This window comes from Pseudopodoces humilis, chromosome 2 (genome assembly GCF_049639895.1).
Source record: "Pseudopodoces humilis isolate 2021_Gansu_Grassland_sample_001 chromosome 2, ASM4963989v1, whole genome shotgun sequence".
Classification (NCBI taxonomy): Eukaryota; Metazoa; Chordata; class Aves; order Passeriformes; family Paridae; genus Pseudopodoces; species Pseudopodoces humilis.
In genome coordinates, this window is record NC_142201.1 from 89,586,773 (window position 1) to 89,726,488 (window position 139,716).

Here is a 139,716-nt window from a genome sequence, read left to right on the forward strand (position 1 = left end):
CATCATCAAAGCCCAGCTCCTGGCCCTGCACAGCACACCCCCAAGAATCACACCATCTGCCCAAGAGTGTTGTCCAAATGCTTCTTGAAATCTCAGACATCACTCATAGGATAAAATGTGCTTTAGGCCGGAAGCAGATGCAGAAACTGGTTTGAATGGGGTTAGACAGAACATCCACCCAGGAAGGCTTGACAGCATTATTGGGTTAGTGTTAATGTAGCACATGTGGTCCAGCAGGCAGGGGAAATGGCTGGGCCTTCCTCTGAATTGATGGCTTTATCCCTTGCATTAGCACCAACCTGCTGGCAGTGCCTGGCTTGGCTTGCAGAGGCTGTTTTTCCTTCCTGGCATGCATGCAGAGCTCTGTTCAGCTGCAGGAAGAGAAAGAGGGCACTATCAACTGAGTGTTCTGCTCATTTAAGGCATGCTTGTCATGACAGGGAAGCAACAGTGTATGGTTGTCCTTCAGCAGCCTGAACTGGAACAGAGCAAAGCAGCCATCCTTTCTAATGCCAGGAACTGTTGGAGAGGGCAGGAAACAATGATGGCATCTGCTCATGCACCTTTGACATTTCCAGTCCTCTTGAGGGCTGCATGTGGTGGATGAGAGATGGAAGGCAAACCCCACAACCACCGCTCTGATTTCCCCATGTGCAGGACGTGCCTTGCTGAATGACAAAAATTGCAAAAGCTGCACAAACTCCAATTAAATGTTTATTAGGAAAAAAGACTACTTTCTGGATTTTTATGCTGGGTATTTCTTTACTTCATCTTTACTAAACCTACAGCTTGATTTTGCAAACTGAAAACTCAGTATACGATTCTGGTCAGTTCAGAGCACAAGCAGCTTTCTGTATTCAGGATTAGTGCTCAGTTTCTGCTTTCAGCTCCTTGTAAATCTACCTGCTTTTCTTCAGTGTTAATATTGAATTCAGCCAGATTAAATCTAGACAGAATGGGTACACCATGTTTTTTTCTGCTAGCTGATCACTGAATCTGACTTATCAGCTCTGTGACTTGATAGCTGGAAGCCTGATACAAGATCTTGGAAGCCTGTCTACACAAGAACACCATTTTAACCAGCAGCACAATGTCTGTGAGTCCTCTACCATCAGCCTATGCTTCCCTTGAGGAAGGAGGAAAGAAATGGAAGTGCTGATCAAAACCAGCCTCTGTTTTTTACACAGCACTGATGTAATGAAACACCCATCCTGGAAGTGCAGAGATTTCAGGAGGCATTCAAGGAAGCTCTGCTAAGGAGAACCAATGTGCAGTGGGATTTCAAATGGTCCTCTCAAAGGAGAGCTCAAATTGTTTTTTTCTTCTGGAATCCAATAAATCAAAATTATAAGCAAACAACATCCCCAACTAGGCACAACATAAACTGAAAGATGACAAAGGGGAGAAGTTTCTGTTTATTTATTCCTCTTTAAAATTACTTAAAAGAAAATTTAAAACACTAAAAAAGAGGGGATTCAGAGTATTGAGAAGCTGAAAATCAAACCACAAAGGAGGCATTACAAGGTTAGCAGAACATAGAAGGCATAGTTAGTATAAAACAGATTTACAGTCTCAGTGAACAGCAAATTTGTACCGCCCATATAAGTGGAACAGGACATAATGCTGCCCCTACTCTCTGGAACACAGAACTGTTTTATAATTTTGTTTTATTGTAGTATTGTGTAGGAAAACACAACAATTTTTAAAAAGCAACATTTTCAATTGAAAGAGAAAAACATTAAAAAACATTATATTGCTCTATAGGCACTGATAAATGTCTTTCTGTGGTAAAAGAGTGTGCCAAGCGGAATTCAAAATTGTGTAATCCTCTTAAAATCATACAGCCCTGGTGAGATTACAAATAAAACTTAGTTATGCTACTTCTCTGGCACTGCCTGACAGCAGCTGTGCCCACTCTGAACTGTCTGCATGTCTTCATGGACAGGGCTAGGCAGAAGCAACAGCCAGTGGTATTGGAAAATGAAGGTATCTCCCAGCAAGTCAGAGCACTGGCAGCTCAGATCCATGGAGGGCATTTGTTACACTGACAAAAAGTGATTGACTGCATGTGCTTGCCAAGGCTTTCATTCTGCCTGTTTCAAGTTACACCCGACCTTGAGGTGCTGAGTCCCAGTAGGGAGCAAATGGGAGCAAGGGAAGGTTGCTGCCTACAGGCCTGCTTGGAAAGAGCCACTCTGGTGGCCAGGGGCTGCTGGCAGAGAAAGGGTCAGCTACAAGCCTGGTCAGAGCTTGCCATCAGCAGACAACTGCTTCCCTCTCCTCTCCCCTTGCTGAGCACAGGCAGCTGTATGTTACATACACCCTTCTCTGCAGAGCGCTTTGCTCAGACTATAGAGCCCTTATGTCCCCTGAGAGCAGGGATGAGGACTTCACTGGGATCTGCAACAAAAATCATCTTAAAGCCATCAGTAGAAAGAGCTGCTATGGCCTTGGTGAAGGTTAAAGCAGTGCCTGTGCAGGGCACCCTGAAGCAGCTTTTTACCTTGCAAGCATCCTCACTTCTGAGACTTATCCTCCCCTATGTGTTTTGGCACATGCAGCTCTGCTGCTCCCCGGCTCTGGCAAGCAGGATGCCCAAGATTAGCAGTGCTGAGCCGCAGTGACCCTGCCTGCGCACAGGGGAGGGAAGATGTGCTCCAGTCTTCTGTTCTACTAAAGAGTCTCTGCCTTATAAAGTCACTTTTTAAAAAATGCCACGGCAGGGACCAGTTAATCAAACATGTCCTCAAACATGCGTTGCCCCATGGCTATGTAAACCTCTTTTTCCTCCGGTGTCATCTGGGCCACCAGCTCGGGGCGCTGGCTCACTTGGCTGTAAGAATGTGGACGCCCAGCCACTGTAACAGTAGGGTCTTCTGCCACCACCTCGAATTCTTCATCCTCCTCCTCCTCCTCCAGCCCATACGTTGTGGTGGTCGTGGCGGCAGGGCGGGGAGGGGACTCCTCCTCCGACTCACTCGTCTCGCTCTCCGAGTCACTCGCATTGCCGCCGGAGAGAGGAGCGGCACCGCTGACGGTGACGGTGGAAGCGGAAGGTGTCTTCTTCTCGTGGATGAGCAGGGCACGCATCACCTCCTCATTGTCATCCAGGGCTGCCCGGCTCTCCTCACGCTCCTGGAACGCATCCAGATCCCGGCCCCCTGCAAAGGGACACGAGGGAATGAGCATTTCCTCACAGAGATCTGTGTGATGGGCCTGAAAGTTTTCTTAACCTTTATTAATTACCACCACTGAGCTCAGTCGGCCAAGTCACACCCTTTCTCTATGCCAACTCCTCCTCTCCCTTGAAAGAGAGACAGTTAGGTCTCATAATGGCAGAACAAGTTCAAGAACAACATCTCCTAGGAGCTGGGAGGTCTAGAGTCACTGTGGCTCCCAGCTGGAAGCCTTGACCAGCAGCGCACTGCAATTGGAGACAAGTGCACTATGGGCAGGAACCTGGAAAAGACTTCCCCAGGGATGTGTCCAACTCAGGTATTACAATGGAGCAGAAAGCAAAGCAGTCCTTAAGATACAAGATACAAGCCCAGGCCCTCTGTGCTGCTGAGCTCCCTGCCTGTAAGGATTAACAAAGAGAAGAAATGGATCCAGGTAGACAAAGAATATGTGGGAAACCATGTGTTATAAAACAACATATAGAGCAGCCATGCCTGGTTAGCTCAGAGGGCCACCTGTACCAGGCAGGAATGGGAAAAGCTCCTTACAGGAAGATGGTGGTGGCATGGAGCAGATGCAGCTGACAGCCTGCAGCCCAGTTGTGCAGCACAGCACTAACCAGTGCCTGCTCTCCAAGCTGAAACACAGCCCAGACAGTCCCTGTGGCTCCCTACCTGCACCTCTTATTTAAGGGGACTGCAGTGTCCCAGCTAACACACCTGGCTTCTGCTCCTCTTTCAGTAAACTTGGCTGTACAACAGCTGGGAGGGTTCAATCTGGCTCTGGTAGGCAGGATGTCTGCAATTCATGGATTCAAAAGGTAATATTCTGCTCAAAAAGTAGCATCCCACAGAAAACCTCTCCTATTCCTATATTTGGTGAGAGGGCTGTGAGTCCCCCTAGCACCAAAAGAACTACAGGCAGTATGGAAAAAACAAATAGTTAAAAAAAAAAAAAACAAACAACCCAGAACAAAAAATTAAATATGGAGAAAAAAAAGGCCTAAAAAGTAGGACAGGCTCCCGGTGGCAAACTTTCTGTCTTACACCAAAAGATGCTGCCTATGAACAACTGCTGGAGTTGAGGTGTTGGCATTCTGTCTTCATACAGGGAGCCACTTGCCCACTCCTCCAAGACCCTCGTGGTTTCAGCAACACATCCAGGCAGGAGGCTCCCAAGTCTTTCCCCTCCCCAGTCAGAAATGCACTGGTTACATTTTTCAACTTGAGATGAAAAATAATGTGAAGGAAGTAAGTTCTGCATTTAGCAGTAAAAGCCAGGGCAGTTTGTGGTCACTCCTCTCCTGTGGTAAAATAAAGGACAAAAGAACCATACCTAATTTCACCGGAATTCTGTTTTCATTGTAAATAAAGTTGTAGTAATGGGTGATGGCTACAACCACTAATATTAGAGCACTGCCAAATTCCTGAAAGAAAGGAAGAATAAAGGCATCCTGTTGGCAGTCATGTGCTCAGCTCACTGCTTGTGACTGTGGAGCATAAGAGGCTGAAGGAGAGCATCTCTGAAGTAATATCATAGCTCATCACAGAGAGCTGTGAAATGACAACAGCCAGAGATAGCTCCACAAAAGCTGACTTTGTGGCTCAGAGGGGCTGTCTCTTGCTAGCAAGAACTGTTTCTGCCAGATCCAAGAAGTGAATCTTTTCTGTCAACAGTCCCAAGTTTCTGTCCTTCCTGTTTGTGTTGCAGCAGCAATTTCAGGCTATTTTCACAAACTCCCTCTGATTTCCAATAGCTGAGGAGGTTAAGCAGCAATGCCACCATCCTGAAAGGAGATCCTCCACCTCCATATCCCTCAGTGACTTCTTGAGAAACATTTATGCTGCGTACATCAAAAGTTGTCTGAGGGAGTTGATTTAAAACTACAGGTGAAATGAATGTCTAGCAGAAAAATGGGGTGAGAAACTCACCACGGCTGGTGAGTAACAACAACAACATCTGCTACAGACTGCAGAAGCAGGTTGTTTAATCATCTCACTTTGCTTAATCTATTTGAAAAATGTTTTGGGATCCATAATACACTTGAAAGGCATTACATGTGAACAAGCTATCTTCTGACTGCTATATCACATCTATTTTCTTCACTTCTACTACACCTATATACTCCAACTCCTCTCCTGAACATGGCACGAGTTCCAGGGTCATATAGTCACAACGCCCTTTTGCAGTCTTTTCTTCCTAGGGCATCAACAATTTCAGTCCATAATCCTAAAATTACTCTAAAGATTGTATCTATTGACTCACTCTTGTAAAAATCATAAAAGGTCTCCATTTCCAATTTTGGCATGGAAGCTTGAACTGCACACATACCAAAGCAAAATGTTTCTACTAATAGTTATAAGATCTCGACCGTGGTCTGTGGACAACCTGACCCCAAGATGAATGAAAATAAAAGCAGAGATAATGAGAAACACCAGAAGAGAATAAAGACTCACCTGTCATGGTGACAGACCTTCCTACTGTACTTCCAGAAGCTCTATTTCTGAGTATTCTTCATATATATAGTTGTTTTCTAAGAAACAACTGGCAAGATGGCTGGGAGCGTATAAACACTGCTGGTAGATTTAGTAGACTTTAGAGTCACTGAACATTAATAAATGTTATTTTTCAGCAGTGACCTATTAGGGAGACAGCTTTCTAGATGAAACTGAAAGACCTTCATCTAGAAGCAATAAGCTCTCAAGGTGGAAGCCATAATAGTTAATTAACATTTTAGAAGCCCCCACAAAATTTCACGGACAGCTCAGCTTTACTGACCTAGATTTCAATCCTTGATCTAAGGAATTTTTACATCTGCCTACACAGGTGCTTTGCACAGCAGAGGGGAGCAGACAGTCCAGTGCTGGGAGCAGCAGCTGTACGCACACACAGCAGAACATGTTTTTGATAGCACTGTAAAGGCCTTGTATAAGCAGAGCAGTACTTCTGCTCTGTGATTTTCTTACCATCTTTGATTTCATCAGGGTCATAAGCCCCCTGCACCGTGCTCTCACGCAGCCAAATGGGTCTCTCTCTGGCTGGCTTTCCTTCACCTACAGACCGGTTCAGATCCTCCTGATCCTCCATGCTGATGACGACATTCTGGGTATACAAGTCCTCATATGATGGTCCTTTTGTAGTCCATGCTTCCCGATGGTGTCCACCTGCAAGGCCAGCTGCTGCCCCTGAACCAGCACCAGCTGCACGCTCCTTGCTACATGCAAGTTAAAGAGAGAAAAACAGAGCTCTCAGAACAAACACCTCCTTAGACAAAAACACTTCAATTATGATTAGTTATCTCCCATGATCTGCACTGAGAGCTTTCATTCTCAGTTCTAACGCGTGCTGCCAGGAATTTGTGCCAGCTTGCTGGTTTGGGAAACTTGTGGATCTCTAGTGGGAAACGCCACATAGGGCCATGGCAACATCCACTACAGACACTGAAGAGGCAGCACTAGAGATGCAAATGCACTTATGTTAAAACAAGCATAAAATCCCAGAATTTCCTGAAACAAAAGCCACAGCAGCAAAACACAGTCAAACAGTAGTCTGGTATTTGGAAAATCCTCTTTTTGGCCTTCACACAGCAATCAAATGCTGCATTAAAGAAAGCACTGAAGTTTAACCAAGATAGATAGTAGGCTCAGGGACTCAGCATGCTCAGAGCTGTGAACTGTTATTAATCACAAGACTCCTGAAGGAGTTAACTCACCATGAAAAACACAATTCACACCTTCGCTTGAACTGTGAGTGACCATGCACATGAGAAGTCACCTCTCCAGTGTTACACAGGAGATCTGTACTATCCAAAGACACAGCCTTGTGAGGACTGGGGAGTCCAGGCAGAGAAGAAAGAAGAGAGAGCACCTTCAAACCACAGGACCAGGGCTGGACAAAAGGCTTTGTGTGCTGATGGAGTGCAGGAGGAGACAGAAGAACTGTCTTCACTGTGGAAAAGCTGGAGAAATAAAGGTGCTGACCCATGTGAAGGGTATGGCAGTCAAAGCCTAGCCCTCCTTTGCTCCCAGCACATTTCCCTGCAGGGCCCCTTCTAGTTGAGGAGACTGATGGAGAAAACACTCCTGCTTGGATCTGTTCAAAAGAGGCTATCAGGTAAAATATTGTCTGCACACTGATGATGGCAATGAGCCTAAAATACACCCCGGCCTGTGCTGCTATTTATGCATAGAGCAGGGAAAGCCAAACATGACTGTTCTTCTACTCCAGAATGAGATTTCATCTTTTCAGAGAAACAAATCTGCTGCAGACCGCACCTGTCCTCAGCCATACATTTTCAGTCATGTGATTGCTGGGGGTAACTACAGCTTTCCACGAAGAACAGCCCTGCCTTGACTTGTCCTCTTGTCCAGAGTAAATCCATCAGGGATACCCCACAAGGCCAGCTGAGCTGACAGTTATCATCAGCGAGCTTGGTTCAGTTGCTGCTGTCTACCCAACGACCTTTTCTCCAACTGAGAAGCTTAAAATAAAGTTGCACTTGGAGAAGACACAGCTAATATGTGGGGTTTTTTTAGTTCAGCAAGGACATTACCACTCCTTGATGAGCTAATTCTGCTGGATTTTTAGGGGTAAACACTGAGGGGAAATTATACAGGTAGGTAAAACACTGCTTTTCCCCAGATAAAAAATATTGGTGTGTTCAGCCAGTGTTGATTGAGTACTACTCACAGCCTCTCAGGAGGGGACTGGATGGGATCTGTTAACAAAATACTTCCCAACATCCGTGTTAGCGTGTCTTGTGTCCTTAGCAATCCTGCAGCCAGCTCTGCTAGGGGAGCTTCACAGTAGCCTTAAATTTTGGGGCAGAAGGCTCATGCACATGTATTGCTTATGTAACCTAAGGAACCACACAGAGACCTTCTTCCCAGCGTGTTATTTCAAGTGTTGGTACCTTTCAGCTCTCCAAGACAGGCGTGTGTTCTGTGAAAAGCACCACTCTGCTTCCCACACAATAGAAATCTCTAACTAGCGTTTCCCTGACGATTTTATGTAATCCACTTTCCTCACAGGATGCACAATGCAGCTCTCCCCCAAGCTCTCCCTCCCCATGACTACAGCGTGACACTAAACCCTCAGTAGTGCCAGGAACTACCTAATAATACTTTTGCACAGAAGCCCCTCTAAGTGTGCCTGAAACTGACTTTTTTCCTGCACAGAACCCTTTAGCATCAAAACACTTATTCCATGACTTCAGGAACATTTCAAAAACGAAAGTAACACTTCTAAGAGACACCTACAGTACACTAATTATTTCACGTGATCTACTGCAATGTCCCACACTGAGCTGGAGCCATCTAGACACTTTCTGTCTAATTTTGGTCCCCAGTAAGCTTTGCAAATGTGCCTCAAATTCATGTCTTTTTATCTTCAGTGACACTGTTGGTAGGTGTGAACACCACCCAAGACTGCCAGAGCAGAGGAACACTTCTTTCTGCAAGAAGAGAACTTAGTGTTCAGCAAAGTACAGGATCAGACACCATGGACCAGGCACCAACAAAAGGCCAGGTGTGGGAGCTGCCTTACAGGCAGCACAGAGCAGATGAAGGGATCTCTTAAATCTCTTTCTCTCTTAGATCCACAAACTACTTTTTCCCCACCTTGCTCCAGACTTCACATGGCCGCCCTGCAGGCAGGAACTGTGGCAGATCAGTGGCCCAGATGTGGCTACATTTAGTCTGTTTTATTCTCCCTGATGGAAATCCCTTAATGAATGGTTTAGCTGTCTTTAAAAGCAACATAAATAGTCCTTGACACAGCTGAGGTATGGCCCACAGAAATCACACTGTGCAGTGGGCAAACAACTTCAAATTTTCATCTCAATCCTGCCCAGACTATTAAGAAAGGTCTTGGATAATAGGGATAACTCTCTCTTTTTGCCACATTTAAGATAAAACAAAACACATTTTCACTGTGCTGCTCTTAAGAGCTTCAACTTCACAAAAGACAACCCATGGTTCTTGACAGCATGACCACAGAAAATTAATTTTGTGAAGATTTTTTTTTAATTGAAATCATGCTATTTTGATGCAAGGAAATAGAAGAGTTATTACAATCCATAATTTTTCAAAAACCACAGAGAAGAACCTGAAAAAGCAGGCTTATTTTGAAACCTGTGGGGCTAATTCATGCTCTTCCACAATTAAGAAAATTAACAGCCTCTTAGGAAAACATAAACAAAGATCTACCCAGTTTCCCAGGGCAGGTGAATCACAGTTATGCAATGCCAGTGGGGCCACTTAGAGCTGTAACTCTCCTGAAAACACCTGAAGTTGCCCAAGTTACTGCAGAGAGAAGATGCAGGCATTTTGTGACCTTTTCGGTTTGTTTCAGAATCACCAAATAGCAGTTTTGTCAAGGATTTCAGACAATCAAGACTCCATAAAAACAGAGAGAATAAATAACCCAGGGTTTGGCACTTCAAAAAAACCTCACAGCAGTGCTATCATGGAATTAACTGCTTCGAATTAATAAGAATTAATAAATAATTAAATTACTCTATGTGCTGAAGCAAGTTGTGTTCAAGCAAGCATTTAAAAAGCTGCCTATTTATTTTGTCATTCCTTGCACAGAGTAATTAATCATTTACAATGTTTTTTAAGTATTTAAGAGTTGAGTAAGTGGGTGCTGCTATTTAATCATAGGACTGCACCAGGCCTCTGCTGTGGTAATTTCCTGTACACAAAAAGGGAAGACTGAAAAATTACTCTCTTTTTGGTAGGGTTATCCCAGTTCTACTACTTAAACTACTGAAAAGGGATTTTAAAGCAAAGTCTAGTGATTCAGCTTAGGTATAAAGGCTTCAAAGAATCCCCCATATCACCCAAGACACGTTGAGTGACCTTGGAAAAATCTTTTCTGCTCTTTATATTGCTTCTGTTTTTCTATCAGAATGATGAGGAAAAATAGCTACCTTCTTGGCTAGAAAAAGACTATGAATAGGCAAAGAATTTTTATTATATTAATTAGAAGCTGTCTAGCATGAATATATGAGGAACATTCTTTCTCAAGGTTAGCCTGAGAGAAAAAAAAAAAAAAAATAGGATCCTGCTTGCTCTCCTATTAACTAAAGCCAAGCACCCCAAGGCACTGTGGGAATGCTTCCCCTCATGGTACAGTTCTTTTTCCCCATGTGCATAATTAATTTTTTTTTAAATACAGAGAAGTGCATCACATTTCACCACAGCTGACAAAACTGACAGCTCCCCACATCTTTTTGCATTATTTAAACATCATCTGTTTTTGTAAAGCTAGGAATGTTCTGAAAGAAAGTGTCATTTCCCATGGGTAAGAACATTTTAAGGAGTTTTTGATTCCAACATGGTCTTCTCCTGAAAAGGTGTGTATCAAGTTGGAAAAATCAGAAGGAAAAAACCTGCTTATTACAAAGGAAGTAACATCTTCAAACTAGAATGTTATAATATGAGGATTTGAAATACAAGGTGTGGATTGCAAACAGCTTCATTTCAAAAGGTGGGTAGAAGCAAAAGGAACAGATGAAAGGTAAGTATTTGAGAGATAGAAGACAGCATAGGTGGCACCTTCAGCGCTTTGTCAAGCAGCTGCAGTTTGCATTTTTTAAATATTGGGCCAAGAGCTTGGTGTGCATACCAACTGCCGCATGGCAAGCAGCAGGCAATTCAAGCATCCCACCTCATAGAAAAATACATGCAGAGGGCTGACCAGAAGAACAGTCATTTGCCTTGTTTAGTAAGAAATAGTTACAGCCCTCTGTCTCCCTGTAAGCCACACATCCCTGGGGCAATCTGTCAGTGGTGTGCATCGTTGGTGCTGTACAAGTACATCCTGCACAAGGTTTGGGAAAGGCCCACAGAGCAGAGGAACACTCTACAAGGAAGCAGTACAATGAGGAAAGACCAGGCACACTCCCACCTCTGCTTCAGGGCAGGAATCTCTGTGGGTTCTGGCTCCAGGATTTCATAGGCTAAGTTAACATCTTCCGTCTCACGAAGCAGCGCGTAGATGGGCTCAATCTGCTCGTTAAATCTTGCAACAAGTGTCCTTGCATCCTTTTTGGGCATTGCCGACTCATCTTCTTCCACTTCGGTCTCACAGAACGTACAGCGGAAAGTTCCTAAAACGAGAGAAGCTGCTCAGCGTTGGAAGGAAAGCAGCAGGCCTGGCTCCTCATGCAGCCTTCCCAACAGCAGTGCCTTGCTGGTCCCTTAGCTAGATGCTAAGGAGTTTTTCTGCCCTGAAAATCCCTTCCCACACACGGTGTACCTGGTTATTATTCAAGCAGACAACAAAGGAAGCGTTTTGTACCATCCAGTGATACCCAGCTGGGTACAGTTTCTCGCTCCGAAAAGCCCAGATGGGCTGCAATACCTCTACTGAGACATCTCCTACTAATCTCCCTCCCTCCTTGCAGCACATTTTAAATGTCAGCTATGACTGGGTTGTGATAAAAAAGTACACAGTATCCTCTAAGGAGTTCAAATATCCTCTGGTTCAGGTGCCTTCCCTGGCATCTCTGCGGCCACAGCAATAGGCTGATTTCACAATGCAACGGTGTAGTTTTACACTGCACCAGCCAGCCTGAAGGAACTGCTAATCCAACTATTGTCACTTTGCAGCCACTGCAAAGAAGAGATGGCTTCTCCTTCTGCTTCAGGGCCAAACCAGGAAGAAAAGTCATTACTGCAGAGCAGCCAATGCAAAAACCTATCCCACCCAACTCCCATATTAGCTTCTTAAAATTACAAATGGCAAGATAAGAATCATGTGAATAGCAGTTAAAAATAAGTTTGTTTTGCAGACCTCGTCAGGATCTATAAAAACAGGTCAGACTGAAATGGCTACATGGCAAAGCAGCTACGAAAAATCCACTGAACTCATGCACAGCAGCTTTTGGGTTTCATCACTCCATCTGTGAGCAGGACCCTTGGGGCGGTATGTGCTCAGTGGGACCTTTCCATCTGGTCTGCTAGGAGGGAGCAGCACACTGCAATGACTTCATCTTGCAAGTGCTGGGCTGAGAACATACCCCTGCCACCTCAGAACATAACATCCAGAGTGATGCTCACAGCCTTCTTCATTTCTCTTGTCCCTGGGTGATATTTTTTATTTATCCATTCTGTGACAGCTGTGCACATCTAGCCTCACCTCTTAATACCCCAATGAAGAAATGACAAGATCTTTCTACCAATAAGGAGCCTGAGGATAGGTCCTGCCACGGAAATGACAATCTTATGTATAAAAATCAGAATTAGAATCAGTATTGAAATCTGCTATGTCACCAGTACAGAGTCAAAAGAACGGGGTTTGCCCAGGGCACTTGGGCATGATGTAATGAGACAGGCTGGCAAGCTGGGGCTTCTGGTATCTTGGTTTGCTGCTTACACAGATTGCTAGTGTTGTCACTTCATTTTTCAGCACACCTCCTATCCCTGTAACACAGGGATAAAAACAGACCTAACTCTTCACTGCTGGTTGTGAGGGCTAGACAATGCTCGCACTCGTCTCAGCAAACACAAAAAGCACTGTTGATGACAGAAAGGAGATCTGTTGCCTCTCACCAGTCTGCAGAGATGCAGTTTTGTACCCTGGCACCATCTGAAGTAGCTTTTGCTCATTGTTACTCAGAAATTAACGCATGTTGTGTATGTGGCCTGTAATATGGACACATTTCCTGCAATAAGTCCTCTCTTAAGAAAGTTTGTCTTACTGGCATACAAAAGCCAACAACAGCACTATGCAAAGTAAAAGGTAAGTCGATAGAGTGTTCTTTTTTTCTATCCAAGCATGAAACACTTTGCTTATTTTTTTCCAGGCTGTAAAAACTGTCCCTACTGATTCAAAACTGTTCATTATATAAGCTGTCAGCCCAGCAAAAACTGAACCCAACATTTGGTCTCCTTATCCCACATCTGAGGCTATCAGTGTGACATAAGTTGAATCAATTTAAAATAACTAGCACATCTCAGTTCCTATAATGGACTACGGGAACAAACACAGGTTAATGGAGAACACTCCCCTCTTTTTACACGCCCCCCAAAAGTCCTGTTATGTGTTCCTGAGACAGCTCAGACTTTTCACACTTCCATCTGTGAACCCCATGAGTGTCAGCAAAAGATTAAGATCATAGGGAGAATGGTTCCAATTCAGTGTTCCAAAAAATCAGAAAATAAATACAGCTCTAATGAAACAGAACTCCTAAAGCTATCATGGATCTGCTGCAACTTCCACCCCTCAGGGTTCTTAATAAGCAAAAAAACTTAATAGATGAATTATGTAAAGAATTTGGGAATGAGTGAAACGACAAGCTTCCTCCATTAATATGCTGATTTTTTTCAAGGTGATGCAGCATTTCACAAGAGGCATATGTGATTAGAGAACTGGGAAGCTGCTTTGCCATGGCAGATGGCATTTACAAGTTGCAAACCTCTTTCGTTAGTTTTTAAGGGGTCAGAAAATGTCACCAAAGCTTTTATGACATGGCACATCACATCAGCAGGGACACATGTTCCTTTGAGATATGAATTGCATGTGACAAACATGAAGTGGAAGCCATCCAAAGGCTGAGAATGGCAATGTTTCCACTCCAACGATGTATTTTTTCCTTCAGCCCTTACACAACAGAGTTTTTCAATTCCAAAATGCTGCATAAACCAGGACCAACAGATATCCTGGAGCAAACAGACATGAGGCTTTTCTGCATCTTGGAAATGCTAACAAAGAGCACATACATCCCCTTCTTTGAACACATGCTCAGGCCCTCACAGCAGACCTCTCTGGCTGCATGTTAAAAACCAGCCATCTGAAAGAGATCTCCTCATATGCTCCCAGACTCTGTGGGGCAGATACACTGGTAATCTGGCTCCCCAAGGCTTACTAAGATTAAAGCAGCTCAAGCTCTGAAGTATGGGGCCAGAATATTTAGAGATAATTCCTCATGACTTGATTTCACTTGAGAGAAGGAAAAGGTCAACCACCCACACTCACTGAAGGCAGGATGTCCAAGCGTGCATGCTGCATCTGCTACAGTTAACACATTTAACTGGCTGTAGACTCCAGAGTCTGAGCCCAGGCCCTCCTTACACTCTTGTCAAAGCATTCTAGCCTCACCTCCAGCCCAACAAGGGGTCTTCCACTCTGTCCTCTGGGATGCTGCCCAAGACTCTCACTACTCTCTTAAGAAATGATTTGATTTTCAAGCTCAACTTATTCCCATTCACCTCAAACCTAATGACTGTTTTGCCGAGAACTGTACTTCATCTCATCTGGTTTCCATCTTGCTGTTAATCCTACAGGTGTATTTACAAACTGCTGTCTCACTAATCCCTCAGTCTTCATTTTGCAAGGCCATATATTCTTCTTTACCTTTTAAAACTGGCCACCCATTCCTCTGACCTCGCTAACAGCCTCAATGGCCCTTTCTTCAGTTTGCTCTCATCCTTCTGCTGTGAAGATGGAAGTATAGACAAGTGTCCAGATGAGTTCTCCCAAAACCTCAAAGGCATTAGTGCTTCTCTGATTGAAACCTTTTAAGATCACATTGTAAGAGACCATGAAAGTGCTGTCTCAATTATCACAAGACCCAGCAATGCTCCCAGATCTTTCTTTTCCTTTGTATCTTTCCTTCTCCTTTGTAGTTTTCAGTTGATGAACTCCATGTTTACAGCAGACATTTGCATTAGATGGTAGGTGCATGACACTGTACTTCATAGTATAATCTTTCAGCTCCTTTATATTCCTCCAGCCTTCACCCTCATCCAATTCTTTATTCTTGACTGCATCACAAAACATTAAGCTAATTTATTTCCAAAATCTCCCACAACCTTATTTTAGAAGTAGAATTATTACCATTACATGGTGAGTGAGCTGAGGCACAGATGGCACAATTTCAGAAGTATCTGCTGATTTGAGCAGATTTGGGATGCTTTTCTGAAACATCTTTTTCAGAACAGAACGTGCAGTATTCTTACCACTCTTCTTTCAGGCACTAGGATTGGGCATCTCCAATGAGTTAGGTACAATGGCTAATCACAGCCTCTGAGAAGCTTAAAATGACTCAACATCACACAAACTCAGTTGGCCTCGAGGATCAGATCCAGTGTGTTCCTGTGGCTGCTACAGCCACTTTCTTCAAGTAATTCCCTGACTCTTACACTGCATTTTTCCTTTTTCTGCAGCAAGCCAGACAAAAAGTGCATTCTATAAAGCGTAACTCCTCTCTCTCATTGAGCAAAGCACGTTTCAGCAGAGAAACAGAGGAAAAAGTTACAGGATACAGAGGCAGCTTCAGTTCAACACTCCTTTAACCCCAAGTGCTTGGCCTGATGTTAAAATGAAAGTATAAAGACCCCCAAGGAAAGGATGGGAGTTCTCTAGGTTCCTACCACCAGGAAGGCAGACAAATGCCTCCCACGATGGGATACTGTGCCAGCAGCCATATGGTTCCTCTGCAGACCTGGAGCCCTCAGTTCCGCACAGGCCTCTGCCACTTCACTCGCCAATGGCAAGACGACAACCTGCTAGTGCTGCAGGGGAGCAGGATGCTGTGCCAGCCTGCTTCCTGTAACAAAGGGAGGATGAGAAGGAAACACCCTGGGCACTGCTCTAGCTTCTTGAAAGAGAGGTGCTCTGTGGGAATCTGCTATTCTACCTGGTAGTCTCATGCCTAAAGTTTCCTATCCAGCTCTTCCCATCTCAGTTCTGGGCTTTTCCTTCTCTGATGGTCCTATTCTCCTTGCTAGCAAATCTTGGTCTATCTGTCCTGCTTTTCAGCCTGGGCTTCACTCACTTCTCAGACTTCTCTGTCCATTCTTCTTTTCCTGGACTTCTTTTTTCAGTTTCAGCCTCTCCTCATTCCTCTGCCTCACACTATTAGATCAACTAATTCTGCCTCTTGATTTGAGGCCCGGTCATCAAACTAATTTCCTGTTTCAAGCCAGAGAGATGGAAGGTCTTTTCACAGCACAACCTGTCATTCAGAATAATATTACACAGGCAAAAAAAATATACATTTTTCTGGTCTCCCCTTCAATTTTCTCATCAGCCCATTCTTCAATACAGCCAAACTGTTTTTAATTAAATTTTCCCAAGTAATTTAAACATAGTCAGATGCATAGAATGGGAATAACTCAGCATACAGTAAATATTGGACAAACTTTTGAATAGAACAAATGTGTGAATTATCACAGAACAATTCCTATGCCTGCCCTCCACCAATGAGCCAATCTCATGTAATGAAAATACTGAGCAACCAAAGTAATAAGTAGTGCTGTCACTACAAATTATAATTAAATTCCTTTAATTTATCATTGATTTTTAAGATTTAGAGGACTGTTTAGAGCAGCACCTAAAGACATATCTTTGCTGAATCATTAAAGGCACAAATACTAAGCCAAGCGGCTACAACAGACTCGGATCATCAGCGACTATAACACACTCTGCATTAGGCTATAAGGGTACTCAACCTACTAGAAGTGGCAAGCTGAGGGGTTAAATTAAAGCAAGGAGAGTTTTAATGACCTTAATGGACTGATCTGGTAAGAGACCTGATTGTTAAAACAGCTGATTGTTAACTGGATTAATCATAATGCAGATTAGACTGTGGCAAGGTTGTCCTTTAGTGATTCCCAAACTTAAACAGACTTCTCAGGCCTCATCAAAATATTCTCACCTTCTCAACAAGAAAGCAGTCAAGTGTGTCTGAGTGGGAAATGCACTCCTGCCACAGAGAAAGATAAGTCTGCTGTTAATTTCATTCAAAGGTAGCCTTCTCTGGCCCCATCCCTCTTTTCTAACTGTACTGGAAACTGACAGTCCATAGTAGATTTCTATTAACATGTGAGTTCCAAAAATGCAGCTGCTTTAGGAAAAAACAAGAGAATTCCACCAATAAAAGCTGTCTCCTGAACACCACAGCAATACACCATTCTCTCTTGCAAGTAATTCAGTGATTCTACACATGCAATAAAAGAGCCAGTTACAGAGCACAATGTGTTACATAAAACGTAATGCCACATCTCATCTTTCTGAGACAGGTTTCATGGTCCACTGGATCTTAAGCTCCTGGGGCCACTCCACAGCCCAGGGCTGATTTCAGTACTCTCCCTTGAAACGTGACACAGAAAGTTTAACTTCTTCTATTAGTCCTGTTTGGGACAGCCCAGAACAGACCCTGCTGTCAGAACTCATGGCATGAAAATAAACACTGGACCATGTGTCACCATTTTGGGAAGATTCACTGACCAACTTCTATAATAAAACATCCAGTGTTGCCATTGAAATCCAAAATGCATCACATTTTACATTCACACATATACATATTATAAATATATAATATAAATATTTAATTTAATTTATAATTTCTATCTATAAAGAAGATATGGTATATTGCGATTGAGATGAGTAGCCTTGGTCAGAGACGGTGACAGGGCAAATCCAGAACTTGTGGGTGATACATGAAAGCAGAGAACTGATAGGCCAGTGCTGCCCAGAGAAGGTCAGTGCAGTGGCTGGTTTGGAGCCAAGCACACAGTACCCCTTGAACAGCACTGCACCCAAATCGCCACACTTGCTGCGTGAGACCCAAGCAGATGCAGACTGCTAAATACAGATCCTGCCCCCAAAACTGACAGCTCTCCTAGTAACAGCTACAGCTGTTCTCTATGTGAACTACAGCATCTTCTCTATCCCCCTGTTCCTTTTCTGAAGACCTAATACCAGGTACGTACCATTATGGGCAGGAGGCAAAGCAACAACCAATACTATACACTGCTGGACATACCCTATTGTCAGATCCTAGACAGAAATTTGCTAAAACATCTTCTCTATCACAATTCTGCCTCAGATGAGTGAGGAAGCATGTGGAGTGCGCATTAGAAAATGTCAAGCACAGCACTTCAGCTAAAAATGGGGCCAGGAACAAATAATGTAACTAATACTATTATCTGAAGAAAGATTTTAAACTCTTCATTAATTTTTCCACAATATCTGAATTATTAAGAAAGTTGTGTAATCTACTGTTTACAAATGGGATCAAGTCTCCACAATGACATAAAAAAACCCCATCCTTTTGACTTTATGTGCTCCAAATCTTGATGCAGTTTTTCTCAGGTCTGTGCATATTCTAGCATAAATCCTACTGAGTCAACAGCTATGAGATGGATCCTTCTCAGAATCAGACCATAAGGTTTTAAGATAGGTTTCTGTGAATTAGAGAATGAGCAATGACTGTGCACCGTCCAACAGCTTATCTTCACTGACCTGTTCAATATGACATGGGACTGTATAGTGGAGACAGGAGACTAAAATCCAGGTTCCTCTCCCTAGGGAGAACCTAGGGGTTCAACTCCCTAGCCTACAGGTTTGGGAAGGAGTCATATATACTCCTACCCGCCAAATCAGCTTTTGAAAATGGGTGATTGAAAAGGGCTTATTCTATGAATTTAGTAAGTAGAAAACCCAGTGTTTCACCATGCAATTAAACATAATTTCATAATAACATGCATACCAAGATACAGCTCTGACTTTTGAGCACCTATTTTGAGCCTTAATAATGCTTCTTAAACATTTTAATATTAAACATGTTTAATATAGATTCAGAGTATTGAATTGCCCACCAGGTATTAAACAGAGAGTAAACATTTCATTTGGGATAAATGTCAATCAGTTTCCTTTCAAAGTTTCTATTCTTGTAATATAGATGTAGCAGCCACCTCATTTAAGGGCACTCATGCAGTAGCACTATTTCTGATTCAGATGAGGTAATTCTGCCAGAAACGTGTTCAGAAGGTTCCAAAACTGCAACTTGCTAACATATGAAAAATGATCCATTTGTTTAAAAAATAAAAACAAGATGGTAACTTAAAACAACAACAAGAGACAAAGGCATACTCTTCAACCCATAGCAGGAATAGCAAAAGATGAAAGAAACATATTTTATAATTGCCATTAAACAGTGAATCACTATAATCAGAAGGAAATTTCACTTAGCCAATGCATATGTTCATGTATTATTTATTCTTCCTGAGAGCAGTGTATAAATGTATAAAAATTGAGGGACTGGCAGTCCTGGAAACAGAAGGTCCCTCTGTTACATTATCCTAGGCATAACTTGGAAAAATGGTGGTGCTAGAATGTTATTACAGATGGCTAAGAATAGTGTCCAGCACTCATTCCAGACCCTCTCAGCACAAAATGAACCCTGCTGTTAACAATAGAAGGAGGAATTGCCAAGATAAGACACCCTTGGCAACACCTTCAAATACCTAAGGCCAGTGTTTTTCTTCCTTGAAAATCTTGAGTGTTTGGGGATGGGGAAACAGAAGGTTTCAGAGGCTTCTCCTAGCTCGCCCTGGTAATGGCAAATGTTAAATCCTTTCCCCATGCCTGCAACCCACTTGTTAAACTACACCAGCACTTCTGATTTTTGGAGAGAGATCTTTTCTTCCATATTCACTGCCACTACCAAATCCCTTTAGTATCATACAACACATTCCCCAAGGAGAGAGATTAAGAACTGTGGCTACCTACTACACTACTTATACTCCAAAAGGGCTTCAAATTCCACTGCTCCGAAATGGAAACAACTTAAATCCTTTACTTTCAAATTCTCCTCAGAGAATTCAGAATCAGAGTTTATATGTAGCAAGAAAAATCTCCTGCATCAGCACCCAGCGCCACCAACAAAGAACAATACATATTAATAAAATAAAAAAAAAAGTAAAATGTCGTTTTCTCCTCATTATAATAAACTCCAGTTAAAAAGAAGGGCACCCAAGGGGAACACACAGAGGATGCTGAGACTTTGCATTTCATGCAAATCTGCTCATGTACACACCAGAAATCTATTTAAGAATAAAGAGCAAGAACAAAAACCTTAAACCATGGTCCCAAGGCAGTATTTGAAAGGCTAACGGGGCCAATATCAGAAGCGTGCGCTTCCATACCAGTGCTTGGGATGACAGCAGCTGGAAATAGCAAGAGAGAGGAATTAAAGCAGGAGCTCCAAGCCAGCATGCTGTTTCCAGTCTTATTTTTCAACAGCATCACATAATGGAATGGGCCAACAACACCAAGAGGACAAGCTGCTCTTAAGTCCATTTTTCACTTTTTGTTTTCCAAGAGGTTTTGGAGGCCCTTCACAACAAACAAAGCAGGTTTTTCCAATGTTGCTTACGTAAGAATAAAGACACTTATCAGAACATACATCGCACTACCCTCCTTCACGGTCTGATTTATGGGCAATAATCACCAACTATTTACTGTTGGAAGAGCTCATGCTCCTATCTTGCAGCTTTTGAAGGTGCCCCAGCACTGCAAAAATACACACCAGTATGTGGTAAGAATGAATGCTGCTTTTCAGCTGACTTTCTGCTGGTAATGCGAAGGATGATGCAAGGCAGCACTTTCTACTCAATTAACTTGGATTCTCAGCCATCCATAAGGTAACAGATCCCCTTAAGAAACTTCTGCACATACTCTTTGCCTGGAAGTGCCACTTTTTAACTGCTGCTTTACACAGTGTTTTTATCCATCTATTGATCCATTCTGTATTTCTCGCATTTTAGCAAATGAAGCATCACTTCTTACCTGCCATCAAGGAAACAAATATCCATGAATTCTTTTTTGTTCTTCAAGACTTTCTTCTGGATAGTCATGCCACCCACTTCTCTTTTCTCCTTAATGCTATGCCTTTTAGAAACTCCTTTGTGCAGAAGTTCTTTCTTCTTTACTGTCAAAGGAAATACCTTTCCCCTGTTCTTGTGAAAACTACATGCCACATGAAACCAATCCCAGTACTGTTCCATGAAGGGCCACCTCTCCTGGCTGGGGAAGGATTACAGCTGAGCCAGCTCCCACCTGCAGGACCCCCTGCACACAAGCTGGGCCTCAGGCCAGAACTAGCCAAAGAGAGTGAAGTCCAAGTGTGATGGAAAAGCTTCCTCCAAAGACAGCACTTAGTGCTTAACCACCCTTCCTCCCTCTGTCCATGCAGAGCCATTAGAGTAATGGGTGCAGCCCTAACAGCTTGGGCAGTGCTTCCCAGAGGCTGCCAGGTAGGACCCCATTTTCTCATTAAATGTAAGGGAGAATAAATGGAAAGAGAGGCTCCTTGGGACTGAGATGAGCTCCAAACTGCAGGACGGTGCCAGAATTGCCATGGACAGAAATAAGCTGGCAGTTTCTAAGTGAAAGAATTGCACAGATGCCAGGAGGGAACCTGGAGCATAAAGGGAAACTAACACAGATTAGCACCACATTGAAAAAAGAAATTAGAAAGGAGTAACAGGCACCAGGTGAAACATGCAGGAGAAATTGCTGAGGCTGCTCAAATGCTGGCCCGTTATACTGGACAGGATGTCTTGTGAAGCCTGGACTGAGGTCTGGGTACCTCTCTCCCACACTGCCTCAGGGAAAGAAATAATAGGGGAGGTGCATTTTTTACCTTCTCTATCCTTCTCTTTTGAATTGTGCAATGGAAACCACATGGGCCTACATAGGTGAGAGGGACTAAAACAGCAGCATGGGCTGGTAAAACAGCCACAGGTGCCACAGGCTTGTGTTAATAAACAGGATTTCTGCTAACAACACTTAAAAGACCAAATTCCCAGCACTCTCACTTCGACTACCTGCTTGGAAAGAAGGTGCTGTTTTCAATTACTATTCTTCTTAGAGGAGAAGTATCTCTACAGCTAAGGGCAATTTTTTCCTTCTGTACTGCAGTCTCTCATCACGGGTTTCATGGTAAAACTGAGTAATGCTCACCCATGGAGCCAGGCGCCTCTGCACTGCAGGGTTTGTACAAAACCTCACCTTACCAGCATCCAAGCACTTAAAAAGATTTAAAGAGCAAACCACCCCACGTGCACATAACTTCCTTTAAACTATCCTCTAACTCCAGCAACATGCATACCATAAACCACAGTTTGGAAGGGCAAGGGCAATGAAATAAACAGATTCCTGAGATTATTTCACTTAGGGAAAAAAAAAAACAACTAAAGGACATTTCAGGTGTTACAGATGCCAAATAGTAAGAGCTTGACCTTCCTGCAGCAGCACACAGGAGAACTGATCAGACACAAAGACAGTGAGACTAGTTTTCCAGTTCAGTCTGGCCTATGCACAACAAGAAACAACCCACTAAAAAAAATTATTTTAATTCTCATTATTTTCTACATGAAGCAAGAGAAAAATGACTTGTTAGTACCAGGAATATTTTAAAAGGGTTCCTTGATCTACAGATTACTGCTGTTGCAGATAACCCACCAGTGATCTGCCATCTCGATCATGGAACTATTAAAGACAGGGACTGAAGAAGCTCATAGTAATGTCAAACAAAGCGAAAGAAAGCCTCCCTGACATCTGCAAATTTTGAGTACAGAGGCACCACCTCTCTTTATGCCATTCTATCTTATTTCTAACACATCAGATTAGACCACCTGAAAAATAAAAGCAGCTGAATTCAGCCTTGCCTAAACACTCCTTGTTACATACAGACAGATGACGGTATGCATTAAAACTGCATTACCTTCTCAATAGAAAGTATAAAAGAACAGATTAAAAATGTGAAGAAATAGTAAATTTCATCCAAATTTTTGTATTTTATACTGTATATTTGTGGAGAATGTGCTATTTAAGATACAGACCTGACAGTCTTCAATTAAAAATACTTAGTATATCACCATTCAAAACAAAGCATAAATTTTCCAGAAATTACACCCCAGCAAAACATATCTTTGGACATCAGCTTGGGTGGATTCTGAAAGGAGATGCCATGACACAGCCTGGACAACAGAAGCTGAATACACAAAATAAGAAATTTGGTGTGAAACATGTTAGGAGCTTAACAAAACAGACTGACAGGTTATCTAAGTGGACTAAGTGATCAAAAATTACTGTTATTTTTCATTACAAAATAACCAGAAATGTACTTCCTCTTTTATTTATTAATTTGATCCATCACTGTTAATTCTTAAACCACTTTATTAACCTCCTTAGTGAAAAAGAAGGTAACATGGATAAACTACCCTTCAGATTGCTATAGCATCAGAACTGATATTGCCTTCAGCTCAGTGGGTTGAGTCAGCTTTCGCCTTGTCTGTTTCGTGAGTGCAGAGATTGAACATTTGTGAAGTGTTTCGAGCACAGCAAGTGTCAAGTCCTTTCCTCTGACACTGATCACAAATCCAAAACAGGTGCATTCATGGGTAACATTTCATACTAGCAATAGAGACAGTGCTTGTAAGGGTCCTAATAAACCTCTTAAATATTTTTATTTCAGGTGATGTACAATTCTAGTGAAACAAATGCAAGAAGAAAGTGACCAAGTTTTCCCAGTTGCTTTTCAGAAGCAAAGCATACCTGTAGATATATAAAAGAGTGTGTACTAACACTCTTTAAAAAAACAAACAAGCAAATCCTAAAAATAGTCAAAATAGTCCTGTTTTTCTTATTAGAGTCTTTTCTCCATCAGAAACTTTTTGTATCTTCAGAACGAATGCTTTTCCAACAATTTATTTTACAGAGCTCTTTCTCTGCTCTTCCTTCCCTTTTCCCAGGGGGAGCAGTGGCTTCACTGATCATGTGCCACAGCAGCTCCTGATTAATTCTGATAGACAACCAGCAGTTAGCTGGCACATCATCATCATCACCCTAGGATGAACAATAATCTGCCTCACCATCTGCTCCGAATTTTATTTTTAACCAGCCTCTGCTCCCTCCAGTGTGGAGAGTGTGGCAGGAAGGGCAGCCTTCCCCTGCAAGTGCTGTGCTGGGAGGTGGTGTCAGGGGCCAAGGGGGGGCCATCCAGTCACACACCCCTGAGCACCACAGTGGATGGCAAATAGCTGGATAAATGCAGTATCCCAGGAAGGAAAAAGGGCTTCTGCACCAGAGGGGCTGGCAACTGCCTGTTCTCCTCCAGCACAGAGAGAACACCTGCTAGTTTTTCAGTTCCACAGGCAAGTCAGATAAGGTTAAATGAACAGGCCAAGGTGGTAGGAGAACTAGGGGAAAGTGATGGATGTGGACCAGTTACTGATGGGAATATACATACCTACTTTTTCTGAGGTCCACCCAAAATTTCAACATAAGAGCTTTTTTGATCACTTCACCTCTGAAAGATAAAACTGTGCAGCATTCACAGACAGACACTGCCCCAAGTGAGCTGTGCTGCTATGCCAGTTACTGTATGACAACACTGGTGTTGCACAGACTAGATTCAATGATTTCTTTTGAGAAGGATCATCAAGATGGGGATGGTAGCTGGGGGGAGTGGGAGAAAGACATAAGCACAGGTTTGATGAAGGCATAGGGCAGTGAGGAGGTTCATTTTGTAACTGTGTGGACCTGCTTGCCACATTCAGAAGCACAGGCCAGAAGGTGGCGATTACAGGGTCACTATGGCTGTGTCACTGCTCACAAGTGTTGCTGTCACCAGCAAACTGCCCGTAGACAACACTGTATGTGGGAACTGATATGTTGTAATAGAGAAAAGGAAATCATCAGGTGGAACCATAAAGCTTTGTACAGCTGGTAAAACAAGCTGCACATCTCTGATACACCATCAGCAAGATCTGATGATCATTCTCCCAGAGAAAACAGGGAACTGTTGAAAGCAGGCTCTGGGATATGAAGAACTGTCAAAATCTCAGAAAGACAAACAAAGAGTATGAAGATAAGATCTGAGAAAGAACAGAAACATAGATAGACCTTAGCATGTCTCCAGTCCAGCCTCTTACACAAATGAGGGCAATCAGATCTGACTGCTCATGACTTTATCGACTGATGTCTTGAAACCTCCCAAGGGTGGAGACTGCACAACATCTCTGGGAAGTCTTGTTCCAAGTGGAAATGTCATATACCAGTTTAGACCCTCTTGTCCTCCAACCTGGCATCGCTGAATATCCTGCCATTGTCTTCCTGGAGATCTCATAATTACAAATGCTGAAGAACAGATATTAGATGTGATGCAATCTGATGCTGGACTGTCCTGAAAAACATCCTCACCATGGAGAAAGGCTGCAGGTGAATTGACAATAAGGAGGATGCACAACTGAAAAATATTCTCAATATTCTCAGTGAGTATGCATCAATAATTTGGTATCAGGTGGGAACAAAGTGAAGCCCTGATCACAGTTAGTATTCTCTAGTGTCAGATAACTAAATTTTGTGAATTTAGCTCACAATTTAAAAGGTAGGCTTATCAATGCTTTAGGAGACAGGACTGCCATTCCAAACAGAGAAATGCTTGGAATAAGTATAAAGAAATTCAGTAGAGATTGGTAGAAAATATGGCACTTGGATTAGGAGGAAAAAAATAAAAAAAGAGAGAGAAAGAAAAAAAAAAACCAGAAGAAAAAAAAAAAAAAAAAAAGTAAGGTGGCTGACCAGAAGGGGGTAATTGTTTTGGCAGCACACTGCCAAGAACCTCAGGTTTATAACAGAGGACAAAGCCAGGAACAAAACTTGTTGTGCTGCAAGGAAAGTAAGAGAAAATCTGGCTGCTATGTATATTAATAACTATGTTGTGCATGACTATGACTGTTACTCTCCACAGTATGTTACCCTGCTTTATTCTTCCCTATGAATATCTCCTCCTGATAAACCAGGTGCAGCTTCAGATTCCACACTTGAAGATAGGGACCAACTGTAAAAATTCCAAATGAACAAAATTACACAGCTTAACACATGTTTCATTAGAGAAAAATTGGAAAGACAGACTTGTTTGGTTTAAAGAAGGTGGTGGTAGAGAACAGCAACTTTTGGGTATTACAGTAATGAAAACAGTGACAAACTGTTCTTTCATTTCACACATACATAAAAAGATTACTCACAGCTTTAATTCGGGGTAAAAACCCCTTTAGGTTAGTGTATTATACAAAACTGAGGATAAGCCTGGAATATGCCAGCCATGGAGGTTAAATTTACCCTGCTTCAGAGAAGGATGATGATATGGCTATCTCCTCTAGCCCTGCTCTGTATCTGAAAATAACCTTCAGCATATTCTGAAATGCAGATACTTCTACTGTATACTCATTCTCTATTTTGTATCTACTTTTCAAAGCAGAAACACACATAATATTTTTAAAGCCACAAACATAGAATTGACAACCAAGTATGAAAAACTGAAACACAGTTTCCCTCCCACCACTGAGGGCTGTTTAATAAATTGTTAAGAATTAATAAATTTAAGAATTGTTAACATCTTTCCATGGAAAATTTGATTCTGCACCATCATTCTGGTTCACAAATGCTGTATCACTTGTTTCAGGCTTTCTCATTTACATTTTAATCAAGAGATTGCCAGTTTTAGACTATGTTTTTCCACTGTGCTTATGCTGGAAGCCAGTGAGCCAGGATCACAGTAACTGAAAGGCACCAGAAAGCACACCCCTCTGGAGGCCTGTATGATTATCCACTCTCCCTTGCCTTCTTGTTAGTTCAAATAACTGGTATTTTAACCAACACCCCATGGAGCCTGAATGCCTTTCTTGCTGGGACTGTAGCAAACACAAACACCTTACACATGGACTGACAGACCATCTCCTAACCTGTTCAAGTGAAACTGAATTTTACTTTAACAGGTTATTTTATGTCTGACTTAGCACTGAACATCTCTTGGTGCTCTTGTTTTCCCAGTGTCCAACACATGCAGGCTGAAAGAAGAGTAAAAAATTGCATGTTGATTCCTATGACAAATTCTTGATCTTCACATTTCTTTCCTCCTGCTCCAAGTACAACCCTTACAAGGTATGCTGTGAGGCACACAGTCAACCTTTGGGAGACTGGATAGAGTGAACTTGCCAATTCCAAAGCTGGAAGGGAGCTTAATCCAATTTGAATTCATTTAAGAAATGACCACTACAACACCCACAACTGGCAACATGCTTGATCCTTCGCACTTTAAAGCACTTTCAGGGGTCAAGACAAAAAAGTAAACACGAGGAATTTTACCTTCATACTTGAAACACTGTACAGAATCTGAGCCAAGATATTTGTGATGTTTGCTATTAATGGTTTTAGCAACTCAAAATATGAAGCACAGCCAAATAATAATAATGACCAGCACAAAAACTATCCCAAGTGATAGAGTTTGATTACACAAACAGTAAGTTTTATTAATGAATAGTTTTCTTGAAGAAAACTAAACCCTGTTATTTTTGTAGGACAGCCCTCTGTCTCTCTTGAATTGTTCTACACAGAAGTTTAATATACACCAGACCATAAGTGAGCTTGACTTCAGCTCGTGCCAGTTTAATGGTGCCAGGTGCTCCAGAGTCACAGAATGAAACTGGCATTCCTATGGTGCACATGACAGGTAGAAAGAACTCCCACTGAACCTAGGACACTTAAAACCAGACAAGAACATAGGGGCTGCTGGTCTGCAGGGCTCCCTTCACTGGTAGCAGAGATAAAGATGTTCTGTTTATAGTTTTCTTCTGCCTCAAGTGTCCATGTCTGCTCTTGTAAATGCCTGAAATTAGGAAGATTAATACCTCATCTAGTGTCTGTGCCCATGCTTGGGAAGACTCTCTCTTTCACTCTCTCCCATTTATTGAATTGTATTACTGAAACATTTTCTAATGTTCTACAAATACTTTTTTCTTTTTAAACAAAACCATTGTTGATGTTAATTTTGGCTTCCTTCCAAAGTCTTCAAAAGAATACAAGAGTATCTGCATCAGTTTCCTGAGCTGCATTTTACTTTTATTTTAGCAGAATTAACTAATGAATAATGCCACTCTAAATATCATCTGCACAAGCAAATGAAAGGTTCTACAGTTTCAGACAGTGGCATCAGAAAGAAAATAATATCCCAGCCTTTCAGGTTTTCTGTGAGGATGATAATTTAGAAGTCTGAACTCAGAGTCTCTTTCTAGGTTTGTCACCAAGTAGTTTCCAATTAGGAACACATCATACACCTACCCATGCAATTTATTTACATTTATATATACTTTCTCAAGACTTCACTGTAACACTGGCAATTATTGCCATCAGAGAAGAACATTACTGACACAATTATTAGTTCTTTTTTAATGAATTAATTTAGCTGCCAATAGTGCCACCATATTTTAACATTATGCATGATAAAGCAACTTAGTGCAAGCATACACTGATACAGCATACAAGGCAGCAAACTCATTTGCAGAAAAACAATATATTGCATTTCTTCTGAGAAGAAAGAGCATATGCATATTGTGCCAAATGCTTATGGACAGAAAAAATAAAGTTGCAAATCTACCTTTGTAATGCTAATTTTCTGATTTTTTAATAAGTTTTTCACTCTTAAACCCAAGCCAGAAAACTCTGTTTACATATTTCATGTTCATCACTGCAGTAATTTCTAAGTCCTATGTCAATACTTTTTACTCTGCCTTGCATCCTGAATTTTTCAATGTATACATTTTTGAAAAATCTAAGAAACTGTATTCTGAGTACTTCTCTCTCCCTATATTAAACACACATTTTTTGCAGAGCAAGTTTCCATGAAAAAATGATCTTCCCACACAGATAAGCATCTTTTCTTATTTACACAATCTAAGATCCTACCACTTTTAACAAAAAAACACTTTTAACAAAAAGCTCCAACTTTCCTAAATATTTCCAAAATCATTTTGTCTCACTCACAACAACCTGAGGAATGAAGCAATTTCTTCTAGTTCCATTTGAACACACAGGGATGTTTTGCCTTAGAGCTATGACAAAGTAAGGTAACAGAGAATGAAAACAAAAGCAAAACCTCAAACCACATAACCTTGCTCAGCTGCAACCTGCAGCATTAAGAGAAGAACTTTTAGTGGGAAGCAGGCACAAAAGGCATCGCTTGTCATCACTGCAATGCCAAACTAGAACAGTCTCAATTCTCCTTGGGCAGAAGATGAAGAACAGCACTACAAAGTTAGTGGTATTCTCTTCTGTGTGCTCCAAGGACTATTTTGCAGCTAGTTCATCATGTAAAAGTCAAAGCAATTTTTTTTATCTGATGCTCGTCTAAAAGGATGCACAGGAACACCTGAGACAGGTTAAAGATGCCAGAGAAATCTCAGTTTCACAACAGTGTATTCAGAGCATATAAGGAGTTTACTTCAGGGTCAAGGAAACCCAGACAAAAAATTCCAGTGGAAGGAAGAAGAAACATTCTGATTTTTGACAAAAGCAGTCAGCAGAAGATCAAGGTGCTTTTTTAAAATCCATTCAGGTCTTCTCAAGAGCACAAAATACTGTCTTTCAGATTTATAAACAAACCCAGAGTCTGATTTAACCCTCAAATAACAAAATCATAACGCTCTAGATTAAAAAAATGATTAAAAAAACATAAAAAAAAAAATAAAATCCTGACATAGGCAAGGGACTTGAAGTTGTCTCTGGAAGAGAAGAGATCTGAAGCTCCAGATCCCTTTTTTGATTGCATACCCCATCAGTAAGAAAAACTTCTGAGCAAACTATAAAAATATTTACCTATAAATTATATATGTAGTACTGTAATAATATGCTATGGGTTACAAAGCATACACAAAAATAGAATTAGGAAGAAGATAAAGATGAAAAACCAGTTTAGAAGATTTTTATTATGTTATGAAAAGTATTTTCTTAATATTCTTCCCACCTTGATGGATTACTCTGCAAACTCTGTAATCCTGATGGACTACATCCCACTTTGAAGACCTGATGCAGATGGCCTTTTCTCCTCCTTCCTACTTCCAAGGACATTATCTAATCTCTTGCAGCTCAGTGAGGAATGGCGTTCACCTCGAGTTAATGCAGAGAAAAATAACTATGATGGCAGTGATCCAGTGACTAGAATTCAGGATTGGGGAAGGGCGGAGGACAGCTGAGACTCAGCCCATTTTGTTAGGGGTTATACTCCATAACACATTCAGGAAAATTGGATATTGGTGGAGGCTAAAGCATGGAAGAGAATTTACTCATAAGGAGGGAAGTGATCAGAAGTATGATTAATTAGAGAAAAAAAAAGTGAGCCAAATTTTAGGTTTTAGAGAAGGATAATGAGCTAAGATAAAGGATAATGAGAAAAATGGGAAACAATCTATTTTGGTTGGCGAAAGAGATGATCTTCAATTGTTCTGGATGCTTATCAGTAAACTAAGGAAACATCATCCAAATAAATTAATCACAAAATGATTGCACACCTGGTGGAGAACACCACTTTTAGAAAAAAAATCATTGCTTACTGTTAACCTTACAGGGCATTTCAAGAGCCTATCCTTCTGAAGAGCCAGTTCACTTCAATTTCATACTTTCTCCTAAAGATTTTGAATGTAGACTCTTCAGTGTAAATGCTATGTACTAACAAGACAAAATTGGAAAAGGTGGCAAATCCTCGGTAGAAGACACAACCGGAATGAAAATCTGTCTTTATGAATTAAATAAATTGTCATTAGTCAACAAGACGATGTTTAGTCAAGTCTAAAGCATCCATTTATTTTTTCCATTATTTTTTCCACACCTGCACTTTACTTTCTACACTGCCCACAGCTGATGGCCACGAGCCTTATAAAGTCACCTCTGGACTGGCAGAACAGGTATACAAACAATATCCCCTATCACCATTCAGACTTTGCAATACTGGGGCACCTGCAAAGACTGATGCAGACATGGGAGTGCCTATGCCTGGAACTGTATTACACAGGATATTCTCAAACAAAGTAACTGCTGATTAAGAGATCAATTCCAAGTTTTAACTGCTGTAACCTGAAAAGGCGTATCACATATTGTATTGAAGGATTCTGCATCACAGCTGACAGCAGATCTTACATGAAGAGTCATCACAAGTTGAGGAATCAATGTTTTGACACCATGATATTGTACAACATACTTGTAAGCAAACACTGCCATTACATTAAAGAAAGTGACTTTATATAGCCTTAATAAAAAAAATCAGTAAATACTTATTAAAAAAAAATTATTGCACAAATTCTGATGCAGGCAGTGATCTGAGAAGAAAACAAACGACAACTACATAAATTAATTCTCTGACTTCCAAACCCGATTTCCTGTCTTTCAGCATTCAGCCGCTTACAGGGTCTTAATGCTCTTTCAAAAGTGATTATAAACAAACATACGGACATTAATTGCAAATCTTTGAGCCCTCACAGAGAGTTTCAAAGAGAGGCCCGCTGTGCTGTTTACTTGCATTTGCTTTCCCTCTCCTTAAGCACGCACTCATGCTTGGTGCCACAAATGTTTCCATCAGAGCAAGCAGAACTGGCACACCTCCAAGACAAATTGCCATCTTGCTATTAGAAATGCACCAGAGTTGACAGAAGTGAGCTAATAAATTAAAATTCAAATATAAAGGGGTTAAGAGAAGCAAGATCTTCTTCCTTTCTTTTACAGGTGCAAGAGCAGCAGTGCTCTAATGATCTTGAATCTAAGATATGACTCATTACCTGTACTCTGAAGAGGGAGAAGCAAGGTGTAAGTGATTCATTTAACAAGGTAACAAAGTCTCTTTCAATCCAAGAGAGCAGCGAAAGACAGAAGAATGTCAAAAATTTATAAACATTTGTTTATAAGTTTGTTATCTAGTTAAATATAAAGATAAAATTTCAGAACAGTGCTGAAAGACCAGCAGAGACTCATTGGTATTTATTAGGCATTGGTCCTACTCATGTGGGATACACAAGAGTGCAGAGTAGCACAGAACTGGAGTCCTGCAAAAAATATTTGGTAGAAAAAATTCTGCTTCAAAAGCTGTCAGTCTAACCAGGCAAATCAAGTATGAGGAAAAAACGTTATACATTTCCCATCTGGAAGACAGAGAACCTAAGCAGTGAGTGATAAAGCCATGTAAGGATGCGATAGAAGGGGGATCTCTGGATCTCATGCCCAGTTTAAACTGTGGTATTTAAACAATACAGTCATCCAAGGAGCATTTTAGGAGGAGCTAAAAACTGCATGCTGATGGGTACAGGTCAAACTCAGACCATCACATTACAGTGACATCTTTGGTTCCACAACTGTAGCTGTTTTCCCTTCACTAGACTGTAACCACTGCAGTCTCGAGAACACACAAGGAGCAGATCCTTAACACTCCAATCCCTGAATGAGGATATTTCTGAATACTACAGATTCGGATGACGACCAGGATCACCTTTTGGAAGCAAATACTAAACTATTGAGAACCACAGCAGTCCTTGCCACCTGAAAGCAGCAAGGTCCTGTCAGCTTTACTTTTGTGGTCATTAACTTCCAGCTTCTGGCAGATTGTGATTCTTCAGAACACACAGATTTCCTTGAGTTAAATTCTTTAAAATGCAAAAAAGGATCAAGTCCAGCATAGAACCAGCCCAAAGTTTTAGCTGAAAGACCATCACAAACTGCAGGCGAGAATTACTGCCTCTTCCTTCATCGGTTTCTCGGACATTAAGATTTTTACACCAAGTATTTTTACACAGACATACAGATCAGCCAATTTAATTACAGCTCTTACTGTTTCCTCATATGAAAAGAATGTTGGGCTTTGTTTGCTTTTAAAATTTATGTGGTCTGTTCCCAACAACAATCATATATTCATGTGATCTTGTTCACAAAGCAGGAAGAACCACTGAGAGTACTCCATTTCAGCTTGAGAGAAGATTCACAAATCACCTAATCCTTTGTCTTTTATGGTCAAGTTACATCCTTGTCCTACCCCTAATGCTTTTTAGGCTTCAGGGTAGATAAGCAAACCCCTTTTTAATCAGTTTCAGCAGCTCAGTGCAATTATCATGGAAATTAAAGAGGTATCTCTTCTTTCAACTCCACTGAATTACATTCAGAAGTTGCTAATCTCTTTGCAACTTAAAACTACAGTATTCAAGAATTCCCATAATCATGGGCATTAGGAGTTTATATACTCCAGTCATGCAGTAAAACTACTAAAGGCATTTATCCACTCGTTTTCAGAAGCAGTGTAGTTTAACTCTCTTTCCCAGCCTGAAGTCAGCAAACTGGATCATACAGTTTCAGACTAACAGCAAAGGCAATCCAGAAAAGACAGCCTGCCTTAGCTCCACCTGTAAGCACAACCAAAGAACCTGATTATTACTAGCCACTTGTGTTAACTCACGTTAAGTTCCCAAGAAGAAACAAGAAAGTAAGAATAAAACTATTAAACAGCCCAGGAGGAAGAAAAATTTTGTCTGTGAAGAGAGAAAATGCTTCCATGATGCAATTTTAGACTGGCATTTTCGGAACAGTTTCATATTATTGAGCTTTCTCCTGTTCTGTCAAAGCAGCTGCCTGTTTCCTTCTGACACCCAGTTTTCTTTTAATCATTGAAGACAGGATGCTGTGTTCTGATGAAATGCACTTCCTGGCCATGCCTGGTAGAATTAAAAGCCTTGCCAATCCTTTTGAAGTGCAAATCTTCACCAAGTAGGTTTCATGCCTCTTGTTATTGTTGCCTCTCTCACAAGAGCACAGTTTAGGTGGAACACAGAACACTGGACTGTTTAGTTATCTTCTAAAATGCATCTTGTCTTGCACTTGAGATCACATGATCTCGGTCTGCACTTCCACTCTTCTCTTTCTGCATTCCCAAATCTCACACTGTTCAAGAAAAAAAAACCTTGATAACTCTAGACTGCAAAAAATCTCGTTCCTCAAGCAGCACAATCTCTTACCTAAACATGGGTTGACAGATTTTCTTTCTTCAAGCTCTATGCCTGACCTGCAGTGTGCTCTGGAAGACATATCTGTACAGGATGGGCACACTTGAGCCTCCAGCTTGTACTCTGACAGCACTTTGGGAGAAAACACACCCATCTGTATCACTGATCTTAAACTGCAAGTCAAAAAGACACCAGCTTCTTTTCTGGCCAAGAACCAAGTACAGCTATACAAAGACAGTCCAGGGGCCCAGTCAGCAGTTTAAAATACATTTCTCTAGAGCACTGCACAGGATACAAGTTAATAAGCTGTGCCAGGGGGCCACAGCAGGTTATCGGTGGAGAATGAGGCATGCAAGGTGCTCTAAGGGCAAAGCAGTCCTGTAAGTCAGCTGTAAAATAGCAACTTGATCACAGATCGCAATGTGTATATGGAACTGTCCTTATATGTATTTAATTTTTGACCATAGTTTAGGCAGTAAACTGGAGAAAATTTAAGTTATCAACCAAATTTCCTTCAGCATTTCACAACGTTAAACTATACTTCATGCTACAGTTTCCCCTTCCTGATGAGCTGAAGGTGCAATTAGAGAAGGGCAACAATTTAACCATTAATGTTAAAAAGAAAAAGCAGCCCCTTAAGAACAACTTTATATTATCTAGAGGAACACCATGTTACATTCATCTCAATGTGCAGATAATTTTTAGCTCAACTAAATTAAAATTACTGTAACATAATTTTTAAGCAAAGACATTTCTCTTGAAAAGGAAAATTAAACATTCAAAAATTGGACTGCATGAGACACACATCAAATTATTGGTAATTCAGAAGCGTCAGACGATTTAATATGCATTCACTATAAAATAGAAGAGAGGAATCCTTTCCTTCTCTCTGGAAGATATTTCTCCTCCAGCTCATATGCACAAACTCAGCAGCTCTGAGCTGACAGAGCTCTTCCTTTGGTCCTACTGTGGATAAATTAAGCCAGACACTAAGCCGAGAAAAACACAACTGGACAGAGGGACTATCCAAAGGAAGCCCAGTGGGAAGCACAGATAGGTATTTTTTCTTTCAGTCAAGAAGACTACAGCAAAACACCAACTGAGCCAACATACTCTACCCTTGAATTGCATCCAGTAGCAGAGAGACTGCAATACAAGTTACAGGATTCTCCATGAGCTCTTGATCTGACTCACAGATGCCCGCTCCTGCCTCGAAGAGTAACACCCGTTACAGACGATATTACCAAGGATGCAGTTTCAAAAGAACAAGTCACTAGAATAAAAGAAAGGAATGCTGCAGTTCAGTTTTCATCACTATAAATGGCTCAGCAATATTCACAGATTTTACAGAGATCTTCTTGCTGCAATTTATTTCAATTTGCAAAGCTATGAGAAGTGATAACCTTTACTTGAAGGGCAATTACTTCTTGTACTTCAAATAACAAAATGCCCTTTGCAGATAAAACAAAAGAAAAAAGCTTCAATACTTTTAAGTCAGGGCATGCATTTATCAGATAGGTTTTTAATTGAAGAGACACAGCATTCCAGACAGAGGTCAGTGTGGAATAGAGGGAAATGACCACCCAACATTCTACAGGCAGCAGCTTATCCTCTTGGCTGATGTTCAGCATAGCACAGGTTCCAACCCTACCTTCACCTATTTCTCCGTCAAGCTGAGAGATCCATGGTTAGACCAGCTGGTTATTTTCCAGACAGAGTGCACAACCCACAGGGAATTGGTTCAAGTTACAGATGCAACTTTTAAGTCACTCTGCAGAGTATTCTTACTTTGAGGAAAACATGCATTAATTCTGATATGTTTTTCTCAGTTTTCCTTTCCCTGTGGCTCCAAGCCTTATCAAGCTGAAGCAGAGTGAAGCTGACAGGAATACTCTTGGAGATTTTGCCAGGAATTTGAATAGAAATAGAAAAACTAAGCAGAGCACGGACACTTTCCTTCTGCTGGTGTTTGCCAAAAGCTCTCAGTGGCAGCACAGACAAACAAAATGTGCTTGCAGAGTCAAGGAAAAACACACCAATGGGTTTTCATACACTTGGAAAGCTAACAATGATAACAAAGTCACACAACTTCACAGAACATGAAGTTGCTCAAAGCAGAACTATTCTGAATCCTTTCTTTTTCAAGGAAGTTTTAGTATGCCTATTTACATTAAGACTTGCCAAGTCCTCATTTTGGCTGGTTAAAAGCTGTAAATTGTTGTAGTAGTAGCATCATCTAGCACATACATGGCACTACACGGCAGATAAAGCTATCCAGAATGACTGAAAATCATTGAACTCAAAGGACAAGAAACAACAGCATAAAGATCAAACAGGACTGGCTAATTGTGTGAATATATAGAATGAATGTGATTTATTTTTTTCTAGTGGCTGGAAGGGACAGAATACAAAAAGATGTACTAGAAATGGACACAAGACTCCCCAAGAAAGGGTAAGGCAAAAAAGCACGGAAAAGGGAAAGCATAATAAAAAATTAACAAAATAGATAGGACAGGCTCAAAAGTAATCTGAATCAGATGAGGAAGTTTTGAAGCTAATGTAGAACTTGCCTGAGGAAGTGTGAATTCAAAAGGATGTGTTCTGAGCAGCTCACTAGGGATGAAGTGAGGAGCTGGGCACAGTTACGGAGTAACTCCGGAAGTCAGCACACAAGACCAAAGCAAAAAAATGAAATACTTTTAATCCCAGAAACAGGGCCCAAACCATGCAAGTGCTCAGCTGCACACAGGCTGCCTGAATGTGATGATATGTGCCTTGTGATGGGTACAGAAAACCAGTCTCTGCATGTGTTATGTGCAATTCTGTTAGGAAGTACACAATGGACATGTGAAAGGCTGACAATAAAACAAGTTGGTTAAAATGATATTCAAGATGTTGTCTTTCCTTCTATAAAACTGATACTGTCACCTTCAATTTTTTCTTCCCAAATTAAATTTCTTATCAGTACCCAGAATAAGAAAGGCATCCAGATACACAGTATGTTATCATTACAGTGAATTTACAGGAACAACAAGGCATCCCCACAAAATCATTCACCAAACCAAGAGCAAACTGTGGGAGGATGAAAAGTTGACAAGTAATTAACTGCTGTGATCTCCAAAAGCAACAACATACTTCCAGTGATTACAACTGCAGTTAAGAACATCCCAACAAGCATCACCTTTCTGATTCACGTTACCCACTTGTCTTGTTTCCTTTTCTTTCCACTACTATTCACACCTTATCATCTAACTGAATGTTATGGTGAGGGCACAATGTATAGATGGACATAAGAGATCAACTGTAATTACAATGTACTGGTAACACCAATATTTTTCTTCACAGTAACAGAAGTGAAAGAAACATGAGACTGGGTAAAAATGATATTGCAATGGTGGAAGAGAGAAGTGGAAAAATTACTTCATCTAGCCTTATGCTTTCTAACATCAAATTCACCTGCTGCACTAGTGAGTATCCTAACACAGTTTGGTATTTAGAATACCTAAGAAAATCCAGGGCTGAATACCAGTGTGATGTACTGCAGAATCTCATTTCTGCCACTTCTTCATTTCCACCTCACTCTCCCTTTTGCATTTTCTAGTCACATACTCTCTTTCAAACTGACCTTGAATTTGACACGACTCCAACACTACACTAGATTTACAAATATGATTAGGGTATGAGAATAGGATACATTAGAGACCTTCTCCAGCCAGATCCAATTAATCACTCTACAGAAACACACATCCATGAACATAATTTTCAGTGCTGTGACATTCCATAGATTAAGCAAGCCAAGCCCATCTGTAGAGAGAAAAGACAGAGCCCTCTACCGGGTGAGAAACGCAGCTCCTCCTGTCCTTCCCCCGCACTCCACTGAACACTCGTGGGCGGATTTAATTCTCCAAACATCCAGTCCACAAAATGGCATCGAGTTGTTTAGATTGATCTGTGATTCAAGGGATTGGCCTGCAGAACCCAATTTTCTGCGGTTTCTTCATTAAAAAGGAGAGAGAAGAACATTCTTTCTATACATTTAAGAGACTAATGTAACATCCTGCCTCTAGGTGAAACAGGAAAACCCAGTGTTCCCTAATGCCAGTGTCCACTGTCAGCTCAGGTCTGGCAGCAGACCGAGTTTAGTAGTGTTATTCACATCACACATCTCACAGATGCCTTTTCTTACTCCTCCTCAACTAAACTCTTTCCTTGTACACCCTATGCCTCAAGAGATGGCCCTTATCTTGTTCAGGGGAATAGCTGAAACTTTCCACCTGCATAAGGCTTCATCACAGCAGAAGCTGCAAACTATTGCTCACATGCAGAATGGGGAGTGATGAAATACCAGAGTACGGTCAGACAGCTAATGATGTCACAAGGGAAAGACAAGGATCAAGTGCTTATACTGGGATATTCCAGGAAAACAACAATCCTTTTCCTTTCTCAGTCATCCTAGCTGAAAAAGAAAGCTAGAAGTAACAGTTTTCATTAATCAGCATTCTTGTTTTCCCTCCTGTAGATTACAAAACAGTCACAGAAGTGGCTGCTCAGCCTATAACAACCAAGTCTGCGCCAAGTCACATGGATAGGCAAACTCTTCAATCAGAAAGTTCTTCTAAGGCTTGCTACAAGCTTCCATTGCAAGTTTCGTACAATAAAATCATGCTGTGATCACCCTGTTTGCCTCTAAAACCAGAGGTTACTGATATTGCTTCTTTGGAGGCAACAGTAAAAACCACCATTGAGGAGAAAGTGTGACAGCTGGAGATGTCTTCAAGCTCCTCATGTAGAACAGATGGAGGTACAACTCCTGACCTGGGCATGCCATGCTCACAGTTAACAGGCACTCACTCGCTGGCCATACAACCAAGCAACTCCCTCAACACAGCATGCGTCTCTTCACTTTTCAAAGGATCTCCTTGTGAGTTAGAGCAGCAGAAAAACTCCAGTTTTTGGCCATCATCTTGACTTTCACTGTCTCACATCCTGTCCTTGAACTTCAACTACCAGATTAGAGTTGCTCAACCTTTGACAGCATAGAAAGTCTTTGGATGATTTTGGGTTAAGACATTTAATGGCAGAAAAAGGGATGGAGAAAAAAAATCTTATAATGCTTTTAAAAACAGAGAAAACACACTCACAAAGTAACATTTCAACTATTTAAAATCTACATTTAAAATTACTTCAGTGGCAAACATGCTACTCTGTTCAAAATATTTTTTCCAAGTTAACTAAACAGCAGTCAAAGTACATCTGTACCTACATGCCCTGAAAACACACCCTTTTCATTATCAATTATTTTCTCTGAAAAGACTTGTGTCTACTCTCCAAAACCATCAATAATCCCATTTTCTGACGAAAATATAAACACTTCAGTTTATTTCAACATTATTCAGAGATGGTGTAAAGAACAGAGCCAAACGAGAGCTACTTGACCTGTAAGAAACAAAGGTCTGCTAAATCTGAGAGGTAGACACAGATGCTGTGGTAAAAATTAAAGAGCTCTTCAGATCCAAAATATGAACAGGCTCTTCATAAGCACTCTTAATTCACAAATTTCAATTAAATGACCACAGTATGGAGTGGTTCTGGAAATCTCTTCACCATTGCTAATAAGGAAGGGTAAGAGCAACTCTTCCAATTCTACAATTGCTCAGAGTTTGCATTTGAGTTGTAGACAGGAAAAAGGAAAGTAAAGCAGAAAACACAGGACATCTAAATCACACCCATCTCTGAATGACAAGGACAAAAGGCAGGCAGTGGAAGATGGTATCTTTTAACAAAAAATTCTCAATTTAAGTGCAGATTGGTCCAGACTGGTGCAGAGGATGCCTTCCATGTCCTACCTGCTCCATGGATTAACAGACTTTGGCCCTGCAGGCCTTTTAATTCACAAAGTTTTATCAACATGGATGCAGTCTAAGAGCAGTTCAGGTCAGCTGTGACTGAAGCTATGTGGCTTTAAGCTACCCTTCAGCAGTTGTACTGCCACAACTTTCCATGAGTGGGAGAGGTTTATCTTTAGCACTGACAGGAGCTAAAGACATTCTTGGAAAAGGATGGCTCTTCACTGTCTAATAAACCTTGTCTCTCTGCATGTCTTGACCTCATGAGCTTCTTCTGTGAAAGACCTAGGGGTCTCTCAGGTCTTTTCTATTACAGAATTCCAGAGCAGCAAGAAGCATGCAAACACATTTCACTGCAATATAAAGCAGATACACAACAGTATCATTGTGCATTATCTAGATGAAGCTACCATTGACTTAAAAATAAGTTGAGAAACAGAATATACATGAATTCTAGGCAGGTATGTTCAGATTGAAAGTAAGTGGAAGTAAACTGACAATCTCATTATTTGCACAAATGCTGACAGAACTCCTGGGAATTGCTAACAAAACAGTACTCAGCCTTTTCCTCCATGAGAACATAAAACTCTCCATGTGCCGGTGAATGATTTCACATTGTGGACACAGCCAGTGCCTGTACTGCAGGCAGACCCTTGGTTGACCTTATCAGTTCCTGGAGCACAGGCCTCGGTATCAAAGCCAAATCCCAGCATTATTATTTTCAGCACCTCCTTGACAGGCAGTTCTTTGCTCTCAGAACTCACTGCCCACAGAGGCTGGGAGGCAATGGCCACAGGCCTTTGCTAAATGCTACATGTCCCCTTGGGATCAGTGTCTCACATTCCCCAGTGCATGTGTTCTCTGCACAGATTCTCTACTCTCTCCTTACCAAAGCAAACTGCAAAAGCACCTTTCCCTTCAGCCCAACACACAACTGTAGCCACCACACATGGTCATTACCTGTGGAGGGCATGTAGAGTCTGCACTCAGTGGTGAGCACAGAAATTCCATGCTGGCGCTGCTGGTTTGGTGCTCCACAAGGAAGCAATTTCTACACAGTGAGATGTGCTGGATTTCATCAACTACTGTCATTTGACTTAGTGGATTCTGTTTCTCTAGTACTAAGTAACATCTTCATGGTTGCTCGAGTAAAAGGAGTTTCACAGTTTTACTTTGGAAGCAGGAAAAGGGAAAATGATACGCTGAACATTTCTTGGGTATTTGCACTTGGCAGATTAAACATCAGTAACCCTAGATTAAAAGCTTCAGTGTTGCTAAACAGTCAAATTTACAGATTCTCATGATGTTAACTGACACAGAACATCATACTTCAATGTACCCAAGAGCTCTCCTGACTTTTGTCCTCTTACTTTTCTGAAAAAGTAAAATCAGGACAGAGAATTCAAAAGGAAAAAATTAAAAAGTAAAGTAACACCTGACCTCCCTGCCTTCCCCCCAAAATAATCCCAGATTAGACTAGCAAAACAGAATCTCACCAGGTGCAGGTGTTCTTCCTTTTATTCGCTGGCACAGAAGCACAAAGTAGACAATGACACCCAAGAAAGACTCTAATTTCATATGCACAAGACAGATATGCACTTCCACTGAGACTTCTACATGAATAAGAATCTTGTTTACTCCCAACCACAGACAAGTCTGTAATTAATTTCTTTCAACTTTTGTGAGACTGCCTTGCACTAGGAAACCAGGTTGTGCAGTATAATGCACTAGGCCAGAGAATATTAAACAGTAACAACTCACTTCTTGCATGACCAACTAAAACCAACTCTACATATGCCCTCTCTGCAAACTACATCGAAGTCTTACAGTTTACTGGCAAGACCAGATTATACTGAAAAGCCATCAGCTTCCAACAGGACAGACTGCCTTATTCACCCTTGAGTGTAACTTCAATAAGAGTCCCATTTCTCCACTGCTTGCCACTCAAAAGCATTTCACCAAGGCTGCTATTAGTCTGTACAGTCTGTGTAAGTCTGTATTCACTACATTTGGATTTTGCTCAAACATTTACCACCCTCAGAAACAGAGTGCCTTCTAGCTCTGGCCAAACTCAAGGAGAATTTTCCTAAGGCTCTGTCTCCTTTAAGTCCAGCACTTAGAGGCAGCAAGAGCACTCTGTTAGCTGTACCCTTACCTGTCCTGGGGTCAAACAGCTGGTTGGCCTCCAAATCTGTGAAAGTGCTGAAGCAGATGGGGCATTTAAAAGAGGCGCGGTTGGTGGAGTCTCTCTCGTCCGTCTCAATCCTACGGCGCATGTGGTCCAGCTTGTACTTGACCACATTGACAAGCAGGCGGTAGTTGATGAAGTAATAGTTATGGCGTGTGGTTTTGCCATCAGGAGCTGTCTCAACCCTCATCCTGCATTTGATGAACTTGTCACCCTTGAGGGTGTTGAGGACAGCCCTCAGCTGCTTCCTGTCGAACTTCAGGAGCTCCAGCATGTCCTCCTCCTTCACGCAGGGGTTCCTGATGAGGATGTCCAGAGCCAACGCATGTTCAATGCCATAAAAGCCACGCACCACATATTTGGCAAGGCGTTTGAGAGCTGCTGGGACCTCAGTGAGGACGTCTGGGTCAGTCATAGCAGGTTCAGATTGCGAGCTTCATGTATACTGCAACAAAAAAAAGGCATATGGGTTCTAAGCTAGTCTTCTAACTTCCAAAGTTCTTATTTCTCTTACTTAGAGGTAAGAAAAGGATGGGGTGTTTTCCACTTCCCTTTCCTAAGCCTTGTACTGTCTCCTACTGTCAATAATGCTACAGAAACAGGAAATTATATCTCTCATTGAAAATGATGTAAAACATTTTTTAAAAGCACACAAAAAATGAGTACCAAAGCATACAGCAGATTTAATTTGTATTCAGCCACAGCCAACACAGCTAGAGTAAGAAAGCTGTCTTGAAGCTGAGCTCCAGGAGACAGCTTTGGGATAGCTGAGACTTGTAAATTGGGAAAAGCAGAATATGGCTACAGAAGGAAAGGTCCTAATACAGCCCAAGAGTGAAGTCTGAAGGCCTCAGCAGACATCACTTGTCCCATTGTAAGCAGCCCTGCCTGGTTTAACACCTCAGCCATTCCTGGGCAGAGATGCACTATGAGGACAGCTTTCTGTACATGCTGGTATGCATTCATGCAAAAGCTCCCAGCTGCACCATGAGAACAGATACTTGCCCATAGACAGACCTCATTCAACTATCTGCAGCATGAAAAACATTAGCACTACCAACTCTTGCACCACAAACTGCTTCAGCCTTGTTCTTATAAAAGCAAATGGGTCCTTACAAAGGACTGAACCTTCATTTAAAGTCCCACATTCAGGCCCTAAAAGCCCATTAAAAATACAGCATTATAAATGAAGCAAAAATCAAGACATACCCAACATGAAGTGATGATGTGTTTAAAGAAAAAGTATTCCGTGAAGTAATCTTTGAGTAACTTACCACCACTTACCAGGCTGTCTGTGACAAGACAATAATTTCTAAGTACTCCATTTTCTCTTCACTTTTCTTCACCATAACATCAAATGGCACAAATGGTTTGTGACTATTAAAAGCTTCTGTGACATACATGGCAACATATGTAAGATCATATGCAAGGAATTCCTCACATTGTCAGCAGATGTAGCTCACAGACAACAACAGTAATTCAAGGGAAGAAAGAAGTATTAGAGATGCTTTTGAAATACCTATTCAGAAGACTGTGCTCCCAGCTAACATCAAATAACGCTCTGAATTAACTTTTTCAGTATGTGTTTTCTTTGCTAGTTTAGGACACGGGTAACCATTTCTTAAGCAAAAGGTTCTTTCCACTGAAGAAAACCCACCTCACCCTAATTTTGGGGGTTTTTTTCATCCTTGCTATGCAATTTTTACATGTGAACTGAAACATTAAATTGCAAAACTCTGCCAATCTCAATTTTCACTTCCCTCAGATGTTGCACACTCTGTATATACATCTCCCCAGTATTCAAGGTGATCAAATAAAGCAAAAAGTGACAGCAGAAGAGTGGATCTGGATGAGTATCCTCTTTATTCATTACTATCATAAAACCTGTGATAGGCCTCTTCACAAAAACCATTACACAATTTTTGTCCACTCCCTACACTAAGACAACCCTCTGAGACCATCAAATCTGTACTGCAACTGCTGACTCCACATCAGCTAAGACTTCTCAAAAATCTCTGATCTTTTATCACAGTAGCCTCCTTGGATTATTTTTTTTTTTCTTATGAGAAACAGTGTCCTTTCCAAAAAGTGTAGTATTTCCCACTTAGGCTTTACTCCTCTTCCACCCCTACCCTCTGCTGCCACTGAGGACAGATGTTCCTCTCAAGGGTTATGGCCAGAACAACTGCAAAGCAATTAGACTGTGGAATGTGAGGCTTCACAGTAAGTAAATCAACAGCATCCTCTCTTTCCTGCCTGTTGGATAGGAAAAACACCACCTTTGTGTTTTTCTTTTAAAACACTTCTCTGCTTCAGCTTTTCTTTTCCTCTGACTTAGGGCCAAATGGTATTCACAGTGCTCAAACTGAAATTAACTGAATGACATTTGTTGACTGCTGGTGTGCAGGCTGAGAACAGCTCACAGCAAACAATGCCTGGATGTCCAGCTACAGCTTCCCTTTAAGGAAATTAAATTAAAACACATCTATCACATCACAAATTAACCATGAAACAAGTACTTCTAGAGTCAGCCAGCTTTCTCTTGCATGCCAGAGACACAGTGATTTATCTCACACAAAGGAGAGCTTTACAGAGCTTTGCATTGAAGGTTAAAGTGTTAGCAATAAATGATGCCCCATCAAGAGTTAGCCATATAGTATTTTGGAATATCTAAATGAGACCAAATCTAAATACTGTCACAGAATATTGTCTATAAAGATCAACATCATTCTGTTGGTATTTTTTCAGTCTTCCAGTACTTAAAGATAAATCTTGGTTTTTGACTGTATCTGTCAGGAACATACTGACACTACAAAACAATGTCAATGCAGAAGCTGGAGGGAATCCTTGATTTATTCAAATTGATTGAATCTTATTCAAAGTTAAAGCACAGTAAAGAATAAATGTAAAGATCAATTTTAAATAAAACCTGGCACCCCAGGAGAGTTAAAAAGTCAAATTTTTAAAGTCAAAAGCTTGTTAAGTGCTGGTCTGAAGAGCAGGCAATATTCTCTCCTAACAAACCACTTTCCCTAAAACTTCCTTGCAGAAAAACTTGGTGATGCAACTTGCAGGGGCACAGTGACCTTCAGACATCAGTCGAATTACAAAAAAAGAGAAAAGTACTTTTAAATAAGCACATCTCACTCTGGACACCTCATCTGAGAGCTGATGGAAAGCACTTTCTCTGCATTGATAAGACAGGTGCAGATTTCCACAGACACTTCCAAAACAGGTTTAAAGTACAATTTCCTGAATAATGCACTCAAACAGCTTAAACAGAGACTACAAGAAACCAATAAATAAAATCAACTCTAAGAGTTTCCAGCAACAGTCAGAGATTTAATAATATTTCTTAGTGTCAATCACTAGAAAATATTATTTTTCATCTAGTGGGACGAGGAGTTTAAACACATTTTCTTCTACTCTGCTGGCGATTTTGAGTGATGTCCAAATCTTTTATGTCCTCAGGCAACAGAGGGCACTTTGACTGTGATATTGTTTTCTTCCAGGTGGGGATATATGGAAATACAAGCATGCTGAAAACATCAGAATCCATTCTTTCCTGTTATCCTCCATTTCAAAAAGTGGATTAACACACTAAATCCTGCAGAAGACCGTCTTGAAGTGAAACAAGCAACTAACTAGTGCCATCTTTGAGGGGGGGGAAAAAAAAGAAAAAAAAAAAAAAGCAAATGCACACCACTGCCAGATCTCACCAGGCCAAGCTGATGTCTGGTCCATGAAGAATCCAAGGCTTTTAATCCCTAAACTGCAAATTCTGACCATCTTTCACCAGGCAAAAAAAGACACTGATTCAGCTCACAAAATTCAAACACAGGGGACTTTACCACTGCATCCTTTAGCAATGATTTCACCTTCCCCTGAAGCAGTAAGTCAAACCTGAATTAATTACATGTGCAAAGAAATATGGTAACACCTTTTAACAAGGTTTTAATGGACGTGCAGCTGTTTCATAATAATGCCTGAACTGACCTTAATAATTCATGAACATCAAGGAATATTTTCAGGTGAAAAAAAAAATATAAGGGCCAAGATACTCAGCTATGCCAGTAAGCACCTACAGCATCAATAACAAGGCACAATGGACAGCATCATATTCAGAAACAGCCAAAAGAAGAACTTCCAAATTTAAACAAGGACTTTATTAAAAGAGACAGTTGGTGGGGGAATTGTTCTGGGTAATTACGTTAATACAATCCCGTATTATGGGTACAGGAGGAAAGCAGACCTGTCTGTGTTAACACAGTAGGACAGCAAACCTAAATACACATCTGTTAGGTTTTTAAAATTGCTGTAATTGAAAGAATTAATATTGATGTGTCTATAAAAGGCAACATTGGAAAAAGAGACCTACAGTTACACAACATAATCAGATCTGCTGGATGAAGAAAATCAGGGTACCTTCTCCAAGATTGTACCTAAGGTTGCGTAAAATGTATGAGGCCTTCAGCGTAACCAGAGATGCCTGAAAGGATGTCGGGGGAGAACAAGTGAGTTGAAAAAAACCCTTCAGTACGATAGGATGAAAGACCACACAGAAACCAGAAACTGAACTGAGCAAACACCCCCACTTCCAGGACTATTCTGATGCAACATCAAAGCAACTTGAACCCTTCTTCTCCACATACAACAATTTCAAGAGGTTTCAATTTCAGTGAGTTCTAAGACTGTTAGAGCTATTTGTGCTAATGAAATTAGATCTGATTTTATTCCTGCTCTTCCTCACTAAAACTGAGACAAAAAGTGCTAGAAGGGTGATAACCTAGAAGCCATAATGTAGATGAACATAGTACTAGAAAATATGAAAACCTACATCACTTATTGTATTAACAGAACTTTTATCCAATACTGCAAATGTAGATCATCCTGTTTCAACATGTAACTTTTGAGACTTATATTAATTTTACCCAGAAAATTCAATGGATCTTCAAAAGCAGAATCTTAAAAAAGGAAGCAGACTGCTCTTCATACTCATATGGCTATACAAAGCATTTGTAACACCCCAGATCTCTTTTGGAGGAAAACTTGGAGTTGCAGGTTTGACTGTGAACCTAGGCTATCAGACACGCCATTAACACTTGCACAGATGCTCCCTATTTCTCCCCCCATTTATTTAGATAGTACTCTTTTCCACTAAATCTTTGAAACCAGCTTTTGCTGGTTTGCTTGGAAAATGTTTCTGCAAGCTTCTGGCACAAGATTTTTAAGAAAGGGGGTGAAAAAAGTTACCTGCTTACACCACTGACATAGTTTCTTCGGGTGAAATCAAAATCAGGTTATAAGAAGAGAATTCCCTCACCTGTAAATGTGGCAGGTACAACAGGCTTCCCCTGGAGCTAGTACATGCCATACCCTGCTCCAGCTGTCACTCCTTGCAAACACCAGGTCCCAATTTTTTAGTCTCTCACTCTAATGAAGTTAAGCTAAGAGAAGCAATCCTGAATTCCTGAGAGCAGGAAGGGAAGCCATAAATTTCAGAACTACAGTGAGAAAAGAAGCCATCACAATTTTCAATGTCTGTACAACGTAACCCCAGACACTACTCATCCCTTCCAGAAAAGGGCACAGAATCTTCCACTTTCAAGTCCTGTTTTTGCTTGCATTTCTCTGTAGTGAGCCCAGAACTGCCTTTATCCCACATCAATTGCAAAATCATCTTCTGACATTTTATCAAGAGCTTACTGAGTTTCATTCCCTGAAGAGTTCATGAACACTGCTGCTCAGCCTTCCTTCTGCACTACATCTTGATGAGAAGTAGTGTATTTTCATTGCAAGACCTGTCTTGAAGCATGAGGGCAGAAAAGAACAATCTGCTCTCACTGAAATCCCATCTTCTTTGTTGGCTTTCCCTAACTGAAACCAGGAGGCCACAGGTATTCAAAGGGTTTTTGTCACTCAGGATGAGAAGTTGTGCTGCAGCTGCACACAGAAAGGCTGAGGGGCCTGGCTAAAATGAGGGCGTTTTCCCCTAATTCCACAAGTAAAAACACACTGAGCCAGATGTAATAAGGACCACACCAGGCAGAAACTGAACAATGCAAGCTCAAGATGTAATCCTCAATCACTTTTATAATCTTAAACCAGCATAAACAATAGCAAGGTGTCAGGAAATTAAAGTACCGCCTGTGTTCACGTACACAAATGGACAAAATTTCCTGTTACATCTTAAGTCAAATTACACCTTCCCCCACTAAGGAAGTCTTTATTCTCCTTCCTTGCCTTTAGCCACAAGCCCCACCCTCTGTCCTAATTCTGGCAGCTCACTATTCACTATAGCAATGTGAATCAAGTTGATAAAAAGTGAAAAACTAACATGCCAAACTAAAGAAGTTGGACATTCCAGAGAGGGCAAAGGAGAAAAGTTCAAGAATTTAATAATTTATTTTACCAGACTAGAGCCAACGCAAAACAGAGAAAAGAATGCATGGCTAAGGATGTAGATGAGGATGGGGAACTTTCCCCACACAGTGGCAAAATTGACCTAACTGTAATGTGAGCCACTAGAAAATTTTAATTATGGATACCAGAACCTCTTGAAAACCTACCAGGAGAATATGTGTTATTTTGGAGTCATGTGAGCATTGGCCTCCACATAAGGTAGTTGTAAGGTTTTAGGGGTTTGTTTAAAGGGAAGAAAGCAAGATCATTTCTCTCACATATCAAGCCTAGGAAGTCATGATTACACCAAAGCACAGTGGGCTTATCAGAAATGTAGAAAGGAATGCTGGGGTTAAGAAAAAAAAAGTAGTAATTGCTTTTCACATTATGGATTTATTAAGAGCTGGAACTCCACACTTTTCATCATGATAAATGATGTGAGCAGTATTGTCTTTTGGAAATTGCAGAAAGACAACGAAAAATTATGGAAGTATTGGATCCAGTACAGTTTTAGTGCACTGAGTGCAAGCAAGGGGGTTTATACCATGGTTATAAGCAATAAAGAAACAAAAAATCTAAGTAACAAGACACCAGATTAGCTTTAATTGACATAGTTTCTTGTTTAGAAGAATCCCCTAAAGCATCCTGTGAGAAAGTGAGCTGCATGTCACAGGAAGGCAGGAATGCAATTCCTATCAAGCCTCATTCCTGCCAGAAAGGCACGTGCACCTCTCCCAGGCACATGGCTCTGCCCTCTCAACACCATCCCTTGCACCAAACTGATCACTTAAAGGTAGAAAAATACTTTTTTTAGTTTTTGCTATGTTTTTTAACAGTTTAATGAGCTGGTCGTGAACTCTGATAAGCAACAGAACCAGCACATAAAAGAGGATGCCCCTGCACTGGAAAACATGAAAGAAAAACTCCACCTTTTGTGGATGAAAAATATTAAGCTACCTGGTCTTCATGAAAATGCACCTTAGCTGTGCACAGCTGAACTCCCTTTTCAGAATGCTGATCTCCCTTGTTCATTCTGAGCTGCTTGGAAGGCCACAAGCCTGACAGCTGGACCCGTTTAACAGTTCAGTGCCACTAAGAGATGTGATGTTTGCCTGCTTCTCAGGGAACCAGCACACTCCTGAGGCCAGAAGAAATGTAATACACAAAACACAAACAAGCAAACAAACAAAAAAAAATTAAAAAAAAAAACAACCATAAAACAACCAAAAAGAAGAAGAAAAAAAAAAACCCACAAACCTCATCCCGCTGACCTGGAAAACTGAATGGTTACACCGCTGGCTGGTTGGCTCCAACCTGGCAAACAGGAATGAGCTCGCTTTGCCAGTCAGCTCCCCCTCAGATGCCCATAACCCTGCATTTCCTTTCAAATTCCAAACCACACAGACCTCCCGGACTATAATAGCAGGCTATGCTTTAACGCCAGTCAGAGGGGAGAATCCCTGTGCCGTCAGCACAGCTTCCCATTCCCTACCCACTTTTATGTGTTGAGGTTTAAACATCGAACTGTGTAGGTTTCTGTAGGACAAGAGGAGGTCAGCAGTACCTCTAAAAAAAAATATTAAAAAAAAAAAAAGACAGATCAAAACAAAGAATCCTCAACAAACACCGCAGGAGGAACGGCAAACGGTGGGAAGGAGCCAAGGCGAGGAAGAGGCCCAGACGGGCACAACGTGAGGGGAGCACGGGCCCCGCGGGCCGCTCTGTGGCACCCAAGCGCCGGGCCGGGGGCCCCCGCGGGCCGCAGGCACCACCCCGCTCCCCGGGGCCGGCACTGACCTGGCGCCGCTTCCAGCTCTTCCCGGCTCCGGGCGGCGCTTCCAGCGGCTCCGCCACAGAGTCACCGCCGCGCGCGCCTCTGCCGTCAGCGGCGCTGGCAGCGCGTGCGCCGCGCTGCCCCGCCCCCTCCCTTCCCGCGCACCGCGCGCCGCCCGAGCGACGGGGAAGCGAGCCAATCGCCTGCTCGGACAGAACCGCGCCTTCCCGCCCTCACGGGGATAAGCCAATCAGAAGTGAGAGCCGCGCCGGCCGCTCGAGCAGCCAGCCAATAGGCTTAGAGAAGAGGCAAGTACACGCGCCGCGATTGGCGGGCACCCCGGTAGCCGGGTGTTGTTGCTAGGCTGGGTAAAGATGGCGGCTCTGGACAGGGTCAAGGTGCTGGTGTTGGGTGACTCCGGTGAGTCTGTGTCCCCAGGCCGTCTGTCCCGGGATCGCTCCTTGGGGATCTGCTCCTCGCCTCCCTCCCCGTTACCCCCTGAGGGGCCGGGACCGCCCGCGTTCACTCAGTGCTGCTCCCGGCCTCGCCACCTGTAACCCTGGGCACCGCCTCACAGGAGTTGTTCTCTCTCTGTGCACTTTGCAGGTGTCGGAAAATCGTCGCTCGTTCATCTCTTGTGCCATAACCAGGTGCTGGGAAACCCGTCCTGGACAGTGGGCTGCTCCGTGGATGTGCGAGTAGGTGACGTGCACGGCCTCTTGGTGGCCCTGAGCCTGACGTGTAAGGGAAGGGCCTTGACTTTTTATTTTAATTACTTAATGCCCTAGAAAGAGGTGTACTTTGATCATGTGTTTTGCTGAGGGCTTAATCTTCTGATGCAAGTAGCATCAAATGCGAGCCAAGCACTTGTGTAAGCAAGTTTTGACTTCGCAAGGTTGTCACAATCAGACAAGATATTTGTCACTTGTAGCCACTTTCGTGGCTGCAGTGGCCACTGGCATGTTACAAGTGAGAAGGTGGCCAGTTCCTTGAGAAACAGGCAAGGAACAGCCAAGTTGTCAGTCAAACACAGTGGGGAAAAACAGTTTGCTTGTTTAGGTTGTGGGAGCACAGGAAAGATCTGGGTGATATTCATGTGTGAGAAAAACAAATTAAAATTTAGGGCCTGACATTTTTCAGTGCTCTTAGACCTGGGTGAAGAAACTAAAAAGAGAAATTTATTGTTGAGACCTGGACACCAGTAATGCAGAATTTATAAACCACAAAGGCATGTTACAGAAAGCATAACTGAAGAAGAAACTAACGAAGACAATAAGACTCTCCCTATCTGGGGAAAAAAATAACAAAAAGGGTGAAAATGTGGGCTAGTTACCATGAGAAGTGAGAAATCAATAACTAATAGAAGATAGAATACTAATTAATGGAGAGAACTGCGTAACTTGTAAACCAGTAAACACTAATTCCTTTGTTTACCAAAATGTATAAGTAGTTGTAAGTTTTGGTGACCGATGTACACATTTGGTGAAGTGCTACTCATGTACCTCAGTGCTGAATAAATTAGTGTTGATTTTCTAACCTAACTGGGTTAGAGAGTTTATTTCCTGGTTTTTGGTGACAATTGTGACCATGGGGTTGCTTCTCCTCCTGACTGCTTACTGCAGGACTTGCTGTGGGAAGAATGAGGATGTTCTTCCAGCAGTTCTTTGGCCCAGCCTACAGTCCTCATGGGACATTGATAAATGCTTTTTTCCTTCATCACTCTTTGCTGCATTCTCCTTGAAATGTATTGCCCTAGGTTAGGAATGTATTTCCAAAATCTGAGAAGAGCATGGCAGTCCTGTTTGATTGTGGAGCAAAAGTACTCAGCAGATCTGAGGGCAGAAGTTGTTGATTAATTCAGTTGAGATGTCAGAATTTGGGTAGGAAAAAGATGTGGTCAGCTAGAATCCAGGTCTGTCACCTGTGTTAATATTCTTGCAGTGCTGCCATGTGGGTTTTAACAACTGTAGGAGGTCAAGACCTTAATTATTCCATTTCCTTTAGCAAAATGCTGTGTCCAAGCACATCATGAGATGTTTTGTTTGTTAATACTGAGAAGCAAAGGATGCTCCTTGTGTACTCACCAGGCTTCATCTCACATGAGATGGTGGTCTTCATCTGTGGTGTCCAGTGGCTGCTGCTTGACTCATTCCATCTCTCTTCACTTAAGAGGTTTGAAGCAGTGTCAGCATGAGAATTTCCAAATTTCTATCCAAGTGCAACAATCCTTCCAGCTGAAAGTATGTCATGTGGATGAGCTCCTGTGACATGTGCTGTGGTTATGTATGATGTGAATTTTTCGTCAGATCCATGACTACAAAGAAGGAACTCCAGAAGAGAAGACCTATTATATTGAGCTGTGGGATGTTGGAGGTTCCGTGGGCAGTGCCACCAGTGTGAAAAGCACACGAGCAGTGTTCTATAATTTGCTGAATGGTAAGTTTTCTTGGTGTAAATATGCTTTTACTTCTCTTTCTGTTAGAAGCTATCTCTTGGTTCTGGGGCAGAGTTCCAGGCAGCCTGGCTGAGGGCTACACTGTTCTTCCTGATTTCTACAGGAAAAAACCTGGTACCATTCATAGGCAGAATTTTATGGATTCAGTTGTGAATGGCATGTATTTGAAGTAAACATCTGCAGATGAGCTCTACCAGCTTTTCCCTTCAGTCTTGTGCAGCTGACACAGCAGGGAGGCTTTGAGGATGCAGTGGTTGCCTTCACCTTTCCAGGTCTGATATACTGCAGAAATATGATTTATATTTTTTTTAAGATTTTTTTTTATTATTTATATTTTCTTGTCTGTTCAGTTGTAAAACTTACAGCAGAGAAATGATTAAATTTTTATGAACTTTGATAGTTACCCTGTTCCTACCCTGGCAAATTTGAGCTGTCTCACATGAAATTGCCATATGCTGATAACCATCTTGCCTCTGCTCATTTAGCTTACCAACTTGTTTTTAAGAGTTGAATCTTGCAACTTACTGCATATGTAGAAAGTAGTATTTTGTGCCTTCTGTTGAGATATTGTCTTAAAGGCCTGGTAATTCATCTGTGTCTTTAACAAGAGCAAATAAGAGATTATAAACATAACAGTGCAGTATTTCAATTGTTACTTTTCATCATCTCAGGATAGTTCACTAAAAATAGATGTGTATCAGATGCCTCTTCCTTATACTGTTGACCATATTTCTGTATATAAGACTTGAGTTGAGTTGTGCCCTCAAAGCAAGCCTTTTTGGCATATGAAAAAAAATTGATTTCTTTTTGATACCAAATCTACAGTGTGCCAGGAAGTGTGGGTCAGACTTGGAAATACCTTAGAACAGCCCATTAGGAAATGAAATCTTGGACTTGTGCATCTGAATTATAATTGATGACATTAAAATAGAGTTATTTATCTCCACTGCCCAAAAAGATACTAATTAGACAGCTCGCATATGAAGAGTGTTGACTTTGGTAGTTAACCTTGGGTCTTGTTTCTTTCATTAGATTAATTTCTCCATTAGAGCTTGTCTCACAAATTGCCTCTGCTTGACCTAATTTAAGAAGAGAAGATGAATGCATTCCTTCTGCCTGACTGCTTGTGCTTTCTGGGCTTTCAGTGCTCTGAAAACGAGTTAGTGTTTGGTTGTGGCAGCAGCTGTGCAGGCTGCCAGGTTGTTGACAAGGCTGGGTACAGTTTGGTTTTGGATTATCCACAGATATTCTTGCTGACTCTCCACCTGGTGTGGGGACTGTTACAGCTGAGGACAGTGACTGGGCAGTAAGGCTTTGGCTTGCACACCTTGTTGTGGGAGGAGCATTTCCTTGAGTAGTCATTGGTCATTGCCTGCTCTTTTTAGATGTTGACAGTCTTTCTGCTGGTGCAATTAACTGTGCAGTTTTTAGGTGAAGCAGATAAGGAAACTGACCAATCAAAGACAGAAATGAGGGAGAGTGTGTGGAGGTGGAGAGTGTTTCTCACAGGTTGTGCAGAAGTGCCTCTGGATCTGTTGCTGTAGGCCAAGTTACGTTGTATCAGGCATTTTCTCTCTAAACTGGGGGTGGACACCTAGCAGAGTTGCCTTTTTATACTGTAAGCCAGAAAAATGCTTTGAAATAGGGATATAGCTGTGATATGCTGGGAGCTCTCATGGCAGAGTCTGTGCACAGTCATGTGGGGTATTGTGGAAATGTGGTTTGTTCATAGTGTGTACAGTGGGTGGCACCTCTGGGAGTTAAGGTGAAAGACTAAATTAGTCAGTTTTTTCTGCCTATAGGCTGTGAAGTGTTTTGAGAATGAATCCTGGTGCGGATAAGGGGTATCATTCCATTTTGTTCTTGAATTGGTGGTAGTTTGAAGTCTGGAGGAAGTGGGAACATTCCACATTTTGCAGAAGGTGTGAATAAATAGAAGAAATTTGCTAGCAGGAGTTGGTAATTGAGTTAGGAACTGTGGTTATCAGAAGTGGGTGTCTGTTAATAGCACAGCTAGGAAGCTTGACTCTCTCAGTATTTATATTTTGAAGGCTCATGGTAATGAAAAATGCTAGAAACCTAATCTTAAGTACAATAAATCTTATTAATTCATGCTTCTACCAGCCATTTAGTGGTCTATGAAATTTTATCAGTCTCTATCTCCCCTTTGGATACCTCCCCAAATGTGTAGCATTAATTCTTGAAAGCAGTAGTTCTCTCTGAACTCTTTTAAAACAAAGAAAAAGCCTTTAGACTTTATAGATGGTTCGACAAAAAATAATTAGGTTTACCAGAGAAAGGATAAATTTTCTGCTGCAGTAATATAGAAGTTCAGTATCACAGAAGTAGACAGAATCAGTGAATGCCTGTGAGCCTTTTGCAGATTAAACTCTGAGGTGGTTGTTTGTTTCCTGCTTTCATGTGAGTTTTTCTTAGCTCTTAGCCAATTTTTGATAAGCAGCTTTAAAAATACTGTTGCATCCTGATATTTTCAACCTTACTTACTCACTGTAACTGAACTGGTTATACATCCGTTACTTCATTCTCAGATATCTGGGAACCTGCAGGTGTCATTTTGGTAAAATAACGAAGAGAATATGTATCTTTAAATGGCACCTTGCTGTCTTGTCTTTCACTCTAGGGATAATTTTAGTGCATGACTTGACCAACAAGAAATCATCCCAGAATTTGTATCGCTGGTCTTTGGAAGCACTCAACAGAGATGTTGCTCCAACAGGAGTTCTTGTGACAAATGGGTGAGTCAAAAACATATGTGCAGAGCTCAGACACGGTAATTCCAAGCAGTTGAAGAAATCTTTGTTCATCTCTAAGGCTACTTGGTCTCCACAGGAAAGTAGATGTGGTTAGATTTGGAAGAAAGAAAGAAATGGGGAATATCAAATAAAGTTGATTGTTGATTGTTCTTTTTCTTTTATACTGCCAATCAGGTGATTCTGACAGTAGATTCCCAAACTGGGTGGCAGAGACCTTGCTTTAAGGGAAAAGATGTTTACTACATCCTTTATTTGTCTGAGGCCTCTGTGAAAGTGGGTCCAGTCTCTGTTATCTCAAGATTTCTCTGCCTGTACTGAGAGATGCCATTGTACAGGAAATGTCACGGGAGAGGCACTCTCTCCATGCACCAAGACTGAGGAAGTTCACTTCATACATTTTTGGTTTGGGTGATGTGGGAATTATTTTAGGAGTGTGGCTAACTACAAGAGCTTAAAAAACTCTGCTTAAACATCATGTTTGTAGATAGCTCTCCAACACCTTGTCAAGGATTTCCTCCTGTACCTCTGTGCTCCTGTCATCCATCTAGTCAAGGAGGTTTTAAAATCATTGCTAAACCTCACACATGAGCAGGAATGCAATAACGAGGAGTAGCTTCTTGTGGGAAGAATATAAATTGTTCATCTCCCTGTTCTGGTACACAGGTGTTTCTGTAGAAACATAGGAGATAGGAAAGAGGATTTGCATGGTATAAACTGCAAAATTTTCCAGTGTCTCCACATGCAGGTTCTTCACAATCATTCTAATTTTCAAAAGTTTAACTTCTGTCAAGGACAGATGTTTGGCCACTAGTAATTCCTTGCTCAAGTTGTTGCTGTTGGTTGTAAAATTACTTGCTAGAAAGCTTGGTTTAGGTAAAAGTGACAGACAAGTGATTATCCCAGCTAAGGAGAATGACTGAAGCTTGGATTCCTCTGTAGTGACTTAGATGCAGAAGCCCTTCCTTAGTTTAAAGGTATTGCACATTTTAACATAGATAAATGGGCCATTAATAAATAAATTACTGGTTTTTGAAGGGCACAGGGGAGGTGATGTTGTACTTGTGCCCACTTACATGGCCATTGCCTCACTCAAGATTGTATTTGTTTCCCTCATCAGTGACTATGACCGTGAACAGTTTAGTGATAACCAGATCCCACTGCTGGTAATAGGAACAAAACTGGATCAGATCCCAGAAACTAAGAGGAATGAAGTTTTGACCAGAACAGCATTCTTGGCTGAGGATTTCAATGCTGAAGAGATAAATTTGGTTAGTATCCTTGTCATCACTGTTGTTTATCTTTCATATGGTAGTGGGTCCAATTTTTAGTAAGTAAAGATGTTGTAATAAAAATTTAGCTTTTGGAGATTTTTCTGATAGTGCCGGTCATTCACATTTTGGTTGGTTGTGCCCCTTGCTCGATGAAACAGTATCTTTGTTTCACTACAGGGAGATGTAAGGGGTATTAGAAAAGGTCACTTAAGCTTACAATTATTGGTTGGGAGTTAAATTTTCTTTTTCTTGTTCATAGCTCTGGCATAGACTGTCTTTGAATGAAACATGAAGATGACTTCATGTAGATCTATGAGTATAAAAATATACATGTGCTGTGTGAATGCTTGTATACACACACCCAGTCTCAGGTGTAGCCTGTACAAATCACTGCCTGACTGTATAGCTGGTGGTAGAAGGAAGATGTGGAGCATATGGGGGGTTGCTTGGAATTCTGCAGCTGATTCACAGAAGAGTTAGTCTTTTCTCTGAAGTGACTGTGGAGCAGAAATCAGCAGATCCATTGCTTTCCCTCGCTGATGGTGTGTGTCAGGGGAAAGGGTATGTTCATTTCCTTGTGCTTGGCTTCCTTGCACTGATTTCCTTGTGCTTGGTTTATTGTTGTATTTTGGGTGTTCTAGGACTGCACCAATCCTCGTTACCTGGCTGCAGGTTCATCCAATGCTGTCAAACTAAGCAGGTTTTTTGATAAGGTAAGTCAATGAAATGATGTTTTATTATCCTGTGCATCAGTGCTGTCTGGGATTTGAGCATGACCAACAGTTTAAGCTGCTCCTTTCACATGCCACTCTCTGAGTTGGTTCAAGTCAGGTGTGAGGAGGCCAGAGATTAATTTGCTTTTGGAACCCTATAGGAGGTAGCTGATCTGCTTGAAGATATAGATCCTGATCTGTGTAGAGCAGTGAAAAAGAGCTCACAAATGTGCAAAGACACTTTGCTTATGCTTTTGAAGTTGTCTGGCAGGCCAGAGGGGTTGCAGTGTTCTGAGGTAGTAATGTGGGGACATAAAAGACTGGTTAGCTCTGCTGATCCTAGTTAAAGTAGCCATTAGGAATTAAGAAATTACTTAAGAATATTACTTTCCCTTACTGATAAGGAGACCATTAAGGTCCCCTGTGCAAATGAGAGAAGGAATTCTGTTTTAAACCTGCCCTGGGCAAAGATAGCATAGTGGGGCTACTGTGCAGTAGTAGGAACCACTATCCCTGCAGAGAGGGAATGCCAGTAACTGACTCTGAAGCAGGAGACACACAAACCATCACCTCCTTTTCCCAGGAGGGCTAACTAAATTAACTGTGTTGAAGTTGAGGATAATTAGACAGCTTGTCTTAAGAATGGCTGCAGGTGGCAACTACTGTATGTGCTAGAGCATTGCACTAATAAAGCAGTAGGCCCAGAGCAGAGATGTGGGGTCAGACCTTGTCCCAGTTAGCCATGAGTTTCAGTGCTCATGTGTGAAGTGTTGGTTTCCAATCTGAGGTTATGCATATGCTGTGCAAGCTAAGATCATTCTCTGTTGTTCCCAGGTCATAGAGAAGAGATACTTCTTAAGAGATGGCAATCAGGTTTGTCACTTTTCCTCCTCTTTTGTTTCATTTCTGCCTGTGTAATGTGAACTGCTGACACAGTCCTCTTTAAAACATGAGCTTCATGCAACCTAAATGACAATCTGTGCCGGTAATTGAATTCTTATATCTGTGGGAGCACAGCTGGTAAGGCTAGAGAGAAGAATAGCTGACTTGTGTCAGCTGAAGTATTTGTCTGTAAGGTGATTGGCAGTGAATTACTTAAGTATGCTAACATGGTGGAAGTTGGAAGAATGAAGTAAAATGGGAAAATATTATTTCTTTCAGCTCTGTCAGCTTCAGGCTGCTTGATTGCAGATTTAGGCCATAGATGCTATCCTGAAGGTCAATGAAAACAATGAAAAGGCCTTTTTTTCTTTTTTTTTGCACAGCTGGAGCTAGATTTTATGTTTTATAGAGGTAGTTTCCAGAGACTCAGTGGAGCCACAAGGAAAATGGCTGTATGGTATCAGCTTGTAATTCATTCCTGAATTAACTCTTTTCAGCCAGTTGGGGAAGTATTAGCAAAATTACTTCTGGTTTGGGCAGGCCACTTCAGCTTTTGTGCCCCCCACCTCCCCATGTGCAGTCTACCATGCAGGGACTAGTGAAGTTGCATTTACCATATGTAAAGGTGTTACAAATTACCATGAAAAGCATCTCTGAAGTACAGTCACACCTGTACATTGTTAGAGGTAGCTGTGCTGAAAGCCCCTTGGGGAGAGCGGGGGAAAGTAGTCACAGATTACAAAATGCTTCCTTTCTTTGAGTGCTTTTGTAGTGCCTTTTAAAAATAAATTCACTTTTGCCTCTTTCGGTTCTGCATGATGTCTTCCCCTCTCCCCCCAACATTCTACTGAAAGGAAGTTTCCCTTTCATGGGAATAATACCTTAATGCAGAAACCTGCTTGTGTGCTGGTTGTCTTTGATGCATGATGTAAGATTTTTATTATTTAATCCTATTTAGTGGCTAGCCAGGGATTAACTATACATTCCTTTTGGCTGTGTGCCAAAGATTGCTGCCTGCTGATGACTGTCTACTGTCCTGACAGGAGCTCACAAGCTTAAAACAAATCATAAATAGCAAATAGTCATGTTTAAAGAGGCAAAATCCAAATTGGAAATGGAGACTTCAGTACAACCTCTTAATGTTATCCATTGAAGTTATCAACTTAATGTTACTCTTACCAGTTTGTTTGTGGGTTTTCTATGATAGGTCACTATGATCTTTCATGTTTTGAGGTATTTATAACATCCTTCTTCAGGATGAAAAGAATAATAAGTTTCAAATTGCTCATAGCTACAACTTCAATCAGATTTGTGATAAATAAATAATTGTTACTCTTAATTAGTGACTTTGATGTAAAAAATGCTAAATCAGATAACTTTTTACCTATGGTGTTCAGGTACTTTTTACTTATAATGATTGCATTTTTCCTCTTTAAATTCCCAAAGCAGTTTTCATGAGGTGAGCCTATGTACAAAATCTGCCTGATTTTATCCTTAGAGATGATTACTTTTCAGAGATTAATAAACCAGTACCTTAGTGAATACATTGCATATCTGTTTGAGTTTTGGGCCTGAAAACCCCAAGTAAATTTAATCTTTGCAGTTTTTAGTGGTCTTTTATTTTGGGAAGCCTTTTTAGCTCTCTGCTTACCAGTGAAGTGTGTAACCTCTGCAATCTGCTGTGAATTGTAGATTATGTTTTTGTCCCATACCATCCATACCCATGTCCATGTTCTTCTGGCATGATTTGTAGGGCTTTGTTGATTCCCTTCATTTTAATAGACTGTATTTCCTATGAAAGTGTGGAATTTTTTTGAGAGGGCGTGTCTACTGGGTCAGCTGTTAATGCTTGTGTGTATTGAGTAAGGCAAAAGTTACTCTGGCCTGTAATCAAATAGTTTTATGATGCCAGGAGGGTAGATATGCAGTATTAGAAAGCAGCATATCACTTTCTTTAGGGGATTCACAGATGCACTGGATTGAAAATCTGTCTGAAATACTGTTAAAGCCAGAGAAGCTTCTGATGGTTTCAAGTTGATTTTCTTTGTAAACATCCATTGTCACTGTGTAAGCAGTGTCTGCAGATGGGCTGCAAAAGCAGGATTGCTAATCCTTTGTATTATTGCAGCCATTTCTATCCCAATGGTTTTCTTTAAGCTTTCAGCCATTGATAAAACTGCATTTTCAGCTGCCCGTGAAGTGCTGCTGCCCGGGTTTGAAGGCATAAAGCCTCAACAGCTCTTTGATAGGGATTGGTTTCTATTGTTTTATAGTTTTAAAAATGAACTGAAGAAAAATTCTAGTATGCACTTGAATGTAGGGAGAAATACAGGCTTTGAAATCTGTCATTAACTGGGCTAGGATTGATGCTTTCAATTTCCCTTGCCAAAAAGTCTTAAGGAGCCCCACAGAACAGATGAGCTGTAGTGGAGTTGTGCAGTGTTTAATTAGTGGTGCTCTTCTAGCAGTCAGCTGAAGCACTGTGGCCCTGATTCTGGAGATGGTGTGGAAGCTGTTGCAGTTGGCTTGGTAACAGTGTGGGCTAGAGGGAGCTCCTGCTGATTCTGACATGACAACTTGTCTTCCCTGCCTCTAGATTCCTGGCTTCTCTGAAAGGAAGAGGTTTGGAGGAGGAACGCTGAAGAGCCTTCATTACGACTGAGCACTGAAGAAGTGGAAGATGACTTCTCTGAGTTCCTAATGACATTCCCATTCTGACTGGGTGCTCAAGGACAGTAATGCTTCTGTCAAACAGAGTAAAATGATATTACAGCTGGCTAGCCTGCTGAAGCTTCTCTTGCTGGAAAAAACTTGGGAAAGGTTTTCCAAAAACCTAATCTGGAGCCTAGAGTATTTCTTAGGATTGCAGACCATCTGGATATATGGGAACTTCTGGGGAAAGTGTGCAATGTTGAATGCCTCTCACACTGCTGTGGGAAACTGCATCATACACAGCACATATATGTGACACCTTGACTCCATTTGGAAAACTTATGGACAGTCTTTGCAATGATTTGCATTCATTTTACCTCTGAAGGAAGGATGATGCTGAGTGGGACTCTCATGTGCATTAAAGTGACCAAAACAAGTGAGCAAAACATAAAAACGGGTAAGGAGTGGTCTGGAAAATAATAGAATGCCTTCATTAAGCGAATGGAGTGTTGTTTCACCTAGAGCACACTGTTCATCCCTATTCAAAAGGGATAAAAGCAATAGGCAAGATATGAAAAAAAGATTTGAAGCCTTAAAAAGAAAATCATTAGTAGAAAACAACTGGTGTTAGTTCTGCTGCTTAAATTAAAATTGTTTACTTTGGAGAGGGCAAAGTAAATCAGGTTCTCCTGTTAATCTTTTCATAATTGATTGTGGTCTTTTTTTATATTAAATTAAAAGGCAATCCATTGAAAACTGATGGAGAAAGTATGTTTTTATACAGTGCTTATTTGGAACAAATGTGACATGGTCCTACTGAGGACTTAGTGGATTCAGAAAACATGAAATGTAAGAACATCCTCTGAATTAGAATGGATAGAAATTTAGAAGGGATATAAAGCTTAGTACGAACTGAGCATGATTAGGAGGAGAGTTCTGTGATATAGGTGTTTCCTTTACATAGTTAGCGCTAAGAATAAAGGAGACTGATCCGGTCTGATCTCCTGTACAGGGTCTTGTTTTCCTAAATAACCCAAGCTTTGCACGGTTTCTCACCTTGCTAGAATTCCATGTAGTGGTAAAAGTCTGATTTATGGCACATTTTTTCCACTCCTTCCTCACAGTCACCTCTAATGGTTAAGTCTCTGGCAAAGGCTAAGTAAGAGCTGGAGTTAGATATAAATAGAGATTAATAATAAATGGGGATAGAAGAAAGTAAAATGCTGGTGTGAAACTGACAGGGAGCAGAGTTCTGCAGTCTCTGGATAACCTCTGCCTGCAGCTCTTCTGGCAGCTGCTTGGAAGTAAATGGAAACCTGCCTACTGCCACTAATCAGGCACAAAAGTGACAGCTGGGGGCACCGCTCAAACTTTTTAAAAATACGTATGCTTTGCTTTTCCTTAGGCCATTTCCAGAAAGGTCTGAGAGCATTTGTAGACATGAATGCAGTAAGTTTTTAGATGCTTGTGTGAAGTATGTTGTTAGTTTACAGTTATTTTACAGCCAGAAAAAACAAGGTACCAAAATATTCATAATAAAGAATGTATGTCTGAGCTGTGCAGCTCGTGACAGCACTAATATCTGTCTCTGATACTTTGACAATGAAAGCTGGAATTGTTTTCTCAAGGTCAGGTGCAGTCTTAGGGTAACCAGGTCTGGGCTCCCTCAGGTTCCTAAGGAACTGCACAGCAGAACAAGCAAGCTGTAGTGCTGTTTCCTCTTTCACCCTGTGGCATCTTTAGAGCGGCCAAATCCCTGGCTGCAGCTCACCTGTCTGCATGTTTTAAAGTAGGTCTCTAGCCCAGAATAAGTTATTTGTTTAGATCTCAGCAGGTAACCACAATTAGGTATATTTTTTCCTTCTTAGGACAAGGTGATGTGTAGTGGAGTTGTGCATGTTGATGATACTACATTTATCTTTGCAGGAAGTTCCAGCTTCTTGTCAGAACCAAGAGTATGTGAGCAGTGGGAGTTGATAACGTTGCTTTTCCACCTTACCTGTTTCAGCTACCCAAAAATGGTTCACTTGCACCTTCAGGGACAGACACCAGACAACTTTTCTGTGTCACACTTGCTTTATGTGTTTTACCTTTCTTTTCTCTGCACACACACACACACCCTTTCCTTGCCCTGTGACCCTTTTGTCTGTCTTGACTCTGTCTGCCTATACCTCATTCTCTGTTCCTCCAGCTCCCTTTCTCACAATTACTATCCCTCTTTCCCCATTTTCCCCATCTGTCTGACCCCTCTGTATCACAAGAAGTCACAAAGACTCCTCTTTGTGCTTCATGCTCTGCTCTCTGGTTTCCCCTTTTCTCCTGTTTTCCTCTGTTTGTCTCTGCCATGCATCTTCTCTCTTGCTGTACCACTGAAAATCTGTTTCTCTGTTTTTTTCATCTCTGGTTCTGTCTGTCTCTGGTTTCTATTACATGCACACACATTTCACATCAAAATTTTGTTACCCAGTCTCTTTAAATTCAAGCTACTCAATGTTTCTGTGTTATTTCCCAGGCTGAAATATGTGCCCAGGTGCTGTGTTCCAGAGGTGTCAGTGAAGGTGGCTCATACATGTGAGATGAGTTGGACCTCCCATGCACACGCAGTTGAAATGTAGAGCAAATAAGCCATGAGCCCTCCCTGTTCCTAAGGGGCTTGGCAGAGCTTTCTGGGTGATCTATGACCACTTTGATGACTGGGGGGATAGTCAGAATGAATATGAGTATGTCCTTAACATGGAAAATTTAGCAAGGATGCCACTGGCTTTTTAAGCATGTGAAACCTATCCAGTAATGGGATTTTGGGTGGAACCTTAATACAAATTTTCATTATTGATTATATTTGCAGAGGCAGCTACAATATGCTCCATTTGTCACAAATGAGAGATGAACTGCTGTGTCGTAGCCTGCAGTCAGTATCAGTCAGCTATGGTGAAGTCAGGGTTTGGGTTCTCATTTCTCAGTGGATAACAAGGTGACAGTTTTCACTGATTGAAAACCTGCTTCTGCTTTTCAGCAAAGAGAGCTTAATCCTTCTATTTCTTTTGTTAGTTGGCTCCTCTTGTTAGAAGTCATGTTTCTGTCTCACTTTCCTTATGAGAATGCTGTTTACTTTGATTCCTTTGTAGGGTTGAGCAAGTGTGTGGCTTAGTGCACTAGTTTGCTTCGACCAAAAGCCATTATCATTATTGATGAACCTGTCACTGGCTGGCAAGTTACCAGGAAGTGTGCAGAAGTAAAGCTTTCCTTAGGGTGTGCTTTGCTGCAGCACTCTGTGTTAGGTCCTAAGACACACAGGGATTTTAGGAAAAAAACATCACATAGTTATCAGGTGGAAGAGGGGAAGAAAAATAAAATCAGTTCCAGTCTTTAATTTCAGGTATTAATGGCAAAGCTCTCCCACCTAGTGAGGGCCTGTGACATGTAGCCAAAAGTATTATTATTTATTATCCACTTGTGCTACTGTCTTTATTCTGACATCTGATCAGTAAGTGTGGAAAATATATTTCTTTATGGTACATGAGGACAAAAAGGAGAAATTAAGAAGAGTCTCTGTCACTGACAAACAGTGGCCATGTGAATAGCATAAGGGATTTCCAGTTGTGCAGGCAAAGCTGCAATGAACAGCAATATTCAGGACCTGACTCTGAATGGGTCTTGAAATGAGATGTAGCTCCCTAACAATGAGAGTGATGATGCCTGAAACAGTTAATGGAAAAAAAAGAAGATTTGTCAATGTTTAGGGTTTTCCAGGGTAGCATTAGTTGCTTTGGGAAAGGTGTGCTTTAGCATAGCTTTGAGGACAAGTCCTTGGCATACTTGTAAGGAAGGTGGTTTAGATGTTCAGAGCTCTCTATGGCAGCAGAGAGACTGTGAAATCTATCTTTGGCAGTTCAGCTGCTTAGCCAACACCTGCTGCAAATACCATTAAATGCAGAAATGTGTTTTCTTTTTCCTGCTTTGTCATTGTATCACCAAGGTACAGATGCTTGTGTCCCTTGGCCTTATCAGTGCACAGAAATGCTGGTTCCATACCTACTGAAATTGCACAGGGAAGTTTGTTCTCGTTGCACCACCACAGACTTCTCTCAAAAAGATGTTGAACACAAGACAAGCTCATAAATAAAGACACATGCTCTTTCTTGACTAGATCAAAATGAAGTCTGGACTGTGTGAGCAAACCAACTTAAAATTCAGTCATGCACACCCATGTTCCCTTTGACCTGGAAGTTAATGTTTACACAGTGGAAATGCACTGCTGGCTTTGGGTTAAAGATTGTTGAAAGGACAAGGATGCCCAGTAGCTGTGAAAACGACTATGCTCAGAGCTTTTATCTTTCTGTCTGATACCATCTGCTCTTCCTGAGGCTTGTTCTGCTGTGGTTACGTGGGTTTGATGGATTGTCCTACCCTTGCTGAATGAAAGGTCAGATCGCAAATTCAGTGGCTGTCCAAAATTAGCACCAGAGTGGGGAGGGACAGAACAAAGCAGTGTGAATAAATTTTCTGCTGACTTCTAAGAGTGGTGGTTCTAGCTTGCAGGCAGAAGCATCACAGCAACGTGAGCAGGTGTCTTCTCCAGCTTCTATTCATGCAGCATCTGCTTTTTGGCAGCAAGGAGTATGTGCTTTCTGCTGCAGACAACTTTTATGATCTTTCCTGAGCAAATAAATGATAATAATTAACCTGTCTGGCATCTCCTGCTAAACAGTCACAGAAAAATGACAAGGACATATTTCATAAGAGCCATTCTACAGGAAAGTACATGTGTATTAAAAAAAGCCTTTTTTAACACAATGCTGTTGGCAGTGATAAAAAAAAATAAATAAAAACATTATTCCTTTATTTATTTCTATTGTGATGAGAGGTTCAAAAAAGAGACTAAATCTCTTGGTACTAAGTAGTACACTATCAGATAAACAAAGACAGCTGCTCTAAAGAGCTCCTGTCCCATTTAGCAGTGTGTGAAGGGTTAACAAGCAAAGAACAGATGCAAGTTGAGGAAGTTGGGATCACAGAGACAGGAGAGAATGAGGATATTTATTAATATGTACATCACAGATGCATTTTAGCTGATGAAGGTAGGAGGAGGAGCTGGTCCTTTTAGAAACAGGGTGCATCACTGTGAAACAGTGCAACGGGTTGTTGCAACAGGAGGGGCACAAATGCATCAGAAAGGATCTGCCTCTGTCACCTGTGATGTCTTCTGCAGAGGATAGAAGAGCATGACTTTTGGGACCGGACAATGCCTTGCCACAGGAAGCAGTGGTGAGCTGTGATCCAATAATAGCTCACACCATGGCCCCACTACCTGAATCAGCGGGAAACAAAATGCCTTTTAATGCATATGCTGTGAATTCAAATTTTTTTAGTCCCCTTTTTCTATTGGATCAAATACAAGCTGCTTCAACTTCTCATAGAAAGGAAATCTTTTCCATTCTCCTCCTCATCCTTCATTCATCACCAGGGTGTTGAACACTACCTGCTAAGCAAGCCCCTTGGTATTTTCATGCTACCTCTCTGAAGTAGATAGGCTCTTTGAACACCTCTTCAGCTGCCACTGAGAACAGTTCACAAGTAATAAGATGCTGGTTTGCAGGTATCATTCAGTGGTACATGCATCATGTAGCAAATACAGTGGTATTGATGTCTTCTGCTTTTTGACATATTTCTTTTGGGTCTTATGTCTTTCAGCTGGAATCTCGTGGGGTAAAGGCAGGCACTGGGTAATGTTATGAATCCAGAAAGGTAGCTGAGAAAACACTGAATACTTTTAATGCTCATTCTTCCAGACTTAATTCATTGTGTTTATGCCCTGTGTTTATGTAGAACAATTCATCGTGTTTATATGTTTCATATTTATATGATAATGAATACAGTTGCTAAAATATTAATGAAGTACATCTGTACTTCATGTTACATAAGATTTATAGTCAAGATTTATACTGCAACTAACTAAAGGGGTTGTTTAGGCTAAATCACAGAATCACTGAACCTGGAAGTAGCCTTTGGAGATACCTCATCCAATCCCCTGCTCAAGCAGGGCCAGCTTGACCACATCCACATGGGTTTTGAATGTTTTCACTGGGGGAGAATGCACAACCTCTCTGCAATCTATTCCAGTGTTTGACCATCACTTAATATTCACATTTATGGGTAAGAATGGAAGTCCACAGAGCTACAGGCCAGTCAGCCTCATCTCCATCCTTGAAAAGAGATGCTTCAAGTCAACTAATCCTGGAAAACATTTTCACACGCATGAAGAACATGAAGATGATTTGGAGTGATCAGCATGGATTTATGATTTCCCTCTTGAATGGTATGGACTAGAGCAGAAACACAATGTGTGTTAAGATTTTTTTTTTTTTCTATATTTCATATAATTTGGAGATTAATAATTTAAGTGGAATTTCAACAGAATCTTACTAAATAATATTTGGAATGGAATGGAATGGAATGGAATGGAATAGCAAGATTAGGCAGGCTAATCAGCTTTAAAACATTACATGGCCATCAAGTGAGTAAAGTGACAATACCTTGTCTATTTTTAGGAAGCAAGAACAACCAGGAAATCAGCCTACAGATAATTAAAAAGCAACACCTTTATTTTTACCTGTCCCATGAGAAGAAAACAAGAGAGTGGAGCCTGCAAAGAGATGTGAGCAAGGTAAAATGTAGGTTCTCAGAGGGAAATGTAAGCTTAAATGTGATGTTCTCTCTTCTGCTGTGTGTCTCAGGAAAAGAGGATCTTGGAAACCCCTGAAAATCTGCAACTTCAGTTTGCTAAAGTGTAGTCAAATGAGTAATTCTTCACTGTCAAAAAATAAGTGAGGTGAACTTTTTAGTCTTAAATCTTGTCTGGTAGGAAAGGAGTCTCAAGGGTAGGTGACAAGTGCCAGGTACTTCATTTCTTTGGCAATGATGAATCGCTGCTCAGGGTGAGCTGACATATTCACAATCTCTGCCTTGTCCTGGAGAATTCCTCTGTGCTGGAGCAATTTTTTATGGCAAAGCTGGAAGAGGCCAGGGTATGGAGAGAGCCTTCCTTGTGGGCAGAGACCTAAAGAACACTTATAACTTGGAGATTACTCAGTCTATATTCTTCTAGAGCCAAGGAAAAGTCTCTCTCCCTCTCCCCCATCCAGAACCACTGTCTCTTCATACAGCCCATCTTCTCCCTCAGGGCAGCCAGCCTATTTTGCCAGCCCCTAGAAGTGGCAGCTCTCAGTGGCTCGAATGTATTACTCAGAATGGTGTGAGGAGATACCAGTTTCCAGAGGAGCAAAGGTGATTTAAGACCTGTCCCTTTTGCAGCCCAAGTTCTCAGTGACTGCTATGGGGATCACAGGGGCTGGTAACTGCTTTGGGGAGGGAAGGCTTCCAGGATGCTCTAGGAGAGGAAGAGACATTTATTCAGGGTCACATTCAAATTTCAATGTGTGCATCCTAGAAATTTCCTCCTGACAGGGCATATAAGCAGAGGAGTTGATGGAAATGGGAAAAATGCTGCTTTCTTCTTTTTTTTTTTTTTTACAGGGAGGGTGGAGAATTCAAAGTAAAAAAAAAATCAAATAAAATCAATTGTGTTTTTATCCCTGCAACTTCTGGAGTGCAGAGCTACTTTCATTAGTATTCTGTAGCTAAATGCTTGCTGCCACTTCTTCCCCAGCAACAGCTTTCTTGAAGAATATTAATATTTCAGAATTTGTAAGTTCCCCTTATTAGCTCTAATCACAGGAATACAAAATCCTCCCCTGCTTTTGGCCCCAAAACGCTGTGTAATTTTGCCACGCAGTGTTTCACAAATATCACTGCCTTCATCACGATGAAGATGTAATCTCTCCCTAATGTAACACAGCTCAGAAGAATTAATGAACAAATATTTGTTACACATTTAGAGGGTTGTGTATGAAAATTGCTGGAGGTACAATTTATGAAAGAAGCTTATAAAACAGTTGCAAAATAGCTTTTCTTGTTTCTAAACACCTTGTTCTTTCCCCCTAGCCATGAATGAGAGCTAGAACCCTTTTTTTAACATCTAAGGGGGAACAGGGGCGATGAGGAAACCCAGTCCCTCTCACCCCCTGTTTATTCAGATCAGTCCTGGGGTTGGTTCTGCAGAAAAGGGCATTGGGTTAAACACACACTGGGCTGAGCAAACAGGTTGAAAATTCCCTTGGACTTTCTCACTCCCAGCACTGTCAGCCTGCCTCCAGCCCAGCTCAGTTGATCAGTGAGCAGGCTTTGCTTGGCAGGCTGCTTTGGCCAGATACTTCCTCAGGGTTTGTGTCTGCTCCAAGAGGAGGATAACCAGGAGAAGGATGACGGGCCTACAGGTAAGAGGTCTGGTGCCTGTGACCCACCAGTGCTGGCTGTAGACCCCCTTTCTCTGCTCACACTAATTTTTTGGGCTCTGTTTCCTTTCATTGTGCCCCTCTTTTGTGTGTCAAGGTGTGTTTTTAAAGCTTTCTTGGGATTAAGTATTTTGCCGTGTTTCATCTATAAATAATCATTTCTCTCCCTCTTCACCTCCTTTGGAAATCATTCCTGGTCAGGACCTCTTCATGGTGGGAGTTGTTCTTTCCCCACCCTCAGCATGCACTTCTCCTCCCATCCTGGCTGCCAGGGGGTGTTTCCCCCTCAGCCTATGAAATCTGGCTGGCAGCATCTGCCCAGATGTTGCAACCCTGGCCACCATCTTCCCCAGCAGCCCCGGGGAGCAGCTTCTCTCAGAGCTGTTTGTCAGTATCCCTTGCAGGGCACCCTGGAACAGCAAGGCTGTGGCCATGCCCTCCTCTCCAAGCCCCAGCAGGGCAGCTAGCAGGAGCTTTCCCTACACCATTTGCCAGAGCATGAGGGAGCTTTGGGAGAAAGCTGTGATAGGGTGGGTTTGTGGCTCAAGCACAGGAACATAAGGTTTGCACCCCTGAATCTCATCAGCACCTCACCACTGTTGTGGGGGGCCAGCTACCCCAGGTCCATTGGGGTGCGTGCAGGAGTGGCAAGGCCTCACCCCAGGACACGGTGGGTCTCAAGAGATTGTGCAGGATCATCGTATTCTCCCTGGACTTTGGGGATGTCATTGTTACTAAGCCTGTTCCTAGTCCTGGAGATACATGTGTGTGTTCCTCCAGCTCCTTCTGTAATGCTCATTATTTTACACAGTGCTCTTACAGGTCTCATTCACCTCTGAGGAGTCCTGTCTCCTGTCTCCTCAAACAGTAAAATTTCACTGTGCTTCTTCCCTGCCTGTCCATGACACTTCCCAGCTCTCATTGTCCTCTTTTAGCAGCAGGGGAGCCTTGCCCCTGTACAATTCCAGATGAGGGTCCACCTGGTTCATGTCATGGCTGAGACTGCACCTTCCATGTCCATCTTTGACTCACTGCTAGCAGCCCCTAATGCCTTGTTGGCTGTTGTGGCTGTGGCTGCAGGCTGAGTGTGGGTCTATCTGGAGCTGCTCATGGGAACAGGCTGCTCTGCCAGCAGCTCCTCTCTGCGACGTCACACGTGTCCCTACCCTGTCATCACCTCACCTGCTCCACCTTCTCTTGGCATCTGTTCTCCAAAACTGTTGGTTTACCCTTCATCTCTGCTCCCCTGGCATCCATCCCCCTCCTCTGTTGTCCACAGAGTGTCACGTCCCAGCCTAGAGCAGAGCAGGTCCTTTCAGGAAAGGTCTGGCCCTGTACCATCTCCAGCTCTTTTGGAGCAGAGAGATGTTGAAATGTCAGGGGAGGTGGCAGCTGCTTCTGGGGATATTGGACCTGCAGCACCAGGGCAGAGCTATGGTTTGTGTGCTTTGGATTCAGCCTGCAAGGAGGCTGTGGAGCCCCACACAGAGGGTGAAAGACCTGCTCTGCTCATTGCCCCAAATGCTCATGTCAATGTTTTTGCATTTGTGTTAAACACTCCAGTGCTGACTGGACTGAGCTGATAAGAAGTGCCATGCTTCTTGTTGAGAGAGGAATGTTGTTTCCCTGTGTCCTGCAGCAGGAGCTGATAGAGAAATATATTATGCAGTGTTTGAAGAAGGGTCTTAATTATTTTGCAGGCTATGTGTTCAGACTTCAAATGCGTTTTTCCCATGCCTGCTGTCTAATCTGGAGAACAAAAGGTTATGGTTTATAGGTCAGAGCACAACACCCATTGCGAGCACTCTGCTTTACATCCCAGTTATTCCAATCAATGAGCTTTGCTGAATTTTTTATGCTGTGCTGGGCTTTTATCTCTCTCATTTTATTGAAAAACTACAAAACAAAAACCAAAGTGGAGTCAGATGAATTCCTAAGGTCCTATTGGCATATAAATCTACAGGATCTTGAACAAAATAACAACAGTAGTTAAAAGCAGGACTGAAAACAAAGAGCCACAGAGACTATTTTGTGTAACAGAGAAACCAGCTGCTCAATTACAATAGTGCCTATCAACCTACCCAACCTGGAGATATTTATAACTTATCTTGGAACTGTAGAGTCCAGGCAGAGACCTAGGAGAAGGTGCTCTTGGACTCAAATCATGGTGCCACTTCACAGAGAAGGGTTAGGTTCCATTTTCACAGATTTTTCAGCCCAGGAAGGATGCTCTGGTGCTGAGCAGGGAGAAAGAGGTCATTTCCCTTGGTTTGGCGGCACAATGCAGTGCATTTTGTGCAACACAAACTGCGAAGTGGGATGTGGGAGATGGGCTCGGAGGGTTGGAACGGAGAAAGGCCATGATGTGCCTGGCCTTTCAGTGCTGCTCCCACCCACCTGCAGGGTCCCCGCATGCCCCAGAGCCCTGGAGCATGATGATTCCAAGACATGCAGGGAGCACAGGTGGCACAGCTTTTTGAGAGCCCAAATACTGTTTGACACCAACCCTCTATGGAAGGTTAGAAGCCTCTCTGAGGTATGCCACAGGGAAAGAGAAAATGAAACAGGCAATAAGAAAAGCCACATCCAATCTCTAGGCAAAAGTCTTGGAGCCACACTCGGGGTGATAAATCACCAGCAAGGCCTCTCCCCTCCAGCAGCTGCAGTCCTGCCAATGTATTTTTTTTAGCCCTCAATGCAGTTACCTGAGAATTCTCTTTTTTTTTTCTTGGCAAGAAAGAATTTATTTGACCAAACAATGACGCAGCAGCTTCTGCTGCCACTCTCAAGGCAGTGGGGCAGTGCCACGCTCTGCAGCTCCTGCTGCAGCTGGAAAAGGCAGCAGCTCCGCATCCAGCCCAGTGGGACAGTGGCCCCTGCACTGCTGCCACAAGATCCTTCCTTCCTTCCTTCCTTCCTTCCGCCACTTCCTTCCGCCACTTCTTTCCTTCCGCCACTTCCTTCCTTCCGCCACTTCCTTCCTTCCGCCACTTCCTTCCTTCCGCCACTTCCTTCCTTCCTTCCGCCACTTCCTTCCGCCACTTCCTTCCGCCACTTCCTTCCGCCACTTCCTTCCGCCACTTCCTTCCTTCCTTCCTTCCGCCACTTCCTTCCTTCCTTCCTTCCTTCCTTCCTTCCGCCACTTCCTTCCTTCCGCCACTTCCTTCCTTCCTTCCTTCCTTCCGCCACTTCCTTCCTTCCTTCCTTCCTTCCTTCCTTCCTTCCGCCACTTCCTTCCTTCCTTCCTTCCGCCACTTCCTTCCTTCCGCCACTTCCTTCCTTCCTTCCTTCCGCCACTTCCTTCCTTCCTTCCGCCACTTCCTTCCTTCCGCCACTTCCTTCCTTCCTTCCTTCCGCCACTTCCTTCCGCCACTTCCTTCCTTCCTTCCTTCCTTCCTTCCTTCCGCCACTTCCTTCCTTCCTTCCTTCCTTCCTTCCTTCCTTCCTTCCTTCCTTCCGCCACTTCCTTCCGCCACTTCCTTCCTTCCTTCCTTCCTTCCTTCCTTCCTTCCTTCCTTCCTTCCTTCCTTCCTTCCTTCCGCCACTTCCTTCCTTCCGCCACTTCCTTCCTTCCGCCACTTCCTTCCTTCCGCCACTTCCTTCCGCCACTTCCTTCCGCCACTTCCTTCCTTCCGCCACTTCCTTCTGCCGCTTCCTTCCGCCACTTCCTCACAGCAAAATCTCTGCTTCCTTTCTCCCCTCACCCCAGCAGTGTGGCACGGGGCTGCCGGGGAGCACACGATGCTTGCCATGTACACAAACCCTCCAAAGAACCACGGACTGTCCCTTCCCAGCTCTCCATCAGCATTCAGCAGAGCCTGTCGAATCTTGCTGGTTGTGCTTCCAGAAAATCAGCTTGTTCCCTCTCCGTCCTCTTCCCCCTTCCCTCCCCTTTTCACCAGGGCTGCCCCGAAGGCAAATGTTCGGACCACCTTTATGTTACCGGCAAAGGAGGATGCAGTGTGGAAGTCTCAGTTAATTCTGGAACTGCTGCAGTCCCATCAGATACTGCTGCATTTCCGTTTAAAGGAAGGGAGGGGGGGAAAAAAAAGTGGGGGTGGGGAGAGGGGGAAAATGCTTCAATACAATACATTTGCCAAAGCTGCTTAGGTGACCTACTGCTTTGCATATCAATATGCTGCTTGCAGAACCCAGAGGAGAGCAGCTCCTAGTGATGTATATTCATTTGCAAGACAAGAAAAATATCCTCCCTGAACCGATGGAAACCAGGATGTTTTCAGGTTCAGACTAAGCAGGGCTTCCAGCGAGCCTGGGCCCCCTGGGGATGGTCTTCTCTTACAGGTCGAAGAAAGGAGCCTGAGGAAAACATCTGATTTCTCAGGAGATTTCAGGCTTGCTCTCTGAGTGTCTGCTATACTGGGAAAATTATAAGGCAGCTGCAAATTGCCCAAGGTTGAGCACCCCTTGGGGGGAATAATCCAGGTGCTGTAGTACTATATATAAAATAAGCCATGCATAGGGACTTCATCAGTCCACTTTAATCACAGACCTGTGCCTCCTGGGGGGTCACACCACACTGAGGATGGTTCCTGTTCCTGCCAGGGCTGCTCAGTGCTGGTCACAGCCAGGACGTGTGACAGCCAAGCCCTAGGGCTCCTGGGCTTTGCCATCCTGGCACTACTGTCTGAAGGCTGATGAGCAGCCCTGCTACTCTTTGCAGTTGTTAGAGGGTAACATTAATATTTAACTCCCTCCCCAGGCCACGGGGCTGAACCACTGGTCGCTGCCAAAAAACACCTCTGCGTTCACTCAGAGTTCAACAGAGCTGCTTTGTGGCTTCCTGTAGCATCTGAAGGGATTGTATTTACATTTCTGACAGTGCAAAGCTAAGATCTCTGTTATTCCTGCTTCCCATATGTGTCTCAGACTTGTTGTGGGGCTTTTCCCAGTGCTGCAAAGCTGGGATCTGCATTCACCCTATCCTGCGGCTTTTAGCCATGCCCAGACCATGGCAGCTGTAGGCAGGACAGGTATGGGAGGACACGTAGGTCTGTTCCACCCATGGGTCTCTTGGGAATTCACTGCTCTAGAGACCCAGACAAGCACTCAGTAATGGATTAATTCTTGCTTACTACCATGGTGGTGACAGTTCATGCCCAACAGGACAACGCTTATTTAGGGCAGATCAGTGACACAGTTTAACTTGGCTGTGTTTCCCTTCCTCCCTCATCCCATCTAAATCCTGACCCTTTCTTTGAGCATGGGAATTTGTCACAAGGCATGTCAACCAGATGATTCCCAGTTTCATTCCCTAAGAATCTGAGGACCCAGTGAACAAATTTGAAAGGCAGTCTGCAGATTTTGGAACGCCCATGACTGAGGCAAAATCAGACTGAACATGAATGGTGCTAGCATATATCCATAGTTGGTGCACAGTTTTTCCTCTCCATCACCCTGTTGTCCTTGAGTCAGACAGTATATGTGATATTTGGGTTAATTCTCAAGTGCCTTGATGGAGCAGAATGTAGTCAAAATAGACATGCAGACTTAGGAGAGCAATTCCTATCTGTACTTCCCAGCCCAGCACACGGTTAGCTAATAAAGCAAATCCAGGAGCTGTGAAAATGGTCTGTGGCAACATGCAAGCAGATCACTTGAGAAAGTCTTAATGCATACAAAGAGCTGGAAAAATGCATGGGAAAGCAATGGGTGGGTTGTTTGGAGGGGTTTTGATTGTGTTTTCAAAACAGTGATGAGCTGTGTGGTTTATTTTACAGTACATGTCGGGATTTGGAAATGAACATGTTTCTGAGGATCCACGCTGTCCAGGAGCATTACCAGAGGGACAGGTACTGAGGTTTTTTTAAGTGCTTTATCAAAATACACTCTTGAGTGAATATCTAATCCCTTAACTGCTTTTCATCTTAACGTGTTTCATTTCTCTCTGCCACCATGAAAATCTCCAGGAACCTTCTTTATACAAGACTGGAGTAATAAGATGCTGGCAAAAGTCAGAACTAAAGATTTCTATTAATACTTTCTATTTTTAAGTTATTTGTGAGCTTCCAAGATTCACCTTGGGTGTTAAGACTTGCCTAAATTACCTCTGCTCAGCAACAGGGTTTTTTTTTCCCAAAAGGAGTCTGCAATACAAGTGGCTCAGCCACAGTGAGAAGGAAGCCACCAGTTCTGGATTAAACCAGAGCAGAAGGTTGAAAATTGTCAGAGAGATATACTCCTGGAGGAGAGGCAGGTTTCACAACTTCTGTAGGAATGGGGTTCAATGAAGCTGACATACGAGTCTTTGGCAGGGGAGAAGCTTGTTTGTAGGAAGGGGACATGAATGCCTGTAGTAATAAACTGAGAGATTCATTTTTAAAAGTAACTTCTAAACATGTTGGATGAAAATAAATTATGTGGGGTTGTTCTGTTTTAAGGAAAGGAATCACAACCCATGTGGTGCTACCATCTTGGCGCCCAGAGGCAAGAATGAAACCCTGAAGAGTTAATCCTCTCTCAGCTCCTTTTGTGCTGGCCTCCTTTACACCAGCACACACCCTGAGGCTGCCTGTGGCTTCCCTTGGATCTCCTGTAATCCTTTGGACTTGGATGGCAGCACATCTCCTATGAAGACAGGCTTAGAGGGTTGGGGTTGTTCAGTCTGGAGGAGGCTCCAGGCAGACTTTATAGCACCTTCCAGTACATAAATGGGGCTACAAGGGATCTGCAGGGGGACTTTTCACAGGGGCATGTAGCGGATAGCACAAGGAAGAATGGCTTTAAACCAAAAGAAGGCAGGTTTAAATTAGATATTAAGAAATTTTTTACTCTGAGAATGGTGCAACACTAGTACAGATTGCCCAGAGAAGCTGTGGATAGCCCATCTCTGGAAATGTTCTAGGTCAGGTTGTATGGGGCTTTAAACAACCTGGTCAAGTGGGAAGTGACTCTGTCCATGGCAGGGAGGTTGGAACTAGATGATCTTTAGGGTTCCTTCCAGTCTAAGACATTCTAGGATTCTATTACTTGGTTCTTAGTCAATTACATCCCTTGGTGCTCCTCTACCCCATCTATGCAAAGAGGCCAGTAGAATTAAGGTCAAATGGAGACTTTTTCAACTTTTGCTTTTCCTGAGTTTTCTGGATTTCCCCAGTTCTGATATTTTACATGTTGTGAGGAAACTAACACACAACACAGGGACACTTTAAATGCAAATGTCCCCTAGGTCTGCATAGGGGCCCACGGCGTGCTCACAAGGAAGACAAACTGCTGTGCTGATTCAGGCTGGTAGTTTGTCTGGTGCAGTGTCTTGTTACTGAGGCTGGCTAGGAAAAAAGTGATATAGAGGCACCTTAAAACTGGAAGATCAATAGTGGTGGCTGCTGGTCTAAAAAGGCAGTGGGATGTGGTGGATGTGCTCTTTGAGGAATTCCACAGCAGCACCACTTTCCAGAGCAGACTCCTCAAGCTCCTGGCTGAGGTGCTCTCATCTGGAAAGAGTGTAGAGTCTGTATCAAAAGAGTTAATAGAAAAATCTGAAAACAAGTTAGACAAAAAAGATCTTCAGTCCCAGGAGTGGATCCTTTCTCCAATGCAGTATTTATAAGACTGGCATCTGCAGTAGTGCTGGCTAAGATAAAAATTCCAAGGGTTATTGATCCCCCTGCTTCACTGCATACCTGTACTGACAAGATGGAGCTGGAGGACTAGAAGCTATACGCACTCAGAGAGCTTTAGCTCTCCCCTCTGCCTACCTCTCAGGGCAGGGTTTGATACTGTATGGATGGCTGGTCTGCTAAGCAGCAGGATACAGGATGCTACAGTAGACCTTGCAGGAGAGAGAGGAGATAGCAAATGGTGTATGACTGTCCCACTGGGGTGTTTCCTGCAGTTCTTGGATGTCTTGGCTTCTTGCTCATCTCAAATAAATAGATGGTGGCCTACTTAGATCAAAATGCTCATTTTCTGTTCTCTGAAAAAGAGGAATCTGTCCTCCAGTTATGAACTCGTAAGGGTTGCCAAAACCTGTGCTAGTTGTACCCACAGCTCTGCAAAGGGGGAAGTGCCCCCTTTGTACTCCAAAAGAGGACTCTCACTGTGCAGAAACCCTGCAGGAAAGCAAAGGCTCCTACACAGGTCACTGATGCTTTTGGGCAGCAAGCAGCACTGTCAGGAGGAAGCAGTATGACACCAAAACACCTGCTCTGGGCACCGGTTCCATAGGCAGAGGGCAGGAAGAAAAGGGAGAAATCAGTGCATTCAGCTTCTGTAAGTCTTTATTAGCCTTCTGGAAAGCCAGACAGACATGATGATCTGGGGTAACCCCTCTGAACATTTGGTCTGAGAAAAGTTTGTGCTCAATACTGATCTGCTTTTCAGTCTGTATTCACTGGGAATTATTTCCTTTTCCCTGATACTCCTGTTTCTGACCCTGTGCAGCACCGCCCCTTGCAGCCTACTCCACTGCTGCCTCAGTGGCTGTGCTGACTCCTTAGGGCACTTTTGTGGCATGTGGGAATGGTGTTTGGGGTCTGGCTGGTGCCTCGGAGGAGCAAGAGCACACAAGTATTGAAGCAGAAGCACAGCCTCAGGAGAGCACAGCACCCTACCACATGTGGGTGTTGTTTGCTGTGTCAGTGCTCTGCTGGAGGCTTCAGAGCCAAGTTCCATGCCACTGCCTCTCACTCCTTATTTTTCCTTCTCCCATCCAGAATAACCCTCAAGTCTGCCCGTACGGCCTGTACGCGGAGCAGCTCTCAGGCTCTGCCTTCACCTGTCCCCGGCCCACCAACAAGCGAAGGTACCGTGACCCCTGGCAGTGTGTGGGGGATGTGGCACTTGGGGTGAGCACTGGGGAGCGGTGGAGAGGCTACCTCAGTGCCACCAGTGCTTTCTGCAAAGCTAGAAGAGTAAAAAGCCTCTGCTGTGCACTGGGAGAGGGACAAGGACAGAAGACCATGGGAGAGGGAGAGAAAAGGCTTTGGTGGGGCGAGTGGGTTAAGAAAATGCTGAGAAAGGAGTGATTAGGGTGGGAAAGAAAGTGGTTTTCTGAGCAAGATGAGGAAGGGGGGAGATGTTCTCACAGGGACCACATGGTCCTGAAAGGGTTATGTGTGCTGTGTGAAACAACCCTGTGGTTTCAGCCCTGATGCTTCTATGGAAAGATCACCCCTGCCACTAGCACTAGGAAACACTTGATGGTGGACAGTGTCAGAGCCAAGCCTCTGAGAAAGACTCTTTCCTCCTAAGGGATATTCCTGCACACTGGTTGGGGCCAGTGAGCTGCTAGCTCAGTCTGTTCCCATTTTGGGGCTGCCCAGGGCTTCAAAAAAGTGCCAGGCACCCAGCATGGTCTTTAACACCTCAGCAGTGCTGGGAACAGTTTGTTCCAGCCAGCAGCAAGCTTCCCAGAGCTCTGTCCCGGTTGTCATGCTCCAGCCATAACCAGATTGCAGAAGATGGGTTTCTCTTTTTGCTTCTCCCACTGTGGCTCTTCTGTCCCTTTTGCTGCTTGTTCAAATGAAAGGCAAATGCATCATCTGAGATGCCTCTGCTCTCCAGGCTGGTGCCAGCTCTCAGTGTGCGTGGGAAAGGGATGAATCATTGTTTGCTGCACGAAGTTGTCCTTGATGGAATTTTTCCAGCTCTCAAGGGAGAGCTCCCTCCTCCCCTCTCCCACTTTCCCAAACTGCAACCACCACTGTTAATACATCAAAAGTATTGTCTGCCCTGCCTAGCTCAGGCTTTTCTGATCACCTCTGCTCTCTCACCTGACTGAAAGCCCAGCTTCAGGCTTGGCTGCACCATGCAGGGTGTGTGGATGCCAGGGTGGCAGTGCTGGCAGGGCCCACAGCCACAGTAGGCAGCAAGGAAGGAAAGTGATGGTCCCAGGCAGTGACAGAGGCATGGGGGACCTCCTAAAACTCTGGGCTTTGCTGAATGGGCATGGCCAACCAAGCATAGGATGCTACTTTTTGTAATCCATCCAAATTCAGACACAGGCTGTCTCCAGAGAGCTCCTCTGTTCTTTCCATTGGACACTGCTCATCCCTATCTTGTCTGAGCCACTTTATAGCTGTGTTTAAACAAGCTTCTTTTTCCAACTGTGAGATTGCTGTACTTCAGCAACAGAAAAAAGCTGTATCCTTATTTTTCACATGCATATGTGTGAATGTAGACATAAGTAATTACACGTAAACACACATTTTCCTATCTAAAACAGGACATGTTTGTATTTAGAGCCTGTAATAAAAGCCATCTCTCTGGAAACCTCTGGCTGTGAGCTGTTGTTTGCTATGTAATTTTAATATTAATATAATTAATATGATATTTAATAAACCTTTTGTTCCAGTTGCCACCCATATAAATATTATTTTAGGAGCTCAATCAGCCAGCAGCTACCCAGAGGGTTTAACCTCTTCCCCAGGCTAATCCACGTGTTTTCCTTCTTTGTAGCTGGCTGTATCGAATCCTACCTTCAGTCTGCCACAAACCCTTCAAACCTCTTGAGGAGGGCCACTTGACACACGACTGGGATGAAATTGAGCCTGACCCCAACCAGGTAACCATGTTGGAAGGAGCCCTGGTCCTGCCAGGAGGACAGTCAAATGTCAAACTAATCAGAAGTGCAAAGGCACTGAGTTGCAGGAAGTCTGAGCAGAGCCATGGGTTCTTGGGGTTCTGATCAATTCAGAAGCAGGGTCTTGTCCACCACCTGTTACTGTTCTTCACCATGGTCACCCATGGAAGGACAGCCCTCAATGCTTGTTGCTTCCCATCTTGACAGATCCTTGTGCTGCTTCCCAGCACGGCTACAGTGCCACAGGGTTAGATCTGTGCTACCTGGCATCTCCCTGGGGGGGCTTCTGTTGGTCACCTTTTAACCTGCTCTCTCTTCTCCTTCAGTGTTCCCCATCAAATTCCCATGCCCCAGCTCAGCTGGCAGAGCAGCTGCATGTCTTTGTCATCCATCCTCTCCTTCCCTGTATTTTTGGAGGGGCTATTGGATGCCAGCCCATTTCTCTGCAGCCCTCATGGGAAATCTCGCTTCCTTCTGGACAGTCACACAGAGAGATGGCATTTGTCTTCCTCTGTTATAGCCTTGCCATTGTCTTTAATCATGATTTCTTCCCTGCCAGCCTCAGAACATTTGGTTTTGTTGATCTGTTGCCATTCTCCTCTCAACATCATCTCATGGTCATTGGTTTTCACTTCTCTAAGGTTTTGCCCTTTGATGCATCATGATTAGTAAATTTCCAGCCTCCCAGCAGCCTCATCATTTGTCTAAATAATTTCCCAGATCGGCTGGAATATGTTTTCCAGCCATTGACCAAGGAGCAGTGACAGGCTCATATTTACATGCCTTTGGTGCTCCTTCCCAGATGAAGCTCCAATGACTTCTGTTATCACCTCATCCATCCTTGATGCCCTTTTACATCTGCCTTTATGGTTATTTATGATTACAGTAATTCCAAGATGCCCAGCTCTTAAGCATTTGAAACCATTTACTTGCAGTACAGCAGCAAAGCTCCTGCCCACTCCCTCTCTTGCCACTTTCAATGGCAACCACCAAACCCAGAAGAGTATTTCCTGGCAGTAAGTGGGAGCCACTTTCCTGCTTTCCATCTTATCCTGTCTGAAGCAGAGCCAGAGACAAGGTTCAGATTGTTGGACAACACCTACTCTTCCCTGTGATGCTTTGTGTTTCACCCAGGTACTTAAGGAGCTTCAGTAATCCTCATCCATCTAAAAAGATGGCCATATGGAGGCACCTTATGCAAAGACCGTTGAAGTCAATGGGAAAAATGACACTTTAAAATTATCCAAGGACAACGGCAGAATTATTAAAGAGACAGATGACAAAACTGAAAAGGAGTCAAATGTGATGCAAAAATATGGAGTGGCATCTGAGGAAGAAATGCAGAAACAGAAGAAAGCTCTCCAGACTGGAACAGAGATGACAAAAGGAAGCTATGATTGAGAGGCAGGGAGAAAACAAATACCAATAACAAATGTCACAGTTAAAAAAAAACAACAAATGCAAACAAAAAAATCCAAACAAACAAAAACCCTTAAGACACAACAAAACCCAAAAAATAAAACAAAACAAACAAACAAAAAAATCCCCCAGACAAACATAAACCATGGAACTTCTCGTGAGAGGATGCAGGTGGATTCAAATCCAACAAATATTTTGGGCTCCTCTGGCACCTTTTGCCTGAGGACCTCAATAGGCTTTGCAAGAAGTAATTAGTGCTGGTCATGGCTCCTGCTCATGCAGGCAGAGCTATTTCTGCCTTGGATGTGGGGAAAATGAGGTGGAGCAAACAAGAATGTTATGTTTGGGTCACAGAAGGACTGAATCATTCAGCATGGAGCATGGGACCATAACAATTTGACTGTGGAGAGCTGGCTTATCTGAATTTCTTTGCTCTCAAAAGTTATTAATAGAGACAGATTTTAAATAGGGCTTTTTTAACCTTGGCCCTACACAGGCCTGCCAATTACTTTACAAAATTATGATTAAACATTTTAAAAGCCTCTGTAATAAAAACTTTTTTAAAAATTAAAAACAAACAAAAAAAAACCCCAAACAAAAAGAAACCCCACTTGTAAACCAGATGATCAAGGCAACAAGGAAAGAGAGGGAAGAGAGAGCTACCTCAGCAGAGGGAGGACAAGGGTCTACTTTCTTTTGAATTAGCACCATTTGTGTTCTGATCACTGGCACCTCTTTCTTGTTTTTTGTTTCCTGCAATCTAGCTGCGATGGAAACCTTTTGAGATTCCAAAAGCTGCTCAGAATAAGATGGATTTTGTGAGCGTAAGTTGGGGAACCAAGGCATCCAGGCATCTTCCATCTCTGTTTCCCCTCAGTGGGTGGCAGGGCACACAAGATGCTCAGAACTGGGGTAATGGCAGTTTTGAAACCACTGGGCTTCCACAGCATCTATGGGAGGGGAGAGGATTGCAGATTTCAAGCAACTGGCAGTGGGCTTGATTTTCTTCATTGACTTTCAAGGAACTCTTAAAGAAAAAAAAAAAGCCCCAACCATCAGTTTTCCCCAAACCCTTGGCTGGAAAACACTAGCTTACATGGATTTTAAGAAACCTTATTGTATTAAAGAGAATCCAGCACATTTGACAAAGGCCACACAGAGAAAAGGCTGGTAGTAGTGTGGGAAATGAGAGAGGAGGTGAGACTCAGCAAGAGGGTGGGATGAGGGGAGGAAAGAGGGCTGCCCCTGCTCCCCTGCCTTCTGCTCACCCCTGGTGCTTTGGGTTTACCTGTAGGGACTGCACACCTTGTGTGGCGCCGGTGAGCCCAGAGGACGCAATGGCATCGCAGTCCATATTTTTGTCTGCAACACCTCCATGATTGACAGGTCAGTGCCACTGTGCTGCTGGCTCAGGCTGCTCCAGGCTGTCTGTCTGCCACCAACTTGAGTCCAGCTCCCAGCATGCCTGCATGTCCTGTGTCTGGGTGTGCACAAGCAAGTGTGCTCTCCATGTCCACAGCAGGTTGTGCTCTGTGGTCAAACACTGGAGGAGTGGGTGAGGAACCACCAAGAGAATTAGGGAGCTGGACATGGGGGTGCAGCAAGAGGAGATGTGTTGGATTTAGGTCCTCTAGCTGCTCCTCAGAATTCAACACACATGCAGCCATCATTGCTGCTCCCTGCAGCGGCTCAGGGGGGAAATCAGCCCCACTCCCCACCTTACAATAGCTGATGTGCCCATGAGTAGAAAGGCAGGGACCAGAGGTCAGAGAACATCCTGTTTCCAGGCTGGGCCATTTACTTAAGAGCTGAACTTGATGATCCTTGTGGGTCCCTTCCAGCTCAGAATATTCTGTGAATTTGTGAAACTCTGCCATGTCAGTCTCCCAGCTCAAAACTCCCAAGCTGTGGCTGTGATGTACACAAATGCATGGGGCTTATAGAGCCTTAACCTTTGTGTTTCCCTTTTTCTTTAGATGCCTTTATAATTCAGATGGAGACTTCCTGATTGGTGAGTTGATGCTTTGGCTTCTCTTTTCCTCCAAGTTGTTCTACCTGCCTCTTTGTTCTTCCAGAACCCGGGGCTCTACAGCCATGATTTGGAGGAGAAGGTTGGCTTCACCCCCATGCCATGCAGATTTGGTGATCTGGCACCAGCTCGGCTGTTGGGCGAGTTGCACTGCTCCTGTGCCAGACCTCAACAATTTGAGCAGTGACCCTGCTTCTTTGCCATGGTGCTCAGGGATCATTTCCCAGTGCTCCCCAGACTGGTATTAGACACGCCACAGGCAGAGGTTTTCTGAAAATCATAAACCTCAGGATTTCTGAACAGTTTACAGTTAGATGCCTTTGTTGTTTTAGCCCAAGATTATTTGGCACGGCAGCTTAGCTCCCGTGCTGTGCCAGCCTCAGGCAACCAGACTGCCACAGTGAGTGTGGAGGTTGACACATACAGTCCACACATGCTGAAAAATATTCTGAGTGGTATCAGAAGTCAGATATTTGCTTGTATCTTTCTTGAGTAGGGAACAGGAATGCCCTCGGGACACCAACAGGAACATTTGTCCCATCAAATAGCTATTAAATTGTTCTCACTCACCTCCCTCACCACTGTGAAGTAAAAATGCCAGGGCAGGTTTTGTAAACCTGCTAGTTTTTCAAGTCAAAATGTGAGCTCTCCTGGAAAATAATGCAGATGTTAGCAGAGTATTGCTTCTACCCTCAGGAAGCAGTTATTCCCAGACATCTCACATTGCCACAGTCATGACAAAGATGGGTAGATGCACTGTTTCATATGCAGGTTGTGAGACAGAGAGGTATGGACCCAAAAGTATCAAATCCCATTTATTTGGACTTTGGTGGAAACGTTACACCAAGGGGCCAGGAAGCTTTGGTTCATACAAGTATGTTTTGTGACGTGGGGATGATGGGGCTGGCCAGGAAGCTTCACTCCAGAGTGGGTGTCTCTGCTGCAAGAGTCTGCATGGGAGCCCAGACTCCCTTCGTAGGTGTGTCAGAAAGGGCCCCGTGCTCTTCCTCGAAGCCTGGGTGCTCTGACAGGGACAGAGAAGGTGGCCATTATCACACTACTTCAGCTCCTCTGCCTGCATTTTATTTCCACAGTGCCCCAGCAAGGAAAACTGCTCATCACAACTGAGTTTGGGAAGATGCTAGTGGAGCCAAATGAAATTTGTGTCATCCAGGTAAGGGCTGAATGCACCTTGCCTCTGGCTCAGAGCCAGATGTTGGAACAAGCCAACTCCTACACTTGGCTGCTCATGGTTTGTCAGCAAAGTCCTGGGAGGATCCTAGTGTCTTTCTTTATTTTCCAGCAAGGAATGCGTTTCAGTGTGGAGGTGTTTGGGGAGACCAGAGGCTACATCCTGGAGGTGTATGGGGCACACTTCGAGCTGCCTGACCTGGGACCCATTGGTAATGATCTCCTGTTAGACCTACAGTGAATTTCATAGGGACAGACATGAATTGTGAGCCCAAATCCATCACATCCTCACATGCACACGCTCTTTCACAAAGATGCTTTCCATTCCAGCACTGTTATTCCCCAGAAGAGCAAACATCTGCCCAAAAAAATGTGACAGACCAATCGTCCAGAGATTCCCCTGGAACTGAAGGGACCATTTATCTCCACCTTCTTTTCTACTATTTTCTTTCCAGTTCTGGTTGGCGTGTCCCCATCTGCTGGGTCTGAACCTGTTCCTACCAAAAGAAACCCGAAAGGCCATTACCACTGATGCCTCATACTGACAGATATGGCATAAACTGGAGTGATAGGAGAGAATTTTCCTGGTAAAAGGAAGGACAGATCGCAGAGGCAACTGAAAATTAGATATTCCTGAAGGCCCACCATTTTAGATTTAATCAATTTTTTCACCCCTACTTCTGTTAAGTGGGGAACCTTGGAGCTCTAGATTGCTTTAGAGTCAGAAACTGCTTCCTCTGGAGAATTAGAAACCAATAAAATGAGCAGCACAGGACTTGGATCAGCAACACATTCACATCTTCGTGTGGTGCTGCTGGGGAGGATCTGCTTTCAGTAAGTGCAGATCTAGCTCTCATAAATCACAGATCCTCTGTGCCAGATGCCTCCTCATCTGTGCAGACTCACAAATCGTGGAGGCACAGCCTCTTGCTGCCATGACAAAGATATTGTGAGGAGACGCAGCATCTGAAGGCCTGCTGCCCACACTGTGATTTCCCAGTCAGCTTTCTGGCAGTGCTCAGCTCAGGTTATATCACCTTCCTTATCCTTTGGGTACTTGCCTCCAAATTTATCTTGCTGAGAAAAACACCTCCTGGTTACTTCTACTAAGATTGTTTTAGGGAAGGGAAGTGAAACTCCTCTTGTAACAGCTAAAATTGTCACAAAACCAGTGCCAACAGTTCTCTACTTTCAGTGTCAGGTATTTTGGGGTTGGTTCTTTTGTTTTAGGCTGGATTGGGGTTTTTTCCCCCACTAGATATTTTTAGCTCTCAGCATGATCTAAAGGACTGGCCATGCTTCAAGCAAATTAATTGGTATTATCAACCAGTAACAAGCTTGGTGTGGCACATCTGCATTCAGGGGCTTTTGTATCTCATGGCCATGGTGAAAGTGGAGCTGGTCCTTCTTTCAGTGGAGAACCAACCCAGCCTGGAGCTGTTCAATGGAACCCCACGTGAGCATGTCTTATGTATGACATGCTGGGCACATCATTTTCCACATGGAGCCTACAGTGATTTTTCAACAGCTTGCCTTCTAGCCAGCTTTTTGCCATCCCTCACTTACCATACCCTGTGCCTGCTCCATTTGATTATTGATATGGTTGCCCAACCTGTTTGTTATAAGTTATCCCATTAGCTAGTTTTTCAGACACAGTTAGACTTTCTTTGGGATTTTGGTTTGGGGCTTTTTTTCTTTTTTTGTCTCCAGAAGGCAGGAATCTATTATAAGGCTTACTTTCTGGAGAAAAGAAAAAAGTGCACTTGCCTGTAAACCTTTTCAGAAGGTGGTAATTATAAGAGCTTCTCTTCTCACCACCTACCCGCCTTCCCCTCAGAGACCAAGATCCTTTGTATTTCAGTCTTACTTTATTTTAACTTCACTTTTCACTTGAAAAAAAGTGACAGCTGGAGAAAAGCGGTGACTGTTAAACCTTAGCAGCGGGTAGTAATGTCTGCATTTTTATCCAAGAAATTCAAAACCACTTTGTAACAATAATACTAATGAGGAGAAGAATGCTCCAGCACCCATATGGTGCTTTGCACTTTGAAAATGCACTCTTCACATTAAGCAACCCCTCAGTATGCCCGAGTCTGTAGGTATCACTATTTTATTGCTCTCTTTGCTAGCACTCAGAAATGTATTTGGCCCCCTTGTGACATGCCTTGTAACTTCTGCATGGCTAAGCATCCTGTCAGCAGGATATCCAGGAACAGAGCACAATTCATCCTCCATTTTTCACTTAATTCCTGGTTGTTACATGCCTTTGATTGAGGATGATGTACTAATCTCGTTCAAAAGTCAACTAGTGGAAACCTGTCTTAGTCACAAAGGGAGCATGGACTTGAACACTAGGACGAATTACAATTACCTACTCATAGCAGCATAAGAAGTACATGACTATTTCAGGTTTCATGGTGGGCCAAGAAGCAGTTGGGTCATTCGTAACACAGAAGGCCATCCACAAAGCCAGGAAATTGCACCAACCTCTCACTTCACTAGCAGATTGCCCAAAGAGCTTTGTCACCTCTCCTTCTTTCCCAGGAGCCAATGGCCTGGCCAACCCACGTGACTTCTTGGTGCCTGTGGCATGGTATGAGGACCGCCAGGTGCCAGGGGGCTACACAGTGATCAGCAAGTACCAGGGCAAGCTGTTTGCAGCCCAGCAGGTGAGGATGTCCTGGGAGAACAGGTAACACTGAAGCGCAGTGACGGCCAGTGCATGGCTTGGGATATGCAGCTCCGTAGCGTGGCTGTCATCTCATGAAGTCCTGCTCAGTTATGTGGAGCAGAACTGAGCCCTTGTCTTCTTGGGTCATTCATTTTCCCAGCTGAGGATCCTCAGTCTGGGAAAAAAGCGTTTGTGAAGACTTGGTTGTCCAAAAACTCAGCAGTGGTCTTCACCTCTGTATGTTTATAGTGACAACATAGAAATGAGGAGCTGGTGCTACTGTGAAAATCCAGAGTTTCCTTGCCAGAGAGCTGGTGTTTCAGCTGGCCTTGTCCAAACACTGCCTGAGCACTCAAAAGCTCTTAGAGACCAAACCCCAGAGGGAAGGCTGAGGCTCACCAAGCAGAAATGCTGAGGAAAACCTCATCCTCACAACACTGGGCTGTGTTTAAAGAGCTGTCATTGTACCTCTAACCAGTACTAAACCCACTTTTCACTTGGGAAAGAGCAGCATCCTTCACATGTGCAGCATGTTGGAAGGGTGTATGTGGTAATCCTCTGTCTCTTTGCTTTGCTAGGATTACTCACCCTACAATGTTGTAGCTTGGCATGGGAACTACACGCCATACAAATACCACCTGGAAAAATTCATGGTCATTAATGCTGTTGCTTTTGACCACGCGGTAAGTTCTGGAACTGGGCAAGGCAAAGCAAAATTTTGTGGCTCCCATAGCATCCAAACCCACCCTGAGCTCCAGGGGCTCTATGCCTCTTAAATATCTTGTGCTCTAAGAAACAGTGTGAAATCTTTTGTGCTGCTTTCCCTAAGTCCAAACCAGGATTTCATAGGAGAATACATTCTCCTTTGTGGTACAGAGGCATAACTGGAGGTTGATCAGCTTCTTAAACAGCTCTGTGCAGCTTAGCATAGAATCTCTGTGCCCTGGAGGAGGAATGAATACTGATGCCAACATACACCGTGCAACTCAGCAAAAACACTGTTGCTTCAAATTCTTGCCTTAATTTATTTCTTGCTATTGGACAGACTCCTTCCTCTGGTTCCTCTGAGTCCAGGACTGAATTTCATTTTGAAGAGCTGGCAGCTTTCAATGTAATAATTTCTAGATTTTATGGAAAATAACTAAAGCCAAAACTAATGTGAACAACTCATCTAAGAAGGAAACCAGTCCAGTGGGAGAGGTGCCCACAGCAATGCAAGTGGGTTTGCAAGGGAGACTGGAGCATTTCTAGTGAGAAAACCAACAGAGAGTATTGTTTAAAACTCCCGAAAATTCTGCCAGAAGAAGGACAGGTTTGGGATCAAAGCCCAGAAAATGATTTTACTGGACTAGAGATTTCAACAAGCCACAATTTCTCTGCAATTTCTTCTCCATTTGTAAACTAACAGGGCCATGAGACTAAATGCTTCTAGCAAGATGTTCCTGTCCTCTGTAATTGGCTGAGGAAAAGGTGTGGTTTAGTGGTAGGAGTGTTGGAGACTGCTCCTGGAATTGCAGTACCTCCTCTTGCAGTGTTGTCCACCCTTCTCATCTATGCTGCCAGCTACAAGGGCTAGGGTGGGGAAGGATCATCAAAGCTGTTGAAGGAAAGGACAAACCATCCAGACCCATTTCTTGTCCCCCCTGTACAGCATGGAATTGTGATACTGAGTGCTGTTCCCCAGGGTCCCAAATCTCATCTACACTATCAGATGCAGGTGACAAAAGTGCTTAAGCAAAGGAGAGGCTGAATCAGTCAGGTTTATTACCACCTGAGTGATGTGAGCACAGCTCTGAGCATGTTTCATGCTTTTTTGCCTTGCTTTTTTCCAGGATCCTTCCATCTTCACTGTCCTGACAGCCAAGACAACCCGTGCTGGAGTGGCTCTTGCTGACTTTGTCATATTCCCCCCGCGATGGGGGGTAGCTAACAACACCTTCCGTCCACCTTACTACCACCGTACGTCTGTGCTTTCTTGGCTGTGCTTGAGCCCAGGACTGCAGAAAAGAAACAAATCTCCATTTATTTGAGTGCATGCACAGGGAAGCAGCAGTCTGGTTTGCTGTCCTTGGCTCAGTTAGTCAGCTTCTTGGAGTCAGTCAGTCCTCCCTGGAAAATGGACAAATCCAAAGATGTTCCTATTTAAAGCATCTCATGAAAACTCAGAGGTGATGGGCTCATTGCTTCTGCATAGATGGATGTACTCGAGGGGCTCCCACAGAGCCTGGGTGCATATTGAACTTGGCATTGTACAAATGAGTCAGATATTGTCCTGTCATCCAGCCAAGAATCACTTAATATCTCATTAGAGTACATAGATAAAGAACAGGAGAAAGGGAAATACCATCTTACAAGCAGTGAGAAGCACAGAGGGGTGTAGAGCTTGCACTTGTATAGTGAGATCAGAGTTATAGCAAAGGAAGGAATTGGCTCTCTTCAGCCCTTCTTCACCACCTGCATTGTGATGGAGGTACTGCTCACATTTAAGAAGCCAGTGATGAGGAATTGGCTTCTCAGGCAGGGAGTTGGTTGATATTTTTTGGATTTGATTGCCATCTGCAGAGCTGATTTCTTTTTGGCAGTCTTTTGGCTTTGTCTTGGCAGAGCATGGCAATATGTTGCACTGAATGGATGCTAGAAATCACTGGATTCCAGACATGTGACTGCCCTTCCAGGGAGAGGATGAGACACCCTGCTCTGTGAGACTGAGAGGGAAATCTTGGCCATCCTGTACCCCTTACATCAACAGATAACAGGCTCCATCTCAGAAGCTATCAAGTGACCATGCTGTGGTCACTTTGAAGTGCTGAGAGGCTCTCTGCACACTTATTAACCACAGTTTAACAGCCAGTTCCTTCTGCTACTTAGATTATTTCTAAGCACCTTGGAGGCCAGCAGAATTAGTGGCACTTGCAAGCATAGCAGGCAGCTCTGCAGTCATTTGAGTAAATCCCACAGGCAAAGTCCTACCCTGTCATTCTGCTTTCATTTGCAATAATGAGGGTGACATGAAAACACATCTCCTGACTGGCTGGGATAGTGCCAAAGCACTTTTTCTAGCCCCTAAGAGATGAGACACACTGCTGGTTAACTATAGTGGAGTGGCTGCTCATCAGCAGAGCTGTGCTAATTTTACACAGATGCATTGTGAGCCATAACAAATATGAAGGTGTTCAACCTTGCTTTGTCTGTGCTAAAAGACAGAAAGAACTCTCCTCCTCTTGTCCATGTTGTGATGATCTAAGAGTACCCATGAGGACAGCTGTGGCTGCCATAGCTACTCACCTGACCACAGCACCTCAGCCATCAGCTTAAGCACTAAATTCATGATGAGCAGGTTGCTTGTCTGCCCTACCCCAGCCATGGAGGGGAAGAGCTTGGGTGAGCAAGGCAGACATTGTGATAGTCAACTATCAAGACTCTGCACATGTTAATTCCTTCTGAAATTAGTGCTGTGATGAGAATCATGTTGTGTTAAGAGAGGCATCACAGGACTGAACAGCTCTGGAGTAGACATACCATATTGATTTCAACACGTTCAGTTCTGCTGAACTCCCTTCCCTCCAAGTATTTCACAAGAGGCTTATTTTGCTTGCCAGAAATCCTTTGTTGCTTCCTCTCCTCAGGCGCAGTGGAAAGCCTGTGTTCAGAGAATTTTGATGTACTCAAGAGTTACGGTTTTCATATTTCATTAACTTTGCCCCAAGTATAGCAATGGTGTTTCAAAAATATTGCTCTTAGACAACATAACAATTTCACATACAAAGGGGGCTGTGCAGCTTATAAATACTGACTTCTCCTGGCTACATTTACATCCTTAGAGGCTGTGAATTACTTCTAAGTATTTTTGAACTTGGACTGAAAATCTCTGATACAGTTTTTATACCATGGGCATGTATTAATTCTGTCTGACACAGTGCTTATGTGATTCTCATGATGGTGGGTCCTTAATACCTACTGGCCACTAAGAGATTTTAACTGCACAACATCCTGCTTGTAGACAACACTATTTAACTAACAGGAAAGGGAGGCACACCTAAGTTGTTTGGGATCACATATGAAATTTGCAAGCAAAGAAGAGACTGGACTCTGCTTATCTCGTAAGTTCCAGGCTGGTTTCCTACTTACCTGCCCAGTCTTCCTAAGAGATATTAAAATTCCTGTTGCAGACAAATTGGCTATCCAGCTCTCAGGGTCTGTACAGCAGTTTAAATGTGCCAAGTGCAGTACATGACCAGGTTCAATGAAAACCTTGTAACTATCCAGTCTTATGTGAGACACTGACAACTCAGAATGAAAATTAATGATTGTTTGCATACATATATAGGCCAGCCCTGCTTTGAGCTAAATTAGTTTTGCTGTTAAACATTTCAGACCCTGGGTTGTACTTAACAAAGACTGAACTAGTGGTTAAAAAGGGCTATATATAAAATAGCTACGGAAGCATGTCCTGGTTTTGCAAAAACTAACTGCTGAGCAGAAAGTTGCCATATTGTTTAGTCACATCAGGTGTAGGAAAGCTGAAAGCTTGGATGACAGTTGTTAAAGTACTTTGCTTACAGGGAGCAGAACTCGGTAAGTACTGAATGATTAGATATAACCATCCTTGCCTAAGTTAGTGGTATGTTACTCTAGTGGTTTCAGAGGGTCTACTGAAAGTATTCTTCCTCAGGGAAGGACAGAATTTGGCTCCTTGTCCTTGGGCATACAGTGGCTGTAGAGAAATAGGCAGATAATGCATGAATTAAAAGCATAAGTGCCTGACTGCACTAGAGATGGTAGAAGAGTATCAAAATAATTTCCTGCTTATAACCTGGGACAGCAGAGCAAGCTCTCTCATAAGGCTGTTGATCAGGTATATTGAGCCTGTAACACAGGGATGATTTCTAAAGCTTCACAATCCCTTATCCAAATCTGTAAAATCAGGTTACACCATGCAGTCCATATACAGGTGTATTACTTACACAGTTCAAGATGGCAGGAAAAGCACAGGTCTAACAACGTCATTTAGGGATTGATAGAACCACCTTCATTAAGGTGATTTCTAATGAACATCCTTTATCAGGGAGCTCTTTTTCTGGATCCAGGTAATAAAATCCTGTACAACTTTACAAGCATTGCCTGTAGGATCCCTGTTGTCCCCTAGCATGATACCCCGTCTAGAAACTTCCACTCTGCCCTCTGCTTTGACCAGTTTAGCTCATGGGTTTCAAAGAGCTGACAGGCTGTCTGTGATCCCTCCCAACCACCCTTCTTTGCAACCTCTTCTCTTTGCCTCCTGCAGGGAACTGTATGAGTGAGTTCATGGGGCTCATCAAAGGCCACTATGAAGCAAAGGAGGAAGGTTTTCAGCCAGGAGGCGGCAGCTTGCACAGCATGATGACCCCTCACGGGCCAGATGCTGACTGCTTTGAGAAGGCAAGCAAAGCCAAGCTGGAGCCGGAGCGTGTTGCAGACGGGACCATGGTAAGGAGCCAAGGGAGCTTGTAAGAGTTGGAGTACACTGTGGCATAGTGCCCACTTTTAAACCAAAGCCTAGTACTGTCGCTTCTTGCTGGCAAGTTGGACAAGTACTTGGATCCAACTGCTGCAGCATTCAATTCCCTCACCAATGAGCACAGCTCAGCTCCCAGGAGCTCCCCTTGAGACATCCGATGCCAGGCAGCTTTGATCATCTGCCCACGTAAACTGCTGCCTGAGCAGGAAGCTGGGAATTTCGTTTTTGTCTTAGCCTATGGGCAAAGAAGCAAATGCCCTGACTGTCCTCCTGTCTCTACCCCCTAAAATCTAATGATGATCATCAACAGACCTTGAACTAGAGCTTTTGGAACAACCTGGCTTTCCTGGGCAGGCAGAGAGTCCAAAGTCACTCCTGAGATCTGACTAATTCCACCATTGACTCATTCTGACAGGTCTGAAGAGCATTCTCCCCGAGTTGTTCAGGCTGAAGACGACCTGGAAATACTGGACCATGTATACAAATCCTGTTTGTGGTAGAGCAGACAACTGGCCTAGATTTAATTTTTTCCTCTTATACCCTAACCTACCTTTCCTCTTCCCAACAGGCCTTCATGTTTGAATCATCCCTCAGCCTCGCCGTCACCAAATGGGGCCTCCAAACCTCAAATCGCCTAGATAAAAACTACTACAAGTGCTGGGAACCTCTGAAAAGCCATTTCAACCCTAAATGCAAGTAAAGGGAAGTGCTTGCTACATGCACTGTGAGTGAAGGCAGGGGAATCCAGCATACCCATGTGTGATGGCACAGTCAACATGGGCAGTGCAGAATGCTCCAGCACAGAACAGCACTTCCACCAGCCACCAAGCCATGAAAACGATCATCCCTAAATAATGTGGGAAATGCATTAAAACCATTATTCTTAACTTTCAAGTATCCAATTAAAGCATTTCTGGTGACATGTTGAAACTGAAGTACTTGCTTGGCTCTCACTACATGTAGCTGGTGTGAAAGCTGCACCTTTTGTGGACACGAGGTGACAGCTGGCTCCTGTTCACAGGGCCTCCTGAAAATAGAACCCAGTGTGTCTTTCCCAGGGAGAAGTCAGGGACTGACAAAGCATTGTATGCTCTCTGTATGGGAAGAGCTTTATAAACAGAGCTGAAGGCTCTACCCAGCCTAAGTCCACTATCAGAGCAAGCCACTTCAACCTGCTCATCCATGGAGGGCTGCCAAGGAAAGACTTGCTTGCCAGAAAAGTAGACCACAAATGAAAAAAGGTTGGAGAATCCAAAGCACTTCACTGCTAAGTGAGGGAAAGTTTCTATCCCATGCTCTGGCCATCCTGCAATATTGACTTGTTTGTCAGCACTTGACAAACTCTCTCGCTAGCTCTGTGCTAACCTGCAGCATAGCAAATGGGAAAGGGCTTCTCTGGCCAGTCCAGGCATTTGTTCCTGGGAAGGTACCTGGAAAAAAGCTCAACTGCAGACACGATGGGGGACTTCAACACTGATTGGAGTATACAAGCGTCACCCCCAGCTGGTGAATTCCACAGGGTGGAGGCAGCAAGCAAAGCCCAAGAAGACTGGGAACCAGAAGCACAGCCCAGGCACCCCACACTTCAGGCCTGTATTTTAGCACATACCCACACAGAAGTTTCTAAACTTGGTGCCACCAGATCTATGTTTCTTACTTCCCCAGAGAAGCAATTTTCCCAAAGAGAAAGAAATGTAGACCTGAGACACACAGTTATCAGTCAGTTACATCCATCATCAGTTTTGGATCTGCACCAGGTCCTTGGGGAAAAAAAAAAAGGCATCAGCTTTGAGCAAAGTATTATAAAATCTACAAGGAGACGTTTACTCTAAAATAGCCAATTCAGGAAAGGACATTTGGGAGAATCAATTTGCCAGAGAAGCTGATTTAATCAGACTGATCCAGGGATAAATAAGGTCTAAATGTTTCACAGGCAGAGGAAGAGCTTTTTTTTCTATTTGGGACCTAAATTATCATCCAGTGACCTACAGGCATGAATTTCTCTCATACAGACACAACACCAAAGCATATATGGGTGGTAACACATTAGTCAAGGGTAAAATTCCACCCTAGATACCTGAAGGGAAACTTCTCTTTCCTTCCTCACTGTACCCAGTACCACTGCCTCAAACACCAACCTCACCTCCACCAGCATGGCATGCTCATTCCTAGCAAGAAAACAGCTTGGAGAGTTCTGGAAATAACAAGAGAGAAAAGTAGGGCAGCCTCTTCCCAAGCACCATGCTCAGATCTGCAGGGATGTAGCATCAGAGACTCAGGGCTGGAAAGCAAAGGGCTGTGGCAGGTGCCGCGAGCATCAATCCAAGGCTGGCCTAGAAGACCAGAGGCGCTGTGCTCATCCACAACCCATCCTGAAGCATTTGCTCAGCTGGCCTGAAACAAATACAGCTGCAAGGGAGAATTTACATGTGTGGCAACTCAAGTTCCAATTAGCTGAGGAAATGGGTCCTGGGAGATCAAATTAGTTTGTGGCAGCAAGAATAGCTAATTTAGCACGCTCAGACAAGCAATTATTTCTTTCCCTAAATACCACTCTCTCCATGCACTGATGCCTCTCTGCACTGATCCACAGCCCTATCTTGTAATATCATTTGTGACAGTCTTTTAGGAGCTATTCTGCAGAGAATAATACGTGTTTGCTTTAGTTAAACTAGCAGAACAAGCTGCAGAAACTGGTGCAAAATAGTTGCTGGGACCACATATGGGATTGCAAAACCAGGGCACTAACTAGTCCAGTTTCTGCACACAGCATAAGTGCCAAGCTCCACAGTCTGAATGTTTCATGGCCCACACAAGAAGAGCTGCAATAGGAAACACTTAAAAAAAATAGTTTTAAAAAACCAAACAAAACCAAAAAAACCCAAACCAACCAACCAAAAAACCTCCCAAAACCAAAAAAACTCCTCCAAACCAAAACAGAAAAACAAACCAAAACAAAAAAATACCATAAAAAACCCACACTGTGAGTGATTTTGTTTTGAGGGTGACTGAGCATGGGCACAGGTTGCCCAGGGAAGTTGTGGAGTCTTCATCTCTAGAGATACTCAAAAGCCACCTATATATACGTGATTCTGGACAATTCACTTTAGATGGCTCTGCTTGAACAGAGGGATGACTTCCCTCCCAGGTGACTTCCAGAGGTCGCTTCCAACCTCAGCCACTTTGTGATTATGTGGAAAAAGCTCATCAACTCACTCTGCTGGAGAGTGACTGCAAATGGCTGATATTTACATCTTCATCACACAGGAAAAGAAAGGATGCAGTAGACCTGTTTTTGCTGATTTCACATTGGCTGCTCTCCCAGCAGACAGGGAAGTTTTCAACTTTTGTATCAGAATGATCTTCTGGCACAAGCCTCAGTGCCTGGGAAGAAACCATTCCCATAGTCTCTGAAAAATGAGGATTGTTTGGATCATGATGGCACCTACAGGCCATGTAAAAATTCAAGCATGCATCAAAAATCTTTTCCTTGCACTCACAGCTCAGTACATTGGCAGTAACAATTCCAGAGTCCTCTATACCAGTGGATCTGGGCAGGAAAAACTTGTTACAAGAATAAACAGGAAAGACATCTCTGCAGGCCTAAGATTAAGATATGCTTGGTGGTGGATTTATTTTTATTTTTTTTTTAAAACAGCCCCCCTACAGGGATGAATTTTCCTACACTACAAGATAGTCAGTGTCAAAGTAAAAATCCTTATCTTACACTTCTTGTCTCTCATTCACAAGAACCACAGAATTAGTGGAAATTCTAGTTACATATAGCATGACAACATTCAGCTCACTATTTCCAAATCTGGTACTAATAAAAAATGCAAGTTTATTGCAATAAACAAACACATGGTTTAGGCTTGTAATTCATTAGGGGAAAAAAAATTTAACTCAACTTATTGAGAGCAGTCAGGCAGACTCCTAAGTTCTTAAATATGTATCACAAAACTTGCCTATTATCCAGTTAGGGCAAACCACACAGCCAAAGTGACACCAAGAAGAAATATCTGCAAGGCAAGCAGTAGTTCCTTCAGGAAACTGCTTTGGCCCTGCTTAGCATTTTAGCCTGCTAATTATTTTAAATTTCAGCCTTCTTGGACAGCAGCAACTTCCATGGTTTAAAAGGATCATCTGTATGTACACTGAAAGAGCACAATGGCTGAGCTCCAGACACCCCCTTTGTATCCATCTGGTTTAGATATAAAGATCCTACATTTTTGCACTTCCCATGGTTTTTAAAGATGCAAGACAACCAACAAGCAATTAAGATTTATTCTTGTGACAGAGAAATGTCATCACATAATGCATTTTATTTTATTTATATCCCATCCCCACTGCAATTCCAGGAACTTAGAAGAATACACTGAACGGTCGCTTGACTTTACCTTCCTGGATACGCTTCTCTTTACGATCCTGTGGAAGAAAGAGAACATTTATCATTATCCTACTAGAGAAGAACTTTCAATCAGCCTGGGATAACAGAACAGCAGTTCTAGTATTTCAGCATAGACTACATGAAGTTAGCACCATTTAGGATTTTAAGGGTCTTTTCCACCCTAAATGATTCTATGAGCACAAGCTATTTAAAAGTAAAACTTCTCCTACTAAAGACCTGCTCAGACTGACCTCACATCTAGGTACCTCACAGGCCAGCAGAGACCAATTCCTGCAAGGCATTTTTCACCAAACTAGTTATGTCTCATAATTTGTACCTTGGTTTCTACCTCCTCCTTCTGGCTGAATAATCCATCTTAGAGATCTAATTATGGAGAAACTTCTTAATAACTTGCCTAAAAGTGCCTGTGATCACTTTCTACTCATTTGTACCTCACTCTGCAGTCATGTACCTTTCTGACAGGTACCATTACAGTATACAGGCACTGCAGATAACGGCCACATTCGTTCTGCTGGATGAAACCAGAAGATTAACTTAAAACCTGATAATTTATCCCTTGCTTTCTCAGACACACAGCAAACATTCCTCAGAGAAAAGACTATGACTATCGTGCCTTACATACTACCAGGGAAACAAGAAAAATCCCCAAACATCATTAAAGGAATTGCAATAAAGGAAAGTGAATTATCCTGGACACTAATTAAAGACTTCAGCATGGCAAAATGCTGTAGAGGTATTGAAGTCTCAAGAACATTTGTATCAACACGCTCACCATGTTTCATAAAACCTGAATTTTCAATTAACCCTAGCAAACAACATTCCCTACAAATATTCTATTAATTTATGTTAGTGCTTTGTGCTTTATGACTTGATCTAAAATGCTACTTCTGTGCAAAAGAGGATAATAAAAGTGTTTTACAACAGCCACAAATTCTCTACTAAAAATAGCCACTGTCTGCCTGTTAGCAATTTTATGTATGTATATAGCTGAGTTTTTCCATAATGATCTACCATTGCTCAGATTCTGACACTCATAGTTTAGGAGTTAGAATGGAAGCAAGATAAACCCTCCAAAATATTAAAACATCCAGCTGAGATCAGACACTGCAATTAGCATAATTTTTCCTCCCCATTTGCTTCACTAAATTAGAGAAATGGTCAAGCAATTGCATGGTCTGTCATCCATAAGCTTCCTGTGTATTTTAAGTTCAAAATGCATTGTTAATGCATGTCAACCGCTGAAAATAGGAGTAATTTAGGATTAATTTTCACTCTGTGCTACAGAGAGCTTTGTGACTGCAAAATAGCCTGATGAGGCAAAGTGTGACTGGCCATACTCCCAAGGGTACAATAAAGGGCTCTCAGAAAAACAAGAGTCTACAACCAGTAACAGGCTTTGAGACAGCAGGCTCGCTATCAGCCTTCCTTCCCTCACTACTTTAATGGTATTAATCATTCCCAGGCACAAGAGGATCCCACAAACTGAGACTCCAAGCAGATCTACATTTTGCAAGCTGGTGCTTGTGGTGTTCACTGATGTTCAGCGTTGTCGACTTACCCTATCAGTTTTTAAGACAAAGAACCAGAAGATGAGGGGGCCTAACCCATAAACAGCTCCTAGAAAGGACGTCTTGGGTGTCGGGCGGAAAGTAGGGTAGACGTTCTGCGACTTCGCGAAGGCCCAGCGGATTAAGGCGGGATTTTCCTGGGGTGCAAAGAGAACGGCGGTGAGGCCGGCAGGACTCTGCACTGGCCCCTCCACCCAGGGACTGAGGCCAAGGCACACCGGGAAAGGCATCAAGGTCACGGGGAAGGCGGGCAGCGTCCCTTCGGCACAGCCCCGGCCCCAAGCACGGCCGCAGGCACGGGCCCCGCTCCGGGACGCCGCCGGGTGAGGCGGACGAGCCCCGCGCTTCCCCCGCCGCCCCCTCGCCCCTCTCCATCCCCACTCACGATGACGGCGGGCGGCTTGGGATTGTTGAGCTGCAGCTGGTACTGACGCTTGAGCCGGGAGCGGATCGCCAGGCGCTCGGCCTCGGCGCGGAGCTTCTCCGGCGATGTGTCGTAGGTGTCGGGGTCGAGCTCGGCGGGCAGCGAGACGTACTTGTTCGGCCTGTACAGCTTGGCCGCCGATGGAGGCGGCGCCGACGCCATCTTGGAGAGCCGGCTCGGGCGCGCGCGGGGGGCGGTGCAGGCCCCGCCCCCGCCGCGCCCTCTACGGGAGCAGCGAACTGCCCTCACGGAACCCGAGTCATGGAATGGTTGGGGCTGTGCGGGAGCGGTGAGCTCCCCTCACGGAACCCGAGTCATGGAATGGTTGGGGCTGTGCGGGAGTAGGGAGCTCCCCTCTCGGAACCAGAGCCACGGAGGGGTTGAGGCTGAAGGGATGGTAAGGCTCATCCTGTTCCCACTACGCTGCCATAGGCAGGAACAATTTCCCCTAGACCAGGTTTATCAGAGCCCCGTCCAGCCTGGCCTTGAATACTTCCAAAGGATGGGGCATCCACGCTTCTCTGGGGAACCTGTGCCAGTACCTTACCACACTCAGGGTAAAGGATTTTTTCTTTAATATCTAACCTAAACCTACTCTTTCGATTTGAACCCATTCCCCCTCCTCCTGTCACTGCATTCTCTTGTGAATAACTTTTCCCCATCTTTACTGTGAGTTCCTTTCAGGTACTGGAAGGCCAAAATTAGCTCACCTCAAAGCCTTCTCTTTCCCAGGCTGAACAAACCCAATTCTCTCAGCCTTTCCTCGTGGGAGAGGTGCTCCATCCCTCTGATCATCTTGTTGGTCTCCTCTGGATTTGCTCCAACAGATCGATGTCCTTCCTGTGCTGGGGACCCCAGAGCTGGATGCAGTGTTCCAGGTGGGGTCTCGCAGAGCAGAGGGGCAGAATCCCTTCCCTTGCCCTGCTTTGGATGCAGCCCAGGACACATTTGACTTTCTGGGCTGTGAGTGCCTGTGACCAGAACATGTCCAGCCTTTCATCCATCAGCACTCCCAAGTCCTTCTGGTCAGAGCTGCTCTCGATCTGTTCAACCCTCAGCCTGGTTTGATACCGGGGTTGCCCTGACCCAGGTGCAGCACCTTGTACTTGGTCTTGTTAAACCTCATGAGATTCCCAGGTGCCCACTTCTCCAGTGCTGTGGCTCAGGGCATGTCAGGGGAAGGTTTTGGTCTCACAATAACAATAGTCCCAGCTGGTCAATTTTTCCTGTCCCCTGCTATTGAAATGGCCTTCAGAATGAGTCACAGGTCAGGAATGTGGACCCCTTTGAGTCTGCTGGAATAAGGGGCTGACATTGCTGTGTGAGTGTTTCTATGTTCTAGAAAGTGTAGTTAATGTATGACAAACTGCTGAAAATAAGTCTCTTAAAGTCACAGGATCACCGAATCATAGAATATTCTGTGTTGGAAGTGACCCACCAGGATCACCAAGTCCAACTTAGCCCTGCACAGAAGCATCCCCAGGAGTCACATCATGTGCCTGAGAGCATTGTCCAAACACTTCTTGAACTCTGTCATGCTTGGTGCTGTAACCACTTCCCTGGGGAGCCTGTTCCAGTGCCTAGCCACCCTCTGGATGAAGAACCTTTCCCTAATATCCAACCTAAACCTCCACAGGCTCAGCTTTAGGCCTTTCCCTCTGGTTCCTGTCATTGTTCACCAGAGAGAAGAGACCAGTACCTGTCTCTCCACCTTGAGGAAGGACTGCAATTAATTTACACCATCAGTGCTACAGAGAACTTTGTGATAGCTATGTTTAAACATTAATTCCTTTTTGAACTGAATAAAAAATCCCTATGTCTGAACAGTATTCCTTGTTACACAAGAGATATGTTGCAGGCAGACTGGTATTTGCAAAATCCCACAGTAATTGACTTCAAACTGTCCCTTTGATTCTTTAACCACAGCTGAGCTGACTGGACAAGCTGACAGGTAACCTCCAGGATTCCCAAGAAGTGACTCACCATCTTGACATTATAGACAGGTTCAGGAATCACCCTCTGCTTGGTGAACACAGAAAAACAGAAAGAAAACAGGGGTTTGACCTTGCACTGCTTTTGACCAGTGTGTGCCCAGGTTGCCAAGAAGGCCAGTGGCATCCTGGCCTGGATTAGTAATAGTGTGGCCAGCAGGACCAGGGCAGGGATTGTCCTCTTGTGCTCGGCACTGATGAGGCCATATCTCCATAACTGTGGGCCCTCTCGACAAGAAGGACATTGAGATGCTGGAGCATGTCCAGAGAAGGGCAACAGAGCTGGTGAAGGGTCTGGAACACAAATCCTGTGAAGAGTGGCTGAGGTTGTTTAGCCTGGAGGAAAGGAGGCTCAGAGGAGACCTTATTGCTCTCAACAACTATCTGCAAGGACGTTGTAGCTCCATCCTTTGGAGTTGGTCTCTGGTCCCCAAACACAAGTGATTGGACAACAGAAAATGGCCTCAAATTGTGCCAGGGGAGGTTTCGATTAGATATTAAGAAAAAAAATTTCCCCAAAAGGATTATCCAGCACTGGAACAGACTGCTCCAGGAAGTGGTCCAGTCACCTTCTCTGTAGATATTCAAAATACATGGCGTGTGGGGACACCGTTTAGTGATGGGCTTGGCAGTACTGGGTTCATTATTGGACCTGATGATCTTATTTTGCAACCTTAATGATTCTTAGGCTTTGGCTTTAAGAAGTTTTTATCTTTGTTGGTATTAAGAACTTTGGTCCCCAGTGATGTAAAGAAATCTATGCAAATTGTCTTTCTAGAAACAAAGTAGCCAGTAAACAAGTTTACTGTTTTGTTTTCTTCTTCCAATATACAAAACAGTGATAGTTTTGCTGATTGGGACCCAGTAAGTGAATGGCTGTGCATATATAGTTATGGCCTGATTTACACTGTGGTAACTGCAGACTCAGGTGATGTTGGATGAGGGATTACCATTTCCTCCTAAGCATACACAAAATAATACTGCTGACTTTATTTAAGATGCTGTGCTTTGGCACTGCAATAATAGAGCAAAAGCTCTTCCTCACATCCTACAATTTCACACTTTTTCCTAAGCACTTGGAAGTAAATGACCTCTTTTTGGTCTGAACAGCTCATTAGGAGTTGTGACTTGCTTTCATCAGGATGAAATACAAATTGGATGTTTCTGCAGTTTGTGTACCTTGAGCATCCCCACCACATCATCCAACATTAGGTACATTTCCCTCAAGTACAAGCCTATGGTCCTCTCAGAAATCTCTCCAGTTTTTCCACCCTCATTGTCTTCACAAACATGTGTCTGCAAATCCAAGTGAAAACCAAGCTGCTTCATTCACCGTCAGTTCCCAGGGGACTACTTATATGTCCCATTGCTTTTTCCTTCCAGGGCTTTCAGCTTGGGTCAGTGGCTCCTATAGCATGGAAAAATATACTCCCTTTATTTCGCATTTTGTGACCATTGGATTTAGTGAGCTCTGTGTCTCCAGTTCCAAGACTTGTGTCTCTTCATAACTGGTATGTAGAGAGCTGCTTTAGCAGTACAGTACCTATACCAGCAGCACTGCCATGTGGTGGTCCTGTGGTACTTTCATCTCTGAGTGTTCCCAAAGACTTGGCAGCCCGTGCCTCCCAGCCCCTACATGGCTTGCTGCTTTTAAAGCTGCTCCTCCCTGTTCTCTCTTATTCCTTAATAAAATGACACGTGCAGCCTTGAAAGAGATTGATTCCTGGCAGAAGCAGGAGTGCAGATTGGATTAGCAAACTGGGAAGGGTTGGTTGCTCTGTGGGAAATGATGAGGGTTTTTTTCCCTCTTTGCTGCATCACAGAGTGGAACAGAAGACTCCTGTTCCTGCAGATCTCCCAAAAGACTTTAAAACAGCCAGATGCCTTTGCCCCAATCTGCTGACTCCCGAGGTCTGTCTGTCGTGGTGTGTGACTTTTCTGTGGGCAGGAGCAGGGATGGTCTTGCGGTGAAGTCACTTGGCAAAGGCAGCAGGTTCAGCTCCCAGCCCTGTTGCAGAATCTTTGTGATCTTATCAGTGCAGGTCCAAGCTGTGCCTTCTCCCTCTCCCCAGAGCTCGTAGCTGTGAGTGTGCATGCTTGGCATGCAAACAGTGTTGGAATTAATTCTACTGGGAGAAAAACAGAAGGTACAAAGCAACATTTCCATTAACAATGTAATGTACTGTATTAGAAAACCGAGCAACCAGCTGCTATGCTAGAAACACCTTTGCATTTCATCTCTAATGGCTAAGTCATCCTCCTTCCCAAAGGATCAAAATCCTCACAGGGAGTCTTTTCTGAGAGATGACACTTGTTTCATGGGGTAAGAAAATAACTAAATCCCTTCCAGAGAAACATATTCTCTGACACTGAAGCCTGTGCTTTGCAATTTGTTGTTTTCACTCCTTCAGGGATGAATTTGTGCACTTTCTTTGTTTTGTAACAGCCATGTTTCTAACTTTAAAACACATCCTTCAGCAAAAGCCTGAGTCACCAATAGTCAGTGTCTAAACCATGCATAAAGCAATGCAGGACAGAGAGAAATGCTGCAGACAAAGCACTTGACTGAAATCAGTGATTGTTTTTTCTCCTGCTGACAGGAACTGCTGCACACAGGGAGAAATGCTGCGATGACAAACTGTCCCCCTGTGCAGACCTCCTGCTTCATCTGTCTTCTTGGATCACCCTATGGCAGCCTCTGAACACAGTCTTGCTGCTACTGCAAACCACCTCTGAAACAAAAGATTTTGCAAGAATGAACAAATCCTTCTTGTCCCTTTTTTGTCAGCCAGATCTTGAAGCTCGTTTGGCTCTCCTCCTGACTGCTAGTGTTGACCTAAGGCAAGCAGCAGGAATATAAAATAGGGTATAGTAAGGGTGGGGCCAGTCTCAGTAGGGCAGCACAGGCTTGAACTAGAATATGCTGGTTATAAAACCACATCCTCATGGGCTCACACACCAAGGCTTAACAGGTAAGACCCCAAGTGGTTTTTCTTCTTTTTAATCAGGATTGATGTTTATGGAATGTTCAAGGTTGGCAGTATTAAGTGAAATTGACAATTCTCCTATGAAAAGGCCTTTGAAGTTTACATCATCTGTTTTCTTTGCCATCAGCAGTAACCAAAATGGAAAGAACAGTCAAGAAAATTAATCTTTGTCCAGAACCCCGTGGAGGGTTGGGCTTGACTGACTGCCAGACATCCACCCAGCTGTTTTCTCACTCCTCTCCTTGAAATGGCTGGGGGAGAAAATGATAGAAAATGATAGAAATGATAGAAAATCTCATCGTTTGATAAAAGTCCATTTGTTAAGAAAAGCAAAAGCTGCACATGGAAGCAAAATAAAAAGATGAATTTATTCACTACAACCCATCAGCAGGCAGATGTCCAGCTTTTTTTGGAAGCGAGGTTTCAATAGGCATAGCATTATGCTTGGGAAGACAAATGACATCACCACAAATGTCCTCCCATCATTCTTCTTTCCTTCAACTTTTATTTCTAAGGAGGACGTCATATGGCATGGGGTATCCCTTTGGTTATTTGGGTCAGCTGTCCCAGTTATTCCTCCTCCCAATCTCTTGCCCATCACCAGTCTACAGACCTTCAAAGTTGTTGGTGGGGTATTGGAAAGTCCTGACACTGTGCTAGCACTGCTCAGCAGCACCCAAACCCATGTGCTATCAGTGCTGTTTTAACCACAGATGAAAGACACAGACCCTGTGGGTTGCTGTGAAGAAAGTTAAGTCCATTCCAACTAAACCCAGTACAAAGGTAGTTTGAAAGCCGTCTGACACCACTGAATTTCAGGCCATTCCCTCAAGGTAGCCTGAGATCAGATACACTTCTGTGACACTCTTTGACTGAAGCTGCAAATAACTTCCACCTTGAGTTTAAAGTAAGCCAAGATACTTTCAGTTTAGAACTGTGTGATTTTGCTGGTGGCTTTTCAGTCATGCCCTAAAATATACAGACTGGATTTTTTGTATACACAAAAAATTTCAGTGTGACAAGACTAAGTGATTCTATGCTTCGAGTGAATGAGTGAAAAATTAACCTAAATCACAGACCTGTCGACCTACCTCCAAGGTGACCATGCATGATGTTCTCAGAAGACACAGGTTAAATATGCTGTCAACTCCAAAAATATTGGTGCCTGTCAAACTTGTGCTGAGTGCTTGCAGTTGCCCTGTTTGAATCAGTTGTCAGGCTGGGTTAACATGTTGCTGGGCTCTGTTGTGAATTCTCAGTGACCTTTTGCAAAGAAAGCAAGCTGGAGAATGGGGGAAGCTGACAAAATCACTCATATCACAAGAAGGTTCCTGAACAGAGGCACCTTACTTCTAATTCCCACATGTAATGGCCAAGAAGGGTCATTTGGCTCCTGTTCCCATTCTATACAAGTGAATAAATACTGCAAAGTGTGCTGCTGACCTTCTTTTGAACAGGCATCAATATCAAGCATCCATGTGCGTGGATAAATCTATTGTAAAAGCCAAATGGATACAGAAGGGAAGCAGTGTAAGAAGCATTAAGATCCAGCGTAGTTTATTTGAACTCAGAAACAGCGCATCTAACTGCAGCATATAGCTATACTAATACATTGTCCAGATACAATGTAATTCATTCTGTGTTAAGAACTGAAGTCCCCAGTGTCTTTATCTTATAGTTGTTTAAAGGAAGCCAGGCATGCAAAGGAAGGAGTTAAGATGGTTAGGAGAATTATGAATTGTTAACACAGCCAACAGGCCACCCATAAATGTGTATCAAATGTTGAGCTCAGCAGGAGTTAGTTACAAAACTAGGACATTTAATGAGTCATGAAGTGCCAGGAATAATGAGACATGGCATTAAACAAACCATTCCTGCCTCTCCTTGGCTTGTCCAGAGACGATGGCAAGAAGCCCTCTGCTGTTTCAGCTTTTCCTGTCAAAATAAAACTTTTGACTCACACTGAATTATAGCTTGGCTGAGCTGCCTCAGCCGGGGAGCTGGTGCCGCCTGGGCGGCCCTGGTGAGAGAAGGATAAGCTGGCAGCCAGCATCGCTTCTCCACTCCTTTGCAGGTCATTGATTGTAGCATTTAGTACTGTTATATTCTTAGCTCTCCCTCTGCTTCCAGCTCCTCACACAAGAAACTATTAATAACTACATATCAATGAAGAGTGGGAGAGGAAGAGGTCTTAGAGCAGGGTGGGAATTTGAAACCCTGCATGTCTGAGGGGAAGTCCTGTTGTTGGTTAAGTGTTACAAGTACTTAGCCAGTTGGGGGCTCGAGTTCCTAGCTTGACCTCAGGCCTTCCTTATTACTTTGGCTTTGCCTGGACAACACTGGACTGCAGCTGGTAATGGTTATTGCCACTGGACCTGCCCTCATCACCTTGTCTGGCTCCCAGCTCAGCCCAGTCTTGACATTCCTGGACTGCACTGTCACTCATGGAGCAGTGCTCAACCTCATGGCTGTGGGGATTGTATGTGGTGCCAAGAGTGAACTCAGATGGCTGCCAGTAAAAATTCACAAAGCAGTTCTAACAGGAGTCAGTGAGAAGAAACTCAAGTGTTGCAGGAAATGGCTCACACTATATAAAGGGAGGCATCTTTTCTGGCCTGCTGCTCCTGACACAGACCATCACCAGAAGCTGATGTTTGTTTTTTTTCCCCATTTTTCTGCAGGTGTTTTGCTCTACTCACGAAAGAAATTATAGATCTGTCTCATACAGTCTGGGTATCAGAAAAGTAGGCAGTGCCTGCTGTGAACTCTGCCTGCTTCTCTCTGACATGAAGGGGAGAGTTTCAGACACTTGAGTCCTCTTATCCCAAAACATGCCTGAGAGACTGTGAACCAACCCTTGGAGATTCATTTTTTTTCTGCATGGGTTGTGGAAAGAGTTGAGTGTAGCCCAGCTACTTTCCAGTTCCCTGAGTATCCACTGTGTGACAGAGTGCCATGGCTTATGTAGCCTGGAGCAAAATGTTACCCAGCCTTTACTGCACATGGAGAACGCTCCTTTAAGTTCTTCCCAGACCCTTTTCATGGTGAAATGCTGGAGTTGCTGACAGCAAAGGAAAGCCCCATGAAAAATGGCTCTGGCCCACAAAGCTTTCAGATTCCCTGCAATGTCTTACTTGAAATTACCTGATGGGTTTAGCTGGACTTTTTTTTCACAAGCAGAATCAGAGTGTAAAGACAAGCATGCTGTGTGAAGATCCAACCAGGAGAGGCCAGGGAAACTTTAATCCCCAACAGATATGGCCACTCTTGCTTGTGAAGACAGAAATGCAGTGCCTCAACTATTGGTTTGGTTTTAGGAACTTTGCCTGTAAAGGTGGAATCCACTTAAAAACATCATCTTGGAGGAAGCCTCACTTTATGGTGTCATCAGGTCCAAAACCTATCCACATCCTAAAATTAATTTTTAACTCAAAAAAGAAGTAGGACTTTATAAACAATGACTCTTTTAGAAGTCACAATTTTTTCCTTTGTAGAGGAAGACACTCCAACCCTGTGTGGGGAAAAAAGCCTCCTGCCTGAAATCTGTGACAGATGAGCCTTGAAGGAGAAGCAGCTCTGTTGCACTATGTAGAAAAAGATGCTCACTTTGTTTTGCTTTATATATTTTGTTAGAAGTCTGGAGCTTACATTTTAAATCAAGTCTTTGGGAACACACTGTGAAGCAGGCCATCAGTATGAATAAAATATGTTAGTAGGACCATGTTGAATTTAGTGTGACTTTGGCAATCTCTGTATTGCAGTGGGGAAGAGCTTAGTTGTGGCAATGCAGAGTGTTTTTTTTTTTCTTTGCTCAAGTAAAAGACAGAATACAAATGAGGCTGTTGCTGCAGAATGCCAGCTAGTGGGAAAGATACACCATGTCCAGACTGGGTATTTCAGTGTTTTAAAATAAATTATGGCAATACTAGAACTTTTTTAAACTTTTGACCCATAGAGATAGAAAGGCAGAGCAATGATGTCCCTGAACTCTTGTTATCATTGTATAAATCAGGAAATTCACAAAACAGAAAATATACCTTAGCACTGCAGAACCCTGTATCCATCAGGTTTCACCTGCCTTTTTGGGGAGACAGGCTAAGGCAGCTGCCAAGGTTAAAAATTGCTTCCTAAATTTATGTTTCCATACTTCTCTAGATAGCCTCTTAACAGAGGGGTTTGCTCTTTGTGTAAACAACTTCTATTTACAGTACCATAACTCCCTAATTCAATCAGTGTAATTCTGATTTCAGTCCTTAAAGGGAAGATTTCCACTTGTGGTGTGACCCTTGCAGGACTCTTTAGACACAGTGGTGTGGTGTCCTGCTCTTCTACTGCTCCCCACTCCATCCCCTTACATGCATCTGCTTCCTTCCTACTCGCCTCCATATGTTTTAGCCCTACCCAATCCTGTTCTCCCACACACTCAGCAATGCTGAGGGGCTCTTTATTCCCTCAACCTACTTTGACTTCCCCTGCTTCCTTTACTTGCTGCTCAGTTTTTTCCCTGCTCTCTACTGGACATATCTCACTCATTTTCATCCAAATATCTTTAAAAGTAGATCCAGTTGCGGTGGCAGCCACTTGCAAAATGCTCGACAGATGGCAGCTGGTGACTTTTTGGTACTCTGCTCCCTGATTCTTCTCATCTTCTTTGAATCAAGCAATGTGTACACAGCACACTGTGAGCAGGAGCATTCAAAGTTCTTCCTCCTTTGCTTTGAATTGTTTCAGAATCTTCCTGGGCCTGAAGCTAAGGGAAGTGCAAGCAGCCATCAGCCATCATCTGGTTCTCCTCAGCCCAGGGGGGCTGATCAAACTCAGTTTCTACAAACAGCCTTTGAGTTTTACAGACCACTATCATGGTGAAGGCTATGGAGAAGGGCCCATCCATCTCTGTACTAATGCTTTTCATGGTGAATACTTCCTTTCTTTGTGTGCAACATACTGTCAGGAGAGAGTTTGTCATGACTCAGGCACAACATGGTATCCCCAACTTCTGTTGCTGTGTTGGTCTTGCTGCAGGCTCCAGGAAGGCAGCCCTCTCTTGTTCCCAACATAGTCCACCAGTCCCTGCAGCTGCCCAGACCACAAAGTCACAAATAGAATGGCTCCAAGGGAAATTGCAAAGCCTGGTGCTGGTATGTCTGTATCAGTCCTTTCACAGCTGGCTGAGATGCCTCTTCTGCTCGACCAATTATTAGGGAGGTTGCATTTCTCCATAATTTCCCTGAGGACTGAACACATCTCAGCAACTGAAAGAAAAAGGGTGGTGATTCACCTCTCGACCTGCTTAATTCTTTCCAGGATCGTTCTTCTCATGTGGAATTGAGAACGTCTGGGATATACTCATGAGACAAGCTAATATGCTAAAATCTGTCTCAAATCCAAATGAAAATTTGAAATATGATAAAACACTTGCAGCACAACAGTCACCAAAGTTAAAGTGCTTTTTCTTTACAGTTATATAACTTCTTCCCAGAACAGAGCAAGACCCCATTTCCCATCCCTTTGCTTTGCCTTGTGGGGCTGTGTTAACTCCTTGAACCTTCCTTGTTTTACTTCACTGTAGAAAGAGCTTGAACAAAGCAGGAAAACTGAGCCCCTAATCTTAAAAATCTCCTCCATATTTTTTTAATATCAGTGAAATTATGAAGCTTTGGTTTCCTTTTTCTTAAGACATAGTTTTTGCAGAGGCATTACAGGGGTGAGATCTGTTCCTGACAGCAACGCTGCCTTTTTTTTCAGGCAATGATAGAAAAGGTCATTCTGACCTGCAAAGCAGTCTCAGAGCAGAGTTACCTCTGGCTGTATCGTCCCACCTCTGACATTTGCCAGGCAGTTGACAACTTCAGTTGATAGCTTATGGATTTTTATCCTATTTTCTTGCAGCACAACCTCTTCCAAGTACCAGCATCTCTCTTTTTTTCTGAGTGGACCTATATTGCATCTGACACCAGTTTTGTCTCGATTTTTGACTCTGTTTGGGACAAATTCTTCTGACTTGCCTATCATGTAGCATACTGCTCACAGGCTTTGTAGATGTGCTGTGCATGGCACACAGGAACACAACTGCAAGATGTGATACTGTGGTGAGAGGTCTCTTCCCTGGGACCTCTTGGAGGGAGAAGCTGTCACTCACTGTATTATCTTGACCTTGTTCAGAAGCAAAGGTGCAAAAGTACTTCATGGTCCCAGAGTCTAGACAGTGACAGGTTTCATTAGGACTGAATTTAAACAGTTTCCTACAGAGGGTACTGCCGTGCTCATGGCCTTAGGGTGACCTTGGGGCACAGCATGCAGAAGAATGTCTCTAGGAGTTTAGGGCTGATGATGTTAGCATTGGCTTGTCCTTGCCTAATACCTTATTCTTGGAAGAAAGGAAAAGTCAGGATTGGGTGTTCCTTGGACAGAACATTAGTTGATCAGAGCATAGATATTTCGATGTGATTTCTTCTGGTAAAGATTACTTTCTTGCTTGCGAGTTGCTTGTTGTTTGTGCTCTGTGGCAGTGAAAGGCCAGTATGTGATGAGGAAAAGGTGATCTTTAGTTTAGGACAGGAGAAGTGAATCAACAACCCAACAGCTGGAACTGCATTTGTGATGTTGCTTGGCACCCTCCTGCTCTTATGGCTTGACCCTGTCTCAGGATTTCAAATCTTTGGATCCAGTCCAGGATTTCTGAAGAAGTCATCAGTCTTTCTCAGCAGTAAGAGCTAGTGCTGAAAGCATAGCGGGTTAATGATGATGGTCCTAAAAATGCCAATAAAAATAGTCTGACAAAATTTCCCTCAACAACCATGTTCACATATTTCCTGTTTTGATACAACATTGCTGTGTTTTTTGACAGAAACAGAAGCACTTTCTCATCCTTCCATTTAAAAAAAATTGTTTATTTTTCACATCCTTTTCTCCTCTTTATACCAGTTGCTAAGGGAAACAGAGGAGTAAACAAGAGGGGAAAAGTGAGAGGGGTAAAGGAAAATAAAACAATTCAGGTTTTGTTATTTTGAATAATTTTTTTTCTACTAAACCCAGATATATCATCATGATAAAAATATAAAAAAACTTCTTTCATCAAAAGCTGCTGATTCTCTGTGCTTTCTCAAATCAATTCCTATTCCATGGTGTTGCCCTGAGTGTAGCAAAGGCTAGCATGAGGTATCCAGACAGTGCTGGCTCCTGACAACATGGCTGGTTCAGTTTTAGAACTGCAGAAATGCAATGGTAAAGAGCAAATCTTAAGTGTTTTCTTAACAGTTATCAATTGTTGTCAATTTTTTTAGCAATTATCCATAGCTGCTGTTTCACTTTACAAAGTAACTTTAGGTTGCTCCTTTCTGTACCAGTGAACAAAGCCCCCTGAGACTCTGCACATGCTGGTCTTGTAGGTGTGCTGCAGGTGCTGGAGTCCTGCTCTGAGGGTAATATTATTATTATTATTATCATTATTATTATTATTATTATTATTATTATTATTATTATTATTATTATTATTATTATTATTATTATTATTACTATTACTATTACTATTATTATTATTAAGAAATTTCAGCTGCTGTTTTTGAGCTGAAATCAGTGAAGCTCTGCAGAAAGCCAGAGGTGAATAGCAGTGATGCAGCAAAAATGTTTCCTAGAAAAAAACCTTTTCTACAAGGGTTCACACTGCTCTGCAGAGACCAAAAGAGTCAAAACAAGTTGTGTACACTTTTAGGCAGTATCAAACATATTTTAGCAAAGCTGATGCTCTTTATTGAGTTCTAGACTACTTTTCCACTAGGTAGCCAACAATTATGCTCAGCTGAATGGGGGAGGAGGTTTGAGCAATGCAGTCCCAAACTAGTAAAATAGCAAAGGGTTTAAAAAGGAAGGGGTCTCTGATCTAAAGCAAAACTTGATATATGTTTTCAAGATACATCTGGCTGCAGCAGTAAAGTAGATAGAATCGAAAGTAATTCTGAGTAGTATGTTGGGGTTCAGCCCAAAGAAAAATTTCTAAAGGGAAAAAATAAAGTTTATAAAATAATACACTGAACAAAATGGAACTGTGATAAGTCTACACCTTCATTCTCAACCCTGAGCTGCATTCTGTGGGTAAAAACAGCTGCTGCCAAAAATACTAGTTGCTTTAAAGAAGCTGCAGTGCCATCACTTCTAGAAGAACTTCCTGTTGTTTCTGGGTATGGTGTTAAAATAAGCATCTGGTTCAGAAAATGATATTGGGGTTGCAATAGAACTCTTCCAGCTGTTGTTAACTTTCCCTAAGAAAACAACATAGGGGGGAAATGAAAACATACTAGCCTTATTTACACAGAGCCCAGTGTAGCAACACCGAATACTTAAGTTCTCAAGCCCAGATGAGACAGAGCTTCAGGGGTCCAGAGGGATATCCCTGTCAGAGGGCTCTCAGATGTCTCATTGAGAATGAAATTAAGGATTCTTCCCCAGAAAGGACAAACTGGTGCATTGGCCCTGCACAAAGGCACAAAGGAAAAAGGACAAAAGCAATCTTCCCCTGCTTGCTCTGGTAACCAACACAGGTTTTAACCCACAAGTTAAAAAGATACAATGTGTGGGATAGCTGGAAAGAGAAGAACAGACCCAAGTCGTGGTGGATTATTAAAAGTCAAAACCCTTTGCCATCTGATGATGGGATCAAAACTCATTCTTAGGGCTGCTTCTAGAGGTCTGTGCTCAACTTGTGATGCTATGAAAGGGTGAGTAAGAGCTCTGGGCTGAAGCAAAAACTTATAATGGGAAGCTCAGTTAAAGGTCCCCTGTGGTCTTTGCAAAAGGACCAAAAAGCAGATTCTCACAGGCTAAAATTCTGGGTAAAAAGAGAGTTTGACATCTGAGTGATCTCAGTCCTTAGTGCACAAGGTCAGGAGTTAGTTCAGGTTTTTCTGAGTACCTAATTCAGAAGTTTTGCCTAGGGATACTACAGATTGCTCACGTTACCTATTATTTGGAAATACATACAGAAGCATTTATAGCACATTTTCACCCAAGATCAATGCAGTGGTGCTGCAGTGCTGCCAGATCAGAGTCCCTCAGTACCACAATATTGTGCCATTGGCAGAGAAAACTAAGAGCCATTTGGCAACTGAAGGACATAGGTTTAAGAAGGGACAGACCAAACTTTTGGTTGCTCTATGCTGGGCAGGAGATCTCAAAAGAAATCATAGATCACATCACAGGAGTTTTACCATGATGATGTGTTCTCATTGTTCCTGCTTCTTGTGGCAGGACTGTCACTGCCAAGCTGCAGATCAAGCCTGGAGTAAGAGCTGTAGCTGTATTGCACCATGGACACCTGCCCACCATTTCCTTGGAGACCTTGCACTGGGCTTTTGCAGCCCACAGTTTTAGTGCCCAAATTTTTTGTGTCCTGTGGGAGGAACTCCACCAGTCTCCTGGGAAGGCACACCCCATCCATGTTGTGCTCCTCTTCACTGATGATAATTGACTTCCCCTTTCTGAATCTCCTGGGCTGACCCCCAGGCAGTTCCACAGCCTTGGAAGCATCTGGTGCATGTAGAGAGACAACTTGTCAGGGAGAGAGGATGAAAGCAGATGTTTAAAATACCCATAAAAGACCTGCTGGTGAGCCTCATGGAATGCTGATTTGTGTGTATTTCTGCTTATATAAAGCTGGTCCTTTCAATTGCCTGGTATTTTTAGTAGCCTAATCATTTGCATAAGAATATAATCTTGGTTGCTTGGGAAAATTTTATGTCCTATATCACTGCTTAACCTAACCTTTTCCAGCACAACAGGCTCTGATACTTGGCATTTACACACAGCAATAACTTGGGCTGTCTTTTATTTTTCCTTTTACCACTGAATTGCTAGACTCCAATTCAGAGTTTTTTCCAATATCCATTTGTATCTTCATAATATAGAAGTAAGTTTTACTATATTTCTTCCTTAATAATATCTGGCTGCTTTGGTAATATCATGTCTGCCTATTTTGCGTGGACTTCGGTTCATATGGATGGAAAATTACAGTTATTTATAATTTCATACATATTTGCATCTGAACACGATGAATTCATCTGAAGATGAATTGTATGCATCTTGTTCTAGCATTAACTAAGGAGAAACAAAATCTTAGTTCATCAAACTAAACCAGAAAGTTTCACTAATTCAGCTTTTGTTTCTTCTGACTTTTAATGTTTGGTTATACTAATCATCAAACCAGAAAAGATACCACTGCTGGAGACCAGACCTATGGGTCTTATGAGGAAGCGCAAGCAATTTCCCAGCACTTCACAACCTAAAATACATTTGCATAAATTCCTGAATGAGCACTCATCAGTGAGAAATACCTCTAGGAAATTAGTCCAGAGTCCTCATACAGCATCAAAAAGACCATGCTGATTTGGAAGTGCTTTTCTTAAAGAAAAGGTTAACAGCTTTGCTGCAAGCTAAATTTTTTGCTTCCCAATGGCTGTTGGAAAGCCTCACTGTAAACTGAGTAGGTCTGAACCTCAGCCTAGTGCAAATTGCCATGCATTCAGTGTTTCTTCTGTTTTACTGTCAGTGTTCCTGAACTCACCTTACTCTGACTTCCCAAAGGCATCACTAATATCTTGTATTTTAACCATATTTTATTTATGGTAAAAAGAAAAAAATCAATAATATTAAAAAGGTTCAGATCTGTGGCTGCAAGAGAGATTTCTCTTGTCACATCAAAGGAAAGGATATGCTCTTTTCACACTGTGTTTGCAGTGACTACTGGAGAAGAAAAAAAAAATAGAATGTGCTGTTTACTGAATGGTCATTGCAGAAAAAGGTCACTGTCCTTTTAGTCTCCGCCCTGCATCTTGTAGTTCTGAAATGGCTGTGAAGGAGGAGTGAGCATCTGGTTCAATACCCAGCTTGCTTCCCACAGGTCAAGAGCTGCGGGAAGCCTCACTCTCGTGTGCCCAGGCTTTGCCTGATGCCGGAGCGGCTCTGAGGCAGGGCTGTGGCTGCTGCACAAATTCTGTAGCACAGCGCGAACGAGGCACAGCTGAAATAGGAAACAGGACGTGTTGGCAGAGCTGCTTCTAAATGGGCTCAACATAGGAACGAGACGTGTCAGATGCTTTCTCAATTTCTCATTTTTCAAAATGACAGCCGGCGGCCTTCCCTTCCGCCTCGGCTAAAGTTCTTGGGGTGTTTTTTTCTTAGACAGGGCTTCAGGTCCAGCCAAGAGTGTGAAATGCAGGTATAGATAGGGAAGGTGGGAGAAAAAGGTCGTCAAACTTCTCCAGCAGGCAATCCCCTTGTCCTTGCAGGCTGATGCGTCTTCTGGCAGAGCGGGGAGCCGTGCCCTCTGGTGGCAGAACAGGAGAGGGAGAAGTTTAAAACCTTTTCAAATACCCAGTCCTAGGACACCAAAGCAGTCTTTACGCTCTGACCGCTGCCAAAATATTCGGCCTCTGATTAGGCTTGTAGTGCCCTTGAAATTCAAGCAGGTCCCGTGTGAGATGAGGTCGGTCCCTCGTTGCAGTCAGGATTTCCTTGCTGCGATCAGAGCCTGTGCTGGGAATGCCCAGACTGTGCTGGGAATGCCCTTGTCCAGGTGGGATGGCAAATTTTGGAGGAGTCCTCCAGCTACTCAATGAGAGCATGTTCCCTGCCAAGCACAGCTATTGCAACTCAAAGTATGCAGCCAGGGCTGTCAGCATTTGAGTGCTTCAATATCCGATCTGTCTCTCAGAGCTTTATAATCCGCCCATCACACAGCAGAGTTAGGAAACTTCTAATAGGTCATACTGAAAGATTAGATTGATTCAGATTCAGATGTGGGAGAAAAGCAAGCAGAATAGTCTTCCTGCTTGTAGGGAGAGCACAGTCCGAATAGATTTTGACCAAAACACCTGTTATTAGGGTGAGTGAATTGTTTTTCAAACTGTGAATATTTTGTCCATGGAGAATGAGTTTCTTACAGTTGCTTTTAACCTAGAGGAGTGTGGCAAAAGCACTTTATGTGAGCTACCTCAGCAGAGCACCTGTATGATACTTGAGCAACTCATCATTCCTTTCCATCATGCTACAGGTGCAGAACAGCACAGGCACATCCACCCCTGCTGAAGTGATCTTGCAATTGAAATTAGGGGATCTTCAGCTTGCAGACTTCTTGAATCCTGAACAAAATGACGTTGCTGCTTCTAGGCACACCCAGCCTCCACAAAAATCCTGCTAACTTCTCATTCCTAATGAGCTTTGATACTAGAGGAGGTCAGCAAAACTTCAAAACTTCAGCTGCTGGACTCTCCCCTCCTGCATCTTAATTTGTACACAGTTGGGTGCCAGCTACACATGATCATGCCAGGAAACAGTGTGTGGAGTTAGGAGGAGATACAGAGAGGAAAGTAATTCCTGAGCATCAGGTCCCCAGACCTGTTTCCTTATCAGTACAGTGGCAAGTTACCATTAGCTGTAGTTCAATACCTTAAAATCTGCCAATTTTAAGAGGACTTTCTAAGTAAAAACTTCACACAGTTTCCCCCTTTCTGCCTCACCTTGAGCCTTTCAGCAGAATGGAGCGTTAGAGCAAGGACACTTTCATCACAAGGCATCTCTCTGCCTTGGTGTCCATTTTTTAGCAGAACAAACCCAGAGCTCAGTACTTGGCATAACTCTTGTTACTGATGCTGGAGGAACACGGGACATGTCCACAGAGAGCTGAGAAAGCTTGCATATGACTGTGGTTGCAAAGATAACTCACCAAATGGACCTGTCTGTGCTTGGATATTATATTTAGGTGCTTATGAGGCTTTTCTGTTGTGGAGAGCTCAGGAGAGCTTAGATATGCATATAGCAATCTTTGAAACAATTAAAACAGCTTGTGTGAGGAGACTCTATGGTTAGTTACACCACAAATGAATTACCAAGGAAGGCTGGGGCAATAGTCTGTTGGCTAAGAAATTATTTCTTTATCTCTATGCATAGCAGGATGCACAGTTAGAAACATCGGTTTCAAATGATAAAAGAATAAATTGAGATTTATTTTACAGGTGTGGCAGGAACAGTAACAGAGTGCACAATCAAGGCCATTTTATTTCTTCACAAATATGGCTTATTGTCATAAGCCATTGGCATGTTGGCTTATTGTCTTAGTAGGATTTTTTCTGCTTTTTTTTTTTTTTTTTTTTGCTTTCAAATGGGAATGCAAAGCCTGAAGTTTCATCATTTCATCAGGTTCATAAAGGATTTGCCAAAGTTCCACCAGTGAAACAGGAATGTTGTCAGATCCAAACTGAAAGACCAGAAAACTTATATTCCCTTAACTGTTTGTTTGCCATTCAAACAAAACTTTTTAAACAGCAAACAAACAAAAATAATTTCAGCAAATTAATAGCAGTAGAAATTATTTTGCAATTGAAATTTGTGTTCACTGCTGTATTACCTGCATGATAGTACTGCTATTTTTTCTGTTGCTCACAGGAATTTAAAGAAATCAAAAATTAGGAAATTCAGAATCTTGTAAGCACTAGCAGGACAGAATATTTGCTGTTTGGAAGAGGACTTTCAGTTTTTCTTTTTGCACAAGAAGCAGAAGCTATTCTTGCCATTTGGAAGCAACTTTTATGGATTCTGAATTACTAGAAAAGAGTACTCTCAGTTTCTTGTCTATTCTTCAGTTTTGCATAAATGTTTCTTGCTTGGAGACTGTATTTCTGTGACATGCACTCAGTATGTTAATCTCTTAAATTATTTATCTATTCCATGATCTATTTAAAGCCAGCCTTTTCCACCCAGATAGACATCTGGCCTACGTAGATTCAACTTTCAAAGGGATTTTTTATAACCACATATTAAAATACTGTCTCAGTTCATTGGTCCCTGTATGATCATAGCAATAATGCAGTAGCAAAAGATACGGAAAGTCTGTTTCCCTGCAGCTGTTGGGGAAACATGATTTTGTAGAAGATGCTTCTTTTCTATGTAGTGGAGGACCAGAAGCAGCAGCCTGATGCTAGGAGGTTTTTCTGTCTGAGAGGTGACATGGCTGAGGGTTTTAATATCTTAGAATTCATTTACTTGTAGCTTCCACTTCAGCCACATTAAAACACTCATTTTGGTGCCAGACTAGTCAATCATAGGCAGTCTATTGTATATCAGAAGGTGGCTTAGTAAACTATCTGCCCTTCAGGAACGATTCCTGTATTTCCTATAGTGTCTGATAGACTATAGGCTCCTATAAACTCCTACATTTTATTATGTCCTCATTAGATGAGAAGAAAATGCAAAAGTGCTTGTCTCAGGCAGCTTGAGATCCTTGTTACTTGGTGTATGTTGGAATGTCATGTTCTTATTCTCAAGAAAGCATCCTCAACTTTTGAAAGAAACTTCACACAACAGTCTAACTGTTTTTACATGCTTCAGCTGAAAAAAGGTAAATACTGCACTGGAAACATCAACTTCAGTCCTTTGCACTGTGTAAATTCCCTTCATGGTCCTTCAGGAATCCTGGTGTAGTGGAAAGTGCCCCTCCTGTGGCAGACTGGATGGTCTTTATGGTCCCTTGCAACCTGAACTATTCTATGATACTGTGATTCTAAGGGTATAGTAGGTCTCCTTCAAGGACTGTCTTCTGCAGTGTAACAGGATGGTGAGGAGAGCTGTGCAGTGCCTTGAGAGCCCCACCTGCCAGTGCCTCCGTCTCCCAGGCTGCTTGGCTGGAGGAAAGAGAAAAAAGTTGTGACTACTTCACTGGTGTGAGTCTCAGCAGTACCAGTGTGCTCCCACCTTTCCTCTGCCTCTGTACTGGAGGAGTGGGCTTAGCAGAGCTGCGGGCTGAAATGCATCACCAGAGGTTGGTGAAGGAGTCTGCCAAAGGTTCACCTCTCCTGTGCCTCTGCATGAGCAGCTCTTCATGTCCCTCAGAGGAGAAATATGAGTACTGCCTGGGTATGGCAGAAGCACCTCTTTTGTTTCCCAAGCCTGCACTGACTGTGAGGGGAAAGATAAAATTTGAAGGAAAAAGACATATTTTTGGAGTTGTTCCTTATTTCAAATGTTCTATCCCACTTCCAGTCTTAAACAATGCCTTTGTTCACAAAGCTAGGACATTTCCCTTGCCCAGGAGGGAGCTTAGACACTTCAATTTTCAGCTAGTGCTTGGCATATGGTTTTGCTGCTGCATGCAGAAGAAGGAATGAAATGAGCTTTGGGCTTCCAGGAGATCTCATGGCACCTCAGCCAGGGATATTTGTTATGCCTTCCCTGTGCTGAGTGATCCTGGTTGACACACACACAGCCCTACATTTTAAGTTTTAAATTGAGTCAGTTTTGTTTTAAACATGTTTTCTGTTTATTGTTATGGCTTGCTTCCAGGAGCATGGTTTGCCTTTGGCTGATTGAACTGGGGTACTAGTCAGTCAGGGCCCCTGCAAAAGTGTACCAGGTTTGGCCAGCTGTGTTAGCAGAGGCTTTGTCTATACTGGCAAAGCTCAGCTTCTGTATGACTTAATGGTTATGTTCCCTGGCCACTTTTTTTGGCCTGTGCCAGTCAGCTCCAGCCTGGAAAAGGACTGGCTACCATTTAAATGAGAATTTGGGAAGGAGCAGTTCTCAGTTATTTCCTTATGAACTGATTAACCCTGAGTCTGGTATCAGTTTCTCTTCACTGCAGAGCCCCCTGGACAGGTCTGAGATCAAGCTCAGGCTCTGAAAAACTTACTGCATGAATATAGGTAGCACCTTTCCTGGTGTTTGGCAGCATCTCTAGGTCTGTATACGTCATCTCTACAGACGTACCAACAGGCAAGAGGGGTTTGAACACAGCCACCCTGTTCTGGTGGAGAATTTAGATGACTTGACATGACTGATGTCCATGTCCCACAGCCCTTGAACCTTTCATTCTCTTTTATTTAATAACAGAGATGCAACCTGTCCTGGAGTGGGCCATCACCTGGCTAAAGCATTGGTGAGGACAGGAGGCAGTTCTGCTGCTGAGAGAGGCACAACCCTCACGTGCACCAGAGGGACAGTGATGGCCTTTGCTCACCGTCACAGAGGCAGTACTGGGGTGAAGGCAGGAGACTCATCTGCCTGCCATGCAGCAGCTTCCAGCAAGTCTCCTTTCACTCTGAAGTGCCACTGGCTGGCATCTTTTGTGGTGGTTTTTGGAATATACTTCTGTTTTGATAACCTTTTGGCCTCCCCAGTACAGATGCAAGTTTCCATAAACCAAACTCTGCATGGTCTGAGCAGAACAAGTTTACACAGGTGACATTTCAACACAAACAGAATCTGCAGCAGATTATAGGATTAGCATTCACCCTGAAGACAACGAGGGCTGATGAGCTTTTCAATGAGAAAAATGGGAAAAAAGGGAAAATGGAGGTCAGATAATGTAAACCATCTCTGCTTCACCCAACTAGAAAAATCAAGCCAGGCAAACCTGCAAGGATGGCAGAGCATTCAAACATAGTAAATGTTCTTGCTATTGACTGGTCCCAGCTCTCTTACAGCCTTAACAAGTAGCACAGCCTGGAGAAGAGGCTGGTGACAAGGAGCAGTCAGGTGCTGTACTCAGTGACCTGCCAGCCCTACAGCCAAAGCTGGATGTCTCTGACTGTGCTAGGAAGGCAGGCAGGAGGAGAGCCAGGGCTGAACTGATGCTGTAAGAAGGCTCTCTCTTTCTCCTGCCCCTGTCTTTTTTGGACTCACTGTTGTTTGAGCAGAGTTAATGTTTGCTCTGGCCCCATCTGCTCTTCGCAGAGCGTTCAGTAGTGAATCCAACTATGGCAGCCTGATACTGCTTCACAAAATCAGCCCTCAAAGGTCCTTGGCATAGCTGCTGAAGGGAGAGACACACCTAAAAGAATGGTACAAAATTTCCAATAAATGAGGTGGAATTGCTACCCATCCACAACATAGGGACACATTGGCCATATGCTTCCTTGACACAGAGTGGATGCTTTCAGCTCACAGCAGAATCCCATAGCAAGGGTTCTGTCCTCTGATCAGCATTCAGCCTGACAGGATCCTAGTTCTCAGTTGCATTTCTGAGATAGTGCTGACATATAAGCAGAGCTTTCTTTATCTGTCTTCTATGAAATGAGATGTTTTATAGACTCAGAGTTGGTTTCTTACTGGCTTCTTCTCTCACATCCTGCCCTTGGCGAAGTCCACTGGTCTGATCTTTACCTGTGACACTCAGTTTTTTGAGTTTCAAAGTTGTAGCTACAACCACCATGTTATCTCTCTTGCTTCCAGCTGTTCCAGGCTGTCAGGATCAGATGTGGAGTCCTCCATTGAAGCATGGTACTCTGCCCATTCTTACCTTCAGATTCTTCCTCAATCAAGATAAGCACTATGGTGAAACCTGGGTGCCCCAAGAGAGCTATTATCTGCATGTTATTTCAGCAAGCACTTGAAGAGCTATTTTATTTTCATTCTACAAGGGTACCTATACTAATCTGCTCCTGGGATGAGCCTTCAGGGATTTCAATGCACAGTCTGAATTCCTCTCCTTCTGGATACCTTTAGATAAAATTTGTATCTATTCTTAGTCATGTTTTACCTGGTTTTTATTTTGTAATTGGAGGTTGGTTGCCTCCCTTTTTGTTGAAATCTTCCTTATAATGAAAATACTTTATTCTCCTTAATGGCCATAGTTCTTCCAAAACACCTCCTAAAGTCTTACAGCATCTTTGAGGGTAGCATCCACTGCAGATGGTAATTTCAGAGGAGAGACAAATGCTCCTCTTTATTCAACTCAACACAGAATAGATGCACCAAATTTCTCACTCCCATTTCTTTTGTGGAGGGGTGGGCAGATGAAAGAGAACATTTCTCTGGGATGAACAGATGCTTCCCAGCAGACCAGGATGGTGTAGCAAGGCTGCACAGTGCCTGTGTAGTAACCACCCCAGATTGCAGAAGCTATTCCTCAAGCTTCTGTCCTGAAAGATGAGGAGGGGATCCTTGCCTGCCTCCTGGTATAGACCTGATGTCAACCACTGTCCATGCCTTTATACTCAGCCCAAGGTCAGAGATGCTGCTGTCCCAGCCAGTCTCTGCAGTGCAGTACTTGTGCAGCAGCAGTTCCCCTGTCCCCCCAGGGCTGCTACAGCTCCAGTGTCTTTTGGCAGGGCTTCTGGGATGGATGCAGTGTGCTGCTGGTCATCCTGCCCTCACCTACCAGATTCTCTCTAATTCTTTTATAAGGATTCCTCCAGTTCTTCCAAGCTAAGGATAAGGGCATAATTTAAGCAAGCAGACCCATTTTCATCTACTGCCAGGAGATTTCTATCCTGCTTTACCTGCATGGATGATTGCAGACCATGTCATTTCAGAAGAAAGCCTTTGCTCTTGAATTGGCTTGGATGTACTGCAAACTGGCCAACTTTCACTGCCCACATAGTTTTCAGGTATTTGGCTTCCATCAGCTATCAAATGGGTGTGTTGAAACAGATGAGGTTGACCCAAATTTACACAGGCAAGACCGGAAACATCTTGCTTAGGATTTTCAGATTACTAATGTGACTTAGTGGTTTCAGATCAACCTGCCAGAGAATGACAGGTGCAGTGGAGAGAAGGCAAATTTTATATTGGGCTGTCACTTCACCAATCAATTATCTCTCCTCTAAGAGCAAAGCAATAGAAAGGAGTTTGGAAGGAGGAGAAAGGGTAAGTCATCTCTTTGGTTTGTGAACAGACTTTTATTAGCGTGATATGCAAGGTAAGTTCTAATTCTCCTCCTCCCTTTTCAGGCTTCAGGCTTTGAACAAAACCTGAAGGTAAAAATGCTTTGGTTCTGTTAATGTGAAAATTGCTGCCACTTTTGCTCTGCCTTAGCATTGGTGGTGCTGAGCACTCCAGGTTTTTTGGCCTCACATCTGTATAGTTTCACTGCACATTCTGGCTGTCTGGGTCCTTGATTCCCTATTGAAACCCAAAGGGAGACCTGTACAGGTACCACAGTGGTACAGAGATGTAGGCAATGGCAGATGTGCCTCCTGCTGTCATAGCCCTGCTATGGAAAAAGCCACTCAGTGGAAGAACGCAAGTTTACAAGGTTGTGGCAGAAGCATGGTAGCCCTCACTTGCTGGATTGGGCCTCTGAGAGCTGGAAACTTTTCTCACTGCAGCCTTTGAATGCTGCCTTCATTTGCTTTCCAGCCTTACTCCCTCCTAGGGCACAATTTGGTCAGCAGGAGTGCTTTGACCCATACAGCTGTTTCCCCAAAGAGAGCACAGCTTTCTGGCCAAAAGGATTTTGTGGTCAGCATAATCACATTTACATAAGGCTTTTGCCACCTATGCTATATTGGTTGGGACTAGAGAATGGTCTGAGGGTAAATGGCACTCTTGGAGACAGAACTTTGACAGAAAAAGTTCTAGTGCCTTACTCTTAACAGCTGTCCTTCTGGTTCTGTATCATGGAATATTTTTAGCTTGCCTTTTCAGTAGACAAACCCATACCTTTCTCATGAATAATGTGAAATTTGCCAAGTTCAGAGTGCACATTTTAATTAAGTCAGTGTTTGCTTGAAAGAAAATGATATTGCTGCACTTTCATTTGATAATTCAAGTAATACTTGCTGAGTGTTCACTCTTGACCTCCAAGCCCTCATATTTAAAACAAGACAGGAGGTGGGGTGGGGGAAGAAAGGCATTTTTTGGCAAGGAAACTGCTGCCCTCAGGCTATTAATGCATCTTAATCCTGAACAAAAGATTAAATCACTTTGGGTGGGTGCCAAGCAATACAATGACTTTCCTCTGATTTTAGGGAGTTTTTGAACAGCCTGTTCTGCATGGAGTAAGAGCCATATTCTTCATTTTGTTCTGACTTTACACCCATTTTATACCCCCACCATTGCAGTGTCCCATCAGAATTCCCCCAGATTAACAAAAGAAAAGCAGTCCTCATTGCTGCTGTTATTTATTACTTTTATTATGGCTCATGGTCTGTGTTACTGTTGCTGACACTGGTCTTCATGCCTGCAGAGCCAGCAGGCACATTTTTTTTTCTGATTGTGCTTTTGAGCATAATTACCCTCTATATGGCATTTTCTGGTCTCCTGATAGTGTTACTTAGAAAGAAAAATATCTAAACCTCTTCCTGCAAGGCAAAAGACCTGTGATAGTCATCAGGCTGCTCAAAGAAGCCAAATAGCATCTCCTTGTCACTGATTTGTCCCAGGGCATGATTCATGGTCCTGTTTAGCTATCCTGATGCTGCAGTACTGGCAAGAGGGGCTGTCCCAGGTTTTTTTCTGCTCCCCTGGGGGTTTCTGGTTGCCTCTTATCAACTTGGACCTGGCATGAGATTCTGTGATCTGAATCAGATGAACTGAGTTATTCGGCTGGAAATTTCCCCAGGAAAATGTCTGTGGGATGAATGTGCTGATCTGAGTGACTGCCCAGCCATGTATTGATGGGGAGGTTCGGCAGCAGGATGGTTTCAGTTGCTGGCAGCCCACACTTAAATGTCCTCTGACTAGTAGTGGTAAGATGTTGGTTCCCTCCCTGATGTGGGCAGAAATGCAAGCATTGCATAAGAGGAGAGCAGGACATGAAGGAAGGAGCAGGTGGGAGCAGAACAGGGACATGGGGGGCTTCTGGAAAAACAGCAAAGGAGGTGGGTTGGAGCTGGATGCTTTATGGTGGCTGGTGAGAAACTCAGGACAAATGAACAAAGAGACAAAGCTCAGCAAAGGAAAACATTTCTACACAAACACTAATTATCAATGAAAAAACCCAAACCTTGGCAGGAAGAGCCTAGGTTTGTAGGCTAGTAGTAGTGAGTGGAGAATTGAGGTTTTAAGGAAAATTCTGCTTTGACAGAAAGGAATGGTGTACTGAGGGAGGCAGTTTTAACAGGGTCAAACCAGAAAGGGGCACAAGGAAAATTAGCTATGAAGACCCATTTTGCAACTGAGTAGAGGTAGCTCAGAGAGCACAGGCATCATCTAGAAGAAGTTGGGGTGGTGTTACCTCATAAGATGAAGATACAAGGACAACAGAGTGCCACAGGCAGTGCTGAGAGTGGAGGGAGGTGGCAGAAGGCCTGAGCCACACCCAGCAGTTAAAGTGGAGCTAGCAGCAGAGGCACATCAGTGCAAAGCAATGAGCAGACCTGTCTCTCCACAGTCCAGGTGAGAGCTTGTCATTTGAGCAGATGGAAAGGTACCTGGCCATACCCACAGGTGTGACTGCAGAGCACCTCCAAGGACAGCATTTCAGCAGCAGTGACACTGTACTCTTCCCGTAAGGCCAGGAGTTGGACATGATGATCCTGATGGGTCCCTTCCAACTTAGCATATTCCATGACTGTATGAAATTCCATGATATGTAAGGCCTAGGAGACACACTAATGACACTGGATCTTCTCATGGCTCTATGGGCCAGTTACCACCCTAGGACAGAGTAAAGGAGCAGCACAGCCTGAGCTGTCCCATGAACACCATTGTGAGGCTGGCAGGATGCAGAGACCTGCATTTGGCACAGCAGGGAAATGCAGTGTTTCAGACACACATACATCAAGGTGTCAAGTATCTTAAGTGCTGTGATATAAAAATGCCAGGAAAACTGGTCCTGGGACAAAAAAAACCCTGAAGTCCCTGAAATTTGATAGAAAATTTCAAAGTCTGCCTAACACAAGAGAAAACCAAATGCTTTCCTGGAATTTGAAGACATGGGATGGAGAGTTTGTCAGGGCCCTGAGTGCACTCTCCTTCTTCTATGATTTTGGTTGGCAGCTTCAGACCAACTGGCTGGTAAGAGCTGGTGAGGAAAGAAGAGCTTTTGTGGAGGATTCCCTGCAAAGCTCTGCTGAGATATTTTCATGGGAGATTCCCCCCTCCTTATCTTGGGAACTGCTTGAAGTCATAGCTCTCTCCTGCTTGGCTGCTGCCCGAGCTGCACTATGGCCATGTTCCTGCCTGGCTGGTACCCTGCTGATGGGAGCCCTGACCCTGCCATAGGCTCTCAATTTCCCATCTGAACCTCAGGCTTGCCTCTTCACTTGGGCGTTGCTGCTCCCTGCTGTGGTTTCATTGTGCCTGCCAGGCTGGGCTGGGACACTTGTCCAGCAGTGGAGCTGTGCTGCAGCAGAGGATGATGGATGATTTCTCCTCTGCTGCAGAAGAATTGAATCGGCAGGAATCATTGAGGATGACATCCTAGGCTCCCTTGGGATTCAAACAACCCCTCCCTGCAAGAGAGCAGCTACTGCCTAAAATTATGAACACACACCATGGCATCCAGCAGCAGCAAGACTCAGAAAGGGCTGGGCTGCAGCTAAAGACAATTGAGGCAATGGAGAAAGCCCTGGAATGATTTTTCACAATAATCACTGGGAAAAAGAGAAATATCATTATAATCTGTAGCTGTAAAGGCTATTGAGACAGAAAAAAAGCAATAGAACACTGCAATCTGCACACCCAAGATGAGATCACCTATCTGCTTTCTACACAAAATATACTACATGTACTAAATGTTCCATCTAGGCACAGGCAGTTCAGGCAGGACCAAGAAAGCAGAATGTTAATGACTTTAAGAAGACAGCATTTCAATTTTGAGCCTCTTAAAATGCTGCCTATGCTGGAAATATTTCCCAAAATATTCCTGAAATAGCATGAAGCTGATGAAGGGCGGGAGTGACTTTTGATGACATTCTAATGAATGACAAACCCAGAGAAAAACATGACAAAACCCCCCAAAACTAACACCATTACCTATAAGAAGCAGAGAGTGCAGCCTAAAATTGAATCAAAGCAAAATGCAAATCCATGCAAAGAAACTGAATTATTTTGTCCATGCTGCAGAAAGAGGAGACATCAGATTTGATTCAAAGTAAAGAAAGCAGCTAATGAACAGCAACTTCCCTCTCAAAGTCAGCAACTGCACAAGGAATATTGACATACCTATCAAGATTTATACCATGAACAGCATAAATGAATGGCTCGTGAACTGGGGAAGGATATAAATGAGGAACACTAAGAAGTCTTTGTGCCTACATTTAAGTTATCAGAAATAGCAAGAAGAGCAAAGTGTGAGATGTGCTCTGTTTTAAAAGGAAGCAAAGAGAGCAGAGTGACCTGCACAAGAATAACAAGCTCCCTTGGCTATTGCAGACTTTTGGGATGAGCAAAACATTGTCTGCAGAGAAAAGACTAAGGATGAAACATAAGGAGAAACAGTGATTCCTAGAAAAATGAATTTAAAAAAAATAGGTAGAAGGGATTTTTGCTATAATGCTTTATAAAAAAATAGAAAAGGAAGCATAAGGTTTTGACATGGTGTGAAACCACAGGTAGAAGGAAATATGGACATTGGTGCCCAGACCAGAAAGAGTAGTGCAAGAGATGAATCAGTTTGTGTTATTGGCAGAAACTGACAATTGATGTGTTCTCTAGAAGGGATACTACACTCATTGTGAGTTATTGCCAAAAGGTAGGTTTTGTTTAGCTACACCATTACCTAACAAATTCTATGGCAGTGTGTCAAGTCCCACAAAAGCAGCATTCACTCAGCATACAATGGTGTCTGCAGTTCATCAGGCAAAGACAGGGGGGTGAGAGGGAACAGGAAAAAGTGTTTGGGATATCAAGTGCTGTCTGTGTGATTACTGTGTTGAGAGGGTAGAGGCACACTGTGAGGAGGTGGGAGTCAACTATTGGTGGAGACACACAGAGTTGTACCCTTAATTGTTATCATCTAGAGTTTCTGGACTTAGAAGCATTGTCACCAACGGGAGGCCATTCACACCACAAGGGCTGTGCTCTCTGAAAGACACAATAGAATTCAAATGCAGTGTCAGGCTCTTCCTCTTCTGTCCACTGCCTCCTCCAGCTGCCCCTTATTTGAACCAAATGGCAACAACATATGTCATGCTCTGAGCTCTTCCAATTTGTAGATGGGATGTAAAATGGGGAGGTGATTTTTAAGAGACATTCAGCAAGAGATTCTGGGATCCCATTTCTTCTTGTTTGTGTACAGGTGTGTGCAATACTTTTGGCGTTTGATATGATATCAAGTGTCAGAGACACACTAGTGACTACTGCAGGTTAGGGACTGCATGGTTTAGTGGGACTTGGCAGTGGGAGGTTTACAGCTGGACTCCATGATCTTAAATGTCTTTTCCAACCTAAATGATTATATGAATTTTAATGTTCATTAATTTAAAGAAGAAACTTGCAGTTTCAGATAAAATAATGCCAAATGTGACCCAGCTAGAACCAAAGACTAAAAGACAAAAGAAAAACTTGGCCAACTCCTCTGTTTCTCTGAAAGCTCAGCATGAAGACCCTGAATTTCCCACATTTCTATGAAGGGACAAACAAGCACTGAAGCAAGAATAGCTCATCATCTACAACAGGTGTCAGAAGAGGTAATGTTTTTATCTTCCCTTTGAACACTACATATTTTGCATTGGTCCCAGCTGTCACCTAATTTTTGGCCCATCAGAAGAAAAATGCAACACTTTTGCCATGGCAGGAAGATACACAGCAGGACTGTGCAATTACATTCTCCAACCAGAGCATGCAGGGAGGAGAAAAGAGAGTTAATTTTGGAGTTGGACTAACCAACATCACATCCAGTATGCATTTGCAAAAGAAGACAAATCAGTCCAGGCTCACCCAAAAGTTCCAGGCTCACCAAAAATGCCAGCATCTCATAGGATTTAAGATGTTTTCAAGGATCTGTAATTTTAACATTTTAGGATGTAGAGAAATGTAAATGGTTCAGTGAGATCAAATAATTCTTCCTTGAAACTTCCCTGTGCTGCTCTCAGTCCTGCTGTGCTGTCTTTGGAGGATTGAGCCAAAAGGTATCAGCAGGTTGAGCTCCCAGAGAGTTGGGTTACTTAACTGGGAAGGCTCAGATGTTTCAGGTACTGGTTTTAGGGGACAGAATTGGTGGAAAAGAGGGTCCACAGGGTGACCGTCACCAAGATGAAAGAGTTTAGGATGTCATTCCACAATGGATATCACACAAGGGGAATGAGTTTGGGAATATGCACTTCTCAAACACATTATAAACTGTGGAATTTCCTTTGCTGCAACTGTGTCCATTGCTTCTCATCCTTTCAGCTTGGACGCTTGTGAAGAGTCTGACCCATAACCCTCCCTTTAGTCAAAGACAGCAAATAAGTCCCTAACAACTATCTTCACTCCAGTATGGGCAAACCCAGGTTCCTCAATCTTTCCTTATGCATTAAGTGCTTCAGATTCCTTATTTTCTTGGTGTACCCCACTTAGAATATGAATTTCATTCATACCCTGGGAAGAAAAGAACAGGAAAGAATGCTCCAGATGCAGCCTCATGAGTGTTGAACAGAGGGAAATAATCCCTTCCCTTGACTTGCCCTCTTGTTTCTGCCATCCACGATTCCCTTGGCCTACATAGATGCTGAGTGCACTTTTGTTTTCAATCAACAGCCTTTTGGGACCCTAAAGCCTCTCTGCAGAGGTGTTTCCTGGGAAGTCAGCAGCCAGCCTGCATTGGCAATGACTGCGAAACTCTGCCCTTGTCACTGTTGAAATTGGTGAGATGTCTGCCAGCCCTTTTCTCCAGCTTATTTAGGTCCTCCAGAATGGCAGCCAGAATGCCGTACAGAACACCCATCACTACTCCAAGTTTGTATCATCTGTGAACTCTTCAAGGTGTTCTCTGCCTCCTTTTTCTCCTATAGATAAGGATGTTAAATGGTATTAATCCCTTGAGGAATGTTACTACTGAGTGGTTTCCCATTGTGCCATTAGACTTTGGAATGTTGACCTCTACATTTTGAGTTCACCTGTCTAGCCTGGTTTTTACTCACTTTGTAGTTCCCTCATCTAGTCCATGCCACCTTGTTCTGGCTACAAGAATACTATGGGCCAGCGTTCTAGTAATTCAGCACTTCATTTGTGGGAGAAATATGCACACACCTAGATACCAGTAATCAAAGAGTTTTCCTGTATCACATTTGGCCACATCTTCTTAGATGGCAATAGATCAGCTGGACCAAAGTTCTCTGGAAAGTGGCAGGACCAGAACTTACACATGGCAATAAAACTGTCATGGAATTGTGGCAAGTGGCCAGAGCCACAAGCTGCACTATGCCAGTCACAGATGGGAAATGGAAATTTGTGACATTTTGTACTTAAACCCAAAATTTGAACAGATTTTCATGAGACCGTGTTACAAAAAGTTATCTTTTCCTGACTTGTGTACCCTACCGCATTTCATAGTCTTGCTACAACTCTGCAAGTATTGCAAGAAAGAGGAAAGTCATGAAAAGTGGGAGGAGAGCTTTTTTATTTCTTTTTTATCTTAAGGAATGTACCAGGCTGCCAAGTTTTAGGAGTGTGAGATCCTCTGTAAAATCAAAGAAATCAGGATCCAGTTTTCAGCCAAGGTCTGCTGGTTATTTCTACCAGTTGACCACAGGAATCAGTTAGCTGTAGCCCAGAAAGACTGGTATTTGTGCTGATAAATTCAGTTTCCTGAGGGATCTGATAAGGTCAGCCAAGGATCTGGTGGAAAAGAAAAAAAGAAAAAAAAATTGGGTCCTCTCTCTCATCTAAAGTTCTTGCTTCAGCTCCTTGAATGTCTACCCCTTTCTGGAATGGCTGGAAAAACAAATCTGCACTGTTAAAACTATTCTTTTCCCAAGGCCCTTTCAGAACACAAGGATGCTATTTCTGTAAGAATTTAAAAGGAAATACATGTCTGAGACGGAGAGCAAGAATGGAAAATTTCAGTACAAATAAATGGTGAATGTTTGGCAGCCAGGACAAAGTTTTGTAATACACTGTAAGAGAGAGGTTGTCTTGTTGCCTCTACCAGTGGTCAGATTTCTAAGGAAAGAAAAGAATGTGCCTGTTGGAATGTTTTTTCTTTTGCAGAAAATGCTCCAAAAGACTGCTATGGTGGAGAAATAGCAGGTTCTTTTTCAGATGGAGTCCAGTATGCTCCCCAAAAAATGCGTCTCTTCTCTTTCTTTACCTTGTCCCAGCTTTGGCCAAACATTTTAGCCACAAGGGTTTTCTTCCCCTCTGCTGTACTCAGCCTTCCCAACTCCAGCCTGTTTCCTTCTGCCTTTATTTTACTGAGATCAGCCATGCCAGCAGCATGCAAACAGAAACAAATGGCTTTATCTTGTGTTTTCTTCACTCTCTGAAATTATGGAAAGATTTGGTGCAATCTTATCCGTCCATCAGGAAGGTCAAGTTGAAATTAATTACCACTATTAGAAATGCAGGACTGCAGCTGACAGGTTTCATGGTCTTTCTCATCTCCCATCAGGAAATGACCCAAGGTTGTACATTTCTCCACAGAGCACCTATTGCTTTTCCCAAGGATACAAATCTGGCCGTCTTAACAGGGCTTTGCTTTAGTATGTTTCCACATACAAGCACTAAAATGAGGCATTTCCACTGCAGAGCAGTACTTCTCATTGGAAGATAATCAATCAGGAGAAGGTAAAATGGAGCTGCATCTGAGGAGAGCACAATGTCCATATCTCCATGTCATCACATCAGTTGAAAGTGACTGCCATGCTCCCCACACTTCCCACATTCTGGATGGGTGTGTGGGTACCTGCTTTGATCTTCCTAGGTTTGGGTGAGGGCAGCAGCTCGAGTTTATTCACAGGATGGACAAGTTTGCCCATTTTCAGCTGTTTCCCAGCTGAAGGCAGGAAGTCCATTATTTCTGTGCTGTTCTGATGCCTTTGCCAGTTGCCCAAGCAGCTCAGGGAAGGAAAGACTTTTACCTGCAATGCAGTGGGGAGGATCAGATGGGAAGAAAATTGATTATACTGGGACAAGCCTCCAGGACTTGAAACAGGGAGAAGGCAGTGAAGAGTGACCAGGAACATGTAGTACATGTAGGATCTGGGGCACTGAGGGAGATGAGACTGAGGATGGGGAGACACAGTGAGAAGCAGCTGAGGTGGAGGGTCTGTGGACAGCCTGAGGAAAGAGACTGAGAAGGGTGGGTGACTGGACAAAAAGCAGGGATCAGAAGATGGATGTTTGAGGGAATGGTGGTGAGAAATAGAAGAAGGCTGAGCACCTAGGCAAATAAAGAAAGCAAGCAGGGAGCAATTATGAGGAGAGGAGGCAGTGACTGAAGAGCAAAGAGGACTGGAATGAGAAATCAGCTCTCAGTACAAGAAGGACTGGGACAGGGTAGGAATGAAGGAATCAGATTGGGAAGCTAGGACTGGGTCACAATGTATGAGGAATGGCTGGGCAGCAGACACTCATCTGCTACCCACCAACCTCAGTGGGATGTGCTGTCTGCATACAGGCAGCAGCCTCTCCTCCAGCTGATCCATTTACAGGGGTTCCCTCTTAGAAATGGCTTGATCCTCACTGAAATGGCTTGAACCCCACTATTGTTTTGGGCAGTGATCCATCTGATACCACAGCATGGGGTTTTGGTGTTGTTGCTGTTGATTTTGGGTGGTTTTTTTACTTCATTGTTTTGGAAGATGGGACAGATGAGAGTCTTGCCAAGTTAAAATGCTTTGAACCTGCAGGACGTGGAAAGTTATTTCATATTGTCCCTTGCATTGCAGTGAAACCCCAAGTGACCTCCTTACACCAGTTGCTCTTCAGGAACTCCATACATGGCCTCTGCCAGCCTGTGTGCTGTCCCTTCAGCTGGGACACCACTGCTTCCCTCTTTCCTTTCCCCACCCTTTTCCCGGGCTCTGTCTCATCCAGATGGCACACTGTCCTTTCTCCTTGCACAGGTACATCAGAGACATCTGTGTGTGTGCTTACCGTGTGGTGGAACCACGGGCTGCTCCCGAGCCCCCATACCTGCAGTGATTGCAGTGTGCCCTCTGCTGTCTTGCTATCTGCAAGTAGTCCTGAGTTTCTGAGAATTAAAGACGCTCAATCTCTGCCCAGAAGCAAAATCAGCTGTGACCCCCCTGCCCTTGTACCTCCTCAGCTGCAGCATTTCTTGGCAGACAAGAAAAAGTCAGCATTGCTTTGGGGGAAATGTCTGATCTTTGCTCTGACCGGACAATGTAACCAAGTTGTTTTTAATTTTGTTTACCTTACCATTGCAGTATAATGTATGCAAGAAAAGAATGAATGAGGCATGAACTCCAAAGGGGAGAAGAATCAGCTAGGTGAAACAGTATACCATTAGTCTCAGCTAATCTTGCCAGCTTTTGCTGCTGTTTGTTGCTGTATCTGTGCTCAAAAAACCAAAGCCCTTTAACAACCTTTTTACTGATCAGAGCAGGAGAACAGGAGCAGAAGGTGGCTGTGTGCAGCTGGATGCCTATTTACCCACCACTAGTGAAGGAAATGCAAGTGGAAAAGTTGAAGAAAATGATTCATGTAGTTATGCATTTTTGGTCAGCATTTTACATTATTTTTACGTTTGTAGCAAGTTTACACTATTAATGTATATTAATACATATTATTATTACATATTAACATTTGTATTAATAAAAATTATATATATAATTACCATAATTCCTAATTTGTAGCCATAACCTAAATTCAAACTAATTCCTGATGTCAAGTAGACTTTAATGCCAGAGTGACTTCATCTCAGGCTGTCTATGGCCAAGATCTGTCCAGGTCCAGGAAATTTCTCAGAGTAGTCAATAGCTCCATCTCAGACCACTGATCTCCTACATATGGAGACCTCTACAGATGTTGAGAAACCCCATGTCTGGGGACATGAGAAGGGGTGAGGGTAAGTTTAGGGAGGATAAATACTTGCGGGTTCCCAGTACAGTGGTGTGTCACTATAACAAGTGGCCAGGGAGGTGGTGGGGTCTCCATCTGCAGAGATCTTCAAGATTTGGTGAGACAGAGGCACAGCCAACCAAATGATCATTGGCCATAGCCCTGCTTCAGGTAGGAGGCTGAACCACACAGCCACCAAGATCCCCTCCAGGCCAGCATTTCCATGATTCTGCAGGACTGCTCAAACCCACATACAGTCCCAGCCTGGCAGAGGTGCTCAGCTCATACCCACTTTCCTTTGATAGTTCAACTCTGCAAACAGCTGCCAAGGGAACAGTTTATCTTTCACCATCTAACCAAGGGCTCAGAGCTTATATGGAGTTGGTGAGACATTCATCTAGGCTTAGGATGGCAAAAAGGGAGACGGCAAGAATTATGCAACACTTTTGTTGAAATCTTGGGGCTTGCAAGTGAGAAAAAGTCAAACTCATCAAGCCAGTTGAAATGAGGTCTGGTGCAGAAGGTAGGGGTCATGAGGGGTCTGATCATGGATCTGATCATGGAAGCCAGGCCTGCCTATGTGTTTTGCTTCCCAGAACATCCTGATAAAATGCAGAATACAGCCATTGGGAATACAGTACTTCTGCTCAGACCTTCCTTGTCCTAGGGCAGTCCCTACTTGTGAAGCCGCAGAATTCTTTCATATTAGGATGCTGATAGAGGAGTCCTGGCAAATCTTCCTGCAGCAATGTAAGCTGTGGTTGTGAGTACCTGTTTGACATCTCTGCTGTAGCTTTATTTCACTTCCTAGAGCTGAGGGAAGGGGACATGTAGGGAACCTAATTTAATTTCTGGATGGTTCTTATCAAGTGACACCTTAACTTTCTTGCAAATATGAAATAAGGAATTGGCGATTTTCCTTCTCAAGGCATGAGATCATGATGGTTGGAGGAACTTCAGCAGAAGTCTCCAAGGGCCAGAATGGCAAAGTTATGTGAAGATGCAGAAAGGGGCTTTGTGGGTTCTTCAAATGAGTCCTTCCAGCTTGGTGACCTCCTCTGCAGCTGAGCTCAATGGAACAAGGAATCTGCAGAGCAGAGCCTGATGCCATTCTAGTAGCTGTTTTCTGTTTGCAGGAAGGAAGCTACTTGACTCTGTGCAGTAAGTAGCTGGCCCAGCTCCATACATGTGGGACCCTCAGCAAAGGATGATGTTTTGGGGGGGGGTTGGGGGGAAGAAAAATCCAAACATGAAACCTCCCTTGAGTTTCTCCTCCCTTCCTCCAACCCTCTTTGGTAGTTTTCTATAGCAGGGACAATTCGACTCCCAGAGAGAGGCAGCTCACAAAATATGAGTAAGTCTCAGGGGGCACAACACAAAGGCCCTTTGTACCATACGCTGTGGAGTTAATCATCAGTCACTGTTGTCTACCACCAGTCTCTATAGTCAGTTCCACACAATGTGATTATACCTCATCAAAATTAATTTACCAAGCTGTTTAAATGCTTGTGCCGTAAGTGAGCCTCCTCCCACACTAGCATCTTTTTCAGCGGCTCCCCTGCTGAGGATGCTTCAGTCTGGGTGGTCCCAGCAACACCCTAAAGCATTTTTCAGTCTTGTCAGCAGCCTGGAATAGGGTCCTTTCTTCTGAGCTTTTGGCTTCGTTTCTCAGCCCTGGTTACAGGAGTCCTGTGGAAAATGATTTGAAGGACAAGAGGCAGCTCTGATAATGGAAAACGTCTGTGAGGGATTGGAACATTGGCTTGTAATCCTTGGACAAAACTGCCTCATTCAGAAAAAGGGGAGGTGGGGGAGGGAAAGCATGCAGAACAAAGATCTTATTTCACTTCATGAAATGAGCACGTGATGTTTTCTCTGGAATGCCTCACTGACAGACAGGCCCAAATTTTCCAGGGACCATGGCTTTTATTTAAGCTAAAACAAGGCCATAAATGGCTGTGAGAAACATGTAAACTCACAGCTTATGTTAATTTTTCATTTCCAGGCTCCCCACTAACTCGGAGACATGCCATTCCCAGGTTTGCATTTCCTGGGGAGTGGGATGATGGAAAAGGCCTCTAAAAGCCCTACTCCAGAGCATCTGGACAGATGTTGTGTGCATCATGGACAGCTTTGCATGGGCACAGAGTTACATAGCACAGCTCCGTCCAGATCTGCCTGTGTTACCTCACCATTAAGTCCCATCAAACTGGGATAGGTACCCACAGAAGCCAAAACTGCCAAGCCAGTTGTTTTGTTCAGAGCAGATGATCTCATACCTCACTAAAGGAAGATAGAGGCAAGCTTGTAAAAGATGCTGGAGATCTGGGTTCAGTGGACAGATTTTATTCAGCATTTTGGTCTCTACTAATGCTACAGTAAACAGCTGTACCTCTTGCTATGGGAAGTCATGGATATGGACATTTTAAAAGAGTTAAGAGTTCAGATCCAGTGAACACACTCCTTTTCTAAAGGTAGGATTGTGCTACTGTTAAAGTCAACAAACTTGAGAGTGTTGGATGTTCATATAGGATTTGGGAAGATGTCACACTTTCACTGCAAATTTATCCCCTCCCTCAGCCTTTCAGATCCAGGCAGGGCCCTCCAAATCTGTGCCATTCACCTGGAATTTGTCCCTATTTCCAAGCCCTCCGATGGTGCTTTCATCCCTCCTTTTTGCTTGTGGCTTGCTTTGCTCATCTCCTCCACTCTTGTTGTGGCAGAAAGGTGTCTCTTGCCTCCTTTGCCTTGCTTTCCAACAGAGTTCAGTGGTCACTGCAGTACTGCACTGGCCCAGAAGAGTATGTCATTTGATCTTGCCCATCCAGCTCTCCCAGTTTCCATTCTCCTGGGACAGCTCATTCAGTTTGTAATCACAACTTCTTATCCACTTTGCTTCCTATCACTAACATTTCCAATTCAAAAGCTTTCTCTCACAAGGTTGAAAGCAGTGACCTTTTCCTTTGAATTTGCTTTGTTTACAGCTATTTATCCTCTTCTTACACGTAAAAGGTCTGGCATAAATCTTGACCCACTGGGTCAGTTTGGCTGCAGCAATTAAAGGCCAACATGTTCAAATATGGATGTCTAAGGTCAGATGCTTTCTCCATACTTACCACCTAATGCAACAACCATATTTTCAGATGCTCAGCAACTGCACTTGCCAGTTCCTGTAGTGGGGCTGAGGGTGCTTAGCATCTCCTAGGGAATGATAGCTCTAGTTAAAGACAGACATTGCTCCTCTGTATGAAGGAAACTAAAACCCCTTGGTTTCCACTGTCTAGCCCAGGGCTGGGAGGGGAATATATGATTTCATAGCATTGCTAAGCAATGACAAGAGCTGATCTCTAGGGTGAACTGTGTTTACTAACACATTGCACATTTACTTGCTTAGCACCATAATTTCTCATTTCATAAGAGTCCCTGAACTCGTGTTTATGTTTTAGGTCAGCTGTCCAAACTTACATGGCCAACTCCCAAGCTTTCTCATATACACCATCAGAACAGACATCCTGAATCTGTGTACAGAACATCACAGCAGTCTGTACTTTAAAAAGGCTGTGTTGACCTTTCCTTCAGGTCTCACAGACCCCTGGTGACTCACAGAGCTGCTGTTCCACACCCAGTCCCCACTGACCCAGGCAGGACTCACATAGCTCAAACGCATTTTGGGCAGCAAACTCCTGAACGCCTTCTAGCAAGTATCCCAGGCTCTGCCACGGGCTGGGACAGATAGCTGTGTGTGTGATCATGTTCTATGCTAGCAGGTTGCCCATTCTTGGAGGGTGAGAATAGCAAAATTATTCAGAGTAGATGGGAGAACCTGAGAACCTCTGTCCTCTGGACCATATAAGTGACCGTCACAGTCTGTGAGGTTTTTGTATATGTATAATGTAAGGGTAGGGAGAAGGTAGCTACAGGACCTGAGTTTGAGATATACTCTGACAGTACTGTAGCATTGCTGAGAGACAGGATCTGCTGCTGTGGCAATTGTTTAAATGGATTGGTGGCATCTTGGAGTGCGCTCAGTTTCTACTATCACATATCTGTGGACAGGTTATGCAGATTAGATGACCTTAGACAGCTGCTCAGTGGAGGGTCACCTCAGCAGTCTCTGAGGTCTCATATCTTGTGTGGTGTTGAGGCACACAAAAGCCTCTATGCAAAATCTTCCCACACCTCAGTAGGCTCATTAGCTCTGTGTCCTTGCCCCTGCCAAGAAGGGGCTGGCTGCACACATCCCAGCACCTCCTGTGATGTTCATATTAATCCTTGAAATGCCCACTGGCTCTTCCAGCACTTGGTGCTCTGACTTGGATACAGGATCTGTAGGTCCCACAGCCAAGCCAAAGTGATGAGCTTTGGCTGCTGAAGAGAGTGCCTGCTTCTTTACAGCAGGACAGCAGGTGCTAGCATACCTCCTGGAATTTTTTCTGGATACTTCATTCAAATGTTAATCTTGTCCCTGCATGACAGCAGCAGTTGAGAGGTGAGACAAGTGAGCGGCATGTTTTGTTGCAATATAATTGATAGATTATAATGGACTGTGCCTGAGCTCAAGACATCCTGGGTTGATTTCCTGCTACATTCATGTGCACAAACCTCCTACTGTTTCAGCTAATGGAAAAAGTGCTTTTAATTGTGTGAATCGGGATTTCTTGGTGGCAGAATAACCACTCACTCCACAGCAGTAGTCTGTTGGGGACAGGGTGCCTGGGTTTTTGTATGGAATATGGCAGGGCCCAGTACCTCTTTGTAGCTCAATGATGCAGAAAGACAAAGTAGCTGAAATTTCACCCAGCCACAGAAGAGTCCTGGGTTTGACTCTGTGTTCTGACAGAAATTGCCTTAGCAACTCCTCAGTGAATGTGTCTGCAAAATGAGGGAGATAACGGGGATGGAAGTGGAAGTCAGTGATGTTTATTTCCTCACTTTTAAAGAACAGTATCATATGTAACAGTTTGTGCTGTGAAGTGCATGTGACATTAGCAGGTGTGGAGTCAAGCTGGGACTCTGCCTTGCAGTGTTTCTCCACAGCAGTGCACACCTGCATCCTGCTTTGTGATGTAGCACTACACATGAGGAAATCCATATTATGAATTGGATGGGCCCATTCACCTGCCTATGCAATGGACAACTCACCTTACTTTGATACCAGTTCCAAAACTTAGGCTAGGACCCCACAAAATGACTGTGGGTACAAATATCTTGCTAGTGACTGCTTCATTTGGATGAAATAAGGGGTTTGCTCATCTAAGTAATAAGCCACATCTCCTCTGCACCAGGATAGATAGTGCCAGGCAGTCTCTATGAGCCAGTATCTGTGACCAGTCATCATTTACAAAATGGTGGAAGCACACATCTGGCACTTGAGATAGCTCTTACTCCCCATCAGGCTGGGGGGGAAGCCTTGTAGATGATATTGGACTGCCTGGGAACACTGTTTCCTTCAAGCCAGCTGTTTCTCTAGATGCATGAGACATGTTCTTTGTACATAAAGAATCACAGTAATTCTCATAGGCCCATATCTCCGTCACAGCTAGTGGACTTGGCAGTTCTGAGCTGTTTGGCCACGAGCAAGCAGCATCCTAGGGAGCACTTTCAGGGAATTGTTTCAAACTGCTTTTGGATAGGTAGGACTTCTTCTGTGAGAGTGCTTTTAGTTTGAAGGTTGTGCCAAAATTAAAGGCCCAAACAAGTTTGTTGAATGATTCAGGTTGGAAGAGACCTCAGTCTATCCTCCTGCTCCAAACAGGGTCTCTTCTCCAGGCTGAACAAGCCTTGTGCCCTCAGCCTCTTTACAAAGGGCATGTGCAGGAGCAGAGTCAAAACCAAGAGCATTTAATTTATCTGTGCTGCATCCTGTCCTGCCAGCAGTGGAATGAGCTGGCACGAGGAACACGCTGAGACAGAAACATGACACACTACTGAGGGTAGGTTGACTGTTTCAACACTGAGGCTTTGAGACTGATTTTTCTTTCTTATACCACGACTTGGACCCGAGTGTAGTTCAAGCCTATGAGGTACTGTGAACATCAAGTTAGCCTTGGCCAGGCTGTGGCAAATGCAGAGTGGATATGATTACACTGACTGGACATGGGTGCAGCTCTGTGCCCATTCCTGATGGGTATGGCTTACCTGGGTTATCACACCTTGGTGCTGAGGCTGGATGAATTCTGTGAGGAAATGCTGTCTTTGGGAGCTTGTCTGAAATTAGAAAAGCTCACCTTGTATAAAGGA

At 43.3% G+C, this 139,716-nt stretch overlaps 4 protein-coding genes across 5 annotated transcripts; 2 read left to right on the forward strand and 2 right to left on the reverse strand.

Annotated features, from left to right (window-relative positions):
* Nucleotides 1-1,397: 1,397 nt before the first annotated feature.
* GTF2E1 (general transcription factor IIE subunit 1) lies at nucleotides 1,398-50,155 on the reverse strand. 2 transcript variants are annotated; one of them, XM_005523879.3, is made up of 5 exons: nucleotides 50,022-50,155; nucleotides 41,790-42,267; nucleotides 11,089-11,290; nucleotides 6,144-6,391; nucleotides 1,398-3,161 (listed from the first exon to the last, which is right to left on the reverse strand). In XM_005523879.3, the coding sequence occupies exons 2-5, from the start codon at nucleotides 42,235-42,237 to the stop codon at nucleotides 2,731-2,733; spliced, it is 1,329 nt and encodes a 442-aa protein (XP_005523936.1). In that variant the 5' UTR covers nucleotides 42,238-42,267; nucleotides 50,022-50,155; the 3' UTR covers nucleotides 1,398-2,730. The 2 variants fall into 2 exon arrangements, with proteins under 2 accessions (XP_005523936.1, XP_014108956.1); XM_014253481.2 differs by lacking the exon at nucleotides 50,022-50,155 and adding an exon at nucleotides 43,107-46,859.
* A 135-nt stretch (nucleotides 50,156-50,290) lies between these two features.
* RABL3 (RAB, member of RAS oncogene family like 3) lies at nucleotides 50,291-65,587 on the forward strand. Its single transcript, XM_005523880.3, has 8 exons — nucleotides 50,291-50,418; nucleotides 50,605-50,696; nucleotides 52,305-52,434; nucleotides 55,095-55,209; nucleotides 56,345-56,495; nucleotides 57,140-57,211; nucleotides 58,046-58,084; nucleotides 60,690-65,587. The coding sequence occupies exons 1-8, from the start codon at nucleotides 50,373-50,375 to the stop codon at nucleotides 60,753-60,755; spliced, it is 711 nt and encodes a 236-aa protein (XP_005523937.1). The 5' UTR covers nucleotides 50,291-50,372; the 3' UTR covers nucleotides 60,756-65,587.
* A 3,333-nt stretch (nucleotides 65,588-68,920) lies between these two features.
* On the forward strand, nucleotides 68,921-93,378 carry HGD (homogentisate 1,2-dioxygenase). Its single transcript, XM_005523882.3, has 14 exons — nucleotides 68,921-69,078; nucleotides 74,835-74,906; nucleotides 77,769-77,857; nucleotides 79,513-79,618; nucleotides 81,820-81,879; nucleotides 82,350-82,441; nucleotides 83,032-83,066; nucleotides 84,179-84,258; nucleotides 84,388-84,487; nucleotides 86,820-86,944; nucleotides 87,525-87,629; nucleotides 88,779-88,905; nucleotides 92,231-92,412; nucleotides 93,012-93,378. The coding sequence occupies exons 1-14, from the start codon at nucleotides 69,064-69,066 to the stop codon at nucleotides 93,141-93,143; spliced, it is 1,320 nt and encodes a 439-aa protein (XP_005523939.2). The 5' UTR covers nucleotides 68,921-69,063; the 3' UTR covers nucleotides 93,144-93,378.
* A 3,331-nt stretch (nucleotides 93,379-96,709) lies between these two features.
* Nucleotides 96,710-99,045, reverse strand: NDUFB4 (NADH:ubiquinone oxidoreductase subunit B4). Its single transcript, XM_005523881.3, has 3 exons — nucleotides 98,805-99,045; nucleotides 98,410-98,556; nucleotides 96,710-96,868 (listed from the first exon to the last, which is right to left on the reverse strand). The coding sequence occupies exons 1-3, from the start codon at nucleotides 99,003-99,005 to the stop codon at nucleotides 96,806-96,808; spliced, it is 411 nt and encodes a 136-aa protein (XP_005523938.1). The 5' UTR covers nucleotides 99,006-99,045; the 3' UTR covers nucleotides 96,710-96,805.
* Nucleotides 99,046-139,716: the final 40,671 nt, after the last annotated feature.

Coding starts and splice junctions, on each gene's coding strand:
- NDUFB4 (XM_005523881.3), bottom strand. CDS start 99,005: ATGGCGTCGGCGCCGCCTCCATCGGCGGCCAAGCTGTACAGGCCGAAC. Junction 98,557..98,804: donor CCAAGCCGCCCGCCGTCATC/GTGAGTGGGGAT, acceptor TTTGCACCCCAG/GAAAATCCCGCCTTAATCCG. Junction 96,869..98,409: donor TTGTCTTAAAAACTGATAGG/GTAAGTCGACAA, acceptor TTTCTTCCACAG/GATCGTAAAGAGAAGCGTAT.
- HGD (XM_005523882.3), top strand. Junction 81,880..82,349: donor ATAAGATGGATTTTGTGAGC/GTAAGTTGGGGA, acceptor GTTTACCTGTAG/GGACTGCACACCTTGTGTGG. Junction 83,067..84,178: donor AGATGGAGACTTCCTGATTG/GTGAGTTGATGC, acceptor TTATTTCCACAG/TGCCCCAGCAAGGAAAACTG.
- GTF2E1 (XM_005523879.3), bottom strand. CDS start 42,237: ATGACTGACCCAGACGTCCTCACTGAGGTCCCAGCAGCTCTCAAACGC. Junction 11,291..41,789: donor GCTGTTTGACCCCAGGACAG/GTAAGGGTACAG, acceptor CTCTCGTTTTAG/GAACTTTCCGCTGTACGTTC. Junction 6,392..11,088: donor ATTCCTGCCCTGAAGCAGAG/GTGGGAGTGTGC, acceptor ACTTGCATGTAG/CAAGGAGCGTGCAGCTGGTG.
- RABL3 (XM_005523880.3), top strand. CDS start 50,373: ATGGCGGCTCTGGACAGGGTCAAGGTGCTGGTGTTGGGTGACTCCG. Junction 55,210..56,344: donor GGAGTTCTTGTGACAAATGG/GTGAGTCAAAAA, acceptor TTCCCTCATCAG/TGACTATGACCGTGAACAGT. Junction 58,085..60,689: donor TCTTAAGAGATGGCAATCAG/GTTTGTCACTTT, acceptor CCCTGCCTCTAG/ATTCCTGGCTTCTCTGAAAG.